Here is a 124,261-nt window from a genome sequence, read left to right on the forward strand (position 1 = left end):
CCTGAAGGCCTTTCTAGAATCTCTAGTTTTACAAGGAATACAGATAAAGATTAGCAAAGCAATAAATAAATGTTAACACCGCCACCTGATTTGCTAGATTTACAAATGAGTGCTCAGATTTAAAACTAACTGGCTGAATTATTGCCCGAGGACAAACCGGAATTAATAAAAACAGCCTTGGCAATACTTTAGAGTCTCTGCCTGGGAAGATTAATACCCCATCCCTAACTGACCCATATTAAAAACGCTAGGAAGCACATTCCATCACCCTAATCTCTTTCCTTGTATTCCAGATTGTACACCATTATGCTTCGTTAATGAGGTAAACATATCGACTAAGTTGTTTGAAATTATTTACATTCCAAATTTTATTATCATTTATAAACAGTTGTGTTGCCCATGAAGCACAGGCATTGATCATTAAGGGTTTTTAGGCACTTGTTCTTCTCTGTTTATTCATTGCTTTGTCTAAATTGCACCACTTAACAATGAACTAAAATATGATTAGTCTTCCCTAATCAAGGTTGATTTATTAAACAAAATGGCCTTAATTAGCTTGTCATGCAAACTTCAAAACAAAGAAAAGAAAAAAGAACATTGCACATCTAACTTCCAAGCTTGCAGGTATGACATTTGAGATGAGTTACAGTTGAGTTAAATTATCTTTGTGCATCCAATTCACCATTTTGCAGAGACTATTAAGCAGGCAACAAATTCCATTCTCCACCAGCTTAAAAGAGGCCCATTTTCACAACAGTAAATTTCCTGTTACTTTATCGCAATGTTACACAGAAGATCATTACAGATGCTCAAATGTTAAAGTGTCCCTGCTGTACACCAAACCTCTTCCCTTGTCCTGTTTCCCATGTACAAATGCACACAAACAGAAACAGATTTATTGTGACAAATATGGTCATCAATGGGCACAAATGTGAATCTGTAACTCCACGTTTGCTGATTCACAGGAATGGGAAAGCAAATGTCTACAACAAATTACTTCTCCCCTAGAATTGTGGCTATAATCCACATATAAATGTCTGTTTTTTTCATTTCACGTCATATCACCTATATTCACAAATTCAAAAGAAGCCTACATTAAGGGCAAAGCTCTCTCATTTATGACAACAGACCTGAAACAAGTAAAAACCTACTATGTTTTTACTTCATTTTCCTAGCCAGGTTTGAAGATATTGAAGATATTCATTGCTAAGTGCACACAACAGAGCACAAAGCTTTATTAAAAGAGCTTCCACAATGGGCAAATTCATTTCTGTTGTTATCATACAGAAGAGTCTGTGTGCATACAGTTATGTCCATATGGCTTTCTGATCAGAGAACTTCTGAGGAATGCAAAGAAGTTGGGTGCAGGGACAGGAAGTACACCACAATCCAACTTTCCTCTTCTATACATTGAGCTTTCATGCTTTCAAAGGCATGAACAAGACTTTGACTTTTTGGTGAGCCCCAATGCACCATGAGGATGTCCTGGTTTTGGACTTGCACTGAACAATTATTCAGACATTAATTTATCAGATGCAATTTAAAAAAAAGTTAATGAATTCTCATCAATGGGCAGAGCAGAGTGTGAGTGGAATATCAGCTTGCTAAGTGTGTGCATCAACAAAGTTTGTGTCCGGGATTTTGGAATCCATGTTCACTCTTCCACCAGAATCATGGGTTCAGTACAAGTGACAGAGAGTGTGAGGATGGCAGAATACACAAAACCCAGTATTATGCATCCTGATTCTGTAATTATTATTTATTTATTTATTTATTTATTTATTTATTTATTTATTTATACCCCACCCATCTGGCTGGGTTTTCCCAGCCACTCGGGGCAGCTCCCAACCGAATATTAAATACACGATAAAACATCAAACATTAAAAGCTTCCCTAAACAGGCCTGCCTTCAGATGTCTTCTAAAAGTTAGATAGTTGTGAAACCTAAGACGCTGGCAAGTTAGCAATGTCATGTGACTTTAAGTAGTCAAGCTCGTTAAGTTGTTAAGTTGCTCAGTATATAAAGAGTGTTTGTTTTCTCTGCCTGGGGGGCGTGAAGCAAAATGTCTGAAAGCTCCGGAGGTGTTTCTGTTATCTTTCTGCAATAAACCTGTCTTTGGAAAGACAGGCTTCCCTGTGTCGTTATTTCCTTGCTGCTGAGACTCTGAAGCATGTACTGCAACAAGAATCTCTGCACTGGACTTAATCAATGCTCTGCAAAGAGAACTGTTGCTGGTTGCGCAGCGGAAGCGTTTACTGGACCAGTACACAGACTCTCTTAATCTGTTGGGAGGGCGTTGCACAGGGTGGGCGCCACTACCGAGAAGGCCCTCTGCCTACTTCCCTGTTACTTCGCTTCTTGCAGTGAGGGAAAATGATGAGTTTGGAATGGGTGAAATAAATAAAAAATTGTCCAGTAGGGTCTCTAAGGTGCTACTGGACAATTTTTTATTTATTTCAACTGCATCAGACCAACACAGCTACCTACCTGAATTTGGAATGGATGAGTTCACCTTCTGGGCATTCCCCAAGAGTTTTTAAGGTAACAGGCCCATGGGCTGATATTCAGATGCATAGAAATAAGCACATCTCAGTTATTTTGCATTTGAAAACATTATCTATAGCTCTTGAGAGGCGGTGGAAAAGAGCTACCCCCATTTCATGGATGGAGAAATGAAGGCCAAGTTAAATTAAATTCCTCGTATAGTGTTCAACAAGAAGTTGGTATCAAAGAAGCAGTCTTCTTTCTGCACCAGTGCATTGAGTCAGCGACAGAGATGAAATCCAAGGCACTTACCTTTCAAACTTGCATTTTGCTCGTGTTTCTTTCCTCGTCACCGTTTATTGTTTTAAAATGGTAATCCCCTACAAATCACTTGCCATTTGCTATTATGATTACAAGGTCAGGAGAAAAATGCCTACCTGGAAATAGCAAAGCAAGATTTATTGTGCTGACTTGCAATAGCTTGTTCAGCACATAAGTTACAGAATGAACATGAAAAATAAACTAGACACATAATCCACTTTTATGTAAAATAACAGCACTTAGCATTTTGAAATGCAGCTGTGCAAAGTTTATGATGAATATTCAGCACAGGGGAACCAACGCATTTATCTTAGCTTTTCATTGTTAAGTGTTTCCATATGACATTTGGCCATTTATATCATTAATTATATATATTTCTTCTGCAAGAAGGCCTGTTTACGCCTTTCCTTCTCATTCCTAGAAGAAGCCAGTCTTCGATGCTCTCCATTATCTATAGTGTTAAATTCCTGCACAGAAAATGGATCTCATTATGATGAGAAGAAAGCAAGGAAGATTGCAACCCTATCAACTCTATTCCCTAATAGGTTCTCTTGGTCATTACCTTACCTTCAAAGCCATGTAGCGGACTCCTTTGAAAAGCCGGCATTTATCTCTTCAGGTATCTATGGTAACTGCTGCATCTTCTCTATAGTTGAAGAAGGTTCCATGGTTACCACAATTACTACAGAGCAATAGGCTTGCTTAGTAGCACAGGTCTAATTTGATGACGGCATGAAGATAGACATCCTGTTGTCACTCCTAAATAAATGTGGACCCTAACTAGCAGCTTCTGTAACATGTACAAACTGCGACCTGTGCAAACAAGAGGGTTGGGACCAGGAGAAGGTGAAAGTTGAGTATGATCAGGCTTAACCAGAGTTCATTTCCCCAGGTCAGGAAGAGGAAATGGTGGCAGAGGACCCAAACCAATGGATTCAAATTACAGGGACGGAGATTCAGACCCAACACCAGGAACAACTTTCTGGTGGTAAGAGCTGTTTGACAATAGAGCAGACTCCCTTGAGTGGTGATTGACTCTCCTTCCCTAGAGCTTTTGAAACAGAGGTTGGATGGTCATTCTTTGATTCCTATATTGCAGGAGGTTGGACCAGACAACCCTTTGGTCCTTCCAACTCTACAATTCTAGGATTCTAGGATGGCTGGAGCACAGATGACAGCTTTTGATTCAACAATATAAAGCAATTCCAAGTGGGATCTTATGTAAAAGTAAGGGGGCAGAAACCAAGAAAGAATTGGGCCTCCCCCCAAAAAATCTCAGAGCCCATGAGGATTTGTATGAGAATATACTGTATTACAGATTGTCAGTTTGCATTTCTTAGTGCAGAAACTATTGATCTGATGTGTAGAGAGCTTTCCTATTCTAATTCATTCAAGAGGCTTCTGGAAGCTTCTCTGTGTGAAAGAAACAAGCAGAAGGTTCATGATCTTTGGGTTATTCCTTCAGAGAAGCTGAGTACAGCTGGTTTAAGCTGGTTCTCTTATCTCTTTCTCTCAAGGTCATGCTGATTATAAAGGGAAGGCCAGAAGGAGCCTGGGTTTCACTTTCTCTTTCTATTTCTTGTCTTCCTGGTATGGTGTTCTGTATATAGTGTTAAGGTTTTAGAAAACTTATAAGTTATTGTAAGTTTAAGTTAAGTCTGCTGCAACTGGATTTCTTGTGGACAGTGCTAATCCTGAATGTATTGGATTTGTGACCATTATGCTCATTTGCCTTCAGTAGCAGTAAAGCTCTGCTGGATGAAATACAATTGCCTCTGGTCTATTTTTTTGGAATCCTGCAACGTGTTTAAGTTTTTCCACTGCTAACTATATGTTGGAGTCTGCTCTGGATCAACCAGAGTTCATTTCCCCAGGTCAGGAAGAGGAAATGGTGGCAGAGGACCCAAACCAATGGATTCAAATTACAGGGACGGAGATTCAGACCCAACACCAGGAACAACTTTCTGGTGGTAAGAGCTGTTTGACAATAGAGCAGACTCCCTTGAGTGGTGATTGACTCTCCTTCCCTAGAGCTTTTGAAACAGAGGTTGGATGGTCATTCTTTGATTCCTACATTGCAGGAGGTTGGACAGACAACCCTTTGGTCCTTCCAACTCTACAATTCTATGATTTGTGACCATTTGCCTTCAGTAGCAGTAAAGCTCTGCTGGATGAAATACAATTGCCTCTGGTCTACTTTTTTGGAATCCTGCAACGTGTTTAAGTTTTTCCTCTGCTAACTATATGTTGGAGTCTGCTCTGGATCAATATTGAGTAGAATTCCATGACACAGATAGCCTGAACCTAAGCCATATAACCAGCACTTTGAACCGACTCCTTCTGTTTTTGTTTTCATGTATCTTTCTCCTGTTTCTACTGTGTACTGAACATGCATAGGTGTTTTTTTTTGGGGGGGGGTTAGAACCTGCATTTGGGATCCTCTCCCCACCACCACATACATACACCATCCCATTTGTTTGTATAAAATAGGTTATAATTCATCAGTCACAGCGAGGAGTCAAAAGGAGCAGCAGCAGTATTCTAAGATTATAACTGACTGTGGCTTCTGAAATCAGTGAATCCTGAAACAAATGCATTGCTAGATTAAGAAACTGGAGGTCCTACTTTCCACTTGGCTTAAACGCTGCTAGGAATCTTCTTTCTTTTTAGCTAAGCATCTGCTCTATTTTAATTTTGGACTTATTATTATTATTATTATTCAAAAAGATCCATTTTCATTCATCTGCAAAAGCGCCTAAAAAACACATTTTGCTGATGGACTATAATGATTCCTTTGAAGCCACTACGGTCTGCTGAGTAAATATGCATGTTTGGAATGTGCCTAAATCCTTATAAAGTCAATAGACTGCAAATTCCATAAAAAGCTATCAAGCCCTTTCCTGGAATGTTTGGTCTTTATATTTCTGAACTAAGTATTTTTTATATATATAAAAATGTTTTTGTCAATATATAAAAGTAAACAAGTATTTAGAACACTTTTATCTGTTGTTTGTAGTGTAAAAAGAAAATAATCTACACCTGGGATTTTATGCACCTAGGCAAGATGTGCAATAGCTCTGGGCCCTGGCCAGCATTCAAGTGTATTACAATATCAAAATTCTGTGCCAAGTTACTCAGAGCACAATGACACATTATGTGTAGTTATGGGTATTCTTTTTTTAGAATGGGTTTTTTTTCCTTGCAGACAACACAGTCACTAATACTGTAATTGGAAGGGAAAGGGAAGGGAAAGAGGCTTCTTAATCAAACCTGTTGCACCACTGAAAACCCCCCCTCATCCCAGCAGCTTTTTAATACACTGGGGAAGAGATAGATGAACATTTTCAGTGATGTGAAACAACTAAAAGGCCTTGATCGCTATACTGTAGTTGCAACAGGTGCCTGGTATGGAATACTAAAATGGGAGGTGGGGGAGTGGAAGTAGATGTAAGGTGTACTTCCATTGTAAAGTTTCTCTTTAAAAAATGGCTGAGCTCTAGTGCTATTTTGCTAGAAAAAGAGGTGCTGGAACTCAGCATGAATGCCTCCCTTGTTCTCTTATACTGTAATGGCAATGGCACCCACCTGAAAGGTGCTGGAACTGAGGTCCGCCGAGTCACAGCTGGAAAAAAAGCCCTGCTGAACTTTGCCACTTTTGTAACATATGCAAGTGTGCATATTTTGCACAATTTATCCTGCTTCTCCTAATTATGAGTAACTGGGGTAGGACTTAAACAGGGCATTGAAGCTCTTGACCCTGACCACTAGTAAAATCCTTATTCAGCCATAACTTGCCTTAATAATAATAATAGTAATAATAATAATAATTTATTATTTTTACTCCGCCCATCTGGCATTAAAAACTTCCCTAAACAGGGCTGCCTTCAGATGCCTTCTAAAAGTCAGATAGTTGTTTATTTTCTTGACATGTGATGGGAGGACGTTCCACAGGGCGGGCCCCTACCGAGAAGGCCCTCTGCCTGGTTCCTTGTAACCTCACTTCTTGCAGTAAGGGAACTGCCAGAAGACCCTCGGATTCCTTCTGATTCTAGCTAAATGAAACAGCCATGTTGGGTATAAATGTGTGTGATGGAGAGAAGGGGGAATGGGATGGGATCGAGTACCTAGTTGCAGGAGGTGTGGAGCCCAGCCAGGCTCGACCAGAGGTGAAATCAGGCACAAGACATCAGTATTTGGGTTGAAATAGGCCACAACTTCTTATTGATTACAGATGTAAATGGGCTTTGGCAAAGGCATTGGGTATGAATCTGGCATCAGCTGGCCCATCTCCTGAATGATGCAGGAGATGATTCGATTCTTGGTTGAGGGTTGCCCCATAACATAGGTCAAATTGAGGACCCCAATTTGGATGGGTGCTATGGCCCATTGGCTCTCAGATGGAGATTTCAATTTCTGGACCCTGACTAGCAAAGGTCTCATACCCTAAACAGTTATGCTAAGTACTGTTTTTCTACAAAAAGAGGTGCTGAAACTCACCAGGAATGCCTGCCTTGGCAATGGCATCTACCTGAGATGTACCGGAACTGAGTTCCGGTGAGTTCCAGCTGAAATAAAACCATGGGACATTTAAGATTAGGGTATGAGAACTTTTCTATCGATTTGTGGCAGTTGTTGTGCCAATTCTCGTCACTAGTATGGTACTCCGTTTACAGACTAGTTACCTCAGGTAATTGTCAGAAGAGGACTTGCATGAGGTGTGGCTGTGGATGGGTGCATGTGCTCAAATGTCTATTCCAAATGTTTGATTTTTTAATCAAAGTTTAATCGAATATTCCATCAGAGGTTCTCAATACAAAAAAATAGTTATGTGTCTTTAAAAATGTTTACATTTTGCACCCAATGTAAACATTATGAAATCCGTAAAAATCACTTTCTTTACTGACTGCCATTTCAGTGTAGTCTGTGCACCCTATGAGTGATAGTTATTTGTACTGTTGCTTCTGGTAGTTTATTCCCTGTAATACACAGAGCGTACAAAGGAATTCAATCTGAAAGCTTTTAGTTGTCTGACTTCCTTAATTTAAGCTCATGTGCCCTTGTTCTGAGCCTTTCTACTGAGACAAATAGCCTATTGCATTTTCAGAAATTGTATCTTGTATCTCCTTGAGGTATCATTGTGTGTGTATATGTGTATGTCTTAAAGCACACTAACAACAACAACATCCCTCCAAGTCCTTGTTTTAATCTGGTTGCCCTTTTTGTACTGTTCCCACATTTTATTATTTTACAAGGCATTTGTTATATTAAAGTGAAAACCAAATCAGACGTGGTAGTTCAAAACTGACCTCTTAGAAAAAGAGGAAATCACAGGAACATAGAAAACTGCTTTATACTGAAGGCCCATCTGCACTGAACATTTAAAGTAGTATCGTACCATATTAAACTCTCATGGCTTCCCCCAAAGAATCCTGGGAACAGTTGTTTGTTAAGGACGTTCAGAGTTGCTAGGTTTGTTAAGGGTCTCCTGCTGTTCCCATTCCCCAGAGTTCCTTGGTAAGTTGGATTGACTGTTAAACCTCTTTGGGAATTCTTGAGGAAAGTCATGACTATTTGAAAGGGTATTACAGTGGTACCTCTGGATGTGAACAGGAGCCGTTCCAGAGCCCCGTTCGCATCCTGAAGTGAACGCAACCCACGTCTGCACATGCATTGGTCATGATTCGCCACTTCCACGTATGCGCGTGGCATCATTTTGAGCGTCTGTGCATGCGTGAGTGGCGAAACCCGGAAGTAACGCACTCTGTTACTTCTGGGTTGCCGGGAGCGTAACCTGAAAACGCTCAACCTGAAGCACATTTAACCCGAGATATGACTGTATACTCAGGGCTTTTTTTCAACAGGAACACGTCACAGTGACATTCTGGCACCTCTTAGGTGGGCCCTGGAAGTGTGGGGAGAGACCTGATCAGCCTTAGCAAAGCCCTGCTGCACCTCCTGAGGAGACCTTCCCCAGAGCCCAAAGGGGACATCGTCTGTGGGCTCCTGGGAGGGTCTCCTCATGGGCTAGAAGTGCAGAGGGGCTTTGCTAAGGCTCTTCAGCTTCCCAGCTAATAGCTGATGCCTGGGAAAGCAGACCTCCACTGAACAAGAGCAGGTGCTGAAGTCTCCCTGCTCCTCAGCTGAGCAAGCCCCAATGCCACTCTGGCTCATGCGAGTCAGAGGGGTTGGAGGGCTGCATTTAGCTGCTCAGCTGATGTGCAGAAGCCTGCCTGAGCTGAGCAGTCTCAACAGGCCTCTGAGCTGGCAAGGAGACCCCCTCCCCCTGGAGCCCAAAGTGGGTGGGTCTTCAGAGGGAAGTGCATTCTCTGATTATACTGCTTTTAATCAGGTCAGGTCATTGGTCCAGCTAGTCCAGCGGTTCTCAACCTGTGGGTCCCCAGATGTTGTTGGAGTACAACTCCCATCATCCCTGAGCTCTGGCCTTGCTAGCTAGGGGTGATGGCAGTTGTAGTTCAACAGCATCTGGGGACCCACATGTTGAGAAAGGCTGATCTAGTCCAATACTGTTTATACTGACTGACTGTTTCAGGCAGGAATCTTTCTCAGCGCTACCTGAGGACACCAGAGATTAAACCTGGGACCTTTTGCATGGAAAGCAGATGATCCACCACTAAGATACGGCCCTTCCCCCATTCCCTCATGTTGGGTTAGGTGACTCTGTTTACACTTTGCAGAGCTTTGTTTGACCAAGGAATCTGTATTCCTTTTCCTTCAGTTTGCCCTTAACTACCTAACCATTCCTCGCATTCCGTTCCATGAGTGGGATAATCCCTTTATCTGCTTGTGTTCTCCAAGTGTATCTAAACTGAATTGTTGCCCAAGGTTCCCAAAACAGCTTAGCAGTCTTATGGAAGTCCCCACCCCCACCCCATGTCGGAGACAGAGAACTCAATGACGAGTCATTTGCTCCAGGGCAATTCTTAAATACAGTGGTACCTCGGGCTAAGTACTTAATTCGTTCCGGAGGTCTGTTCTTAACCTGAAACTGTTCTTAACCTGAAGCACCACTTTAGGTAATGGGGCCTCCTGCTGCCGCTGTGCATGATTTCTGTTCTCATCCTGAAGCAAAGTTCTTAACCCAAGGTACTATTTCTGGGTTAGCGGAGTCTGTAAGCTGAAGCATATGTAACCTGAAGTGTATGTAACCCAAGGTACCACTGTACTGGATTTGTTTGTTCAGTTGTTCAATTTCTTTCTTTCAATGGGCCCAGTTGTGTTTTTAAGTACAGCACTATCGAAAACATGTCCTATAATACAACTGTGTATGTGCCCAGTCCCTAGAGCCCTAGATGCCCTGGCTCCCACATTTTAAATGAGGGGGCCAGGCACCCACAAAGTGTGACACAGCTGCACATGCATGCCTTAGGGCACACGCTACATAATCATGCCAGAGGGGCGTGATGATGTAGCACACATGTGGTGGGGGTGTGATGGTGTATCAAGCGAGTGCCCCCAGCCTGTGTGCACACATGTGGCCCCGCTCACCCACAGTCGTGCTTCTCAACTACATCAAAATCCTTACACCCACCATCAGAGAGCCTGATTGCTTCTTACTACCAGCTATATCCTGCCTTCAATTCAACACCATTTAAAGGCATTTCCACCCCCTAGTTACAGATATGAGTGATTATTTATTTATTTAAAGCGTTTCTCACTCACTCTTTAAAAGGCTCCCGGAGAGCGCTAAAAAGACCAGCAGGAGAAAGATAATAGCTACCCTCAGGCTTATAATCTAAAATACATGGCATGTGAGGAAAATGGAAGGAGGGGCGGGAAGCAAACTTAGGCACCCGTTCTTGAAGTTACAGTTGTTAAAGCTGGAATGGGATGGAAACCAGCTTTTGCCAGCTTCAGTTGGTATGGCAGCTGCAACTGTTCCTGTTTCAAAGTAGCTTGGTCATGGTGGTCTAGGCCCTGTAACCTCATAACCTCACAGGGATTTCTGCTCTATATGAGACTTCCCTTAAGGCCGGTTTGGAAGATGCAACTGGTGCAGAATGCTGCAAGCCCACCTGTTGAGGGGAACTGGTTATGATCAAGGCATGAGATCACTGCTGAAGAATCACCACATACTTTCAATATAACTAGCGGGCCAAATTTAAGACGTTGGGATTGGCCTACCAGGAAGGGTCTCTATTCTCCATCAAGCCTTATTATATCTGTCAGATGATGGTGTGGTTGCTCGAGAGCAAAGAGGCAAGACTCCGACCCATCTTTTCCAGGCTTTATTCTTAGTGCAAAACATTTACAGTGAAGAGCATCACAAGTTCATGTCTGGCTCAGTCGCTAGCAGAATCTGGGAGTGGTCGGTCCTTGTACCTCCCCCAGCATAACAGTCGCTTGACCCCCAACCTTCACTTCCCCTCCCTGCGCCAAAACCTACTGCGCAGAGTGGGCGCTGGCAAAGGGGTGCTTTCCTCCTCTCCAGCTTGCTCAGGGTCGGTGTTGAGGCTCTCCCTAGCATCCCCTGGTCCCACCACCTCCTCCCCACTGGAGGTGGGGCTTTCCTCCTCGCCAGAGGAGGAACTGCTTCACAAGACTTTCAGAGGTTCCCTATAACACAACTGCCCTTCCACCTCTCGCGTCTGGACTGATGGCAGTTCCCTGACAATATCCATCTAGTGGCCACAAGTAATAATATTTAGGAGCCAAGTGAGGATTCCCAGGTAAGATCCTCCCTCTATTGTGTGGGCAGATAATCCCTCCCCTACCTGGCCTGGTCTCCTTGGCAATGCTTCCCCCAGGTGGGATTGGACAACTGACTGAGGTAGGCGGAGACCTCCAGGTATCCCACCTGAGGGAAGGCAAAGCCAAGCCTATGCTGTTGGAGCCGCTCCAGATCTAGGGGCTGCACGCGTCCATGCAAAGGGTGCCCCCCGTTTTAGGCGGGGAGTGGTCATTAGGATAACACAGTCCCAAATTTACAGAAGCTGTCCCAGTTTCTGATTTGATCCCACTTCTCCTTATTTTTGTTGGAGAAATGTTGGAGGGGATGGATTATGTGACAGACACACACACACACACACACACCCCAGCCAAAGAGATAAGTAACTATATAACCTTTAGAAGACATCTGAAAGCAGCTCTGGATAGGGAAGTTTTTTAATGTTTAATTTTTATTATGTTCTTAGATGTGTTGGAAACCTCCCAGAGTAGCTGGGGCAATCCAGGGCTGACCAGGACATCCCTAGTTTGGTGGTACCTCCAACTGGGCTGACCAGGACATCCCTAGTTTGGTGGTACCTCCAACTGGGCTGACCAGGACATCCCTAGTTTGGTGGTACCTCCAACTTTCTCCAACATATTTCTCCTCAATTATTTTTAGTAGTTCTATTGCTCCCCCTTTCTCTCTCTCTCTCTCTCTCTCTCTCTCACACACACACACACACATCACAACATCACACCTACCTTTGCCTGCCTTTTGTGATTCCCAGGTTTAGTCATTCATTGTACTGCTATGGAATATTCATGAAGATTTTTTTCTGCAGAGGGCAAAGGCTCTTACACAGTTCAGTGTTTATGTTAATCTGTACCTCACCCTATCCTAAAGGTTTGGCACAGGAAATACTCCAGTTAAGAAGACTGATTTTAGAAATATCACAATTAAAATTGCAGGATTGCAATAAACAGACTTCATACACTTCCTTAGTATGGCAAGTGCTTTTAGAATAGCAAGGAATTTTTGTAAATGTGGTGTGAATTCTTCTTCTATTTATCAAAATAAATATGGAATTGAAAGCCATAGTTAAAAATAGCTGTCAGAGTGTTAGCAGATGCTACACTAGCTTCCCTGCAGAGCTCTGGCAATGTATCTCAGTCTTGACCTATAACACCCCTGCTATTCCAGATTTGGACTTCTTCTGTGCAGAGACTGACATCACTTATCTGCTATTGTGGTTTTGTGATGTGGACAGATATTCACTAAGGACTCAAATGGAGGCTAAAAAACTCATTTCCGTTTGCACGTTCAGCCAGGTTGGTGCCCAGAACTTCACTGTTAAAAAGGTTGCTGCATTAACAAGCAGCATCACCTTTTGGCTATAATGAGTTAGGAAATGTGAAAGAACCCTACAGCCTCTATCTACATTCCAGAAATAGCAAGAAATAAATCTACATTAAACATTATTCACAAGAAAAATGTCACTGTTAAAAATAAAGAGTGCTCTGAATAATGAGTGCAAAAGGGGAAAGGAAGGAAGGAACGAAGGAAAAGAGTCCATTCTTAAAAACAAAGGGCAAAATGTCATCTATGAAGTAGATGCATATATTGCATATCTAATTCCTTAAAAGTTTAAAACTAGGGTTGCCATATAAGCAGAATTTCCCAGACATAGCCAACATTCAGCCCTCATAAACAGTGGAGATTGCTGGAATGTCCGGACATATGGCAATCCATGTTGGAAGTGTGTATTTTGGCGAATTTCATGGAAAAATAGCTCAAAAACTGTTGTGGTCTTCTTGTTTTAGATTATGCATGTCTCACTTTGTGTGTTTTTTTACAGATTTTCTGTCACATCAACAGTGAGTACCAGAAAATGAATGAAGGCAGGCTGCACTCCTACATGTACTTATTAAGAAATTACTTTTTGATAAGCAAACTTGCTTAGAATTGGACAGTTAGTCCGATTAGTGACTATGGCTGTAATTCTGTACACAAATACCTTGAATGAACTTAATGGGGCCTGCTTCTGAATAGACAAGGGTTGTAGGGTAGCACTGTTAGAGTTTGCTTACACAATCAGTTAGCCTGGGTTACAATCTTTGGTCTGACTTCAATCTCTGACTTGTTCACAGGTTTGAGGGTGAATCAGAAATTAAATGCCATTAAAATTCATGCTTCCTGGCCACACCTAGAAACCTTGATTTATCTCTTTTTTCCCATTCCCGCTCCCCTAGTGGTATTGCATAAGCTGCCTAGCAGCCATTTTAAAAAATGAAACCTCTGGCAACCGGTCGTTTATAGTCTCTGGTCATGTAGTAACTGTGATCTGTTAACACACTTCCTTCCTCAGTTTCTCAAGACAATGTTTTCACTGGTCACTAATTGTAGTTTTCAAATAATCTTCAAGGGCAACCCCATATAGAGCATTGCAGCATTCCAATCTTTATGTGACCAAAAGCATGAGTGACAAAAAGCATGTGCATCAGCAGGATTCCCCCTACTGGTTGTTAACCCTTCCTGGACTCCCTGCAGATGGGCTGGAGTCAGATATAGTCGGTTAGATCCAGTGCCTAAGCCAATACCGCTCATCATCTGTAACCAATAAAGTTGTGGCCTCTTTTAGCCCATTAACCTTAAATACTTGAGTCATGTGTCTTAATTCAACCAGGGTGGGGGGTGGGACCTTGCCACGCAACTGCATGATGCAAGCAATTGTGTAGCTGGTGCACAAGTCAATGCTAAGCAAAGGATACAACTTCCACTTGGGTGTACAGGAGTAAGTCTGGGTCCAGGAGCGCTATCAAATTGCAGACCTGATCTTTAAAGGGGAGCACAACCCCATCCAGTATAGGCTGTATCTCCAAGCTGAGAGGAGTTCACCCATCACTCAAGAGGACAGCCATATATGCAATGCATTAAAAATACAGCTAGTATATGTTTAAATATATCCAATGGGCTGGCATAGGTTCATTTCTAATCTACACAACTGGATTTTCTGCAACATTTTTTCCTGGGAACGAGTTGTTGCAACTGTTGCCTCAGACATTTTGCTTCAAGTAGAAGATGATTACAAAATGAATCCAATTTGCCACCCTTTTTTAATCTATAGATTGACTTCTCCCCAAGGTACCGAACATTTTTTTAATTTTTGCCCTAAAGTGCTTTCAGTTACATTGGAATTGCTCTTCCCGGCAATTTTATTGCATAGTTCTTCTGCTTTGAGAGTTATAGCGGGTAACATTAATTTCTTTCAGACTTACTTTCCACTCTTTCCATTAACTTGTTTCTTCTTTTCCTTTCATAGCCTTGTCGTTTGCACTTCCTGATGCTAGCAGTCAGGTCGGGTACTCCTAATTTGTTTCCACTAGTTCTTCCACTTATTGTAAATTACATAAAATAATTCCCTTTCTGTATCAGACCAAAAGGCTATCTTGAGCCAGAACTCCGTCTCCAAGAACAGCCAGCAAGAAAACCCACGCCTTGTGAGTGTTGACATCCCTGGTCAAAAACAGCCTGTATAACTGAGCAGAGCAACTGCTCAACAAATCTTCAAGAACATAACATGTTTGGAGATAATAGAAAAATAACAAGACTGCAGAATTGCACTTGTGGCAATACCATCTGCTTGCAACTGCCCTCCTAACCTGACCAGCATAACAAAATTTCCATATGTTCTTTAGAAAACTTATTTATATCCTGCCATACATAAAAATGAGTGTATTTTTTTGGAAATTTCAAGCATCGAAACTAATAATTCAAGGGGCTTTAGAAACCGAGGATCATTTCTTCTTTTTAAAGAAGACCCAACATGGAGCAGGGAGAGAGGGCTGCATTTTTCCTCATACTACTTGAGTCAATGCAGGAACTGAAATTCAAACTTTTCCAAATTTTGTAGATCTCCAGTCAAAAAAATTTATACAACATGTCTATATTAGGTTAAAATGTGCATGAAAACGCATGTATTAGGGCAGTGGCTCAAAAAAAATTTGTTTCTATGGACCATTTGAAAATTGCAGACGGTTTTGGAAGATCGCTTAAAGTTTTTTGCTGCCCGTTGTTGCAAGATGTTGTATGTTTTAAAATTATCTTTTTGCTATGGTTCTTTCACTTCAATTTTTACTTTTACAGTGAAGTTGCAAACTTCAGAAAACAAACATTTACCACTGAAACACCAGTGACTTTTAATTTATAGTGATTACAATGAAAATGACTATTTGGAGTTTACTGCTTTCAGGAGGGGATAGAAAGAGATGTGATAAGTACTTAGAGCTAATGCATCTCTGCATACAGAAGTAGATTTCAGCCTGATTCAGTAGACAAGCAGTTTAATTTGAACTTCAGCGGTGAAGAAACCTATTTCCTCAATTATTGATTTCAGGATAACGTCAATACAGAGAACTTTTTAAAAAATGGCCGTACCTTTGTATTCCTTCCTAAACTAAGTTTAAAACAAAAAAGGAAGTTTCCATAACTGATTAGGAACAGCATTAAATATCAAAGGCTAGTTCCATTGTTTCACCCATTCCAGCCTCCTAAACCAAGGCTGGCATACCTAACTCACAGCAAAGTATCCTAAACAAAAAATACTAGCCATCTTCAGTGAATTTACATTACTACCAAAATCACTGGAGGGCAGAAGGTGGACCATTGCTCAGTTTCCATTGGGCAAACCTGCACTTACTGGTTGCTGGTATTCTTACAAAGAGAATGTTTGACTGGGATAGCTCCAGTATGATTCATCAGGGGCCTTGTAAAGCAGCACAGTTATTAACAGATCCTGGGCTGTATAAATTTAAAGTGCATTTGAAGCACAGCCCCCAAAAAGAATCCTGAAACAATTCTTTACGGAGTTCAAAGAGCCACAATTCAGGATTTTGATAGATGTCTTTGACATCATTAGGGCTGTTTCCAGATGACCTGCTTATTGAGTATTCATCCTGATTTGTTTGATGGGAGGCTAGGCAACGGCTGTGTACACACTATACCTTTAAAGCATATCTGGAGCACAGTTTGCTGGGAATCGGAATTCTGTGAGAGGTGAACTACAGTGCCCAGAATTCTTTGGAGGAAAGGATGTGCTTTGAATGTGCTTTGAAGATATGGTGTGTATGCAGTCAACACTGCATCAAAGCAAGTGTTATCACACACTTTCTAATGCATTTCCTCCTCACTTTCCTTACTGCAAAAAGAACAATCTGGATTTGTTGTGCAAAACTTCCTGATTCACTTTTATTGAAAGACTTGAATTTTATGGTATGTGACTGATTCCTACCCAATAATAGTGACAGTCTCCAAGCATCCCGATCTCTGATCCCTTGAACTGCAGATGGCAGGGACTGAACCTTTGACTTTTTGCACAGCAATCTGAATATTCATCCAGAATGCAACATTGGTATATTGAAGCCATGCTTATAATGTGACAATTTGGCTGTGTGAAGTTCGTGTTTGCTTTCTGGAAGAACCTTATCTCCCATGGAATGCGAAGTCTGGGCACTGAAGCAGTATTGCTACCTCTGCAAAAAATGGCATTTTCTGTTCAAGTGAATGGGACATTTCAGGGGTCTTGATCTGCACATCCAAACTCTGGGGCCAGAAGGGGAAGGAAGGCAGAAATCTTTTTTATGAACCTTTTCACTGGCAATGATGATGCAGGTTGGGTTAGAGACTTAAAACCCATTTAGCTCTTAGAATAACTGCTCTGTTTAACCTTGAAAACTTGCCTGCATTGTTTTCCCCCTGCCTTTGTTTGCTTTCAGGAATTTACCTCCAGTTTAACATTAATCCCTTTATATCTCCTACTTCATCTCTGCAATCTGTAAAGCGGGAGCATCAATTGGCCCGCACACGTTACTCTCTCAAAGCCTCCCATTTACAAACACAGATAAAATATTTGGACTAGAAACAAAGTTGAGTTAAAATTATAATTAGCCCACGAACATTTTATCCATTTAGAAAGCAGCAACAACAACAGAAATCAAACACGTTGCAAGACAACTTGTTGCATATTAAGCAGGTGCTTCACACAGGATGCTCAAAACACTTACGGTTATCAGTTTCACTCGCGTCAAGGTGACAGTTGTTTGCATCAAGCAGTGACATTCATTTCCACTTGAGTTCTTTAGCATGGATTGGAAACATAATGCCATCAATTTCTCTTAAAGAACCATAGGGCGGGGGAGAGAACTACCAGGCAGTATGGAACTGAAGTCTCATCATGACTTATGAGTCATAAAAACAGCAGTTGTGAACATTCTCTAAATATTTGTCACAGGGTAAAACAAGGAGGGCCTGCAACAGGCTTTGGCAGTATGGAGTGCTCCTGTACAGCATTCCAACCAATCATGCCCTTTCCCAGCATACTCCGTTCCAATATGCTTCCCAAACAGTGGCATGGAACCCACTGGTGAGTCTTGTGCCAGTTTCAAGTGTGCCTTGGTACCACAGCCTGCCCACTGCCTCCTCATTACCTGCCTTGTTCCTAAGCCATGCAGTCTTAGGAAGTCTCCTAAGCCTTTTGGGTGGACCAAGGGCAGCACCAGCAACCCCTTGCAAGGGAAGTAAAGTCTTCCTCTTTTGAGGGGAAAGGTCCAGAGGACATGTTGAAGGAAAATAAAAGGTTTTTGTTTTGTTTTTTGTACTTACAACAATAAATTGAAATATAGAACAGAAGGGAATAAGAGAGGAGGATGAAGGAAACTACCTGGAGATGGAGGGCAGGGGGCAGAAAGTACATGCTGAGTGTGAAAGGAGAATGGGAGAAGAAGTTACAGGAGATAGTGAAAATTACTTTGAGAGGCGTTTCCAACAGTGGATTAGAAAGTGATGTCAGTAATTCTTAGACTCTGCCTCCATCTATCTCTGTTTTGTGACTGGTGTGCCTCAGAAATAATTTTCAGACATCTCAAGTGAGCCCTGGCCGTAAAAGTTTGAGAAGTCCTGCTCTAGTCCATTCCCCTCCTCTCCATGTTTTGGGGTCCCCCCCATCATCATCTCTCTCTCTCTTGGTTTGAGGTTCCCACAGAATTGGTCTTTCAGTGAAAGTAGAAGCTAGATTCAGGGAAACATAGCTTTCCTGAACTACAAACTATGGAAACACTGTAGCTTATCATGTTGCTTTCTCATAAAAATGTTCAGAAGGACTGTCTTCGTGAGCTTATAAAACGTTTTATATTGCCACTGAAAATATTAAGCTGCTTTAGTGCCTCTGTGTGGTGTTCTTGTTGTAAACTGTTTAAACTTGGCAATAATACACTGTAGCATTTATTGTTACAGGGGTGGTCTTATAATATGGAAGTTATTTTGCATTAAAAGTACTTGAGTTCCAAAGAATAAACTGAGGCACATTTTTGCCAAGTCTAAAAACGGGGTATAGAGACCCGAATACATGAAAACAAATGCAATGCTTGTATCATCTCCAGGCCATGTACTGTATAAGTTTCCTTAATTTCCTGTTCTTTGAATAGGAATGTTTGCCAAACGTAGAGCAAATTTTACAAGACCAGTGTAACCTCAGTTTCAAAAAAAAAACTTAAGAGGATCTGGGAAATTACAGGCTTCCTAGACTAACCTCTATCCTGGTAAATTTGTACAAGCGTTCTTAAATGCAGAAATATTAACCATATTAAACAATAAGCCTTGCTGAGGGAAAAATCAACATGGCTTTCTGAAATGGTTCACTAGCATTCACATTAACAGTCTCTTGGTAAGCGATAGGTCTCAGAGTATAATATGAAGGAACACAAGGCCATCATCTTGCTGAAGCTAAGCAGGTTTGGGTCTGGTCAGTGCCTAATGGGTAACTGCCTGAGATCCACATTATTTTATTTATTCATTTATTAATTGAATTTATATGCCACCCTATACCGAGAGGTCTCATGTATGCTGCCTTGGGCTCCTTTTGAGGAGAAATACGGGATATTCATGTAAACAAAAAAATAAAATTTTAAAAAGTACTCATGGGAAGCTGAAGATGCTATTACTAAATCTGAATTATTTCCGTCCTGTTGCTGTACATAGAACTGAGATTGTATAAATCTCAGGTTACTGAACTCAGATTAGTGTGTTGCAGCAGCGAAAAGGTGAAAGGAATTGTGATGAAAAGGAACTACAGTGGTACCTCAGGTTAAGTATGTAATTCGTTCCAGAGGTCCGTTCTTAACCTGAAACTGTTCATAACCTGAAGCACCACTTTAGCTAATGGGGCCTCCTGCTGCCGCCACGCCGCCAAAGCACAATTTCTGTTTTCATCCTGAAGCAAAGTTCTTAACCTGAAGCACTATTTCTGGGTTAGCAGAGTCTGTAACCTGAAGCGTATGTAACCTGAAGCGTCTGTAACCCGAGGTACCACTGTAGTTGTAAAAGTGTTACAATTCAGTTATATAAAACCTATTTTGTACCCAGTTTTGAAGTTCTGCCTTCAGTAGTAAACTCCACCTCAGAAAGAATAATGTAGAGCAGGGGTGGGGAACCTCCATCCTTCAGGCCCAGTTAGGCCCAGGAAGGGGCCAGTTTGGCATAGAAAGCCATTATCTCTGCACCACACCAACCTGCCGCACATCTGAGTTCATTGGTCCTTTGCAGTTGGGGCTTGTTGATAATACAAATCAAATAATTCCTATGCTTCTTCCCACAGCCTTGGGAAGGCTTGGAGAGAGTTCTGCTTTGTGAGTAACGTGGCAAGTTACTGTCAAAACTGGTTCCCAGGTTTACCTGAGGGGAGGTTAAAACACACACACACACACACCATTGTAATTTATGAATCCAGTTCTTGTATGGGCCTAGGATTACTATGGGGAGGGATGAAAAGATGTGAAGGAGGGACTCATTGGAGATTAAATAATGAAAACTATTATTTGAGAAAGGTTGGATTCTTCGGCTTCTGTCTCTTTTTTTCCAGCATAAGAACAGGGCTGTTGTATTTAAAGAAGTTGACTCAAGACAAATTAGCCAAATTAGACATTGTGATGATCACTGACATGAAGGGCTTTAAATGATGAGATGAAATTCATGGAGGAAACATCCACTAGTGACTATTAGCTGCGAAAGCTAGAAATGCATCTTCCACATTCAGAGGAAATATACTTCCGATAATTGGATGCTTGGAGACAAACAAGGGATGTCTGTTATTATCTCGCCCTGCTTGTGAGCTTCCCAAGGGCATGTGGATGATGGACACAGAGTGCTAAGTGGACTTCTGCTTTGACCCACCATTCCACTGCTTATGTTCTTATAATGTCTCGCCTAAAATGCAATGCAGTTTAAAGACTATGATAGAATTTCACAATTATATAGCATTTTGACTGCTCAAAGTGCTTGGCATTCTTGATTTTGCTCGCCTTTATTAAAGTCCAACAGAATCTTTAACAAGCTTATATCCGCTGAGTGAGGATAGCTATTAAATTCTGCTTTGCACTTCAGTGCTAAAATGATCTTGAGGTTTCACAGTCATGGTGCCAGCTGTATGGCACATTGCTGTGCATTGCTGGTGTAACCTCTGTGCTGTTGGGGTACTGCCAGCTCAGTGGGCATGGCTTAGGAGCATCCTACCCACACTGGTGGGCAGTCACAGTTACCAGGGATGCTTGTTGGGGCTACAGTGGATGTCATTATATTATTTATTCTTTCCTCTTGTATTGCTGTGCTCTCCATACTGCTGCTGGGAAGGCACATGATTGCAACTCCATTATGAGTACAGTCATACCTTGGGTTTCAGCCGCTTCAGGTTGTGTTTTTTCAGGTTACGGACCACCAAAACCCGGAAGTACCAGAACGGGTTACTTCCAGGTTTCGGTGGTCACACATGCGCAGAAGCGCTAAATAGCGCTTTGCGCATGCACCGAAGTGCTAAATCGCGCTTTGCGCATGCACAGAAGCACTGAATTGCAACCCGTGCGTGCGCAGAGGCGCCGCTGTGGGTTGCGAACATGCATCCCGCATAGATCACGTTCACAACCCGAGCGTCCACTGTAATGCCAGAGTAGCAGGAAAGACCAGCCTGTGTGTTCACCCTCAAGAAAACACACACAAAAAACACAATCAAATATCTTAAGCAAAAGAGAAAAATGGAATTGCAACAGCTTTCTGCAACTGGACCCCTGAAATATTGCCATTTTTCCCCTTTACTAATTTACTTTCTCTGCACAAAAGGACAACTGACACATGGAAAGAGCAAATCTCACACTGAGAAAGATACAAAGAACCCTGGAGAGGCAGGGAGAGACATCCAGTTTGTTAAGAGTAAGAACACAGGACAGCACCACTAGTTAAAATGGCTGAGATGTGAGTGGGAAAATGTGGGTATTGTGCCTAATGAATAGGAGATGCACTGGTGGCCCTGGAAGATATTTCTTCACAGTACAAGTGCTGCATAAGAAGAGGAGCAGCTGCAGTGCACATTTCCTCATGGATTCCTGGGTTCATGCAGGATGAATTATCCTCTCTCTAGAAGGACTAATCTACCATTGTCATGTGCCAGCAAGTTCATTCTTTGATTTTGCCAATAGCATACTGAAGGTGATGTGTTTGCAGAGTAAGAAAGAAAAGGCTTTATTCACACTGTACAAAAAAAAAAAATGTGTCTAGCACTGACATCCCCTATTAAAACCTCTGTAAATGTATGTGCCGGAAAATTGTATGGAAACAAAAAATAGGCGGGTGGACTTTGGCAAAGGAAAACGGACCCAAATCTTGTGATAATTCAGAATGCCGAGAAACCGAGACAATGGATTATTTAGAGCAGGGATAGGCAATGTGATGCTCTCCAGATGTTCTGAACTACATCTCTCATCATCCTTTCCTGGCCACGCTGCCTGGTTTATAAGGTTCTGCATCTGGAGCGTACCACATTGCCTCTCATGATTTAGACTAACTAATGTTTAGTCTTTGAACCACATTGAATTATTCTAGCAGGATGTTCAGGAGGAGGGCAAGCAGAGAGGGGAAAAGATACATAGTATCTAGTCATGAAATTCAAACGAAGATGTGCATATCTTTATTCGTCACTCTATCCTGGAGGGTCTCTGTACCAGTTGTGGGGAACACACAGGTAGTAGTGAGTACTGTTGGACTCAGGTCATGTCTCCAAAATTTTCCTAAGCATTTGTTTGGCCAATGTAAGAGCAGGATGACAGACTAAGTGGCTCTTTGGCCTGGTCCAGCAGACCACTTCTAAAGAAGAGCCAGTGGATCAGGCCAAAGTCTCATCTAGTCCAGCATCCTGTGGGAAGCCTGCAACATGAGCGCAACAGCACTCTGCCCAGCCACAGTCCGAACAACTGGCATCCAGAGGTATAATACCTCTGAAAGTTGAAGTTGAACACAGCCAACATGGGTAGAATTATCTGTGGCATCATTGCAGTGCACTTGTAGGCATCCATTTGCTAAGCAGGAACAGCAACATAGCCAACATGGCTAATAGCTGTTGATAGCCTTGTACTCCATGAAACTTGCCTGATCCTCTTTTGAACCTATCCTAGTTGGTGACCATCACTGCTTCCTATGGGAGTTATATAGTTTAACTATGCACTGCATGAAGAAGTACTTTATTTTGTATTGTATTAGGTTGTGAATAGTTGAAGTGGCTGTGGGACTAGATGGTGAAGGTGCCATTATCGTGTGGATTGGTTGCGTGAATATGTGTTTCTCTGTTGGTTGGGAGTTTGTGTCATGGTGCCTGGAACTTAATTTTACAGATACAGTTATAATGGATATGGGTGGTGTATATTGATGGATGCATTTGGATTGTTCACTATTATAAAATGCTTTGAGATCTGAGCGCAGCAAGCTGTCTATAAATGGACCAAATAAATAATTGCATGCTTTGATTGCATGCTGCGACATCAGCAGATGCTATTTTCCCATGTATCTCCTTTATGAACACTCTTTTTTACAACACCATGTATCATTTATACACTCCTGGAAACTTTAGATAGGTGCAGGTTTTAAATTCTTATGAAGAGCCTCCAAATGATGTTTCAGAATCTCAGAGCCAACTGTTTTAACTAAATGCACAGATTGGAAAGCAATGGATGGCGGTAATTGGGAAAGCAATTGATCTTCCAGGATGTATAGCAAGCACTATATTTCCAGTTCCATCTAAGACATTATTTGTCTTTGGGGGCAAAAAACCCCCCTGCTTTTAAATCTCAGGTTGCTAGTACAGCTAGAAACTCAGATGAAAAATTAGCTAACAAATAGTTCCCAAGACACATTTGTTCAAAACCTGCTTCATCTTCAATGGACACCCAAGGAGAAACTAGTTAAAGGCTTGACAGATTCAGCGCATGGCAAGCATGTTTTGCTGGTAATACTTTAAGTTGGTATGAAGAAAATGTATCATGGACTCAGAGATGAGAGCATTTTTTAGAACTGGTCCTGGTTCTAAGCTGGAAAAGAGACAGTAATGGAGAATCAGAGTGCTTAGTAAACAATGACCCTTTCAGAAGACAAATCTTCTTAAGAGACAATTGCTTTTATGGATTCTGCTATATTTTAAAGAGAAGCTCACCAAAAAATAGTTGTTTTCTTTTGCTGTATTACTGATCACCCAAGCACACAGCAGGAGATCATGGTGAAGGAAGGCAGAATTAGGCCAACACAATTTATGAGTCACCGAGCTGAGAACATAAGCCATCTGTACAGCCTACAGAGGTTTTTTTGGGGAGGTTGGTACACACAGACAGGTGGAAAGAAACAGGAGACACCATTCATGGAAGGTGGACTGCATTCAGCCTGGTGAGTCACAAAATGCACTAGATATGTCCTCTTCAAAAGATAAAGTATTTCAAAATGACATCAGTGAAACATTTACGAAAGACAATAAAGCTGGCCTGAAATATTTGGGCCAGCTTTTTCATCACATTTGGGAGTGAGGGGGCAAAAACCCTCCCCACAGATTGGGGGAGGGAATTGGGGATGAGTATCAAGAACAAAGACTTGAGTGTGGGATGCTTAAAATCCTACATATTGGCCTGGGCTATTTCCCCCCTCATCCTTTATAACGTTACTAACAAAACAAAGAATTATCTTGTTACATTCTCACCGCTTCCCTCACCAGTGAGAAATCTCAGGGGCAGTTCTTACCTGTGTTAGGTTCCACTGGAGACTCAAAATGATTATTTAGGTCTATTTATAACTATACAAGTTGAGCAGAGGTACAGACAAAGATAGGGATGCAGGTGGCACTGTGGGTTAAACCGCAAAGCCTAAGACTTGCTGATCAGAAGGTCGGCAGTTCGAATCCCCGTGACGGGGTGAGCTCCCGTTGCTCAGTCCCTGCTCCTGCCAACCTAGCAGTTCGAAAGCACATCAAAGTTCAAGTAGATAAATAGGTACCACTCCGCCGGGAAGGTAAACGGTGTTTCCGTGTGCTGCTCTGGTTCGCCAGAAGCGGCTTAGTCATGCTGGCCACATGACCCAGAAGCTGTAGGCTGGCTCCCTCAGCCAATAAAGCGAGATGAGCACCACAACCCCAGAGTCGGCCACAACTGGACCTAATGGTCAGGGGTCCCTTTACCTTTACCTTTACCTTTACAGACAAAGATGGCATAATGTTCCTACAAGCAGCAGTACTCTAGGTAGACACCACAGCACATCCAAGACACTTTTCAGCAGCAACTCTCCCTGCCTTCCCCATCTCTCCATTTGTCTCAAAACCAGGTCTCTATCTCCCTCTTTCTTAATCCAAGACTTTCCTTTGGACCCTTGTACACACAGAGAGAAACCTATATCACATCATTTCCATCTGGAAGAAGTAAGGGCAGGACTTCTCCTTTTTTCAGTCAGAACTTGCCAGAACTCAGTTCTAGCAGCTCTCAAGCGGACACCATTGCCATTCTAAGAGAACAAGCAGAGCATTCGTGGTGAATTCTGGCACTTCTTTTTCTAAAATCATAGAACTTAGTAAGGTTAGATCTCAAATGCTGCTAGCCCCATTCAGCAAGCGCAACAAACATCGCAGTTACATGTTGGCTTTTCAAGCAACCCTCTTAATGAAAGGAAGGCATGGCCAAAGCTGACAGACATGATGTGTATTCCTAACATTGCATTTATGCACCTCCTAGACTCTTTCGGGCATCTGATCAAAGCATTCATTCTACAAAAATAAGAGTGATGGACTAACTAGATTTGTGGCTTGATCCAGCAGGTCTCTTCTTACATTCTTGTGAAACACATGTTGTTATTCCCCCATGGCTCTAGCCAGGTGCTGGCTAAAGTTCACAAGGTGTACAGCGAATTGACTCTGTTACCATATTAATTCTTACTGCAGCGTTCATTTAGCTCATTTGCAGTTTAGAGAGGGGAAACATCAAATTATTTTGGCAATATTAGCTGATGGAGCAAAATCGACTGAAGGTCAAAGCATATCCACACACTTCTCCTCATTAATCATGATGTAGTTTCCACTGTTTTCCTCCATATGCAAAGGAAACTCACATTCCAAGAAATAAATCTCAGTTTTCACTTACACCATACTTGCCTTCTACAAAACCAAAATGGAAGGCAGTGTTTTGAGATATTGGCATCTGTTCAGGGATAGGGGGCTGGTTCTGGTTCCCTCTGTATTTTGCAGCAAACCTATCTATGCCAAGCCTCTCAGACTCATGCAAGGATCAGAAAATAGAGCTGTGGAATAAGTTGCATAACCCATTCAGTGGCCTTGTAATGCTACCTGAGATATTGTTTGGGAGGTGGATTGGCTGTCTCCAGAGGTACATGGAGGCAGACATATTTTTCAGCATACAATTATTCAGGAGGGGGCTGAACAACAACAGCAGAAAACCAGTAGTGCAATGGACCACTGTGTCTGGCTGTTAACCAGAAGGTTGGTGGTTTGAGCCCACCCAGGGACAGCTGTGGGCAGGATCCCTGAATTGCAGGGGTTTGGACTAGATGACCCTTGGGGTCCCAGCCAGCTCTACAATTCTATGATGCTATGAAACCTTTCTGCAAGAAGAAAACTGACAAAACAGGGCTTAACTAGGGAAGAAAACTGACAAAACAGGGCTTAACTACATTTGTAGTTTTTTTAAAAACATTTTAAATGTGTTATAACACTTTGACACAAGATGGCGATGTAGAATTCAATCCTTTGGCAACATGATTTCTCATTATGAGATTTACAACACATTTCCTCGGAATGTTTTTCTTTATGCGTCTAGATCCAGCCTATATCTTTCCTCCCTGCTATGTTCCTTGTACTTCTTTATTTATTTTTAAAGGGAGATTTGGGGAGGGGGGGTTACATTAAAAATGGCATTCCTTGCACCTAGAGATTCTAACAGCTCAAGTTTCTAGCATTGTGCTGTTTGTGTGCACCATGCCTTATATGCGCAAATAGCTGTTATGCAGCATTTATTTTATTTTACAAAAAATATATATATACTGCTTGGTTATAATGAAACCTCAACGCAGTTTACAAAAGAAATAAAGCAATAAAAGTATCAAGATAGAGTTCTTACAAATGCTTAGCATGGCACCTGTAACTGTACCAGTTCTGCAGATCGAAGTGGTCAGCTAGGGATATATGGGCTGGATCTACACTGATTGCAAAAACGCTTAAAAAAAAACGTAATAATACCTGTCAATGCAATTTACCATTGACAATGGATCACTGCTCTACAGCGCCCTCTGGTGTCACATTTTCACAACGCATTTTAACGTCATAACAACCCAGTGTAGATTTGCCTGTGGAGTAAGGCAATCTCGCAAGTAAATTGGTTCCAAGCTGTTACTGGCTTAAGTGCTAATAGCAACTTGTCCTCTGTTCAGAAACCAATACAGGTTTCTGAGCAGATGTGTTATATGCTGACAGGGTCTCAATCCTGTCAGCAACCGCGCTGCAGCATTCCACACTAACTGTAGCTTACACTCCAAGCAAGCATCTCCTTCGACTAACAGCACTCCTAATAATGTTTTGCATGTCTCTAGCATACGACAACCAAGATCTTAAATAGTTTAAAAGTAATTAGCTAATTAATCCCAACAACATCCCTAAGCAACTGGCGAGGGATTTTTGGAGACTGACTCTCCCACCAGTGGAAGGCTCAGCTTCTCTAAGGGGCCTCCTGAGCAGCTGCTTAACAACACTCTGCAGAACAATACAGCACTGAAGGTCCAATCCTGCGCGGGAGAAAGAACCTTAACTCATCAAGTTTTTCAGCCTCGCTAAAAGTGCTAGGTTGAATGCACTTTAAAAATAAATTAATGGACTCAGGAGAAATTTGTTCTGCGCAGGAGAGAAGGCAGACATTGGAAAGCAGAAAACAAAAATAGTTCAAAGTTTTGTTGAGATTTTATATGACAAATCTGGGGTGGAGGGAACCCAGTGAAGTTGGTAATACACTCAAGTTCTTTTGCTTTACAATATAATGTTTTTGCATTAATCCATTAAGGCCAGAGTACACATTACTATTAGATGTGATCCCAGTTGAGCTCAGTGATACATAATTCCAAGTAAACAGTCATATGACCAGGCTGCCTGACTTCAATCCCAGACCCTCCAAGTGTCCCTATTTTCCAGGGACACTCCTGGATTTAAAGAAGCCATCCTGGCTTCTGATTTGATCCTGGAATGTCCTGCTTTTCCTTAGGAGAAATGTTGAAGGGTATGCAGTTATGCGACCCCTGAGCCAAGGAGATAAGTAACTATACAACCTTTAGAAGACGTCTGAAGGGAAGTTCTTTTAATGTTTAATGATTAATTATGTTTTTATATATGTTGAAAGCCACCAAGAGTGGCTGGGGCAACCCTGTCAGATGGGGTGGGGGGTATAAATATCATCATCATCATCATTGAATAGGACATCCCTGTTTTCATCAGAGAAATGTTGGACGGTATGTAATATTATGCATGTTTAATTGGGAGAAAGTGCCATTAAACTCATTGCAAACATTTTGGAGTGTTTGTGTGTGTGTGTGTGTGTGTGTGTGTGGAGAGAAAGAGAGAGAGAGAGAGAGAGAGAGAGAGAGAGAGAGAGAGAGAGAGAATATGTGATAATAGCAAATGACCTATACCAGTGTTTCTCAAGCATCAGGCACAGACCCACCTGGGCCACTTTCAGCTGGGGCTCAGTGCTTCAGTCTTCACAGACACCTCTCTTGCTAACCAATGCCAGAACCAGCGATTCCTTGCATGTTGAGTAAAGATGCCCAAGAGACAGAGAGGTTTTGGGTGCAGAGAGAGAGAGAAGGTCTCCTTCATCTATGGGCAGGAATGGAGATCATTTTTAAAATTCATTTATGGGCAGCTGCATACAGTCTGTTGGCTACATACCAGACGTGAGCAGGGTCAGAGCAAAAGCGGGCACAGCAATGAATACCCATTAAAGAAGTTTAAAACAACTATTTAAGACATTCAAAAAAAAATTAAACTCAACAATAAACTAAAAACCAGAGTAAGACACTTGCCAACTTTCTTCCTTTTTTGGATCTCTCATTGCACCACAAAATGTTCTCCCCTTCTCCTCCAACCACCCCTAAACTGGCTCTAGATTTTCCCCCACGCACTGCAGATTTGGGGGCATACAGGATATGTGGGGGAAAGTCCAGTTGAGCTAGTGCTGATCATGATGGTAAATCAAACATTTAGTTTAATACTGCCCATAATTTCACACTTCTCCAAATGTTGTGATGCAGTTCTCAGCTCCAAAATATATTAAAACAGGAGAAACCTTTTGCAGAAAAACAAATATTATAAATACAATAAGGTGGTGAAATGCAGGGCAGGAGAGTTGTTAGGATTATGTTTAATTGTCTTATTATATTTTGTTATATATCTACAAAAGCCAATGACATTTTTTAAAGTCTCAAAATGATCTAAATTAATTTAAAGATGTTTAAAGATATGTACTTTCAAATAAAAAAATGATTTAAAAATCAATTTTTAAATGTAATATAAATTTAAGAGTGAAGTATCATGGGGATGTTTATTTAAATCAAAGAAATGTGGCAAAGCACACCAAACACAGGATGAAGCTGTCTGCCCCTCCCATCCCTACCTGCTAGGCCTCTGAAACATCGAGATGACCCAAGTATAAAGCATAGCAAAACTTATTAACCTCCCTCTCAAAGTCACTTGAAAATTAAATGTAAAATGAATGACACACATCCATTTTAATACTGTACCGTTGTGGGAGGAGAAGGTTGAGGTATCCTCCCAGTTATTCTCCGAACTGCATCTGAATATTGAAAGGGCCCTACCGTATTTGGGTGATCTAAAATTCTAAGTAATGCACTTCCTCTCTGTTTATTTCACAGCATGCACGAAGAGGCTGAACCGAATAGAGTTCCACTTGCTATTATAAATAAAACATTTCCTAAAGTGTAAATGTTTGACTTTGCAACCAACATAATGTCCTTTTAAGATGGTTGCGTATGTAAATACAGTAGGTTTTTAAAAAAAAGAATTCTAAAAGCAATGCTTTCATTAATAATTCAGATGGAGAAGCCCACCTTACTGCTTATGTTTGATGTCTCTACATGTCTCTTTTCCCCTTTAAAATGAAAAGGTTCCACCAAGGAAACCTGCATCTTTGTCACATCTCCCATTTAAGATAAGGCATTGGATGTGATTCCCGGAGTGACTGCTCATTTCAGAGCTTGGGTGTTGAGTGATTCACCTGCTTGGCATTCTGTGTGACTGCATAACCCCATCCTTCCTCTCTCTCGCCTTCTGGGCCAAATGAATATGGCAGTTGTGTAATTGGTATAAATAAGCGTGGGGCTTCAGTCTAGATCAGGACAATGGCAGACCCTCCAAGTGTCCCTATTTTCCAAGGACAGTCCTGGATTTACAGAAGCCATCCCAGTTTCTGATTTGATCCTGGAACATCCCGCTTTTCCTTAGGATGTCCCTATTTTCATCGGGGAAATGTTGGAGGGTATGGAATTATTTGACCCCCAAGTCAAGGAGATAAGTTAACTATACAACCTTTAGAAAACATTTGAAGGCAGCTCGCTATATGGAAGTTTTCAATGTTTAATATTTTATTATGTTTTTATATGTGTTGGAAGCCACTTAGAGTGGCTGAGGCAACCCAGTCAGATAGGTGGGGTATGTTGTTGCTTTTGTTGTTGTTGAATAGGATGCCCTTATTTTCATTGGAGAAATGTTGGAGGGTATGCAAGGAGAATGGGGCTTAAGCACTTTATCAGCTAGCCAAGATGGCTATGGTCTTCCTCCACAATCGGAGGCAGCAATGCTTCTGAATAGGTAAAGGTAAAAAGGTTAAGGACCCCTGGGTTGGTAATTCCAGTCAAAGGTGACTATGGGGTTGCAGCACTCATCTCGCTTTCAGGCCAAGGGAGCCGGCGTTTGTCCACAGACAGCTTTCCAGGTCATGTGGCCAGCATGACCAAACCGCTTCTGGTGCAACAGAACACCGTGACGGAAACCAGAGTGCACGGAAACGCCATTTACCTTCCTGCCGCAGTGGTACCTATTTATCTACTTGCACTGGCATGCTTTCGAACTGCTAGGTTGGCAGGAGCTGGGGCTGAGCAACGGGAGCTCACCCCGTTTCAAGGATTCAAACCTCCGACCTTCTGATCGGCAAGCCCAAGAGGCTCAGTGGTTTAGACCACAGAGCCACCCACATCCTGAATACCAGTTGCTGGAAACTATAGGAGGGGAAAGTGTTTTTTTGCTTGGGTCCTGTTTGTGGGTTTCTCATAGTCATCTGGGTGGCAACTGTGAGGACAGCATGCTGGACTTGATGGGCCATTGGCCTGATGCAGCAGGCAGTTCCTATGTGCTTATGCTGTAACCTCAATCCCAGTTGAGTCCTCTGTGCCTGCTATCTGTAGCGAAAGGAGGGCTTCCACTGGGGCAAGCGAACATTCTTCCAGTAGTGCTCACGCTCATGATGATTTGAATTGCCTTTCACATTAGCCTCAATCACACACTAAAAACAACTAAAAATATGTTTAAAGCCCATACAAGCAACAACCAAAGATAGGTTTTAAAAACCATGCTACTAAACATGCTAGGCAGAGACCTAAAAATAATATCTTTCATCCTCATCCCGCTGGGAAAGCTTGTCAAAACAAAAATGTCTTCAATTGTTTCCAGAAAGTACAAATAGAGAGTAGAGTGCCTTTCATATCACAATAGGGATGCTATTCCACAGAACAGAGGCAGCTGCACTAAAAGCCATTCTCTGAGTTGCTATGGAGTGGTTGGCATCTGTCTGCCTCGAGAGACAATGGAGTATGCCTCTGGGGGTGAAGTCAAACCACTGCGTTGGCAGCCCCAAAGTCACCTTCCCTGAGTGCAACCCTGGGCAGTGTGTATGGCGGTCCTGGGCTGCCCAGATGACAAGACACACACACCTCCTTGGCCTCGCTGATGTAGTCCAAAGGAAAGCAGAGAAATACGTTTGGCACCAGGAGTTGCTGCAAGGAGGGGTACAATTTGGCACCCAACTGTCTTAGGGACTCCAGATTTGTGTCGGGTTTACTCCTTCGCCTTTTCTTCTCCCAAATATATCTGGCAAGGCAGCAGAGATTTAGGATCAAAGTTTTCCTTCTACCTTCCAGGTTGATGAGCCCCATCTGCCCCTCAGTTTAGGATAAGAGGCCAACTTCTTCTTTCCAGCGTCAGTTCCACTTTGGTTCCCTGTTGCTCCCCGGCTTCAATCTGCTTTCAGTGCATGAACACTCAGCTGTCTTCAGGTGTGAATATTCTCTTACTTGACTTCAGCATCTGGCCCCAATAACCAAACTCACTCTGACAGGTGAAGGAGAGAGACCAATTGCGAAAAACGCACACGATTCACTGCAACGAAGCCATTAATAAAAGGGTGCAGGGAAGGGCCGTTCTGAGCATTTCTTTTTATTTCCCCCCTAAATTGCTCTGTCTAAACACCTGCACTCCATTTGGAGTTATTTGGTGTGATCAAAAATCCTTCAGCAGATATCATGACTCTAAAATAAAATATGTAAAGGAAGCTGAGGGGGGCAGCCTGCTATCCTTTAAATACCTTATCCCTTTCCTCACCTCCCCACATTTGCAAAGAGAAAGAAAGAAATGCTATCGCAGCGGAGAGGAATTTCCTTCATTCCTCAGTCATTTTTTGTTTAATGTTGAAAGTACACATGCCGCTTTGATCATCCTACACTGCCTTTCCCTCTTTATTCCTTTCCCCCCACAAAGTTCTTGCTTTGTACTTTTGATAAAACGATAGATATTACTCACTGCTTTTTAATGAAACCATTTTTTAAAACTGTAGGGTGAACCCCTGGCACATGTTCAAGCTATTTCATACAGCCTGGAACTAATAGAAATGAATGAATTATTAGAGAACATCTGTGTAAATTATTCAGGATCAATCAAACCTGAATAGTTAGGGTTATGCCTTGCATACCGGCAGGGAATGGGGGAGAGAAGCCCCTCTTTACATCCTTAAGCTTCAGTGAAAGGCCTTTGCATAGCATGGATTTGTGTTAGTTCCTGCCATTTCAAAACGTTTTCCGGGTAGCTTTGCAAATTGTGAGAAAATGTTTCCTCCTTAGATCTTAGGATCTGGAAACCTTCTACAATTCTCATCAGCCATGACCTTGCTAGATGGTGCTGATGGAAGCTGAAGTTCAACACCATCTGAAGGACCATTGGCTGACAAGAAAGTACTCAGAAAATGGGTCAGCTTTGTTTGTGAAAACATTTGAAAGTGGTACCTGCAAAAAAAAAATCTGTTGCAGCATGGAGCACTTCTGCTCAGAATTCTCACTCCATTTCATTACCACCAAGATAATCAAGGGTCTAGAAACCAAGCCTTATGAGGAAAGGTTGAAGGAACCTCTATTTTTTAAATGATGGCAATGGATCCATGCTGCTAGATTTGCAGTTGTTGTTTTCCTATGAATACAGCAGTCTTGACTCGGTATTAGGGACGTGGGTGGTGCTGTGGTATAAACCACTGAGCCTCTTAGGCTTGCCAATCAGAAGGTCAGCGGTTCGAATCCCTGCGACAGGGTAGTTCCTGTTGCTCTGTCCCAGCTCCTGCCAACCTAGCAGTTTGAAAGCACGTCAAAGTACAAGTAGATAAAAAGGTACCACTCTGGTAGGAAGGTAAACGGCATTTTCGTGCGTTGCTCTGGTTCGCCAGAAGCAGCTTAGTCATGCTGGTCACATGACCCGAAGCTGTCTGCAGACAAACGTCGGCTCCCTCAGCCAGTAAAGAAAGATGAGCGCCGCAACCCCAGAGTCGTCTGCGACTGGACTTAACGGTCGGGGTCCCTTTACCTTTACCTTTAAGTGAAATAGAGTTGTTCCCCTCTCCTCTCCTAGGCTCCATTCCCTTTAAAACTTCTCAGGAATGGTGGCATGAATTGGTGCTTGACTCCACATTGAGGTGGACTGATTTGTACACAGGAGACCATGGGAAAATTTAATCATTCTGGAAGTTGCAAGTCATTAGATCTTTGTTTCTTTTTAGACCAAACATGAATTGGTCAAGATTACTTTTTTCCTTCTGCCTGGAGGACAAGAAGAAAAGCCAGTTACTTTCCTCCTGCCCTAGAAGGCTTAAGCTAGAGGAAGCCCTGTCCCTAAGTCTCTATGAACTCCAGCAACTTCCATTCTGGTTTACCTCAGTGGTTGCTGCCTGCTCCCATCTCATCTCCAAACATTAAAAGGAAATAAAGAAGCTGCTGTAGGAAATGGTGGACATGACTCAGCGGGCTTGCATAATCTCTCCCAAAATTAATTTCAGAAGCTGTTCAAAGGAAGAAAATACACCATCTTTTGGGCCCTCCGGTGATCTGCAACAATAACCTGATCGTTAATGAGGGATGCTGCAAAACCAACATGATCAAACACACCTTGATGTATCATGACATTTAGGATCCGATTTTTTCAAAGGATTAGCAAGAATAATTTGTGTTTGTGAGTGCACGTTCTTCACATTTAAATGTATTTGTGTCATTCTGAATCATTAAAGTTTGGAGGCAGGTAACTGGAGATTAGGTTTCTGTTGTGTTTAATGAAATGCAGAAAGATAAGTGTCACATAGCATTAGTCATACAGCAGTAGTTTGCTTGGGTGAAGGGAGCTCTGTGAACCTAACCAGTTCCAGTAACTGTGGCACACATCCCCCTTCCATTCTTCATTGTTTTTTCCTGACATTGAGACTTCAAAGAGGAAGGTAATTAGGTGAAGGTCCTGTTATTGCCACATCCTTGTTAGTCCAACTATAGTCTACAGTTACTTCCTTCTAGAAGGCATCTGAGCATACTCTAGATCAGGCATAGGCAAACTCAGCCCTCCAGAGGTTTTGAGACTACAACTCCCATGATCCCTTGCTAACAGAACCAGTGGTCAGGGATGATGGGAATTGTAGTCCCAAAACATCTGAAGGGCCAAGTTTGCCTATGCCTGCTCTAGATGACGTAGCCAAGACACTGTCTTTAAGACATCCTTAAAGGATGATCTAAGCTAAACTTTGGCCTTCTAGATGTTGTTAGATTCCACCTCCCATCAGTCCCAGCCATATCTGGAAGGCTACAGGTTCTCTATTCCTGATCTGAGCACTGTTGCATTATTATTATTATTATTATCATCATCATCATCATCATCATCATCATCATCATTATCATGCCATCCTTTATCAAAAGATCCCAGTGTAAAGGTAAAGGGACCCCTGACCACTAGGTCCAGTTGCGGACGACTCTGGGGTTGCGGCACTCATCTCACTTTATTTATTTTTTTTTTTTAGGTGGATTTTTTTTTTTAATGATTTTTATTAATTTCCAATTTTTTATCACAAACAAGAAAACAACATAAAAACAAACAAACAACAAACTCATATTTTCTTAACCTTATTTTCATAACCCTCTTTTCCCGGACTTCCCCATACCTTTCCCTTTTTGCATCCTTAGTTTAATACCATTATTCAGCAACCTATCTTACCCAATTAAATATAAATTTGTCCTCTTTCTCTATTCCACCCTAAATTTTTAAACCCAATTATCGCTGCAATTCTACGTCTTCTTTTCCCTCAGCATTTTAACACTCCTCAGTTTTATAATAATTCTTAAGATACATCTTAAATTTCTTCCAATCTTCTTCCACAGTCTCTTTCTCTTGGTCGCGGATTCTGCCGGTCATTTCTGCCAGTCCCATAAAGTCAATCACTTTCGCCTGCCATTCCTCCAGCGTGGGTAGCTCTTGTGTCTTCCAATACTTTGCTAGAAGAATCCTTGCTGCCGTAGTAGCGTACAAAAAGAAATTCTTATCCTTCTTCGGCACCAACTGGCCGACCATACCCAAGAGAAATGCCTCTGGTTTCTTGTTAAAGGTGCACTTAAGCACTTTCTTAATTTCATTATAAATCATTTCCCAGAAGGCCTTAATCTTTGGGCAGGTCCACCAAAGGTGGAAAAAGGTACCCTCAGTCTCTTTACATTTCCAGCATTTGTTATTGGGCAAATGGTAAATCTTCGCAAGCTTGACTGGGGTCATGTACCACCTATAAATCATTTTCATAATGTTTTCTCGTAAGGCATTACATGCCGTAAATTTAATACCTGTGGTCCATAACTGCTCCCAGTCAGCAAACATAATGTCATGACCTATGTCCTGTGCCCATTTAACCATAGCAGACTTCACTGTCTCATCTATTGTATTCCACTTCAACAGCAAGTTGTACATTCTTGATAAATTCTTAGTATTGGGTTCTAACAATTCTGTTTCCAATTTCGATTTCTCCACCTGGAAACCAATTTTCCTGTCTTGTTTGAAAGCCTCCATTATTTGAAAATAATGGAGCCAATCTCGTACCTTGGACTTTATTTTCTCATAACTTTGTAATTTAAATTCGCCACCTTCTTGTTCTAAAATCTCAGAGTATTTCGGCCAATTGGTTGTCATATTAAGTTTCTTTACTTCCTTAGCCTCCATAGGTGAAAGCCACCTGGGGGTTCTGTTTTCCAGTAAATCTTTATACCGTATCCATACATTATATAGTGCTTTCCTGACAATATGATTTTTGAAACCCTTATACACTTTAACCTTGTCATACCAGATATATGCATGCCAACCAAAATTATTGTCAAATCCTTCCAAATCTAGAATGTCTGCATTTTCAAGAAGTAGCCAATCTTTTAACCAGCAGAAAGCTGCCGATTCATAGTAAAGTCTTAAGTCCGGCAGGGCAAACCCCCCTCTTTCTTTAGAGTCGGTAAGTATCTTAAACTTAATTCTGGGCTTTTTGCCCTGCCAGACAAATTTAGATATGTCTTTCTGCCACTTCTTGAAACAGTCCAGTTTATCAACAATTTGTAATGTCTGAAACAAAAATAACATTCTAGGCAATACATTCGTTTTGATCACAGCAATTCGACCTAACAAGGAAAGCTTCAGGTTTGACCATATTTCTAAATCTTGCGGCACTCATCTCACTTTATTGGCCAAGGGAGCCGGCATACAGCTTCCAGGTCATGTGGCCAGCATGACTAAGCCGCTTCTGGCGAGCCAGAGCAGCGCACGGAAACACCGTTTACCTTCCCACCAGAGCCGTACCTATTTATCTACTTGCACTTTGATGTGCTTTCAAACTGCTAGGTGGGCAGGAGCAGGGACCAAACAACAGGAGCTCACCCCGTCACAGGGATTTGAACCGCTGACCTTCCGATCAGCAAGCCCTAGACTCAGTGGTTTAGACCACAGTGCCACCCCCATTAAAACACATTGCAGAACATCAGTAATAAAATATAATAAAAAGCATACTGACAGACAAATAATAAAATAGTTAATAAGAGTCCTCTCCTCACACACTTTCACAGCCCATAGATTATTTAAAAGCCATAGGCCTGAGTAAAGAGGGATAATTTTTGCCTGGTGTAGAAAGATATATAATGATGGTGCCAGGTGAGCCTCTCAGGGAAGAGCATTCCGCAGTCAGGGAGCCAGCACAGAAAAGGCCTGTTCTCTTGTTGCCACCCTCTAAATCTCTCTGGGACTAGGGACAGTTGGCATGCTCAGAGTATGAGTTGGTATGTATAGGGAGAGGTGATCCTTAACGTATTGAGGATAATGATGATAATGCACAGAAGCGGATTCTATGGATGGAGGAATCCACTGTCCATTATCAGCCTTCTTCAACTTGGAGCCCTTCCACATGTGTTAGGCTGCATCCCCCATCGGCCCCAGGCAGCACAGTTCTAGTCTAAAGTATTTGGAAATCACTATGTTGGGTGCCATTTATGATTGAAGAGTGCCATTTATGATTGCTTCACCACACTGAACCTTGGGGAGACTGGATTTCAGATATTGCCTAGTGAGTCCTCCTTGTCAGGAACAAGGTTACAAGCAGGGTCCCACTGCACTCAAATGAATAAAAGGAGAAGCACAATGGTTGCTACTCGTTTACAATGCATTACACAGTGGCAATGCTGTGGCAGCATTGATACAAATTAACTCTATTCTCCTCCTGCATCTTTTATGACGGTCCAAATCTTTTACATCTCCATTGCGTCCAGAATTCACCCTTAAACTACAAGTGATATTCCACTCCTCCTCACAATTTTAACTGTTTTCAGTGGTTAAAAAATTTAAGTTATAATTTTTCCCCATTCTTTATTAAAATCTTCCTGATTTCTGATTCTTCCAGTCATTGTAGCCATTTCAACATAGTCCACCAACTTCATCTGCCATTCTTCTCTGGAAGGAACTTTATCTTCTTTCCACCTCTGAGCCAATAACATCTGTGCAGCCGTGGTTGCATACGTAAAGAGTCTTTTCGGTTGCCTTGGGATTTCAGCATCTTGCTGAACTACAGTTCCAATTATCCCTGACTACGGCCCATGCTGGCTGATGGGAGTTGGAGTCCAACCACAAGAAGAAGAAGAAGAGTTTGATATCCGATTTATCACTACCCTAAGGAGTCTCAAAGCGGCTAACATTCTCCTTTCCCTTCCTCCCCCACAACAAACACTCTGTGAGGTGAGTGAGGCTGAGAGACTTCAGAGAAGTGTGACTGGCCCAAGGTCACCCAGCAGCTGCATGTGGAGGAGCGGGGAAGCGAACCCGGTTCACCAGATTACAAGTCCACTGCTCTTAACCACTACACCACACTGGCTCTCAAAAAGGAACAAAGACCATTCTATGGTCTCTGGACTAGTTGCCTAATAGTCAAGCTACCTTGACTAATTCCATTGCAACAGGGATGGGGAACCTGTGGCTTTCCAAGATGTGGTTGGCCTACAATTCTGACCATCTCTTACCATTGACAGTGCTGGCTTGGGTTGATGGGACATGAAGTCAAATAATGCCTACAGGGATTCCCCACCCCTGCATGACAAAGTTCTTAATCCAAGTGGTTTGTGGCCTACTGAGTTATCTGAAAGCACATCTTTTTTGAAGAATATATGCCATGTATGGTTCGTGGTTACTGAAACACACATCTAGTTCTGAAGAAAAGTGCCTATCCATCAAGATCCATCAAGATCTCCAAGCTGAATGTGTTTGGGGTTATTCCCACAGGTGATTTTCAGAAATCCTCTTTTGTGCCTTGTGTGGGAATCAGCTTTCCAAATACTGGGTAGCTTACGGTTCTAGTAATGGAAGATCATTTGTTTTGCCTCACAGCATAAACAACTGCAGGGACCACATTGCAAAAACAAACATATCCAAAACGTATATTGAATTTTTCATTGACTCTGTAGCACAGAAACTAATGCAATTTAAAGCTGCAAGAATGGGTATGTTAGTAAATGAAAATGAAAATTTAGGAACTGTTGGCAGTGTGGGGAGAAATCTAACCTTAAAATTTACCTTTAGTGTACTCATTTATAGAATCAGGAAGAAAACTAAAGAAATGTTCTGCAAGCCTATGTCCTTCCCTGGAAATGTCTGACATTCTGAACTTCCTCAGACAAGCATCTTCCAGCTCTTTATACAATAATTTAAGCAAGGGAGTAGTTATATATTTCCAATACCTAGGTAATGTGCACCCTCTAGCGGCATACTGGTGTATCGATAGCAGTTTAATTCCACTGGAGTGATTCTAGCTGAACAGTAATATTAAGATTGTACTACCGATATTTCACGCCAGGAGCTTAGTGAAGTTTTAACTAAAGACAATGATGTACAACAGGTGAACCGATTAATAATGGGAATACATTAACAGAAGAACTGGCTGGCTATGAAAGCGCTGACATACAAGCAGCCTGAATACTGCCACAACCAGTGACGTAGCGTGGGTTGTCAGCACCCGGGGCAAGGCAAGTAATTTGCACCCCCTAACCCATGGATTTGCGCCCCCTAACCCTAACCCCCAGATGTTGCGCCTGGTGCGGCCGGCCCCCCCCCTGCACCCCCCACGCTACGCCACTGGCCACAACAAAGTTCCATTGAGGTTCATGGGGCTGTGGGCCCATCTGCACTGCACATTTAAAGCAGTATCATACCACTTTAAACAGTCCTGGCTTTCCCCAAAGAACCCTGGAACCTGTGAAGGGTGCTGAGGGTTGCTAGGAGACCTCTATTCCCCTTACAGAGCTAGAGCTTCCCTGGGAAGAGGGATTGACTGTTAAAGCACTCTGTGCAGAGAATAAGGGTCTCCTAACAGCTCCCAGCACCTTTAACAAGCTACAGTTCCCAGGACTGGGAGGAGGGAGCCACACTTGCTTAAAGTGGTATGATACAGCTTTGGATGTATAGCAAAGATGAGACTTGAGGGCAGTGATGGGCCTTATGGTCTCACATTTCAGCAGTGCCCTGTGCAAATTTTGCAGCACCACCACCATTGTACATCATAATTGCAGCACTCCCAGCACAACCCAGTGCAACCAAACCAGTTGCACTCCCCTAAATCTGTAGAGGGTTAGTGCTCCTGCTCAGCTTGGTCCTGACATCAGCTTCAGTCCAAGCTAAGCATCCATCACTACATGCAGGCCTTAGGAAGGCAGAAAGCAGTTCCACCAAGTATCTATTTTCCAGGGACAGTCCTGGATTTACAGAAGCCATCCCAGTTTTTTATTTGATCCCAGAATGTCTTGCTTTTCCTTAGGACATTCCTATTTTCATCAGAGAAATTCTGAAAGGTATGGTAGGATGTCCCTATTTTCATCGGAGAAATATACAGTTATCTGACTGCCGAGCCATGTGAAGGCAGTCCTGTATATAGGGAAGTTTTGTAATGTTTAATGTTTTGTTATGTTTTTATATACAGTGGTACCTCGATTTTTGGGGATCTTGGAAACTGAATGTTTCGGTTTTCGGACACCGAAAACCCGAAAGTAAATTCTTCCATTTTCAAATGTGCCTCGGAAGTCAAATGGCTTCCACTGAGTTGTCCCCCCCCCCAATTTTCTCCATTGAAATTGCAGACTGCCCTTTGCACCTCGGTTTCCAAATGTTTTGGAAGTTGAACAGTCTTCCAGAATGGATTACATTCGAAAACTGAGGTACCACTGTATGTTGGAAGCCACCCAGAGGGACTGGGGCAACCCAGTCAGATGGGCAGAATATAAATAGTAAAATTACTGTTATGGAATAGGACGTCCCTATTCTCATCAGAGAAATGTTGGAGGGTATGAGAAAGGGCTGGGTGGGAGTACTCTAGAGCTTCTACTTGTGCCACACCAACTAAAAGATGATGTATAGGACTGGATTGTCTGTTGGTTTTCATTTGAAAGTATAGTGCTGCTTTTTTTTTAATAATAAGAAGGGCAGGTATGCTGCAACACACCCTAAAAGGTTTTTATTTGAATTGGTATCTTACGGTTTGCTTCTATAGCAAAGCAGCGAAGAGCATATTAATGCAGCAAAAGACACAATAAAAGCACAGCCCATCAATCATTAAAACAATACAAGGCAGCAGTGTCACGAAATAGCTGACAATGGCCTACCTACACTGTGAACCAGCCAATTCGTGATGGCAATGAAGTAGGCAAGGCTGCCTCACTCAGCTCTATGCTGTACCTCTGTGGTCTGAGGCAGGAATGCCTCTGAATACCAGTTGCTGGAAACCACAGTAATAATGATGATAATAATTTATTATTTATACCCCGACCATCTGGCTGGGTTTTCCCAGCCACTCTGAGCAGCTCCCAACAGAATATCAATAATGATGATGATGATGATGATGATCATGCAATAAAACATCAAACATTAAAAACTTCCCTAAACAGGGCTGCCTTCAGGTGTATTCTAAAAAAAGTCAGATATATGTTTATTTCCTTGATATGTGATGGGAGGGTGTTCTACAGGGAGGGTGCCACTACCGAGAAGGCCCTCTACCTGGTTCCCTGTAGCTTCACTTCTCTCAGTGAGGGAACTGCCAGAAGGCCCTCAGCGCTGGACCTCAGTGTCCAGGCTGAATGGTGGGGGTGGAGACACTCCTTCAGGTATACTGGGCCGAGGCTGTTTAGGGCTTTCAAGGTCAGCACCAACACAGGAGAGGAAAGTGCACTTGAGGGTTTCCCGCAGGAAACTGGGTGGCCACTGTGAGAAGAGGGTGCTGGAATAGATGAACCTTTGGCCTGAACCAGCAAGCTCTATTTATGTTCTTAACCCAGTCACCAGCTTTCTCTGCAACCTTCAGCCCTCAACCTTCAACCTGTAGTCGCTATTCCCCTGTAGTGTGCAATCACATCCTTCAGCGCGACCCTTCTCACCTTTGTAATGTGCACAAAGCAAAGAGTTGGTCTAATCAGGGCCAGCCCTAACATTGGGCAAAGTGAATCAGCTGCCTCGGGTGGCACACACTGGGAGGGCAGGAAGCGATGGACAGAGAGCAGCAACAAGATATTGGAGGAGAGAGCTGTGTGTGTTATGCAGCCTTCCCTTGCCTCAGAAGCAATGGAAGTCATTGTCCCATCACCAGTGTTGAAGAAAGATTGAATTGCCAGTCTGGTCAGCTTTTGAACATGGAATGCGAAGGGGTGCTTTCTTGTTCTTTGCTTCAATTTGCAAAATGTCTTGGGCTGGCCCTGGGCATGAGCTTAAGAAGAAGCAATTTGTGCCACTTGGTTTTGTTGTTGTTTTTCTGCTCAAGGAGGCAGAAGAGGAAATGGAGGGAAATAAATATATCAGAAGCAACACATCAGGTAAAACAAAACAAAAAATAACCTTGTTCCAAAGCAGCCTACATTATTCACATCTGATAAGTGGATGTTTAGGGTTTATGCCTCTTGCAATTGCAGCCTGAAATGAAAAGGCAGCGATGTTTCACTTGAATCCAAAATTATGAATAGAAAGAAAGAAAATGGACCTTCTTCAAAGAACAGCTGCACTACCTGGGATTCCCATTGGCTGCTCCACAATTTAATATTTGGCAACTGAAACCTCTTATTTATTACAATCACTGCTTGGGGTTTTAATTTTCAAAAACTCCAACAAATGTCAGTGGTAATCAGTGCTCCTTTGTAGCAGACAACTATGTAATCTTGCCAGGATCTGGCTAGAGCATAAAAAAAAGAAAAGCGTCCCAGCCACATAAAAAGTTGTATTGATAGAAACAATACTAAGTAATGGGTAAATTTCAAAGGATGACGCTGGGCTTGTTTTATATTTGTTTTTGGGGACAGATTCTTTTTTTGTAATGGAGATACTTTGCTTCACTGTGTTCTAAGCTACAGGTTTCTTCTCTGCAGCTCACCTACAAAACATTGAATGTATTTCAAAAAAAAAAAAAAATCAGATTTTTTTCAAGCTTGGCCTATGGTGATCTAGGTTTTAAATTAGAGCACAACCCACTTCAGATCAATATCATGAATTGATTTGTACACATTTCAAGCAGGACTGCTTCCTTTAGACTTTGAGTGCTCAATGCACACTGCAGTTAAAGCATCTTTTATGTGTAATTAAATCTATACTGAAATGTTGAAATGGACTTTTAAAAGCTGAAAATGTAAGTTAAAGCAAAATTATATGCAATGATCAGAGACTTCTTGACATAACTATTGCCATTTTATAATGCTGAAACACCATTTTGGGAGTCTGCCTTCCTTTTTCTTTGCTTCCTAGACAGCAAAAAAAAAAGGAACTTCCCCTTCCCATAGATTGTCCACTGTCCCCTAAATGGCTAAATTCCTCTGTGAGGCTCTAGGGAAATTTCCAGATTTCTGGATAGTCTGGGGAGAGAGAGAGAGAGAGAGAGGAAAATTATATATTCTCCAGGTCCAAGAGTATTTACAAACTGTGAACCTGTGTCCAAAAAGGTAAACAATAGAAGTCTGTACTGTATATATAATCATATACGCCAATAAAAGCCTACTGAGATTGCAGAAATTCAAGAGATGGTAGTTCTACTTTGGGAGAAAGATTCCAGCTAAGATTGTCCAAAACATGTATTCTTTTCTATATTTCAACTTGACCAGTTCTTGAGACTACTACTATATGTAGTGTCTAGTTAGCAAATTCAGAAGCTGCAGCTTATTTTGAAACGTCCAGTTCAAGAATTGACACAATTGCCTATCAGGCAATTTTTATACATGAATCCAATAGCACCTTCAAGCTTTGTTAGCAGTGCCACCTGCTGTTGATAGGAAAGTTGTCTGGAGCGAAGTAGTTGTCAGCGAACTAGCTGTAAGGAACGGAGTCATCAGCAACAGCAACATTGATTTTATAAGTCATTTTCAACGCAAGCAATTGTTGCACATTCCCTCGGCAGCTGCTAATGCGAGTGTCTCTGCCTTGTGTTATTTTCACAGGTGATTAAACAGAACAATCATGGTAGCAGTGATGATTTGTAATTTGGATGCATTTAGAAAACACTAAGATTTATAAACTGTAAAGGAAAACCAGTAATCTGAGGTTTACCAAGACCTACACCTGTGCCTCGCCTTCACAAATCTTATTATTTATTTCATTTATAAATGGCTTCCCAGGAGATACTCCTGAAGCAATTTATAAATTCATAGAAAAAGAAAAAAATGTTTATGCACATTAAAAACAGTTTAAACAATTGATATACAAAAGCATTTAAACAACAACAACAATTACAGCACATATTAAAATCTATTCAAATCCAATACAGATCCAAACTGGGATTAAAATATCCATTCAGAAGGGTTGTTGAAAAAAGAGTATCTTTTGCAGGTGTCAGAAAGACAATAGAGAAGGAGACTGTCTGATTTATTATGGGAAGTTCCAGAGGGTGGGTACTGCAACACAAAAGCCCAATTCCGACATTATGCAGACATTATGCCTCCTGATAGGATGGTATCTTTTGCCCTCTCTTGCAGAACACCGTGATTAGTTGGGAAGATTAGTCTTGAGATAATCTTTCAAGTATCTTTCTTGGTCCCAGACTATACAGTGGTACTTTGGTTCTCAAACTTAATCCATTCCAGAAGTCCGTTCTAAAACCAAAGCGTTCCAAAACCAAGGTGTGCTTTCCCATAGAAAGTAATGCAAAATGGATTAATCCGTTCCAGACTTTTAAAAACAAACGCTAAAACAGCAATTTAACATGAATTTTACTATCTAACGAGACCATTGATCCATAAAATGAAAGCAATAAACAATGTATTGCAGTCACACAATTAATCAATCAGTAGCTGAACTGGGTTCCACACAGTCACAAAAACAAAACAAAAGAGCCACAAAAACAAAAATGCAAAATAAATAGCACAAACAGACAGACCTCACCTTAACACCAAAACGGAAGTGTGGCACTCAAAACGGAAGTGTGGCGCTCAAATCGGAAGAGTAACACTCAAAACAGAGCACTTTTGGCTTCCGAACAAAGTTCACAAACCGGAACACTTACTTCCGGGTTTGCAGTGTTTGGGTTCCAAGTTGATTGAGTACCAAAGCTTTTGAGAACCAAGGTACCACTGTATAGGGTTTTGTACAGTCGGTAGAGCATGGGACCTTTAATCTCTGGATTTTGTTTTGGTTTTCTTCTGATCAAACCATTACAATATAATACAGTGGTACCTCGGGTTACATACGCTTCAGGTTACAGACTCCGCTAACCCAGAAATAGTACCAGTGGTACCTTGGGTTAAGAACTTAATTCGTTCTGGAGGTCTGTTCTTAACCTGAAACTGTTCTTAATTTGAGGTACCACTTTAGCTAATGGGGCCTTCTGCTGTCGTCGCGCCGGCCGGAGCATGATTTCTATTCTCATCCTGAAGCAAAGTTCTTAACCCGAGGTACTATTTCTGGGTTAGCAGAGTCTGTAACCTGAAGCGTCTGTAACCTGAGGTACCACTGTATTCAGTAGGGAACCTTTGGTCTGCCAGATGTTGTTGAACTCCAATTCCTATCAAGCCTGGCAGCAAGCATATTCAATGGCCAGGGATGATGGGAGTCGTAGTCCAGCAACATCCGGAGGTCTCCAACACCTGCATTAGGTGCATCATTGCTTTATTTAGCATATTCTATTTCCCACTTTCCATTGTGAGGCTCCATCATGCACTCCCCAAGCTGAATCCAGGCACAGAGCAGACACGGGCAGGCTTAGCTTCAGTAAATTGGCTGTATCGCTTCTCTCCTAGAATAAGGGAATATGCATGATCTGGTACTCTTTTATGTGGCTATAAATCATGAATATGAATGGAAACTTGCTTTTGTTAAACCGAGACCTGGCTTATTAGAACCTCAAGCATATTGTGAAATATCTATTAATTTCCTTATAATAACACTTGAGGATTACTTTGATCTTTGCATTGTAGGTTCAAGCCCCACATTGGGCAAAGGATTTCTGCATTGGACTGAATGACTCTTGTGGTCCCTTCCAACTTGACAATTCTATGATTAAAAGAGCACCTTGAACTCTGCTCAATAGCTAATGGACAGCCAGTGCAATTCTTTCAGCAGTGAAATGACAGTAATATTCCAGCCCAGTGAGCAGTCAAGGTACCATATTAGTTGAGCTGCACTAGCTGTGGCTTTTGAGTCAGCCTCAAGGACAGTTGCATGCAGGCCTCATTGTAGTAATCCAGTCTGGAAGTTACTAGCTTATGGACACAGTGGTCAGCCTATCCTAATCCAAAACCAGCCATAGCTGTCCCACCAACCAAAACTGGTTAAGGGCACGCTTGGTCACCGCAACCACCTCGACATCTAGTAACAGCAATAGATTCAGGAGCACTCCTAGGCTATGAACCTGTTCCTTCAGGGACAGGACAAACCCATCCAAACCAAGCCACTGGCCAGTTATCTGAACTCAGGAACAAATCACCCTCTCTCTTGCCAGCATTCAAAATCAGTTTGGCAAATAAAGTCCAAGGCTGACGACTATTCTAAAACACAATGCAGGAATGAAGACAGATCAATACACATTGCACATACATCTTTACTATTTACAGTGATACCTCTGGTTATGAACTTAATTCGTTCTGGAGGTCCGTTCTTAACCTGAGGTACTATTTTAGGTAATGGGGCCTCCCGCTGCTGCGTAATTTCTGTTCTCATCCTGAGGTAAAGTTCTTAACCCGAGGTACTACTTCCGGGTTAGCAGAGTCTGTAACCTGAAGCGTTTTTAACCCGAAGCGTTTGTAACCTGAGGCATATGTGTGGAGAAATGGCAGACCAGAGCTGCCAGTTTGCAAGGCTGAGGAGGTTGCTTATTAGTCAACCCTGATTTCTCGGTGGTTTTTAATATATTCTCTGAATAACATGGCAATCAGCATTGCATTACTGTCGTAATGATACCTTGGAAGACAGCTGAAACCCTCCCAGAGATGTTAAAGATCAGACACATTAGGGACTGCTGACACGGCACTGTCACTGGAACTTTTCTCAAAAGTAATGAGGGAGGAAGGTACCCTTCAACTAGAATGAAACTTCCTCTCTTTTAAAATGTTATTTCCAATTACTGTTTTCTACTTCTTCCCTTTTAAAATGCTTAACTTGATTTAAGACATTTCATTATTTAATGAAGGAGGAGGAGATGTCCTGGTTTTAAAATATCAGTAAGTTTTGAGGGCAGTGTTGGAGCAGAGCTTTGATGGTAAATTTGTAAAACAATCACTTATCTCAAGAGCACAAAATGTTTGAGCTGTGGCCTTAAATGATTGCAGGGCAAACCAGTTTTAGGATTAGATGGAAGCAGCCATCAGAAAGCTGCTGATTTTCTTAGTTATTAAATTTATTGTTAGGTTTGTATTTTACCAGTTATGTGATATTAGTTTTTGTATCAAACTCAGTTACTTGTAGTCAAAACAAAATAAAAAAATTCCTTCCAGTAGCACCTTAAAGACCAACTAAGTTAGTTCTTGGTATGAGCTTTCGTGTGCATGCACACTTCTTCAGAAAGCTCATACCAAGAACTAACTTAGTTGGTCTTTAAGGTGCTACTGGAAGGAATTTTTTTATTTTGTTTTGACTATGGAAGACCAACACGGCTACCTATCTGTAATCAGTTACTTGTAAGTCATATTGGAGGTTTTTAGGTTCCAAGGCAGTATATATTTAATAAACAAGACAGATGGATGATGATGGATAGATAGATAGATAGATAGATAGATGATAGATAGATAGATAGATAGATAGATGATAGAGCTAGACAGCTTCATTTTATAATTTGAAGAACATGTTTGTTTTTGAGAAAGCCTTTGTTAGAAAGCTTCTAGAAGCTTTTATACATAAATTTACACTGGTGTAAGAGGCCACAGAATACAGCAAAAACCAGCTGTTCTACTGACATAGTAACAGTGTATCATCCTTCTTCACCTCCAGCCTTCCTCCTCCCAATAACCCGTCGGTGCATGAGTTTGATCTGCCCGTCAATTAGTATAGGTGCAATCTACATAAGCTTTGACAATGATGGCAAGTTGATAATGGTGGCAAGATTCCACCTGATTTAAAGATAAGCTGTACTACTATAGTTTATTCAGAATTTGCATACTGGCTGTGAAGAACATTTTTTCCCCACTATTGAAAACAATTTTAACCTGGTGTTTGGAACTTAGGTGGGATGGTGCCTGCTTCGGATGTGCAGTTGTGGTTCGAGGACCCGACCCCCGCGAAGTAAAATGAAGACACAGGGACACGTGATATAAGGTTAATGGGCTAGAAAAGGCCACAACTTTATTGATTACAGCAATGAAAAGGTATTGGCTTAGGCATTGGATCGCGAAACAAGTGGGTTTATTCACCAGGGGTTCATCACCTGTTGATGCTAATCCAACTATAGGCTCACCCCTGATGTCACCGAGGGTCGTGCCATGGCCTCCCGCCAAGCAGGCTTCGGACGGAATACACGACCGCCAGATTCCATTAACGGAATACCCCTAGAAATTGAAGGCATAGGCGATGGCCACACCTAGCACTTCGACACACCACAACACATTATTCCAATGAGGGGGGCGTGAGTGCCAGCCAGGTGAGCTGGAGGCAGGGGGCAACGCCCCCTGCTAGGAGCGGTGCTCGGGCTCCCGTCCACAACCACTCCCCTCTCTTTCAGGGAGGAGAGTCTTTCTAGAACTAGGGGGCTTACTCCCGGGTAGGTGAGTTTAGGATTGCAGGCGGGAGACCTGTCCCAGCAGAACTCAGGAGACCTTGTTACTGGGTTAGGGCGCATGAATTATGCTGTAAAAGTTACTCTGTTAACCTTTAATGCTCTCGAAGCATTTCTAAAGCAGTACATGGTCTATATTTAGATTTTTGTTGTTTGCACAGATTTTTTTCCCCCTGACAGACAACTCGTGTCACCTTTTGCCACCAGCCCCCAATCATAGCTGTCAACTTTTCCCTTTTCTTGCGAGGAATCCTATTCTGAATAAGGGAATTTCCCTTAAAAAAGGAAACCGTTGACAGCTATGCCCCCAATCCGTTTTTAGTTAGACTGCTGCCTCATGCCAGTTTTATGGATGATGATGATGATGATGATGATGATGATGTCACTGAGCTGACAATTTATTCCACCGAGCACACCATTTATTTATTGCAAAGAAACGAGAGCCAACGAGAGCCCACTCTGCTTTTTTAAAAAGACGCACCACCAGAGAACCTGTTTTTATTATTCTCCCCCCCCCAAAAAAAAAAAAAAAATAGTATACAGACACCAGAAAGAATAAACGAAAGCATCCCGTTTTATTTTATTTGGTTTTTTTTAAAAATGCAGATGTTTAAAATATCCTGCACTTATTTGTATGAAATAAAGTATTATTAGAGGGCTACGGAAGGACCCAATTGCGAGGAAACTACAATTCCCAGGATGCCTTGCTGCGTCTTCCGGGAGAGGACGGGGCCTGTCCAGGTGATCCCGGAAGGAGGTGGCCGCGGGCGAGTTACCTAAGCGTTCCTCGGAGGCGAAGAGCCGTAAGGTGGTGTAACGGTCTCTTGCAGGGTCCTTTCTTCAGCGCCCTTCCCCTGGTCTCCACACCTTGCTTCGGAGGCCTCCCATTTTAGCCCCCTGTTTTAAAGGGGTCCACATCTGCCTTCCCTTCGCCTAGACTAGAGCGAGTCTGGCTGGACTCTGCCCCCGAAAGTTTCCTCTTTGGCGAGCAGGAGGGCAGGGGAGAAGGAGGATCCAGACTCTGGTACTATATTATATGGCAACAGGAGGATGCCAGGGGGGGTAGCGAGCAATCTGGGGGTTGCTGTCTAAAAAAAGGGGGTGCGTCTTGTTCGTCAAGAATATAAAAAGGATTGGAAAACGTTTGTAGCACGTTTTTTTTAAAAAAAAAAAAGTATAAACGAGTGAACAGATGAGCAGGACTTGAATAAATTCAGCAGTATAATAAGAAGTCAGAGAAAATTAGTAAGAGTAGAGTAGAACTTGGGAACTTAGAAGAGAGGGGAAGCGAAGTCCTTAGGTTGTCTTTAAGTTGTGTCCTTGTTTGGTTGTGGTTTTGCTTTCATTTTTTGCTTTCCTTTTAATTCGTAGTTCTTCTTCTAGAACTATGTAAAAAAAAATGTAAATAACATGTAAGTAAAGTTACTAAAAATGAGGGGTGCAGGACAGTCTGCAAGTTTCACCTTTGGAATGAGCTCTAGGTTGCACTCGTCACATGATACGAGGCAGCCTTTCTGCCACCTCCCCCTGATTGGTTTTCCTTTTAATTCGTAGTTCTTCTTCTAGAACTATGTAAAAAAAAATGTAAATAACATGTAAATAAAGTTACTAAAAATGAGGGGTGCAGGACAGTCTGCAAGTTTCACCTTTGGAATGAGCTCTAGGTTGCACTCGTCACATGATACGAGGCAGCCTTTCTGCCACCTCCCCCTGATTGGTTTAAGTGACCCAGCACTGGAATTTGGTATTGGAAACCTCTGCAAGAGCGGACTGCGTTTCCAGATACAGTGGTGCCCCGCAAGACGAATGCCTCGCAAGACAAAAAACCCACTAGACGAAAGGGTTTTCCGTTTTTCGAGGCGCTTCGCAAGACGAATTTCTCTATGGGCTTGCTTCGCAAGACGAAAACGTCTTGCGAGTCTTGCGATTTTTTTCGGTCCCCCCCCCTTTTTCTAAGTCGCTAAGCCGCTAATAGCCGCTAAGCTGCTAATAGCGCTAAGCCGCTAAGCCGCTAATAGGGTTGCTTCGCAAGACGAAGAGACTCGCGGAACGGATTCTTTTGTCTTGCGAGGCACCACTGTATATGCGGGGTTGCAGCCTTTAAGCTAGAAGCACATCCACTACAACTGCGGAGTAACTCTTCAAGTTACTATTCAAGCCTTTAGCTCGGTAGAGCATGAGGCTCTTAATCCCAGGGTTGTGAGTTCGAGCCTCACGTTGGGTAAAAAATTCCTGTATTGCAGGGGGTTGGACTAGATGACCTTGGTGGTTCCTTCCAACGCTATGGTTCTATGATTATCTTCAGCTAGCTATCACCTCCCTCTTCTGGTGACTGTGCACATTTGTGAACCGGTTTAATGAAAACAGAAAATGGAAGAGTTCTGTTTTTATATGGATTGTGGCCCTATTAGGTGGCAGAAGTTAAAAACAAAACATGTTGAGTGTGCTAAAGAGAACGTGCTTGCCAAGTGAGCCCTAGAGAAGTCTCTACCGCTGCTGCTGGTGGTATAAGCTGAGGAAAGTTTATGAGTTACAGTTCTGAGTTGTTTTTTCCGCAAACAGCCTGAATGGCTTTCCTGAAAGTCATTTGAGGATGAGAGTTGTCCCAGATACATTTAGCCATTTCCATTATATTGTCCTCAGTATATATTGCAATATAATATTAAACCAGATCAACACACTGTATACCCTGTTCATGTTTTTAAAACTTTGTTCACAGAAAATGCAAGACATTCAAGGGAATCCAAAGCAGCAGTTGATTTCCGAGCTTCACAATTTTGCTGCTGTTGGAGACAAGACCAGGCTTGCAACATTGCTCAGTCATTCTCCCTCACTTATCAATGAAACTGGGAAGAATGGTTGGACAGCCCTGATGTATGCTACTAGAAATGGGCACTTCGAGACCGTGCAGGCTCTTCTGGAAAAGGGGTGAGAAAAACACAGCCAACTAATTTATTCAAATTGTCTAAATATATTTGCTGCCATGTTGCACAACACAGCGGAATGATTATATGGGGATTATATGGGAAAACGGAAATTGCTTATCTTTGTAGTTTTAATCCTGATAGAGCAATACAGACTCCTGAATTTGGGGCTAACATTGGAATATAAAAGTAAATCAAATCAAATCCTCTTATATTTCAAACTCTCTTATTCTGTGAACATCATGTACACAGAGATGCTTCCATTGATCATTTTGAAGCCCGGGGCAGGGGCTGGGGAGGTTAATTGTGCTAGCCACCATTTCTTGAATTGATAAGATTCACGAAGTAATAACTTTCTGCAAGAGAATTGGTGTATTTTGAGAGCAGGGTTTCCCAAACTTTGGTCCAAAGATACCAGTGGTGGGTGCCCTTCATTCAGGGGGCCCAAAACGTATCTAGGAGTGGAAGCAACAGCCGTGAACAGTGGGTGCAGTGCATTAAGTATTCATATTGATTTTTAATTGTATCTTAATGGGTTCTTTTATTTTTTACATCAAATGCTATTATTGTTGTATGTTATGTTGTATCCTATGAAATTCAAATTATAATACATTAAATACAATACAGGCACACACACCCTCCAAACTTATGCACATTCCACTTGTTTGCGACTGCATTTATGTGGGTTGCCGCAAAATAAATGAATCAATTGAGTGGCCCTCCCTCGCTCAGAGCTGCTGCCCAGAAGTGAGCGAGGGAAGGTGCATCGTGCAGTGGTTTTATGGTACCTTATATGTTGTGAAGTTCTATATAAAAACGTTGCTTATATTAAGGTGTGTTAACAATTTTTTCATTTCATTTCATTTTTTTGAAATAAGGTGTGATAAGTCCATGACCAATGCATCCAACCAGACAGCACTGGACATTGCTAAATTTTGGGGCTATAAGAATATAGCTAATTTATTAGCTAATGTGAAGAGTGGACTGGAGTCATTTTTCCTGACCAGTGAAATTGGAGAACGCGAAATCTATTTTTGCAGGACATTGCTTGATAGGAAGAGTGAGAAGAGAACAGATGCTAAATGGTTGAACATAAAACAGAAGCAGCCAACTACTGTATACATCCTTTTTTCAAATTTAAGTCCATTAGTTGCATCAGATGATGAAAAAGATACCTCCAAGTTTCCAAAAGTTAAACTCCATAAGCTTTCTTACAAGGATGTAAAGGAATACCTGGATCAGCCAGAAACCATCACGCTGATTTTTCTTGGAGTAGAACTTCAGGTGAAAGGCAGCTTGCCTCCTACTCTGAAGGGAAAAGAGGCAAGCAACAGTGAAGACGATAGTTTGGTTGCTTGGTTTGCACTCAGTATGGATGCTAATGCTGCTGATAGATTTATACAGAAGCATCAAGAGTGTTGTTTTCTTCATCCACCTATGCCTTCCTTGCTGCAATTGTCTGAAAATGAAGCTGGTAAGATCCCTAAGTGTTTCTCTTTTTAGTCAAAAAAAAAAAATTGTCCAGTAACACCTTAGAGACCAACTGAGTTTGTTCTGGGTATAAGCTTTCGTGTGCATGCACACTTCTTCAGATATTTATTTCGACTGCGTTAGACCAACATGGCTACCTACGCGGCAGTGACTGTGATAACCTTATTCCTAGAACAATATTATGGTTTTCGCTGAAGAATTATGCTCAGTGAAAACCATAATATTGTTCTAGGAATAAGGATATCAGAGTCACTGCTGCGGACACAGCTTGATGCGTCTTGCTTGCCCTTCTTGTCCCCTTTCCTTCCTTGTTCTCTACTGCTGCTCCTCAAGATGCAGCTGTATTTTGTTTCTTGGCTAAAGAAAGTTAGGGCTGGTTTTCCATTGCCCTTGTCTGCTATCTCTCACAGAAGCATTCTGGTTACGTGAACCGCAACCTCATGGGTCTTTAGCTTGGCTGTTTTGAAGATCATGAACATTTCAACGATACGGAAACCATGCTGTGGTTGAGCTTTCAAGGCTGTCATCTCACACCGTACTTTTGATGTAGTAAATCGCCCCCATATGTAAAGACCCAAAGTGGCCAAAAGTTACACAGTATTAGAACGAGAACTTCTGTATCAGCTTTAATAGCATAACATGAAACGGTTCTTCTGTTGATTTTCATGGTGAATTGGAATGCTGATGTTGCAATCTGTGCTGTAGAAAGAACCCTGCATGTTTATTATTTGCACTTTGTGGTCGCTTTTTTAAGGAGTCATCGCCCAGGCTAGATCTGTCCTGGCATGGGATAGCCGGTATCAGTTCTGCCCAACATGCGGCAGCGCAACCAAATTAGAAGATGGAGGCTACAGGAAATCCTGCTTAAAGGAAGACTGTCTCAGCCATCAGGGCATTCACAACACATGCTACCCACGAGTCGGTAAGAGAATTGCAAATACGTTGTTTTCTCCCTAATAGTGGTGCAAGAATTTCAGGGCAGCCCACTGTAGTTCCTTGCAATCTGAACTTATTATCTAGTTGAAACCAACCTAGCAAAACTGTACATGCTGAAAGGGAGAAGGAAGGGACTGTGGCCAGCTAGAATAATCACATTAAAACATTGGTTCCTTGTTTATTTTTTAGTTTATTTTTGTATTAAAAACAGACCGTGCGTGACAGCTAGTATTAATCATCCCTGGAGTAGATCCATTGAAATAAGTGGCCTTAAGCTCATTGATACCAATGCATCTATTCCAAGGATGACTTAGCTGACCATCCTATTCCTGTCAATTTGCACGCAAAACATTTTCTAGTATAGATATTCTTTTTAAAGTTTTGCATGCATAGTCTGATGTTGCTTCCACACTGCTTTATTGCCATCTTTCTTCTTCCCTTTCCTCTCATAGCATGTATTTTCTTTTGTTTTTAATCATTTGTTATTTATTTTGTCCTCACGATCTTGACTGATATTACCAGTTCTGTAATATTCACAGAGACAGTTAGTTGGGTGTGGTATTAAGTGGTTCTTCAGAAGCTTAAACAAAGGGAGCTGTGAACAAGAGGAGACATACAAGACCGCTGAGCCAACAGCTGGTGTTTCTAGTGACATTTCCTTAACAAAACTAGAAGTCAGCAAGATTTGAAACCTTTGCTGGATGCCTTGCAGCATATACATTTTCCACAGGTCATCAGTCTTTGAAATGTATTTACCTAATGGGATTGTCATATCCGTCATTTTGACAGCAAGGAAACGGTATAGGTTGAACAGCCAACAGAAAGGGGAGAATGCAGCAAGAAGGTTGAATATCAAAGTGCAAAAGGATTGGCTTGATATTTAAAAGATGGTGCTCAGTTTGTTTAAAAGCCCACAGATTAAAAGCAGAGTCAGAAAACAGTTATGAACAACAAAGCAACAGATGAAAAACTTGAATGAAACCATCACATGGTGGTCAGGCCAAAGCCCTCTGATTTTCCCCCCAATCAATGATAGTTTGACATCAGAGAAGAGGACAAATGAGAATCATTTTATAACAATTCACACCAAAATATAGGCAAGAGTCACAGGGTCCATTCAGATGCAAAATCAAACTATAGTGTTAGTTTTTGGGAATGAGCAGGCATAAACCTCAGACTCATATCCTCCCTCACACACTCAGAGAAGTATGTTTTGTACAAACTAGCAGTGCAAACTATGGCCATCACCTGAGCCTTAGTAGGGTTGGGGCCATTAGAAAATTGTAAGAACTTTTCAATGTACTTTTGTTGTTACTGTTATCATTTACATTTATACCCCAATTTTCCTCCAAGGAGCTCCAGGTGACGTTCATAGTTCTCCCGACGTCATCCTCACAACAACCCTGTGATGTAGGTTAGATTGAGAGTGAGTGAGTGACCTAAGGTCACCCAGTGAAAACAAACACTGGAGAAGATTATTCTATTCCAGAAAGGGACTCTGGAATAGATAATTGAGAGAAGACAGAAGAGAATCCTGAAGCATAAGAGAGAATACTGTATCCAACAGGACCTGGAAAACTTTCGGTCATGACTCTGCTCTGCAGGAAGCTGAATCTGACTGTACTTTGAATTGTGCACTGCACTTGAAAATGTATTCCACTGGACCATTAATCTGTGACTGAAGCTGAAGGCAAGAATTGTTGCTGATTAGGTCACTGCTTTCTGTCGAGTGTGCAACTAGGTCATTTACTCCAGTATTTATACCAAACGCATACTGCAGCTCAGGGTAATTTATCTCCCGAGGTCACTTTTTGTCTAGGCAGGTATATTCCCGCAAGACATTTGTGTTACAAAAAACAGGTGGATAAGTATTTTTAAGGAAACTGCATTAAGATTACTGTCTAGGGGCCTTGGAGAGAATTGGATTTCAGGCTTTTAAAGGAGACAATAATGCTGAGTGAGAATGTGCACACTTATGTTCTTTCTTGCTGTCTTTTGAAACAGTTTAAATTTGAATACATTTCTCTCACTTGAATTCTAGATCCCGTAGTGATAATGCAAGTTATTCATCCAGATGGTAACCACTGCCTTTTGGGAAGAAAAAAAAGATTTCCTTCAGGCATGTTTAGTTGCCTTGCTGGATTTATAGAGCCTGGTGAGTTCTCTTTGTATATATTGTTTCTTTCCTTTATTTCCATCCCAGATGTTAAATATAAAACTACTCCTTTGCCCTTTGATTTCTGATTTTGAACTTTGGCCTGCAGCAAACCATATTGCTTTGTATAGACATACCTGGAAATATGTTGGGTTTATTTTAATAATTCACTAATTAGTATACTCTGGGCTGGTTCTGAAGTTGTGTAAGCAGACTGGGGTGATTTTTGTCCCTTTCTCCTGTAGCTTCTGGCATCCCCAAAAAGAAAAAAATAACCAATTTCCCCAGGACTTTGGAACCCCTTCTGTGAAAGACTCCTTCCACAGAGGGGTTGCCATGGAACTAATAATCCATTGTCAGTTTTTTGGGATGTCAATTCCGCTTTCTTGTAACATACATTGTGGTCATTAAGTCTTTTTATGCCTATATTGTCTTACGTACCTTGAAAAGTGAAGGCCACATGACATCCCAGATGTGCTCCAGGATTGCAGCGAAATAGTTGTAAGGATATAACTGCACATGACTCTAAAGGCATGGTAAAAAGGTAAAGGACCCCTGGACAGTGCAGTGCTCATTTTGCTTCAGGCCGAGGGAGCCAGTGTTTGTCCACAGACAGCTTTCCCGGTCATGTGGCCAGCAGGACTAAACCACTTCTGGTGCAGCAGAACACAATGACGGAAACCAAAGCACACAGAAACACTGTTTACCTTCCTGCCGCAGCAGTACTTATTTATCTACTTGCACTGGCATCCTTTCGAACTGCTAGGTTGGCAGGAGCTGGGACAGAGCAACGGGAGCTCACCCCATCACGGGGATTTGGACCACCAACCTTCTGATTGGCAAGCCCAAGAGGCTCAGAGGTTTAGACCACAGCGCCACCCGCATTCCCAATAAAGTCATGATGTCAGGGTGGCTATTATAGATGCATTTTTATTGGAAATATTGCCTGCCTTTTATTTGTGATACTTCTGATTTGTGTTCTGATCTGTGCAGAAAGTTTCAGATCTTTTGAGATGCTATAAAGCACAGGATGTGATTCTAGCTTGGAGCTTTGTCAGTTAACTGTTCTTTCCCTTCTTTGATTAGGTGAGACAATTGAAAATGCTGTTCGAAGAGAAGTAGAGGAGGAAAGTGGAGTTAAAGTGGGCCATGTTCAGTATGTCTCTTGTCAACCATGGCCAATGCCTTCGTCCCTAATGATTGGCTGCATAGCGGCGGCAGTGTCTACAGAAATTAAAGTTGACAACATTGAAATAGAAGATGCCCGCTGGTTCAGTAGAGAAGAGGTAAAGTTCAATTTAATTTCCTTTCTTATTGATTGCCCTCTGACTGTATTGGTTAGAGCATGCAGTATGGATATGCTTTTTTTCCCCAGGCAGACAAAAGAGTCCTCGTACTCCTTATTGTACAGTGATTAAGTTGAAATTGAAAATTATTTGTTGCTAAAAGAATTGATATAGACAGTTGTTCTTGTATTGAGCCCATAGATCTTTCCAGTAAGTCGCATAGACAAATTTCATAAAAAAGCTCTAAAAGTCCTGTAGACATAGCAATCATCCGGATTTGGCTTTACCTTTTGTGCCATCCTGCTACTAATAGAGATGAAAATAGAAGAGGTGATCCTCTTTTTATAATAATAGCTTCCATTTGTATAAAAGTATTCAGACTCTCAACTTTCAGGATAATATACCGCTAAAAAGTTGAATCATAGAGTGACATGGTTCCTATTTCCTCCCTGTCATTGCTTTTTAACATTTGGCTGTTTTCATTTCCAACAATCATAATTTAAGGGGCAGATCAGATAAATGCAATTCAGAGACCACCCAGCTGCCCTTTGCTTATACTCACTGAAAAACAAAGTGTAATCGGCAAACGTGTCGGATTACATACATACACCGAGGCCTAGGATATATTAGTGTCTTTGATATTTTCTAGAAAAGGTCATGGAGCATGTGTGTGGTTTTTCTCCCACAGGTTTAGTCATACATTCAGCAGAGGGAAATAGTAAACGATTAATTGCACAAGGAGGAGTGAGCTCAAATACTTTATGAAACAAATTGGGGCTAGCCCAGTTGCACATCTCTAAAGCAATTGGCTGCTAGCCATAAAATCCTTCATATAGTGGATCATTAACTTCATGAACTACGCAAATTTCTTTGCTGGATTTAACTTGCTCAAATATGATATTTTGTATATTTCAGGTTTTGGGAATTCTGAACAAAAGGAACCAGAGTGCGTTCTTTGTGCCACCACATCAAGCCATTGCACACCAGTTGATAAAGCACTGGATTGGAATGAACGCTAATCTTTAAATCCAGCGAGCTGATTTATCTGTCTTGTATCACTGCTGTAGCTGCTACTGTGTTGGAATTAAACTAGATGTAATTAATCATTCAGCATCACATGTGACCATTTTAGGGATTTTGCAGTACAGTTGTGCATGTGTACTTCTTTGAGTGCAGAGGTCATTGTAAAACGTGTTAGGATTGCAACCTCAATCTTTTAGTCTCCAGAACATATTTGTGCATATGGTTCATTTCTCAAATTGCTCAAGGTCTAACATTGCCTGAAATCGGGGATGAGAGAGGACCTTTTCAAATGTAACTTCCCACCTGAAAGTTGCATTCGCTTCCAACTGGTTACTCTTGATTTTACAGAGTTTACTTACACCTCTCTGATTTTAGCTTTCCCGGGCTGTTGCTTCAGGCTGTGATACACTTACAGCCTAAATCATTCTACCTAAAGGCATTCAGCCGTTTCTCAAAACCAGAGCAGAAGAAAATAAGCTTTCTCTGGGCTGAAAAAACTGATTGCAAAGAGCTAATGCTTTTGTGTACTGGAGCAGGCTCTTGAGCCTAACACGTGGATACCTGTATTTCAGGGACTTTTTTGCTTCACAGACGAGCCATTAGGATAGAGGAAGACTGGGAGGGATATCTACTAGAAGCAGGTATTCTAAGGCCTCTGTATCCCTCAGCCACAGGCTGCTGCAAAAGCCACTTTTAAATAATTGGAGGACAGTGCCTTATGATTTTTCCACATAAATATAAACCTCTTCATTCCTATGATGGACCCCAGTGAAACAGTTATCCTGCTGTACTTCGGTTGCCGGAGCCTCATTTGCACGAATGGTACACCAAATCCAATATGGACAGTAAGTAAGGTTGACATTTGAGTAAGTGAGGCTATACATTGCGCTTCATCACCCCTTGAATACTCTGCTGAAAGCTTTTGCCACACTCAATTTCTTTATTTGTAGTTTGCCACAAAAGTATTTGCTGTTGGTGTTTTATTGTGATACAGTCTTATTAAATATCTTTTGCCTAAGATGTTGCTTAAGTTTGCCCTAACTTTGTTTTTAAAAATAAGAATTAACGCAAGAAGAAGAAAAAAACCTGGCCTTATCTTTCTCTGCCCCCTCAGTCTATTAAAACACGTGAAGGAAAAAAGGTGGGTGCCAATAGGCTGATTAAAGGTAGGCCATTCTTGAAGCTCCATGGAATTAAATATACTAATCAGATTCTGAGCTTATGGGACAAAAATAGCAATGGAAAGAAGTAGACCAGGCCAATGACACTTAACAAGACTGTCTCGTCTCTTCGCTTTGTTTGGATGCCAATTTTTGTTTTAACCTCCTTGAAAAACTAGGAAGACTTTATATAGAATTTGCTCAGGTAAGTTGCTTTTCTTGTTCTTGCTACACCACTGACAATAAACTATATGCTTTTTCTCCCTCACCAGTCAGGTGGCTAGACGAATTCACTTGTGCTGTTACTACTGACCCAAGTTTTACAGTAAAAAAAAGGGATAAGTAAAAGGAGAAGAGAAGAGATGGGGAACGGGGGTTGAATAATAAACCCCAATAAGTTTCCTAGTAGATCCACATAGTGACCTTAATGCAACAACTGAATCATAACTTGGTGGTAGAGTATTTGCTTTGCATCTCTGCTGCCTGCTTTAGCAAATGGGAATCATATCTAAGGAAAATATTTAGCTCCTAGTCTCTGTAAGTATTTCTCTTTGTATATCACTAGCCAAATGTCAGCCAGATCTGATGCGACAATATAACTGTTAATTCACCATGTTTGCTCCTATGAAATGCAAACATTGTCTAATTTTCCACGATGAGAAAATCAACTCCTCTTAGCCATGAAGAAAATTGCTTTTGAACAAATAACTTGCAATTCTAACGTAGCACACGTACATAGATGTAAGTCCAATTGAATTCAGTCCAATTTATTTCTGGGTAGAACTGCATAGGATTGTGCTGTTAATCAACTTCAGAGTAAAATTAGTTCTAGGTTTTTAAGTGTGTTTAAAAAAAAATATTTTTTTATTCAGCAAGTTCAAGCATAACCCAGTTTCTTTGTAGCAAATCTTATTAAATGCAGTGCTGTTTACTTCTGTGAATAAGTGTACTTGGGATCCTTGCCTACTTCATCAAGTGTGTAATTTGACTATATCAGAATATACTTTTAAGTAAATCCTCTGAACATCTTGCTAGTCTTATCAAAAGGTACGCCATACTTTTTAAGATGATTTGCTGTAGTGGGATCCCAAATTCACTTCAAATTTTGCTTTGGGTGATATCTGGTAATTTAGGAATATGCAACTCCACCTCTGGGGAAAAAAAATAGTTATCTGTATATTTGCTTTCAATTGTTTTCTGCTGCCTTTAAGGGCAACTCATAATTCTAAGATTTACACACACACATACATACACATTCTATACCACAGTGTGAAGTGGGAAATTTTCCAGTGCTTTATTTTTCCACATAAAAATTTCCATTTCATAAGTTTTTAATGAATCTATAGGTATCAATTGCAAGTCCAATATTAGTCACTCTTAGCAGTTTAAAAGTTTCTAGCTTTCTATACTAAATACAGGTAAAATAAAAATGCTAAATTGGAGCACTCTTCAGCACATCAGAAAAAGCTTGGATACAAATTAAACTGCATTGGAAAATTTTGCAATTCAAAATTCTCCAGAAAACACACACATCACATGGCTCTGCACCTCTAATATGAATGAAAAAGTAATACATCATGGTACGTATCTCCTACACTGGTCTCTACAGCCACAGCGCTGTAATTCTACAACAGTTTTGATTTATCCCTGAAGACGCACTGTTCCATTGTCTCCTGAGACAGACAGATGCCAGGAACCTAGAGAGCAAAATTATGATTTTGTCTAAAATTAAAGATTCTTCATACTGTTTTCAGGGAATAAATAAAAACTGAAGAGAATATCAATAATGATAATTATTTTCAACTCCAAATTAGAGTACTAGTTTTGATGTCTTCTCAGGCTATTTGGTAAGTTTTCAATTAATAACTAAATACAACCAACACACCTGGGCTGGATTGATGGTCAATGCAAAGCTGGTAAGAAAGTTCTGGCTAAGATAATTGGGGATTCTCATAGGAATCCATCGGAGGAATCCGTGGTTTGAATCTGTGTTTAAATTTAATCTCAATGATGAGTTCCGAGTCAATCGAGACGTGAAGTAGAAGTTTCTTGATTGGAACTTCTGGGGTCTGGGTTCTTCCATGGCTGCATTTTATTTAAAATAAAAATTTAAAAATCTAGATTGGAAATTTCTCCATGGAAAATCATATTCCACCAACGTCGTTGTTTACCCTTGTTGGGGGAAGAGTACACAGAACCAAGTTCAAATAATTTTTCTCGGATCCAGATTTTCATTTTGCTGATAAAAATAATTATCACTGGACAAATTGTAAAGCTAGACGAATGAAACTTTGAGACATTCACAACACTTTGTTATTATTCATTCCTCCAAAGGGGCATGAATAATAACAGAGATTTTCAAGAAGCAATACAAGCAAACAAGAAGGAAGTTCTCTGCCTGTGGTGCAAGCTTTGGTCTGCTGCCTAGTATTGGTTCATGTATTGTGGAGGAAACTGCAAAATGCAGAGTCTGAAAGAGATGAATAAACCAGTGGAAAGGAAGAGCTGTTAAAAAGTGGAAGGTGTAAAATACCAGAGTGGTAAAACTAGATCAATTTGAAGGGATATATGCGTTGTGCATTCTATGATGCTATGGCCATACTTGGGGTTTTTTAGTGAAAGAAAAATGCTTTATTGCACAGAGTCAGAGTTAGAAGGGACCACAAGTACAATCTAGTCCAACCCCCTGCAACGCAGGAATTTTTTGTGTAAGGTGGGTCTCAAACCTGTGACCCTAAGATTAAAAGTCTCGTGCTGTACCAACTGAGCTGTCTAACAAACTGCAGATTTTGATACCATGGCTGAGATACTATGAATGTTTTATGACTATAAAAGTCATATTTTGGAAATGTGCTGTTTTAACCAAACTTTTCATCGCAGGAGAAAAGTAATGACATTATTTTATAAATAATTTTATAAAATTCCACTCCATTTTTTTTATTATTATTATTTTTTGTCATTTTGGCCCTCTTCTTGATTTTGTTCATAGTCCCTGACAGCTTCTGTTTGTCTTCTCTTTCCTGCCAATACTCCTCATTATAAAGTCATTTCTCTCCTTGTTTTTCAGAAATAAGCAGTTTAGAAGCTAGCAGCTTATAAATAAAATAAGGTTTCATGCTAGGGCAGGTATTGCACATAATGATAGGTGCCATAAGAAAAAATGTGAATGATTTGGTGGGCAAATATTAGTAACTTCTTTGTTACTTAACTGTTCATTCTGGATCCAGCCAGAATGCTGCTACTTGTTTGGGAATAACCTTGTGACATGAACACTATTTCCATATGGCATGAGTCTAATCTTGTAAATGGCTGAGCAGCACTGCCATCTTTGAGACGAGGAAAGTAGGGTGTTAGGTACTTTCTAAGTTTAGGAGCTTGATAAGCACTTGATCTTGCAATCCTCATTCATTCATGTAATCCTTATGGAAGTCAATGGGGCCATTCATATGTCTGAGGATTGTTGGATCAGTGTCATTCCCAATTGACTCAACGTACCTTGAAGAGAAACCTGCAGTGTGGCAGGTGGCGGGGAAGGAAAACAACTGAAGACATCCGGTGCAGTTCTTTAGAAGGCTGTGTAAGATGACTGCACACACGTGTGTCGGGATTGGGTGCATTGTCTGCTGGCAGCAATGCCACTGTGAGACTATTCACCAGTATTTTAGTAAGAATGTTCCTATCATACCATTGCATGCAGCTTCTTGCAAGCTCACACAGCCAATTGCCAGGCTTTTATGGTTAACACTCTTTCAACTCAAGAAATCTTGATTTTAAAAACTCAAGGCATTCCATCTGATTTCACTAAACTAATGGCAGATTGGAAGAACACAAACTGCTTCTTAAAGCAATAAACCCAGATGCCAACTTTGCTGCCACATACACCCGGACAACAACATTACTGGCCCCAACAACATCAAACATACCATCTAAGGAATATTTAATTGCCCTTCAGCTCTCTATATTGGACAAACAGGCCAAACCCTATGCCAAAGGATAAATGGACATAAATCTGACATCAGGAATCACAAGACAGAGAAACCAGTAGGAGAACACTTCAATATAGTGTTCCAGGACATTCTATACAAGATCTCAAAGTAGTTGTAATATTACAGAAGAATTTCAGAAATAGACTGGAAAGAGAAGTTGCTGAATTACAACTTATTACTAAACTTAAAACCATGGAGAGACCTGGTCTGAATAGAGACATTGGATTCTTATCTCTTTATACATGATAAAGCTATTTTTGGCCATCTCATCCCTTGCTTTTTCCTGTAAGACCAATTGCAGTTGTTAACAGTCGTCAACTGGTTTACCACACCTATCAGCCAATCACCCATTCCCACCACCCTTCTGAGTAATATCCCTCCCCACCTTCTCACTATATATAAGGGTCTGGTGACTTCTGTTTTAGTGTATCTGAAGAAGTGTGCACGCACATGAAAGCTCATACCAGTAACTAACTTAAAGGTAAAAAGGTAAAGGTACCCCTGCCCGTACGGGCGAGTCTTGACAGACTCTGGGGTTGTGCGCCCATCTCACTTAAGAGGCCAGGGGCCAGCGCTGTCCGGAGACACTTCCGGGTCACGTGGCCAGCGTGACATCGCTGCTCTGGCCAGAGCCAGAGCCGCACACGGAAACGCCGTTTACCTTCCCGCTGGTAAGCGGTCCCTATTTATCTACTTGCACCCGGAGGTGCTTTCGAACTGCTAGGTTGGCAGGCGCTGGGACCGAGCAGCGGGAGCGCACCCCGCCGCAGGGATTCGAACCGCCGACCTTACGATCGGCAAGCCCTAGGCGCTGAGGCTTTAACCCACAGCGCCACCTGCACCCTGTTAGTTAAGTTAGTAACTAACTTAGTTGGTCTCTAAGGTGCTACTGGAAGGAATTTTTTTATTTTGTTTTGACTACGGCAGACCAACACGGCTACCTACCTGTATCTGCTTCTTAAAGGATCATCTGTTTTATGCAGGGGCAAGAAGAAGGGCGTCTGAAGTTTGGGCTTCTCTGTGAGGTCTGTAAGAAGCCAGGCTAAATTATATTTTAGGAGAGCTGGATGCAGATGGTCTATGGACATTGATCTTCACATGGCCTTGCAGAGTGTGGTAAAGGAACATTAATAAATTCCAACAGAATCTACCGCGATTACAGCCAACACATCTGTAAGATGTAATAAGCTTTCTGGAATGATTTCTTCCTCCTCCAGCTATATCTTTATATAGTGTACTGATCGTCTCCTTGCTGCAGAAGAGGGAAGCAGAAGAAACCCATGAAACAAATAAATAGAAATATGTTCATGCACCTCATATGTTTTCTTATCATTTGGCTTCATTGTATGACCCTGCATTCTGGTCTTATGAGAGAGATGTTTCCCTACGTACATGAACATTCCCTTTAATGTGAACTGAAAGTGCCAAGGAGATGTCGCAAAATTCACTTTGTTCCGGGTATGCTTAACCTTTTGGGTAGCATCCAGACATTCAAACCAAGATCGTTCGGACCTAGAAAAATTCATAGATAAATATCATCCACCTGGTTTTGATTAAGTCCATTTCTGCCTCTATCAGATTTTGTTTAGCCAACCTTTTCGGGGGATATTGTGCAGCCCATAAAAAAGTTATTCCCTAAGTGGAGATGTTAGAGACAGTCTTTAAGGGGGAAATTGCTTAAAGTATTAGTGTGACTCTTCGATCCATAAGAATGATGAATCACACTGTTACTTGTGCAGAGCTTTGAAAGCGCCCATTTTAAGCTGATCCTTTTAAGATGGCTGTACTTTCAAAAAGGTATATATTGCTATATTCTACTATTAAGAATTAAGGGTGGAGGGAAAACTCACGCAGTCTATCTTTTCATCATCTGACAGTTAAAGTGTTCCATTTTTTAAAAATAGAGATTTTTCTAAGTACCATGTCAACACAAGTGACAGAGCTAAAAACTTCCTATCAACACCCTTCAAAAAAACGGATATCTTGAGTTCTGTAGCAGCTTTTTATATTTATAATCTGACATTATAAAATATTTTACTCTTGCAGTACTGTCAATTAATGCCTTGGACTTTAAAATTGCACTGCCACTGAATGAAACTCATCATCATTTCATGCAGTGCCCACAGTGGCACCTGGCAAGCTCCTAAGCTCTGTATGATTTTAATCAGTAATTAAAGCACTATATTCAGCAATTTGCCAAACAGAGAGGTTAAACAGGGAGAGCCCTGCTAGAATTACCCGTGGGATTAGAAGGGATGTTTTTTGTTTGTAGATGTCAGGGGCTCAGGAGCAGAGGCACAGGGGAGAGAGGAAATGGAGAGCGAAGGGGAAGAATCTGAGGGCAGCGTAGGGGAGTATGAAAGTGGCCCGAGAGATTCCATGAGCTTCTCCAGCGAATCAGAAGATTCCCAGAGGGGGGCGCCGACGGCCAGGGCAAGGGGGGTCCCAGGGGGGACACACCAGAAGCAAGGGGCCAGCGGGGACTCCCAAAGCAGCAGCGAGAGATCAGGACCAGCTCCTCCACCAGAGCGTAGTGGGGGGGGGGAGAGTCCCAGGTATCAGGACCAGCTTCTCCTCCAGCAGGGAGAGAAGATGAATCAGGGCTGGCCACGCCTCCATCGCAGAGTGAGGAAACGGAGGGGAAGTCAGGTCCAGCTAGCCTCTCCGAAGGGGGAAGCAGTGACAGGAGCAGTGTAACGGTCAGGAGAAAGGTTGTCGGCTGGGCGCGCGCGCCAAGTTCAAATGTACAGGCGCATGGCACAGCAGGTAACCCGGATTGGGAACCAGGTCCTAAAGCCCGCCGGAGGGAGGGGGAAGACTCAGGGGACTCAGCGTCAGAAGAGTCTAGAAAGGGCAAGACCCCAGCGGACAGGCGGACCCAGAGGAGGAAAGAGCAAAGGAAGAGGTGGAGCAAGGCTAGAGTCTTAAACTGGTGTCTGGGGGGTGGAGATTCAGACGGAGCTTCAGCGGTCTAGACTCCAAGACGTAGAGCTGCGCGCCGCGGCTTTGAAATCGAAACTGATCTTCAATAAAGACTTTTGTATATAACAAGAACTGGCGTTGGTCCTTTGTGAGCTGGGACCTCGGGCAGCTCTGACAGTAGAGAATAACACTTCTTAAATTAGCCAGTAGATGCCTGTTCATGATTGCTACTGTCTTTTTTTAAAATAAAAAGTGTCAAACATAATATTCAGGGACTACAGTTTCTCCCCCACCTAAAGTGATTGACAAGGCAGTGGTCAAGTGTTGGGTGCTCCAGCTCAACCAAGCACCCCATTGTGGGAAAATCCAGTGAAGTCGTGTTATTTAATTCATTTATTCTATCCCACTTTTCCTCCTAACAAGCTCAAGGCAACATATGTTCTCACCCCCAATTTTATCCTCATGACAATAGCTCAGTTGGTTAAAGCGTGGTGCTGATAATGTCAAGGTTGCAAATTCAATCCCTGTATGGAACTGCTGTATATCCCTGCATTACAGGAGGTCAGATAAGATGATCCTCAGGGTCTCTTCCAACTCCACAATTCTATGATTCTATGACAACCTATGAGGTAGGTTAGGCTGTGACTGGTCCAAGGACATCCAGTGTGCTTCATGGCTGAGAGGGGATTCAGGAACATCGGAAGCTACCTTATAGAGGGCCAGACCATTGGTCTATCTAGCAAAGCAGTGTTGAACTTCTGGAATGTGGAATAATGGAACAAATCTACTATTTCAACCTACTGGTTCAATCTGGAGCCAGACTAAATTAGTTGAGCAGAATTCATGGCTAACTGGTCCCATTGGTTTCAGGTGGAACCAAGTATGACTTAGTTTGGATTCAACCTGGTTTGTCAAGATATACAGTATCTATCTGATCAGGGGGATGTAAATAACTTGCTGGCCATTCCTAATACTTCCTGAGCCTTCAAATAGTGCTTTGGAAAAACTGAATCAGAACAACATAACATTCAAAAACATGAAATTTTGCCAGTGAATAGAGCATTGCCCCTCAATCTGGCCTCAGCAAGCCCCACCTGCCTGCCTTGTTGCCTGCAACCAGTCCGAGGGGGTAGCATTGGCTGGTAGCTCATTGACTTAGATGTCTTTGTACAACTCAGTAGAGACAAGGATGGGGACAAAACTAGAATTAAGAGCAGCTGGATAGCTCAGTCGGTAGAGTGTAATACTCTTAATCTCAGGGTTGTGGGTTCATGCCCCACCTTGGCCAAAAGATCCCTGCATTGCAGGGGTTGGACTAGATGACTCTTGTGGTCTCTTCCAACTCTACAATTCTATGTTTCTAAGTAGCTCTGCCTATCATTGGTTCTGGCTCCACCCGCTGTTGGTCTCCCTTTTATCCACTTCACCAGTTCCAATGAGAACCAGCCAGTTACAGTGGTACCTCGGTCTACAAATAGCCCTGTTAATGAACACTTCGGACAACGAACTCCGCAAAACCAGAAGTAGGTGTTCCAGTTAGTGAACTTTGCCCCAGAAGACGAACGGAAGACAAACACCAGTGGTGGGAGGCCTCATTAGGGAAAGTGTGAACCTCGGTTTAAGAACGCTTTGTTTTAAGAACGGACCTCCGGAAAGGATTAAGTTTGTAACCCAAGGTACCACTGTACTGCATTTTGCCAATATTGCAAGGGCATTGGTGCTGTATCAGATGATAGGTAAAGCCATTCAACATACTGTCAGCTTGGGCTTCTTGTCTAGTTCTGAACTTATCTGTGGATATTGACCTGGAAAAGGAGACAAATTAAAGAGGAGTGCAAACCTGAAAATGAATACTTTCTAATGATTATCTCCCTATCCCATTGCAGAGCAGAAGAGCACTGAGAACATTCAGGCCTCCAACATGAGCAGGAAAAGGAGGAGAAGCTACAAGAGCAGGAAAAGCTCAGATACCAGGGAAAGTAAGTTTGCAACAATGGTTTACCTGATAATAGGGACTAGGTTGGTGATCCTTGAAAACTCCTTCCCTTGCAAGCACCAGTTGCCAAAAATGTGGCCTGTGCTGAATGGGATGGGATGCATCCCAAACATAAATAATGGAAATCAATATGGTGCAGCGTCATAAAGCTATTTTCTGCTGGAATTACTGATGTGTTCCACATGCTAATATTTATTCCTGAAAAAAATATAAATGGGAGCAGTAGCTTTATGAGATGAGGTTTCAGCCCTGTGGGATTACAGTTTGTTTCAGGATATGCACTTTAACTCTTTCACTTTATGCTTAATAGGTGAAATGCAGACTCTGCTCAGTTCAGTGTCCAAATTCTCAGTGAGTTCAGTCACCACTGAATATTTCGTGTCCTCAGATACACCACTGTGCAGTTTCTATGCTATATACTTGCTCTTGATTGTTTACATGGAGAGCTTGTAGGATTTATGTAAGCACACACAAGTTTTTAATGCTTGATGTTTAGTTATGTTTTTATATTATATTGGAAGCCACCCAGAGTGGCTGGGACAACCCAAGCAGATAGGTGGGCTGATGATGATGATGGTGGTGGTGGTGGTGGTGGTGATGGTGATGATGATATTTATCACCCCTTGTGATGAACCACATGGCCTAAATGGAGGGCAAGATGGCAGTCAATAATTCTATGCAAACCAGGCTCTCTCGCAACTAGGACACCAAAAGAGAGTTTTTCATGCCCTTTGCAGTGGAGCTAGGTCAATTACACTGATTGTTCGGCTTCCTGCCAAAAGGAAAGGCAACCACCAATTGAAGGGACCTGAGAGAGAAGTCATCAGGCTTTCCAGCTGACTTGTATTGGTAGATCTATAATAATTAATTTATTCTGGATGTGGAATATTATGACTGAGCGTAGTAATGACAACTTAGTTGCTATTGATGAATTCATACAGGCAGGGTGTAGGGGCCAAGGGAAACGCAGCTGCTGCCAAGTATGACAAATGATGGCTTCTTGTGAACTGTGGGAGCAGCTGAGCATAATAAGTATGTACCATATAAGTGGGGTGTACTGTTGAGCGGCGGCGGGGAGGGGGGAGAGACGCGAAGAAATCAACTGTTTGGCATATTGCAAGTCAGCAATTATGAATGCATGCACCGCTTCCAAAAATAACCTTTCGTAAGATTAGTAGAGTTTGTGGAAGCTCGCAATAACGATGGAGACAGGCGATGTTTTCGAGACAATCAAAAGTGGTTTGAGAGAGTCGTTATCTCCCAAGATGTGCCCAACACATTGATGATGATGGACCCTCTAGCATCCCAGGTCGAATCAGAGCTTGCAAACTGTTTGAAACAACACAAAAACCTACAAACCAGCTTTACCACCAAATGTAATCCGCATATACAGTGGTCACGCTCACATGTAACAAGCTCCCAAGGAGCAGATTACAGCTGGTTTGCTCCAAACCTGAACCTTTTAGCTCAACATGGCAAATAAGCCAAGGTTTGGTTTCGTGTGCCGTCTGAATTTTGGCTTGTGGTTAAAGCACTCTCCTCCGCAAGGACTGAGGAAGCGCAAAGCAGGTGTAAACTCCTCTCCAAGAGCCAGCACATTTGTGTGGTCCTGGTAAACCAAAGTTTGGCTTTCCACGTTGTACAAATCAGGTGACTATGAGCAATGTATCCTCATTCCAACTGTGGCTCCATCTGCACTATACATTTAAACCACTACCATACCACTTTAAACCACCATGTCTTTCCCCAAAGAATCCTGAGAACTGCTGTTGGCTAAGGCTGCTGAGAGTTGTTAAGAGAACCCTAGTCTCCTCCCAGAGCTACTGCGAAGAGGATTGACTGTTACACCAGTCTTGGAACTGTAGCTGTGTGAGAGGAATAGGGATCTCCTAACAACTCTCAGAAACCATAACAAACTACAGCTCCCAGGATTCTTTGGGGGGCTGTTTAAAGTGATACGATACTGGTTTAGATGTGTAGTGCAGATGATTCCAACTCTCAAAAAAACAACAACAACCACCACCACCCAACCCAGCCTAGATTTCCAGGTGTTCTTTAAAAATAGTAATGTTCTTCTTCCTTTTCTTTTCACTCTTCAGACGAACATATGCCAGTCATCTGCAGATGCCAGCAAAACACTGAAGGTGTTGAAGGCAGAGGAAATAAGCACCCAGTAGAAGCTAATAATCATGGAGCTGAGGACATAGGACAGTCAGACAAAAATAGAAGCAATCATTCTTGCACACTAGAAAATGGGAGAAAGAACAATGAGGGTGCTCTTGAAAACAGAGAAGAAGAAAACATATCTGACAGTGCGAAAGAAGGAAAACAAGAAAAAGATTGTCCTTTGCTGGCTTTTTCTACTCAGCAAGATGAAGTCTTAGCAGTGATAAGTGTTGATGAATCAGAAACCTCAACAGGAAACATGACACTGGAATGCAACTCCGACAGTGTGCGTTCTCCTCAGTCGGAGAATGTATTTATTGCAGAAGTGAAATGTGGTTCCTTTAATATGAAAGTGGAAGTGAAGAAAGATTCACTTCCTGGAGCAGACTCCACATCTGGAAAATGGAAATGTCCTAAGAATAGGTGTTATCATAAAGGCCACTGTTGTAAGCAGCACAAGGAGCGAAGACCACCCAGCAATCTTTCTGGAAAATATGAAACACCATCTAAATGCAAGATCCAAATGGCCAGTAACCCAAATCCATCCATGTCAATTAGCATTGTAGGGAAGGAAATCAAGGTGCAATATATCAATAGGAAGCAGAAACTAAGGGTTAGTATCGAGCCTGGTGTTGAAGCAAGGAAATGTGGCCCGGCTAGGAGCTCAAAATATGGAAACATGTCCAGTGATACAGATTATTCTACCACCGAGGAATCTTATTCAGATTTTGAGTCAGATTTTAGCTTTCAGGAGAAGGAGGAATCATTCACAAGTTACATGGGTCCAGAGTGGTATGCCCCGATACCTCCACCAGCTGAGTTTGCTGACTCTGAGGAAATCTGCTTAGATAGTGCCACTGAAGTTGTATCCTTAAGTCCAGCAGGTGACATGAACATGTCAGATACTTTCTCAGCTGCCTTAAATTATGGAGAAGGAAGTGATCTCTGTCAAGAGAAAGGTGACAGAAGGAAGGAGTGTGCCAATGGAAAAGATTTCTATAAAGAAATTGTTTTTACAGAATTTAGCTATACTGGAGAATCTCCTCTAGAAGACTGCAGTTCCAGAGAAATATATCCTGGAAAGAAACCTAATGATGAGATGGGTGATGCTCACCAAGTAAGGAACAGCAGTCTAATAGACACAAGGAATATTATGCGTGTTTCACACATGGAATCAAAAAACACAAGAAGCAATTCTTTCCCAGCCACCCCTGTTGATATATTGTCATCATTTCACCCTAGAAGAGACTCTGGTTTCTATTCAATGCCATCTTTATCCTTAAAAGTGCTACCCAAGCCAAGCAAAGCATTGAACCCTTACAGCAAGAATGCCCATACGCCTACCAGCTGTACAGAACTTTCCTCAAGTTTTGCATCATTGTTTGGTAATTTCAGAGATCTTAAATGCTGCTATTCCTTCACCTCGTATGACCATGAAATGACTGTGTACCATGCTGAGCTGGAAGAAAACCTAGGCAATGCTTTTTTCATGGATCACTCTTTAGAATATATAGAGGACTGTAGAGAAATGGATTGGGTGGCTGGAGAGGATTTTCATTCCATTCCCAATTCCAATGAAGAACATAAGGAAGAATGTGGACCCACTGAGCTTCTGAGAACACTAGATGTATCTGAGGAATACACTGAACTCGCAAATGGTGGAAATGATTGTGAGGTTCTAAGCAGAGATCACTACAAAGTCCAAGCATACATAGAATTACAGAATGAAGAATTATTAAATCAAGTTTCCTTGCATTCTGGAAACCAGTCTAGTGACTATAAAGATGACAATAACATTGCTGCTACAGAAAGCATCCAAGGCCAATTCTCTGCAGAACAGCCCAATGGAAGTCATCAGCTGAGTATTGCAGAGTCCGATATAACAAAGAAACGGAGAAGATCAGTGATGACTGTAATAACTGGAGAATTAGAAAGAAGACTTATCATTCAAGGTGACAGAAAGTCTGTGGCAGAATCTTTTGACTTGGCAATAAAAAAGGAGCCCTTATTGCCCTGCAGCATAAGGGAAGCATTTATGTCACCTCTGTTGGATGCTGAGGAACCCGATTTTGATAATGAATCCCAGAGTTTTGCAGAAGTTGAGGAGATGCCTGAAGACATGCATGAAGATTGCCAAGATGCTTCTGCCCAGGCTGATGCTGTATCTTGCTCTTTAGAAGATGAGCAGGTTTTGGCTGATACTGAAGCACCCGAGATGCTTTCCAGCAAACAAGATATATGTTCGTCTGATCTTTCTGGAAAACATTTAGCAACAGATCAAGTGCAGGAGTTACTCAAACCTAGTTGTGAAAAACCAGAGGTACAAAGTGAAATAAAGACGGATTTGGGCCAGAGCCCAGACACTTTGCCCCCAAACAACCAGAAAGGTAAGTACTTCCAGATTCCTTGGAAACAATACTTTGTTCTTACTTTATGCATCAAGGCAAAGGATTGCAATGAAATGTCCTTCTGAGAAGTAGTCAGCTTTGTTAATCATAAAGGGACCCCCTTCTTAACTCCAATGGAGGAGCAGTCTAGACACAAATTGCAAGTTTTACTCCTGCTTGAAGGACACATATTTTTGCTGCCTCATCTTACTGTTTGTGCAGATACCTTCCTTGACCCAGTGCCTTCTGAAAGTAGGCCTCAGTTGTTCTAAGTAGAATTAATACTAGTATGCTTTAAACTCAAAATGTCACATATTAGTAAAGTGGAGCTGGACTTGGGAATGCTGGTAAGGTTGGTAAAATGCTAACATGATCCTTCAGTAAGGTATTTCTTTCTCTAATCCAGTTATTTTCAAATTGTGTCCAATGGTGTTCCTAAGTTAGCAAGCCAATAATGTCAGGCAACTTACTTAAAATAGAGTTGCCTATCTTTCCTTAAAACATGGAACTTCATGGGGTCACTGGCTGAGTCTAGGCCTAGACAGCATCTGTAGAAAATGAGAGTGCACCTGAAAGACTTCCCAGAATTCACTGCAACATACAGCTGAAGCCATTTGATGTTACACCAAGCAATTGTTATCCAACACTTTCCACTGCATTCCCCCATCATTGACCATGAAAAGTTAGGTTTTTGTTTTTAAATGGGTTTGTTGCGCAAAAACATAAAATCTATTTGGATTGTGTATTGGCCAGTGTGCCATTGAATCCTCCCTGCAAAAATAGCAACAGTCTGGAAGGCCCCTGGCACTTATTCCAAACACTGCAATTTCTTCAAGGCCAGTTCAGACAAACAAGTAGCTCTCTCTTCAGATGGCCTTAAATCCATGCGCCATAGCAGGCCAAATAGTTATTTATATGTGGTGCAAGGCAGCTTACTATCCTCCAGATGTGTGTCAAGCTTATTTTGAAACTTGAAAGATGGCAAGGTAAAAAAAAAAGGGGGGGGAGAATAGTTTCATAACCTATGTCAAATTTTAGATTTTTCATCATTCTTTATACTTGGTTGTTCCCCTTATCGTGCTGTGATTCCTGATGCATATATCATTGCTGCCTTAATTTATAAGAACATTTTAAGGCATAAATAAAGAAGAAGAAGCAATAATCTAAAGGGCACATGACTGGCTTTATAAACCCTGCTCCTGGACAGGATGCTGCAAAGGCAGCTTAATAGAGATGGATATAAACAAAGAGGCAACCAAATATTCCCTGTGAGGAGGAAAGGAAGTTTTTAGTTTCTGGAAAGTGTATACCGGGAAGAACACTGTATCTCAAAGCTCCACTCCCATCCCTGTTAAAAAAGCAGCAAAGTGAATAATTTCTAAATTATTAAAGGGCAGCTTGGTTTTCCTCTCCTCGCCGCAAACTGCTGTCACTTTAATATTTCTTTTTCTTGTGCTTTAAAACCTGCATAGTTTATTTTCTGTGTATTACTAGTTCAATTGGTTAGAGAATGGTGCTGATAATTCCAAGGTTGCAGGTTCGATCTCCATATTCCTGCATTGCAGGGGGCTGGACTGGATGATCCTCAGGGTTCCTTCCAAGACAATTCTATGATTCTATGTGTTTTGAACTAGTACTCCCACCAGTGTGCTGTCTGGAACAGATGGACGTTGTAACACAAACATCCCACCAGGCTGGGAAAGGCTGGGTTTAAACCAATGTTATGAAAACAAGTTCCCTGCAATATGATTACACCTCCCGGTGGACACTGCAGCAAATTGGTGGCACTGTGGTCTAAATAGGAACCGCTCCGGCGGGGAGGTAAACGGTGTTTCCATGTGCTGCTCTGGTTCGCCAGAAGCGGCTTAGTCATGCTGGCCACATGACCTGGAAGCTGTACGCCGGCTCCCTCGGCCAATAAAGCGAGATGAGCACTGCAACACCAGAGTTGGCCACAACTGGACCTAATGGTCAGGGGTCCCTTTACCTTTACTTTCACAGTATCCAGAAGTATTCAGAACAGGGGTCAGCAACTGTTTTCAGCTGTGGGCCAGTCCACCGTCCCTCAGACCATGTGGTGGGCTGGACTATATTTTGAAAAAAATAATGAACGAATTCCTATGCCCCACAAATAACCCAGAGATGCACTTTAAATAAAAACACACATTCTACTCATGTAAAAACGTCAGGCAGACCCCACAAAAACCCAGAGATGGATTTTAAATAAAAGGACACATTCTACTCATGTAAAAACATGATGATTCCTGGACTGTCCACGGGTCAGATTTAGAAGGCGATTGGGCTGCATTTGGCCCTCCTGGCCTTAGTTTGCCTACCCATGATTCAGAAGAACCTCCAACGCAGTACATGGGAGGAGGGGAGGGGAAATAGTTCGGTCAGACAAGGTGGAATGCGTTCGCAGGTGAAACAATTGGAAGAGTGTGGCACTGAAGTCCATCCACAGTGTTGAGTAGATTAATTGGTAAAATTTCTCAGTTCAAAACCTTCAAGAGATTCCAATTGATTTCAGGGAAGATTATTTTAAAAACTGAATTTTCAAAATACAAACACTTGTAAAAGATCAGCAGATAAAAATCCCCATGCCTACTGTGGCACATGCATTCAATCCTAATGAAGTGTATTTAAAAAAATACAGGATCTCAAAGCAGCTGTCTTATTACAAAAGAATTTCAGAAATAGACTTGAAAGAGAAGTTGCTGAATTGCAACTTATTACTAAACTGAAAACTATGGAGAGACCTGGTCTGAATAGAGATACAGTGGTACCTCCGGTTGTGGACGGGATCCATTCCAGAGCTCTGGCCGGATCCCGAGGTTTTCGCAGCTGGAGGTGCCTATTCTGTGCATGCGTGTGACGCAGTAGAGCGCTTCTGTGCATGTGCATGCGGCAAAACCCAGAAAAATACTTCCAGGTTTGCTGCGTGCATATCCCAAAGGATTCGTAACCAGAGATGCTCATAAGCAGAGGTACCACTGTATTGGATTCTTGTCTGATTACATATGCTAAAGCTATTTTTGGTCATCTGCATACTATCCCTTGCTTTTTCATGTAGGAATAATTGCAGTCGTTAACAGTCGTCAACAGGTTTACCATACCCATTGAGTCAATCACCCATCTCCTACTACCCTTCTGAGAAAAACCCTACCCCACACTCCCACTATATATAAGGGTCTGGTGGCTTCTGTTTCAGTGTATCTGAAGAAGTGTGCATGCACATGGAAGGTTATACCCAGAACAAACTTAGCTGGTCTCTAAGGTGCTACTGGACAGTTTTTTAATTTATTTTTAAAAAGTTATTTTCTCTAATGTGCAAATTTAACACTATATTTAACCAATTAATCACAACTAAAACACATATATTTATCAACTAAGATTTCTTTCATTGGGTGATAGCCTTAGAAATAGTTACTAGCCTTTGATTATTTAGGCTGCAATCCTATATACACAAATAACTTATCTGGGAGTAAGCAGAACTGAACTCAGTGGGGATTTCTTCTGATATATGGTTAGGACTGCACTGTTTGTGCCTGTAAAATATGTAAGCATGTAAGTGGGCCACCTGAATACATATTGCCCAGTCTATATTCAAATATAATTGTAAAATTTTGCATTCAACTAAGTTTTACACAGGGTAGAACCATTAAAATTAATAAACATAAGTTAGCAGTGTCCATTATTTTTAATGGGTGTATTCTGAATAGGACTAGCATTGGATACAACCCTTTATTTTGATTTGCTTAGAGCAGGCTTCCTCAACCTCCAGATGTTTTGAGACTAAAATTCGCACCATCCCTGACCACTGGTCCTGCTAGCTAGGGATCATGGGAGTTGTAGGCCAAAAACATCTGGAGGGGCGAGGTTGAGGAAGCCTGGCTTAGAGTACTGAAACTGTACATTGATTTAATATTGTTCATGCCTGTTCTGGTGGGAGCCTCACTCCAGTAAACAAGTGTTTTTGCAGGCATCCGTGCTTTGGACTAAAGTCGAAAGTTATAAAAGCAAATGGCTTTGCAACAGAGTTTTATGTTGGGCTCATAGCTGTCAACTTTTCCCTTTTCTTGTGAGGAATCCTATTCAGAATAAGGGAATTTCCCTTTTAAAAAAAGGGAAAAGTTGACAGCTATGGTTGGGATCCAGAGTGCAAATGGAGATCCTGATCTCTTTAAAGAAAGTGGGAAGACTTTATGTTTGCAAAACCCATGTAAAGTAGCCATTGCTTCTTCCTTCTCAAGAAACAATGGGCGCTTCTATAAACAAAGCTTTACCCCAAATGTTCAAGACAGGTTTTTCTCCTCTTTGGTTTCATTGAGTGATTCCCCCCCTTTTTTTTTAAGGATCTGCTAATACCACCTCTAGCTTCCTCCTTTGAAATAATGCTCGGTATCTCTTTTTTTGTTGCGGGGGTGGGTTGCAATGACAGAGGTAAAAGGTAAAGGGTAAAGGGACCCCTGACCGTTAGGCCCAGTCGCGAACAACTCTGGCGTTGCGGCGCTCATCTCACTTTACTGGCCAAGGGAGCTGACGTACAGCTTCTGGGTCATGTGGCCAGCATGACTAAGCCGCTTCTGGTGAACCAGAACAGCGCACGGAAATGCCGTTTACCTTCCCGCTGGAGCGGTACCTATTTATCTACTTGCACTTTGATGTGCTTTTGAACTGCTAGGTTGGCAGGAGCAGGGACTGAGCAACGGGAGCTCACCCCGTCACGGGGATTCGAACTGCCGACCTTCTGATCGTCAAGTCCTAGACTCTGTGGTTTAACCCACAGCGCCACCCGCATCCCTTCTGTGAAAGTATACAGAAGTAAATCTCTCATTTCAACATAATTTACTTGCAAATAAATAAAAGTAGGCTTGCAGTTTTATCCTGACGTAGAAAAGGGAGCATGGCTTGTAACATGTATTTAATAGTAAATACACTTTGCTTTTTTTCCCCTCCTGAAAATTGTGCAATTATGTAGCTGCTGCGTTGGAAGACACGGGCAAAATACTGTCTGATGAGCAAGCATCAAATGACGCCAGCAGTTCCCATGAAGAAGCAGTAGATCGTTGGGCCAGACGAAGGAAACAATTCCAAAACAGCAAGAGATGTGGTTCGGCTGGTGGGAGTTCCATAATCAGCAGTATCACAGAAGGATCAAGTGAGTGTTCCACATTTATTGCATTGGTCAGGAAAAGACATTTATACAGAGAGCTATGAATAAATTCTTCCAGTTTGAAGGGAGGAGCGCTCGTTGCATGGCATGGCATTTTCTTGTTCTAAACAGCTTAGATGGGATGGGAAACCATGGTTTGAACAAAACACGGTAGGGGAACCATAGCCACATGTGCAGAAGAGATGAAAGGAACAAATGGGCATGACATGTGTTCTAAGCTTTATAAACCATGGTTAAATACACAGAGAGAACATCTGGGCCCTGTTCTCTTTTAGCATGCCTCTCCACCTATTTATCTATAGATATGGGGGTCAGTCCTGCCAACCTAGCAGTTCGAAAGCACACAGTGCAAGTAGATAAATAGGTACCGCTCCGGCGGGAAGGTAAACGGCATTTCCGTGTGCTGCTCTGGTTCGCCAGAAGCAGCTTAGTCATGCTGGCCACATGACCCGGAAGCTGTACGCCGGCTCCCTCAGCCAATAAAGTGAGATGAGCGCCACAACCCCAGAGTCGGCCACAACTGGACCTAATGGTCAGGGGCCCCTTTACCTTTACCTATGGGGGTCAGAGTCTCGGTTTGTGTGTGTGTAGTTAGGTTTATCTATTTATCTGTGTTTATTTATCTGCGTTTTATTTATCTATTTATCTGCGTTTACCTTTACTCCAAAGAGCTCAAAATGACTTACCTAGCTCCCTGTCATTTTCCCATATTTTATCCTCCAAGAGGATACATTACACTGAGAGACAGCGACTGTCCCAAGGTCATTCAGTGAGCTTCATGACTGATTGGAGATTTGAACCCAGGCCTCCCAGTACAACAGTTTAACTAGCTGTTATACACACTGATCCCTAGCAACTACTGGCTTTCCACAAAGCTAGACAATATTCAGTGTAAGAGTGTGGAAAAAAACCCCTCCAGAATCGTGTCACAGATGCAGAAATAAAATCTCCCCTCTATTCAGATAGGTACAATTCTCAAGGGGTTTTCTCCATGACCTCCACTGATTGAATTAACCTTCATAATCTCTTGGCTAAAAGTTATTCCTCTAGCTCATTATTATTTCTGCTTTCCTTTCACTTGTTTAAAAGTATGCCAAATATACTAGTCTGGAGTCTCAAGAGGATAGCGTTCAAGCCTAATGAATTTGTAGTGCAGGCTGATGGGCTCCCCAAGTGGGAATCATAATGTCTAGGGAACAGCAAACGCTTCGATACACACATGCAGATGTCTTCTTCTGATTGGTCAGTAAAACTATTTGTATTTTATTTGTATCCTTTTCACTGAAAATGGGATGTTTTTGTGCATTTGGAATCCTCCTCCCCCACAAATTGGTGAGGTTTTCCAATTATTTTCAGAATTTGCCAAAGAAGAAGGGGGGGGGGAAGACGGTTAAATAAAAACAAAAATAGCCAAATTCATCAACTGTACCATTGCTCATATTCAACCTATCCCAATATTTACAAATAAAAAATTAATTCACTCTATCTATGCCTTTGCAGAAGATTCCTCTAATGAGTACATCACAAGTACAGAATGTAATTAACTGTCCGCCATGAAACAAGGAAAAAGCAATTGCTTCACCCTGCCAAAAATCACATTTATCTGGCAGTTATTTGATTTAATATTGGTTTCAACCCAACCACTTTCTTTAAACACTCCTCTGGAAGCAGATTGTCAGCAATCCTCCAGCCAAATAGAAGTTGAACCCAGAAGAAGGGGGGCAGGGGGGCTGTGTGGAATATAGTAAGGAACCAGATCAAGTTGTTTCTGTCAAATGGCTGTTCATTGAGCATTCCTCATAGTCACCCAACAACCAATTACTCCTGACATCCTGGGGAATTTTGGCAGAAGTGGCTTGTTCACACGTTACGCTGCACACACGTACGATCTATCTCTACACATCTATAGGTATTTGTGTGAAAGAGTATACACTTGATAGCTCAATTTTTACGCACACAGACCATGCATTAATTGAACACTACATGTGAATAACTGTACAAGGGTACAGCTCGGACTTGTGTAGACAGATTGCACACTTGCTGAATGCAATGTGTGAACACTCCTGTTGACACAGCTCAAGAAATTGTGGTAAGAGTTTGTGTATGTGTGGTTTAAAGTGTTAATCCGTGTCAGGTTTGCAAAAGCCTTCATATATCTCCCAAAGCTGTTCTGGAGCACAGCTGAAATCTACATCTTTGGTGCACATGATGCACAATCTATTGGAACGTATCCCCTGGCCATCCCCACTAAAAAAAATGGCCAGGAGCTGTGCAAGAGCATAGCAATTGCCTTTCCTCATAGCAGCAGTGCCTATCCTTTTTGTAATACAAGTCCTATCAATTGGTTCAATGGAGTGTATCTATACAAGACTCTGGACCAGGCTACCCTCTCTAGATGTTTTGGACTACAACTTCCATCAACCTGACTACTGGCCATACTGGCTGGGGCTGATGGGAGTTGTAGTCCAAAACATCTGGAGGTCTCCAGACTGAGGGAAGCTGCTCTAGTTTTATGCTGGGCTTTCCTTCTACTTGTCTGAACTAAGGACCAGGCAGCAGTACCGTAACTGAGTTAGGCAGGAGTGCCACTTTTACTGTCTGCCAAAGGCAGTCCTGTGGGCCCACTTGCATCACATGTGCCAAGGCTGACTAACTACTTTCCACATGGTTGACTCACTTGAACTCATCTGGAACTATCGCTCTGTAGGCTCTTCATAGAGTTGCCCCAGTACCCTTCTTGGGATACATCAAGGTCTAAACAAGGTAGCCTGTTTAAGAAGGAGGAAAGAGTTTGATGGGTTGGCCTTGTAGCTGCGTACAAACACAGACACTTTCTGCTGCATTTTGTTATAAAGGATAACGTTTTCCCATGAGACTCTGAGAATAGCGTCCTATCTATTGAATTGAACTGAATCTCTCCAACTGAACAAGCTACTGAGGTCCAGCGCCAGAGGCCTTCTGGCAGTTCCCTCACTGCGAGAAGCCAAGTTACAGGGAACCAGGCAGAGGGCCTTCTTGGTAGTGGCACCCACCCTGTGGAACGCCCTCCCATGAGATGTCAAAGAGAACAACAACTACCAGACTTTTAGAAGACATCTGAAGGCAGCCCTGTTTAGGGAATCTTTTGATATTTGATGCATTACTGTATTTTAATATTTTGTTGGAAGCCTCCCAGATGGGTGGGGTATAAATAATGTTGTTGTTTAGTCATTTAGTCGTGTCCGACTCTTCGTGACCCCATCAGGATGTATTTAGAGTAGACCCACTGAAATCAATCAATATACTCTGAGTTTGAGGTAGTTGGATTTCATTCAGTGAAATGATGTTGGGTCCATAAATACAGACAGAAGGAGGTTTGGCACAACTTTAATCTGCATGATGACTCAGTACTTCATACTGTAGGTCATAAGCCGCATTATGCTCCAAACAGACCCATCTGAGTCTAAATCATGTCCATGTTTTATCATTTTGTAAGATAGGTTTAGTTGGTATCATGTATAATGGAGTGACTTTAAATTCTAAGGTTACTGTACAGTGTGGATTGAAAAGCACTCAGTAGCAGATGCCACGAACAAGCACTGGGCTTGTCACACTGCATGATTCTTTGAATCATGTATTTAGAAAATCAAACACTGCCCTGTACCTAGAAATGTGACATGCCTAATGACTTGCTACTTGGAAGTGCTACATCATGAATGTTGTGATGCCTTATGTAACACCATGTTGATGAGCGCTGTCTGAGTGACTGAATTAACTGTGAATCACTCATCCATATGATCAAATCTGCTCCTGGGAAACTCCCTCTCCGTCTTTACACAGTGCAACCCTAAACAATAATCACTAAGCTTTAAAGCCTGTGGATTTTGACAAAGATAGTAGATTTGTGGCACATGGACCTTCAGTGGTCAAAACAAGAACACAAAGGTAAGTTCATGTGGGCTTTTGTGTGGAAGTCTATATTTGTGATTTTCTGTTCCCTGATCAAAGTACGCTAAGGTTATGTTACCTGTCAGGAGGGAGCTAATGGGAAGAAAAACCTGGCATGTAAAAACTGAGCCACAGAGAAATGTTTGCTTTCTGTAACTCTGCTTCTGTAATACCGAGCTGAATAAGGGAGGTCCTCAGACCTTGTCGAAATGTGTTGGTCAATGATAAAGATAGTCCTGTGTTCAGAAGTGGAAGAAGAGAATATTTTTAAGATGCTTTTGTGACACACACACAAAAAGAGGCACTTTGGGTTCTAAACTTAGCAGGCTAAAATGGAAGGTGGCTAGATGTGAAAGGAATAAAGTTTGAGATTCTGATAGATTGATTTTTACCTGAACTGAAGAGTCAAGATTAACACGAATGCTCAAACCTCTCCAGCGTTGCTTGAGTGATATTACTTATTATAGATTCACTTTTTCCTTCCCACACACACCCGCTGCTTGCCAGTTTCTATTCTTGACATTAACGAGCATCTCTGAATACTGGCTCATAATACTGAATCTCCAGAAGCTTCATCTGTTTTCCTAAGCAAGAAGAATGCATCAGAGTGCTTGTTTGAGGAGGTCAGACAACTTGAACTGGGGAGCGGGGCATTAAATCAATGGAGCTTCAGTGGGATGGGGGAAAGTCTGTCTTTGAGCCACTTTTCTGATTTTATGCAGACATAGAAATTAGTGTGTCCTAGATTCCTAGGGTAACAAAAAGGGAAAATAGATTGTGTGACACCAAATACTTCCCCCCTCCCCACATTTTCTAGCTTGAATGTAAAAACTAAATTGGCTAGATGTGCAACTTGTGACCTCCCAAGTTGAAGGCATCATATCAGCTATGCATGGCAGCCCACCAAGGTTTGATGGTCCTCCTTGTTTAGCTGTAAAAACAGGAGCAGTACAGTTTTGGGGCACATGTCTGGCAATGTGTGTCTGGAATTAGTGGGGGGTGGTCCCAAGTTGCATAGGCTCGCATCAGAATGAAAGTGTCTCTCTCCTGCTTTCTGTTCCTGGTTAGTAGTATTAAATGGTTCACCACCATCAGGCACCCACACAACCCTGTGGAGCCCACTACCAAGGCCTGGATCCTGCAGGCTCTTTGTTGCTATTGCTGCCTGTTCATCTTTCCTCTCTGAGCCATGAAAGCACCATGGATATGATGCAGCAGCTACCAATTGCCTTGCACTCCCATTCTGGGCAGTCGTGTAGGCTTGGGCCCAGAGAGAGGCAGGGCAAACAAATGGGAGCATTGAGGACAGTAGCCAAGGAGTAGACACTCATGGGAAAAGGGGGTGAAGAAGCCATCTTGCCCAAGGACTGCCCTCAAACCTGGAACAGCCACTACATCTCCATACATGTACACACAGAAAAGAAGTGTTTTCAGTGTCCTGAGCATAAATGCCACCAGCGCTGGACTTGACTCAGGAAACTTTGGTCCAAATATTTGCTCAGCCATTGACTTAGTAACTGAATGGCACTGGGCAAGTACCGTATTTTTCGCTGTATAAGACGCACCAGACCACAAGACGCACCTAGTTTTTGGAGGAGGAAAGCAAGAAAAAAAATATTCTGAATCTCAGAAGCCAGAACAACAAGAGGGATCACTGCGCAGTGAAAGCAGCAATACCTCTTGCTGTTCTGGCTTCTGGCATAGCTGCGCAGCCTGCATTTGCTCCATAAGACGCACACACATTTCCCCTTACTTTTTAGGAGGGAAAAAGTGAGTCTTATACAGCAAAAAATACGGTAGTTTATCTTGCATCATTTGTACATGGTGGGAATGTGACTCATGCATGCACTTTACACCCTCTGGACTTGTGAATATGCACTACCTCCAAACCATTTGTGTGTGTGTGTGTTGAAAATCAGATTATTTTACCACCCATAAGTGTAATCTATTACAATGACCGCGAAGCCTGACCTTTTCTAACTTTATATATTTGGAAACCAAATCTAGAAAGCTTGAAACAGTTAACAGCCTCCTTGGATCAAACCTTTAAAAATGTAACACTTAAGTTCACCACTTTTATTCCATTTCTATTGTGCCCTTCTTCCAGGGAGCTCCAAGACTATTCTCTCCTCTCCCCTCCTATTTTATAAGGCAGTTTCAACAAATAGTGTTTAGGATCACCCAGTGAGTTTCATGGTCCTCTACAGACCATTTACATGTGGGCCCATTGAAATGTGCCTCACTCAGGCCAGATCATTCCCCCTGGCAAGATGAAACGCTTCCACTGATGGAACAACTGCCATAGCACTACACTGAATTCCTCCCTATATCTTTGCCGTAAAAGAATAATAATAAAAAAGATTCTGGGATAGGGAAACAAATCCATTCTCTTATTGTCACTTTCCAGTAAACTCGGAGGATGGCCGTTCAGTGGATCTAGGTCTGCGTGGTGAAAGTGAAGAGAGAGGTTTCTACACTGAGATCTTCCACTCAATGTCTTGGGTGTTCAGAGGGGATGATGCCAGTCCAGATAACAGCCCCAGGTGTCTTAGCAAAAGGCCCAGACCTGTAGCAGGTAACACCTATGGTTTTATTTGTATGTGCCTGGTTCCGTTCCTCAGATATACGAATGTACATTGTGTATACCTTTTCTTTTTTCCAAATTACCAGTTTAAACAGAGAGTCTCACCTGTAGCCAGTTCTCTTTGCAATTCAAAATAACAAAAAAGCATCTGCCTCTGAGGGAGGGGGATTTTTCCAGCTATATTAGAAATACACGACGTCAGGTGTTTTATTTCTCTCTCTTTTTTGTCTTGTTTTAGTTCGTGAACGAACTGTAAGAATTGCTAAAGGAACGGGCGATTACCCCTGGGGATTCCGGATCCAATTCTCGAAGCCCATCCTTGTAACTGAAGTGGACACCAGTAAGTGATACCCACAAAGCTCATTTTCCTTATGAGCAGATCCTAAGTGACTTGCATGGCAGACTGCTAAAAAAATAGCTCAGAGCACCACTGAATTTATGATGACAAAGAGCCTCGGGGCAAACCGCTAGCTGGCAGCTCAACAAGTCTCCTGTGTTCTTTTTATTATTGTTGCTCTGAAGTTGATTTTCTTTGCAATATAGATAGCGACATAAAAGTATCATTCTGCATTATACCCGTACTTAATTTTATAGTCCTCCTGCAAATGGATTAGGGGTTGCTTTTGCAAATGATGTTGGCTGTTATACTGAAAATGATAAGAGGAGGAACAGATGCCCATTTATGTGCCATTTACTTATTGATAAATGATCTTCCCTGACTGACTTTTCATTTAATGAAACTAAAAGGGTCAGGCATAGCCTGGGGCAGTTTCCCCTCCCAACCATATATCTCTGCTAAGGAGAGGTGATGATCATGACAAAAAAGGTCAGTGATCCATATAAAGCAAGAAACTATTTGGCAGTTTAAAAAATCATACAGGCTTTTTCTTCTCTTTCTGAATTTTTAACAAGATCAGCTCCCTACATCTGACTTGCTCCTGTAATAGCTAAATAGGATTCCTATATAGGCAGTGCTTTTTTTCTGGGAGGACACAGGGGTACACATACCCCTAAACATTTTGTGAATCTAAGTTTGGCCTCATTGAGGGGCAGTATTTCAATATGAGTAGGAAAAAGAGAGAACCCCTAAACATTTTTTTAGAGGAAAAAAAGCGCACTGCCTATAAGAATTATTTAGGATTATAAGCATGAGCCTACTACTTCACAGATATGATCCTCTCCTTTCCCTCATGCGACTGACTTTGCCATTTCATGCGAGCCTAGTGTACTATGGTTTGTCTGTACCATAGTTTTGCTCACCGGTGAAATCTGCAAGCCGCTGTTTGCAATCCTAGCATACAGAGAAACTATGGTTTGAAGAAACCGTCACTTACCAGATTCAGATGAGGTGGGAATTTGGTTTGCTACTAGATCAGGAATGGAAGTTTTCAGTTGCCACCCCCACCTGAGGGAAGAAGCTAGTGTTTGAGGAGCATGCTTTAGCAGTACATCTGAATGCTGTTATAATTTTGAGGGACTGTGCAGCCAGGATGGAGAGGTTACTGTGTTAGGGCCAACCCCTGATTACATAGAAGCCAACTCCAGTCTTCAGCTCCCCCAGTAAAATATTTGAGGTGCCTGCCCCTCCCCCAGTTTATGGGCATTGCCATTCAAATGGTGTGCACGCACTGCATCATGTGATTGATTATGTAGGGCAGGCCTTACCTGGGCTCCCCCAATATTTTATTCAAGTTGGCGCCCCTGCCTGATTATGACATTTATCATAATTTTCCTGCTATACTGGGACCAGACTTCTATTTCTTCCTTAAGCCAAATGAATGCTTTCTGAAACATTATGTTTGGGTCTTGGGAATGTCAGTGACTGAGGTGGATTTTCAGAAGCCATACACAATTCAAGAGTAGAACACAGAGAAGCCTAAAGTATGGTAGTTACCATGAAAACTGTTTTGGCCATTTGCTTTCATTTCCAAATGGCAAGAGCCAATAATTCTGGAACAAATTCTTACAAAATGGCTTCTTCTGTTCAAAATGAAGCAAATAGAGATCACAAAAAATTGCATCTGAAGTCCTTAAATTGTTGAGCATACTGGAATAGCTTCAGAAATCCCATATCACCTCTCTAGAGTTATCAGTCTGTTGAAAAGCATAATGGTCATAATGTATAATTTATCATTTTGCTTTTTTATGGGAAGAGCAGAAATTCACAGTGGTCTTGTATCTCTCATTCCCTGTTATCCTTCTGAGTTCCTTCCCCATTGCTCTAAGACAGGACTCTGGGGTTCATGTTGTAAGACACACTTATTAAATCACAAGGTGCTAATAATGTTAAAATTTTACTTAAGTTAATCAAAGAGGACATTTATGTGTTTTTTTCTGGGGGGTGGGGGTGGGAAACATGCTTACCTGGTACATTATGACAGTTTAATTATATACTGAAAACGGAAGGTAAAATGATGGTTCTGGTACACATCCTCGTAGGATTCAAATGCACCTACGTTGAACATATTTTCTGCTTATGTAAGTTCTTGTCTATTCCTAGCCTGACTTTATATAAGTCTATAAAAGTAGTCCATGCAGTTTTCAGCTGCCGAACAATAACCCAAAGGAGGATACCTTAGCACTTTCGGATCAGGTGTGCTTTTCTATCCTGCCAGCAATTGTTTTTCCTTCTAAGTGAAGTTATGGCTTCCGTCCTTCTTTGCAATAATGAGGAAGGCACGGCTGAAGAGCAAGAAAAATTCAGGCCTTTGACGCAGACTCTGCTCTGCTCTGTTTTGATCTTAAAATGCCTTTCCTTTGAATGGAACAGAGGGTGGGTGGGAATTCTTGCCTGTACTTCTGGTCTCTATACCAACACTGGATCTATTTCGGTTTGTGACATAGTATGATCTCTTTGTTTTCACTTTTAAGGGAGGAATTCAGCATAGTGCTATGGCAATCAGTCCAATATTTTCAGTTTGTCAGGTGGAACAACACTCTCCCCCCATGTTGGGGGAGGCTGTGGCCCCGCGCATGTTTTTTGAGGAGGCATGACCAGGCACCCCTACAACAGGCTCTGCCATCAGAGCCTGGCTTGCGCCTGGCTGTGGCAACTGCGGAGGGAGGCGATGGAGCATGAGAAAGCTGCAGCTTCCTTGTCCCTGGCCGCAGTTACGCCCCCAGGTGCATCCTGGGTATTCTTTGCAAGGGGAGCCACCACAGACTCCCTCCATGCCCTGTGCATCGATAACCGTGCCTACGATAACCAAGAATAACTTGAGCATATTCCAGATCTCCTCAACATTGTGCCTTCCTGATGTTTTGGACTACAACTTCTATCAGCCCCAGCCAGCATGTGAAAGCTAAACTTTTCTATGTTTGTCAACTTGCTCCCCACACAAAAAATGGCTGGAAGGAAAACTGATCCCCTGACCCCTTTGTGTTGTATTTATTTATGAGTGAAAGGTGAACTCCTCTTGGCATATTATAAAAATGTCCCGAATAAGGGCCCTTTCCCCCTTCTGTTGCAGACAGCTCAGCAGAAGAAGCAGGCCTCCAGATTGGAGATATTGTGATGGCTGTCAATGGAACGGACGTTAGCAGCATGCCACACTCAGAGGCTGCAAGTTTGGCAAGAAAAGGTAATGATACCAATGAAGTTAACTGCTTTGTGAGTCGAGGACCCGTCACCCGCTTAGGGATAAATAAGACACAAGGACACATGTATTTTAGGTTAATGAGCTAAATAAGGCCACAACTTTATTGGTTACAGCATGTGAGTGGTATTAGCTTAGGCATTGGATCAATAGATCTATACTTGACTCCACCCCGCTCGGCGGGAAGTCATTTTGAGAGTTAACAACCAGTGGGAGGAGCTTGTTGATGCAAATACAACTGGAAGCTTCCCCTGACGTCACCGGGGGTCGTGCCATGACCCTAGCCACCAGCAGGGCATCGGACAGGATCCACAACCACCTGATCCCTTTAACGGAATACCCAAAAGGTGAGGGGTAGGTGATGGCCACAACCTGCCCTCCAACACACCACACTTATTCCAATGCCTAACCGCCAATACCCGAAAAGTTGTGATGATTTGCTACGAGGTAGGCGAAAAACCAAGAGGCTGTAGCCAATTAGCCAAATGGATAAAAATTCCTACCAGGCTCTTTGTGCAACCAAGGCAACCAACCAAGGTCCATAACAACGTCAAAGCGTAGATATGACCTAAAGGAAGGGTGGGCGGGTGAGCCGTCAAATTCCGGGAGCAAAGTGAGGTCGCAGCACTGCCACAGCGCTTAAGTGCGGCTAGACCCCACCCCCAAGCCAGGCCGATTGGCTGGCTGCAAGGGGCGCGGGGCGCGGCGCGGGGCGCGGCAGCCAGGAAGCGGATGCAGGGGGCCGAAATGCCCCCCTGCTGATGCAGGAACCGGCTCCTGCTCACAACCCCTCCCCTCGGGTAGCAGGAGAGGTCTTGCTGGGGTTTTTTTGCTCAGGTTTTTTGAACCAAGATTTGTCAGTTTTTACAAAGCAAAAACCATAAACTTAGATAGTGAAAATAAATAGGAGGCAGCCACTCTTTTTTTGCTACAGTGCCCTGTTAATGACACAATATCATAATGTGGCAACATTTCCAGGGGAGAAAGAGTGCGTGGCGGCAACATTATTGGGCATTCTGTCGCTCAACTATAGCTTCATTTCAAAAGTTAAAAAGGAAATAAAATAGATACCAGCCCTTGGGCAACATTTTTAAAAATAGATTGTACATAATGTAGCAATCCCGCCCCCAACACTTGAATCTCAAAGAATTTTTGTGTTCTCCTATGAATGTCCAAGGATCTATACAGACACACTTGCTCCTGCTCAAAAATATGTTGCAAGTATGGACAGGGGAGAAATTAAATTCAGTTTGCATTTTAAAAAAAAACCTTCCAAAATCACACTTTCCAAAACAATACATGAACCAAAACATAGCCATCTCTTGAAATCCACACTCCTCGAAATTTTGCAGCACAGTTTTCCAGCCAAGGAATGTGTTCAAACAGGCATATATTACTAAGGCACAGGGGTTCGTGAAAACAGTGAAAATAACTTATGCATTGGAATAGGGGAAATTGTTTTGCAGAAATGCATATATTAGGCAAAATCACATACAAACATGTGCATATTAGGAGAAATTCGCACTAAAATGCTGATAAATTTTCATGAGGCCTAAAAAAAGAAAACCAAAAACTGATGTGGAAATGGGGAGAGAACTGAAGACTGGAAAAATGAGAAGCACAAAATTGACAGGTCTGCCTGTCACTAGTTGAAGGTGTATGGGAGCATTTTGTGCAACTATTAATCAATTCCTTGGTTCTGAAACTATTCAGTCCTTGCCTTGCCCAATTTTGTCTAGTCACATTTGACTATATAGACTAAAAAAAAACCACTTTCTAGGAGCCTAACATCCTTCTGTTCACCAAACTCACTACCAAAGAGCCAGCACTCTTCAGGAGCTACAATTAGACTTTTATCTCCATGAGCTGGAGAGTGACAGGGTTGGTGATGAAGGCAGAGCTTGACGTTTTTATTCCTACTCACATGTAGTAGGCTTTACACAAGTTCAGAAGGCCTGAAAAGGGCTATTGTGTTATCCAAGATGAAAATGTTTCTGTTGAGAAAATAACTGCTCTGAAAGAAACACACGTGAAGGAGCTTTGGTCAGGCTGTTGTCCTAACTGCAGGTGCAAAATAAACTCTGGCCTAGGGATTATTTTCCTTCATGAGCTCTTGCAATAATTGCAAGGGGAAAAGCAGGAGCAAATTAAAGAGAGGCCAGAGAAAACAGATTGACATTTCTGATGTAAGTGTGCTTGAAAGTGCCACAGATTCAATTTAAAAAAAGAGAAAAAAATCTTTCAAGAGAGAGCCTACCTATGAATTTTATCACTCAGCTGCATTGGAAAAGCTGACTTTGACAGTAAGGGCAAGTTACTTTGGACATGCGGAGACTGATGGAGCAATAAGGTGACAGGGATCCGAGAGGAAAGCCTTGGTTGGATAAAAGACCCTCATTTTCTCTTTGTGCCAGCTACTAATATTGTTATCTGCTCATAGTATCACTTAAGTCTAGGCCAAAATGTCAGGTGGAAAGAGCACATTTAGCAATATTGCTTTTGGGTCCCGTGCCTCAAAGACAGATGGGTCCTGACAGTGGCCTTCAAGACATCAATCAACTATTTATGTCTGGTGTTTCTTCAGGAGGAAAATTCATAGCTGGCTCAATGAACACGTTAGACCTGTCTGTGTATAAGAGAACCAACATCCAGGTGGAAACAAAATGCCACTTAAATTAATTTTGAATTATTTCCTTGGGATATATTAAAATCAAACCGTACCCTTTAGTGCATGTCACTTACTTCCACCATATACTGAATTCCACCATGCTATGAATTTGACAGAGATCAATAAAGGTTTAATAATGAAAAATGATTTCACAAGTGACTGACAAATTTACCTTGACACACATACCAAATTCTTTAATTATAGGAGTGCAATGCACACACTTGCATTGAAGAGAATGGCAGTCACTTACCACATCAATCTCTATTTACTAAGGAGTGTTTTTTAAAAAAATATTATCAGTCAGGATGCCCCCTCGCATCAACCAGGCCTTAGGCTGATTAACATCCAAACACCCTTGTGAAAACAGGGGGTTATTGGTTAGTTTTCATTTTATTATGTATTTTGTGTTCTCGATTTGTATTTTGTATTGGATGAAGGGCGGTATACAAATTTAGTAAGTAATAATAATATAGAAGAGTTTTTCCCACCTCCCTGCTTCATAGACTTGGTTTTAATTTACCTTGTAATAGACCACAATATAATCAAATATTTCAGGTCCAGATATCTTGACATTGTTGGTTGGCTCTGATATCAGTCGTTGTCCCAACACCCCTCGCCCAACATGTCGAGGATATCTGCACAAACGAACCCAGTCAGGAATCCTGAAGGGCTGGAGGAAGAGATGGTTTGTGCTAAAGCATGATGGCTGCCTCTACTATTACAAACACAAAAAGGTAAGGCATGAGTATAATTATTTTGTTTGTCCATTGAGGGAGCACACTGGTAGTGGGTGTATCCAAATTAAGTACAGTTGTACCTTGAAAGTCAAACGGAATCCATTCGGAAAGTCCATTCGGCTTCCGAAAAGTTTGGAAACCAAGGCACAGCTTCCTATTGGTTTCCAATTGTGCAGGCATGCTGGAAACAATAGCGGAAGTCGCGCCAGATATTTGGCTTCCAAAAAACCCGGAACACTCACTTCTGGTTTTCAATTGTTCAGAAGCCAGAATGTTTGACTCCCAAGGCGTTCTGGAGCCGAGGTACGACTGTAGTGGGCAGGCCATACCCATAGCTGTCAACCTTCCCCTTTCTTTGCGGGAAATTCCCTTATTTCGGCGTCGTTTCCTGCTGCTTCCCGCTGCTATCCCGGATTTTTAGATATCCCGTAGACTCTGCCTGGGACAGGTGAGGCTGCTGATCCCTTATTTTCAAATCTGAAAGTTGACAGCTATGGCCATACCCTACTCTGTTTTTGAGAGTGCTCTCTTTCTCTCTCTTACACACACACACACACACACACACACACACACACACCATGCATTGGACTTCTGGGAGAGTGTAATGTTAGTCTACGTTTTTGGTTTGTTCCAGTTCACCAGACTCTGGAGCAATCTAGTCCAGGCCATACACAAACCTCTGGAGACTGGCTGCCGAGGCAGCTGGCGATATTTTGTCATACCTAATGCATGTTTTGATCACCATCCTTTGTGCAAAAAGTACATCTGGAACAAATTGCCCTTGTCAGAGGTTGGAACAGATCAGTTACAGAGGGCTTCCCCCTCCTTGCATCCATCCCTCTGTCTTCTCCCTGCCCACCCCCTTTTTCCTCTCCTCCCTGCCTTCTCTCCCTCTGAGCTCCCACCCCACACATGAAATAGGCCAAGGACCATTTGAAGAAACCTTGAGGATAGCAGGTTCCCTACCCCTGATTAAAAGGCTCTAATCTCAGAGGGTCAAAATGAATCCTATCTTCAAATGGACATCAGATGAAAATGGAAGGGAATCATCCAAGTCTGAGGCCTGTTCCTCTTCCCTCTTGCAATCTGAGGAATAAATTTAGAATACACCCTTATTTTATTTTTAATCTACTGGGTGATTGTATAATTAGTGATTGCTTTCCAAACTTGATTTAATTAATCTTGGCTTAAAGCAACTTACGTTTTGAAGACTGTCGCTAGGAGACACATCTTATTACATAACTTCCCCACTAAAATAAGCAGTAACTGTACAGGTAATGTAGCATAGACATTTACATTCAGTTGTTTTCTGTTTATTTTCTTTATTCATATAAATAATAAACTCAACAATGTTAGAAATTAGTTCACATTTCGTGCTGAGAACCCATCTTGTACTGAGTCCCTCAAAGAGCCAGTGTTAATTTCAAACCATATCCAGCAGGTGGAGAACTTTGATCAGAGATCTTTTTGAAAGTACTGGGAAAAGTCAATGTGTGGGTCCTCAAATGAGATTTTATCAGACCTGAGCGCATTTTAGCTCCCTAAACCATCTACTATCATGAAATAAAGGGTCTGTGTAATTGGAAAGAGCTGAAGTGCAGTGGTAGAACATCTGCTTTGTCAATGGTCCAGCATCTTCAGGTTGAGCTGGAAAAGATTCTTGCCTGAAACCTTGGACAGCCATTTGCAGATGGACCAGTACTTTCACTCAGTATATGGCAGCTTCCTATGTTCCTAATTGAAGCTGGATTCTTAAGATAGACCCAAAATATGACCTCTTCTGTGTGTGAATGGGTGTGCATATATGTTTGACAACGTGATTCCCCCCCCCTCTTTTTGCATACAACGCTAAGCTGTTAACAGGGCGGTTGTGTGTCACTTAATCTAAATAGTATGTTAAATGTTAGGGGCTAACTTCTTCACTTAGTCTAGAAAAGTGGACTTCCAACAGGTGGGTCATGACCCACTTCTGGAATACCACCTGAGGTGGGTCACAATAACAGCCAGGAGTGTCAGCTTGGCCCCACGACTGTGGGCACCCAGGGCTATGGGTGCTATGCAGCCTGCATGGCCCTGGCACCAAAAGTTGTGGGTGGCCAGCCCCTTCATGGGGAATTTTGTGGGCGCTTGGGGCCCCAGGGAGTTGGCAGCTGTGATAACAGCAGTAAAGGTAAAGGTAAAGGTACCCCTGCCCGTACGGGCCAGTCTTGACAGACTCTGGGGTTGTGCGCCCATCTCACTTAAGAGGCCAGGGGCCAGCGCTGTCCGGAGACACTTCCGGGTCACGTGGCCAGCGTGACATCGCTGCTCTGGCAAGCCAGAGCCGCACACGGAAACGCCGTTTACCTTCCCGCTGGTAAGCGGTCCCTATTTATCTACTTGCACCCGGAGGTGCTTTCGAACTGCTAGGTTGGCAGGCGCTGGGACCGAGCAGCGGGAGCGCACCCCGCCGCAGGGATTCGAACCGCCGACCTTTCGATCGGCAAGTCCTAGGCGCTGAGGCTTTAACCCACAGCGCCACCTGCGTCCCTGATAACAGCAGTACCACCAGGCAAATATATGGCAAAAAGTTAATAAAAAGGTTGAGAACCCACCATATGGGAAACCTCTGCAGAGGACTGCAGTGCCTGGAGACAGGCAGTCAGGTTGTGACAGCAGTGACCAGAGGAGGAATGACCGCTGGGAGGCTTGCAGAGAGAAGAAATGCCATGGGGCATCCAGACACCTTCATCTGCCCCACCTTCAATGTCTTTCCCATATCAGTCTCTACAGCCACAGCAGGCACTGTAACTCTCCAATAGTTTTACTTCACACACATACACCCCCAAGGTACACACTTCCAATGTCTCCCGAGACAGACAGATGCCAACACAACACACAGGTCCTGAGTTTGACAAGGTTGAAGTCAACCCCTCCAAAGAGTGTGAGATATGATCCATCACCTACAAAACATCTACTTTATATATGTGGTAGTGCTTAAGGAAACTTGGCAGTTTATCATAGTCTCCCAATATGTACAAATGAGGAACTGTGATGAATGGCTTCCAAACAAATTAAGATTTGGAACAAAACTTTACTCTGCTAAAACACTCCATTCCATTCCCACTCCTAACATGCTTTTTTATATCCCCATCAGTCATTCAGCACTTTATGAGTCATCATCAATAGTCCTCATTGGTCAGTTTAGGGAGTCTATCCTCTTAAGTCCCCCTTCCCCAATATTTAATTTTACTGTTTACAATTGGATTCAAATGAGTTATTGAATATTTATTTATTTGATATAAGTTGTTTATTTTAAAGTTATTGTGACTTTTTATATTGGATCAGATTGTTACTATTAACATTTGATGTTTTATTCTTATTTTATGTGTGTTGGAAGCCGCCCAGAGTGGATGGGGCAACCCAGCCAGATGGGCACGGTATAAATAAAAAAATATTATTATTATTATTATTATTATTATTATTATTATTATTATTACTTTTCTACAAACCAACCCTACTGATACCTTCCCTCTTGTGTGAGGTGTGATATTTTGGCTACATAAGCAATGACACTCATGTCTCAACACTGGAAACAAAGGGGATTATAAGGCCTTTTTATCATTAAAATGCTCAACACTGACCAATTTTTTGCTTATAGAGAGATTTGTTTGCATTTGCAAGTGCTTATTTAAGATCTACATATGTGTTTTGACTTTTTTTTTTTTAATGAAAGAGGCTTAGCCTCAGGACCTATACCTCCTGCTTCCTCTGCCTGTCTATTGCAGAGACAGGAAGTGAAAGGAGCCACAGCTCCCTAGAGAAGCATTGTTTACCACCAAGGAGAGGATTGGGACAAGTCCCAACATCCTCAGTGGGAAAAATGATGCTATCAGCATCTATTTCTGCTGGGGAGAAGGCCATTCCAGTATCTTCATTTCCAACCAGGGATGCTGGGACTCTGAGGCTCTTTTTTGTTGGTTAAGGTTGGTGTGCAAGGAAGTTGGAGCATCTGCTATCAACTTCAGTACCAACAGCTCCCCACTTCTCTTTGCGGGCACTTGGAAGGAGAGGCATCAGCAGGAGTTCACATTTGCAAGGTGACCCGAGTTTTGCTCACCTTGCAAATGCAAGCAGTTGTTCAAACAGGGGTGCTCCCATTTGCAAATCCCCTCCCTTTAAACAAAAACAAAACTCGTCACCTTTCTGGGCTATTCTGATTCCGATGTCACACAATATGAGAAAGGAGCAGCAGATGGAAGTCATTTTTAATTTCTTGTTTTATAAGTTTTACAATCGTTCACATCATTGGGAGCACAAATGTTGTTAGTTATAAGAATTGTGTTGTTTCATATATTGCTATTGTCTGTTTGTCAATTTATAGTTTGTTTATTTGATTGTATGTTGGTTGGTTAGGGACGCAGGTGGCGCTGTGGGTTAAAGCCTCAGCGCCTAGGGCTTGCCGATCGAAAGGTCGGCGGTTCGAATCCCTGCAGCGGGGTGCGCTCCCGCTGCTCGGTCCCAGCGCCTGCTAACCTAGCAGTTCGAAAGCACCTCCGGGTGCAAGTAGATAAATAGGGACCGCTTACCAGCGGGAAGGTAAACGGCGTTTCCGTGTGCGGCTCTGGCTCTGGCCAGAGCAGCGATGTCACGCTGGCCACGTGACCCGGAAGTGTCTCCGGACAGCGCTGGCCCCTGGCCTCTTAAGTGAGATGGGCGCACAACCCCAGAGTCTGTCAAGGCTGGCCCGTACGGGCAGGGGTACCTTTACCTTTACCTTTATGTTGGTTGGTTGGTTGGTTGATTGGTTGGTTTGCTTTCCTGGCATGAATGTATCTGTTTTAAAAACAATAAAGATATACAGTGGTATCTCGGGTTAAGTACTTAATTCGTTCCGGAGGTCCGTACTTAACCTGAAACTGTTCTTAACCTGAAGCACCACTTTAGCTAATGGGACCTCCTGCTGCTGCCACACCGCCGGAGCACCATTTCTGTTCTCATCCTGAAGCAAAGTTCTTAACCTGAAGCACTATTTCTGGGTTAGCAGAGTCTGTAACCTGAAGCGTATGTAACCTGAAGTCTATGTAACCCGAGGTACCACTGTATTTAAAAGAGAGAGAGAAAGGAGCAGCAGCAAATAGTCGTGTTGCTCAAAACTGTATAAGATTTCTCGGCGGCTTACCGGCAGACATTTCCTCCCAAAGGTAGATACATAAAACTCTATTTAAGAACCACACTCTGCATTACAGTAGGTGCACAAGCTCAGTGCCTTCAGGAGGCCCCAAGGCAAAGAGCTTGTGCAACTGCGTAGCAAAGGACAGCAAGAAAGACAGAGAAAGACGTGTACTTCCTCACCACAGCAGCGGGTCACTCAGACAATCTAGGTCAACAGAACCTAGTCTTATAAACTATTAATAGATGGTTTAGCCTGATTATCACCAGAGGGCGTTGGTTATCTGAAGATGTGTATTGCCTGGGCTATCTTATTATCTCAGTCTATTCTTTTCTAAGCCAGGTAAACCTAATCCCGCAAGTGTGGGTTGTGCGTACACAAGCAAGCTTCCCTTCTGTACATACACGTACGCCACTTGCCAGATTGACTTCCACATGTCCACCTGGCTATTACATACATGGCTCCCCTGGCCAGATGGCAGGGGAATTGTTTTATTTTGGGGATCTTGCATTCCACACCAAGTAGATGTTGCCAGCCTTGGGAGAAGAAAAGGAATCAAGGCTTGGAGAGGAATTGGACCCATCCCCTAAACTAATAATTGGTTGTGTAAGAGCTGAGAGCTTCCTAAGGAGCAGTTGTAAAGGAGTTGGCCAGTTTGGGCAACTAGCCATCCATAGGCTTTTTAAGCCAATGATGGGGAACCTGTGGCCTTCCAAATATCATTGGACTCCAGCTCTGAGACCCTCCAATTGCAAGGGATGATGGGAGTTGGAGATCAACAACATATGGTGGGCCAAAGGTTCCACATCTCTCTACTTTAAGCATTATCGCATGGCCTGTTTTGGCCCAGGGGGACAATATAGGGTTGGAGACAATTCAGATAGATAAGCATCAGTACGTCATCTAAACTGACACCCTGTAAGTCAGATTGAATATGAACAATTTTGCTTTTGCAACATAGATGCCAAACTCATCATAACAAGTACAAGACCACTCTATCTCTGCATGGAGCCAGCACAGATTCACTTTCTGGAACAGCTTTGCAAGTAATGGCAGCTGAGAGATACAATATATTCACTGTGATAATTGTCATAGCATTAGCCATAGTCCTTCTAAAACACTGTGTCACAATTGACCAGCTTCAGAAAGCATTCAGCACAACCTGTACTCTGAGCAATCTCTCTTGCCTGGAAGCCGCCAGCCCTTTTCAGACATAATGCTAAACCATAGTTTATGCTTAGTTGTGAGAAAATACAACCGTGAGCCTTTCCTTATATTATTGCCTTCCTCCTCCCCTTCTTCTGTCCTTCATATGCTTAGAAGGAGGGCAGGAGCAGGACAATGCTCTCCCTCCTGTGCTCTCCATCAGTTGGTATTCAGACGAATACTGATACTGAAGGTAATAAATAGCCATCGTGACTATATGTCCTTACAGAAGCATTGAATCAAAGATCTGTACAGTTGGAAGGGATCATGAAGTCTCATCTAGTCCAACCCCCTGCAATGCAGATATCATTTGCCCAGTGTGGGAATCAAACCCATGACCCTGAAATTGGTCTCCTGCTCTACCAACTGAGCTAAAGTTGGACTATAATAAATAATTTGGGATATTAATTTTCCCATACAGATTTCACCTGTTGTTGCCTCCACCCCCCTATGATTGAACCAAATAACAGTTGCAAGGTGAAAAGAGAGGGAGAAAAATATATTTAAAATTATCTTAATTTCCAACATTGCATCAAGAGCCCAGTTTATATAAAATACGTTTTCAGCTCCCTGGGTCTGGGCCTTTCACATTGTCTCACTCCCTGATGGAACATCCAAGCCCGTCTTCTTTCAAGCCCACGTATTCACTGCTAAGTCTAAGTGGTTTATATAAAAGGCTTAACTATAAATAGATTTAGGTCTGAGCTATTCCTCCTAGAGGTACAATGTGCATTTGCTCTCCATTCTAACAGAGAGCTTTATCCTCCACAGGCAGAAAGTCATCCCATTCTTTATAACCAGCCTGCAATCTGATTCCATTTGCAGAGCCTCTGTGAGGCCCATTGTGAGTGGATTGGTTTGCTAATTAAACACTATGGTTCTATCTAGGCTCTAATTCCACAAAAGCTTATGTCACAATAAATCTGTTGGTCTTTTAAGGTGCCGTGACACTCCCTTAGGCATGCTTTGTGTTTCCTCTTATTAGTCACTGATTAATTTTCTTTGCAGATGGAAAGAGCAATCTACAGGTTGCATGCTAGGGAGTTGCAGGACCCTAGATTGGAGTTCCACTCCTGTTTCCAGCTCAAAGTGGACTACCCAGGCTAGGCCCCTGTGGGCTGGAAGCTCACTACATTGTGAGCCACTGTACTGAGGAAATGGTTTGGGTACCACAAAGGAGTGGGGAGGGTAATGGTAAAGGTAAAGGACCCCTGGACGGTTAAGTCCAGTCAAAGGCTGGGTGCAGCGCTCAACTCGCTTTCAGGCCAAGGGAGCCAACGTATGTCCACAGACAGCTTTCCAGGTCCTGTGGCCAGCAGGACTAAACCACTTTTGGTGCAACGGAACACTGTGGCAGAAGCCAGAGCGCACGGAAATACCATTTACCTTCCCGCCACAGTGGCACCTATTTATCTACTTGCACTAGTGTGCTTTCGAACTGCTGGGTTGGCAGGAGCTGGGACAGAGCAACGGGAGCTCACCCCATCACAGGGATTCAAACCACTGACCTTCTGATCGGCAAGCCCAAGAGGCTCAGTGGTTTGGACCACAGCGCCACGCATGTCCCATGTGGGGAGTGTTGAAGCAATGTGACTCACACCCTCCTGAGACACACCCCTCACCAACCCTGCCTTGCACCCTGCTTGAGTTTCTTTGCCCTGAACTCTAATAATGGCTCTGGATGGAGGATAGAAGGAGAAGTGTGGCTGTGGACACAGGTGAATTTTGTCTCTGGACATGCCCACCATTGACATTTAGCCCCCTGGGATGCTATCCAGAAGGGAATGTGACTCTCAGGCTGAAAAAAAGTTCCCCCATCCCTCATCTATAACAGAGGCACCGCCTTGGGCCGAAGATTATGGGGGGCTCAGTGGCCCAGTGTGCACGTGGTGGTGAAAGGAGGTACATCATTGGTAGGAGGCCTTGCCCAGTGCCGTGTAACTTCAATGTCCATGGCTCCTCTTCTCTCACACTCAGGAGGAGCCTGCCTTTGATGCTTCGCTATGCTCAGTTTGGCTAAGGAATTTTGAAGGGGACTGGTAACACCTCCGCCCCCTAGAGTTGGCACACCTGATCTATAGAAAGCTGTTTGGAGTGGTCATTGGGAGATTCACAGCATGGTGTCACCAGTGGGCTGATGATACCTAGCTCGGGTTCTCTGTTACAGCTGAATTGGGTATGGTGGGGCAAGTCCTAAGCTGGTGCCTAAACAGGGTGGTGAGCTAGATGACGGCCAATAAGCCCAATCTTTAGATGGAAGCTCTGTGAGTGAGTGATTCCTGGGTGTACATGCCTCTTCTGGACTGGGTTGCAATCTCTCTGAAGGAATAGATGCACAGTCTAGGGCAGCTCCTTGGTCCATCTTTGTCCGTGGTGACCTCAGTGGCTAAGAGTCCCATAGCACTGGCTGCTATGCCATTATAGCTTCAGGGAATCATTCATTGGTAACCTTGGGATTGGACTATTGTAACATGGCACCCTACAACTCCCATCATTCCTGACCATGCTGTCTGGGGCTGATGGGAGCTAGAGTCCCCATCAATGGTCCAAACAGTATTAGTGATTCTGCATACAACATGGGGCAGTGGATCTTATTTGAGATTAATTATGCCACACTAAAAGGATCTGACCTTGCTTATGTAGTCTTAGACAAGCAGCAAAATGCTTATGCTTCTCTCTAATGGCTCGTTTGCATTTTTGAATATTTTGCAACTCTTGTGTTGCACAGCTGGACTGGGGGAGGCCTGGAATGGATCTGCATTTCTGCTTTTTCTCTGGCTGGATTCCTCCACCTCTGCCATCACCACCACCATAATATATGCAGAGTTTACAACAGATGGTGGATGAGAGCAGACAATATAATGTTGTAATGACTCAGATATGAGAAATCATCATGTCTCAAGTAAAGTAGACCTTGTGCTCTTTTTGAGAGAGAGAGAGCACAGTCCTCTATTTGGTGGGCTGTCCTGTCCAATATTAGGAATCATCAAAGGGGAGCTTGTACAGCAGACTAACAGAGTCTGTGACTGCATAGCACCTGGTCATAGTCTTTGCTGCCATGCTGCGATATAGATTTAATTACAGTTATTATTTCTACATTTATATCTATAGATATAAATTAGCATGTGCTTCTTTTCTGCAGATCGGTACCATCTTTTATTGTGTATTTGTGGTGCATTTCCTTATTTTTTGCAATACAAGCTCTTCGCTGAAATTTAGGGAGGGACTGCTTTGACAAAATTTGTTTGCTCTTACGATCAACAATCTGGTGTGAAAAGTAGATTGTGCCGAGACTGTTCCTGTTTCAGATGGTAAGATTGTCAGTGATGCTTCACAACAGAAGTAAGAAAAAAAGAGTGTAGTAAGAAAATAGTCCAGTAAATGCAGGGTTGAAACTGAATCTAAGAGGTCTGGGGTATAAGTTGGACGGCCTTATTGCGTAGGTTTGGCGAGCTATTTCCTTTCATCAGCCTGTTCTACTGGCTTGGTTCAGGTATAGCACAAAGCCATGGTTGTTTGAACCTAAGACTGCCCACAAACTGTGATTGACAAATATTGATTTAGAATTGCAATTGGAACCTGGTTTGAAAAACCACCATTTTACAAGCTGATCTGCACACCACTCTTTGATGTTGTGCCTGAATTCAAGCACCATTGACCAACCACAGTTAAAGTCATTACTGCGCCACAAGAGGCTGCTGTGCCGGGGAGATGGAAGTGAACTTATGAAGCTGAGCCTTGAGCAAATGAGAAACAAAAGCTGACAAGTACGGTAGCTTAAGACTGCTGTTTGCCTACTGTGGACATGGAAGCAAAAACCATGGAGTAGGTTCTTTAGTATGCTTAGCGCAAACCATGCGTTCCGTTTTGCATGACATCTGAACTCATCCACAGCCTCTTTAGGGAGTGATCTAAACTGGTGTTGGCAGTCAGCACAAAGGTTAGGGCACACAGCATTCCCATTGGGAAATTCTGGGAGTGAGGTTGCATCAGGAAACAAAATGCTTAGTTCATCAAGGGAGGAGCTTAATAGATCACACTTGCAAAGGAAAGTATGACCTATTTTTCACAGCAATTGCTATGTAAGTATATTAGGCATGTAGTGATCACATGCTCTGAGAAGAGTCCTCTCAGAGTTAAAAGCAGAAGAGCACAAAGGTAGTCTTTCCTTTTGCTGCAGGGTTTCACTTTTTCAGGAAATACTGAAGTTGGTCAAAATGAAAACCACAGCCGCTGGAAATTAAAGTAGGCTGTACAATAGGAAGTGTTGGAGGGTCAGTTCACTGCAAGCAAAGGGCTGGCCCAAGACATTTTGCTGCCTGAGGCAAAGGACCAGATGGTGCAGTCCATGTACGGAAGCCAACTGGACTGGAGGGTGAATCGTACATCGACAGGACAGTGTCCTTCGCCACACTTGAGGGCAGTAAGCTAGCTTGGGAGAAGCCCTGTCCTCCAACACTTTGTCGCCACTGCCCCTCTTCCCCTACTATCTGCTACCTGAGGCAACTACCTCACTGTGCCTAATGATAGGGCCATCTCTGTGAAAGCCCAAAATGATTCCCCTAAAAAAAACAAAAAAACTAAGTCTAGCATCATAGGAAAAGAACAGGACTAGAATGTAATCCTCTTGTAAAACATATCCAAAGCATGCAAGTATTTTCTCTTCTTTTTCTCACATTTGGGGGAGGTTAATGCATATGTTTCCTTCTAAGTAGAGCAAAAGGGATTGGGACAGCTGCAGTGAATCCCCTTGACTTTAAAGAGAAGGCATGATTATCCTCAGGGTCCCTCCTAACTCTACAATTCTATGATTCTATGGAATCAGCTTCTTTTGGGGAAATCCCATAGTACCTAGCTTTACTATGCAATCTTTGCATTTTAGATGAGAAGCAATTTGGGGAATTAAAGGGGATGTTTAGCAAAAACACCACCACCATGTCTCTTAAGCCCCCCGCGGCTTTTCTCAAAATCTTTTTTTCTTTTCTTCTTGTCTTCATTTCAGGATGAAGGAAAGTGCAGACCATTAGAAGTCACAAAGTTAGAAGGTGCTGAAATTGGTGTGGACAGTACCCTGGGCAAACCCTTTGTATTTAAGTGCATTCCTCAGACTGGAAACAGGATTTTTTACTTCTGTGCCACATCAAACCAAGAGATGAAGAGGTACACAATCCACTCACTACATTCCTTTCTATGTTTTCTTTCTTCCTAGTTCTGCAAAATGGATTTGCTTATTAAGGTCAATTGCATAAGCAGCAGGCAGTCTCTTACTGCAGGAGAGAAAACACTGAGATTTAATTAGGGTTACCACATATACAATTCTTCCCTCCCCCATCAGCATTCTGTTAGTAACTTGCATAATATATTATTTTATTTTGCATTCCTCTGGTTTTTTTTGTTGTTGTTCTTTAGCATAATCATTTAAGAAAAGCAGTCCTGGATGGACCAAACCAAAGGCCTCTCTGATACAACATTTTCCATTTATTTATTGCATTTAAGACGAATGCCTCACAAGACGGAAAACCCGCTAGACGAAAGGGTTTTCCGTTTTGGAGGTGCTTCGCAAAACGAATTTCCTATGGGCTTGCTTCGCAAGACGAAAATGTCTTGCGAGTTCCTGCGGGTTTTTTTTCCTCCCCCCCCCTTTTTCTAAGCCGCTAAGCCGCTTATCCGCTTATCCGCTAAACCGCTAAGCCGCTAAAAGCAGCTAAAAGCCGCTAAGCCGCTAATAGCGCTAATCCGCTAAGCCGTCAATGGGCTTGCTTCGCAAGACGAAAAAACCGCTAGACGAAGAGAATCGCGGAACGGATTCTTTTCGTCTTGCGAGGCACCACTGTATATCCATCTTTCCTCCATGGGGCTTGAGCTGATGTACAGTTCATCCTCACAACAATTCTCTGAGACAGAGGTTAGACTGCAAGTGAGCGACTGGCCCAAGGTCACCCAGCGGCCTTCATGGCCAAGTGAAGATTAGAACCCTGGTCTCCCAGGTCCTACTCCAACACTCTAACCACTTCACCACAGTGGCTCCCTGCTTGTTTCCAACCAGCTTCCTGTGGGAAATCCGCAAGCAGGGTATGAGGTCAACAGCCTTCACTCACTGTGATTTCTCCAGCAACTGTATTCAACCTGCTTTCAAGATTTCCATTTGCGCATTCTCTGCATATTCTATACATACACAATTCCTTCTCCTACTAGGAGACACCAATACTGTTTTGCCTATAGGTGGCTATGTGCATATTTGTCCTCCGATAGCAGAAGAAAAGAAGTATGGCAATGGTGGAGATGAAGAACATTTGCAAAATGTTTCTTCATACCAGTATGAGAAATGCTGTGAGGATGTTAGCACCTGTTTTTGTGAGGTACAGACTCCTGCCTGTGTTTGAAATTGGCCCTGCCAATTATTTCATCATACAGGCCTGTGTAAGTGAGTAGCTATCTACCATTTTCCTTAAAGGGCCACAAGGCCCCCATGCAGGATGTTGCACCATTCCTGTCAAGCAAACCTATTCTCATCTATGGTTTTTTTTTTCCTCCGTAGGTGGCTGGAGGCCATGGAGAAAGCTGTGCATCCCGTTCATCAGGTAATCCTTGCCAGAGCCTTTGTTTCTGTTTGTGCATCTCCATTTCTAATTTACAGAGGGTGACCTTAATTTGTGCATAGGCTCACCAAAGTCTACAAGAGAGTACTTGACAAGGGATTAAGTCACCCTTCTGGTCTCTCACATATGCCAATCCTAGGGCACATGCTGAGTGAGTACTTTATCTTCATGGCCCTCAGCTCTTGGCAGTCATTCATGGGGCAGGCGGAACCAACTTCAAGTGTTCTGCATGCTATTTGCAAACCAACAGGTGAGCTGCTGTGTGAAGCTGCCCTGCACTCTGGGATCTCTCCGTATTTGTTCTTTGTTAGCCATAGCAACAGCTTTGCTAAGCCATTCTTGAAAACAGAAACATTAACTCTGGTGGGGTATCCAGATTTGCAACTCCAAGCAACCCTTAACAAAGGCCCAGAATTCCTCAATAGAAAGAATATGCTTAAGAAGGTCTAAATCAGGGACAAGGAACCTCCAGCCCTCCAGATGCAATCCTCATCACCCCTAACCATGATGGTTCAACATCATCTGAAGGGCTACCCTGGTCTAAATGCTGCCAAAAATACTATATATACAAGAATATTAAAGCAGTCAGAACTATGCAGGATGTAAAAATAAGTCAAACATTGCTAAGACCAGGGGTGAAAGGTTTCTTCGGATAATGTGGTTTTAGACCATTTCAGCCTTTTAGCAATTTTCTACTGCTCGGGAAACCCATTATTTTTATAGATTACTACTTCACTGCTACGCTCTGGTTAAGACATCATTTTGTTTTCTTTTTCATTTCCTTTCACATGAACAGATGCAAATACAATCACATAACAGGTCTCATTAGTAATTTTTGCTTACAGTTTATGGTTTCTCCCTTTAAAAAAAATGTAACGGAATAAGCGAATGGTAAATTACAATCCTCTTTAGCCTGACAAGCCACCCAGAGGGTTGCTGTTGTTTTTTAGGCAAAATAACAAGAACTCCCTTTTGCAATGGACAGTGGTTCTCTTTATTGCAAACTCAATGGCGCCACACACTGAAGCATTGGTGCTATGTCATCCTAATGAGACTGAGAGTAAAGCATCTATTCCGCATATGTGCTGAGCATCCTTTCAGTCCTCTCTTTGCACTTTGCCACTGTACATCCCAGAAGGTTCACCGGCAAGGGATGGCAGGGCATGCACTTAACAGTATTTCCTGAAGTTAGCTCATCTCCTCCTCTGCAGGCTCATCAAGGCTCCAGAGGAAATAATGCAAGTTAAAGGGAAATAGATCATCAACATTGTATGGCTTCTCTCCAAGGTCTTCAAATGAGCAAAGACATAGGCTGCTTACCAATTTTGCTGATAAACAAGCACATTTGCTTTAGACCACCGAGGCTCAACTCTTGAGCTTCCATCTGATGTGAAAATGAGGAGAAATGACCTGGTTTGCAGCTTGATCCTTTTCACATAGCCACGCGTTTGTTTGTACATGCGACCGTGGCAACCTGATTTAATTCTCAAGAGTTTTGTTATTGTTTTCAGGCCTGTTCTGCATAACTAGGCATGGATATATGCACACCTTCCACTCTAGGTAGCAGCAGGGGAATTTTGAAAGATGTCAGGAGATAAACAATCACAATAGATCAAGCAATGGCCTTCATTCAAGCTGTTCTCTAAGTTGTACAACCTTCCAATTTCATATAAATGTCAGTAGGAGCCGTTGTTCAGTATCCTCTGCTGTGTGAGCAGACTTCCACTCATGCAAAGCACTTTAGTAGTACTCCTCCTCCACCTCCTTTTCCTTGCAAACTCAGCCCTCTGGTGCAGATTTTAGGTGTGAAGCAGACGAAAGAAGGAAGAAGTGCAAGCAGAAGGTCATTCTGCTGGTTGATGGGCACCAGTTGGATTGTCCTCTGTTTTTCTAAGAATCTTTAGAATTGTTTGTTTGCACACTCTGCTTCAGACAATGTTTAAGCAACTAGTGAGCTATTTGATTTATTATCTGGACTGAGTAGTTTTTATTAGCCTCGGGAACAAGTACCTCTAGCAAAGCCGTTTTCTGAGTAGCCCCATCACAGACAAGAACCACAGCTTAATGTAATGCTGCTCAACCCTTACTAGAGATGTTTGCAGTTATATGCTGAGTTGTGTCATGGCAAGGCATTCTGATAAGACTTCATTAGGGACAGCTCAAGAGTTTTGTGGAAACTTCAAGACTAAAAAAAACTCATTAAAGGCTAAGCTTCCACAGACTAGGGCAGGGGTGGGGTCTATGTGGCCTTCCAGTTGTGGCAGGGCTACAGCTGCCATCTTTTCTGACCATTAGACATGTTGGCTGGGGCTCATGGGAGCTGGAGTCCCACAATATCTGGACTGCTTGCAGGCTCCCCATCTCTGAATTGGAGTCTGTTCCATCAGATGCAGCATATGCAATATGTGATCATGTATTTGTTTGTGCCACAAGATACTTAATATATTTTGCTACAGCCAACTAACATGACCATTCCATCTAGAAGCTAACTTCAAAGCAAGCTTCAAGCTTTGCAAATGCTAACATCTGAAAACGGCGTCTAATGTTAGATTCCAACTGCATGCCTTTCAGGCCCATATATTAAGATGAATGTCAGATGAATGTCAGTGTAATTAAAGAATGGGTTCATTTCACTGCTTCAAGCATGCATTCTTTATTCTCATCCCCACCAGATGTATTTGGCCAGATACATTGCTTAGCAAATCGTCATTTGACATATCACATGCTACATTTGAAGGCATGAGACTTGAGAAATGTGCTGATTAACGTGATATCCAAAATCACCGTGAAGCTAATAACCAAAATGAGAAATGAGCATTAAAATGGGCACAGTATGGATTTATAGAATGCTGACAGCAGGAAATCAGAATTTAACAGGCCAGAGTATGCGCCTTATGGATTGTTGACAGATCTGCCCGTTTCACAATACAGTGGTACCTCAAGTTAAGAACTTAATTCGTTCTGGAGGTCCGTTCTTAACCTGAAACTGTTCTTAAACTGATGTACCACTTTAGCTAATGGGGCCTCCCGCTGCTGCCGCAAGATTTCTGTTCTCATCCTGAAGCAAAGTTCTTAACCCGAGGTACTATTTCTGGGTTAGCGGAGTCTGTAACCTGAAGCGTCTGTAACCTGAGGTACCACTGTATAGACTGGACAAATTATAAAATGACATCTTAACTTTCTAAATTCTTGCGGCTTTAAATATGCTTGGACATGTTTGTGTGCATTGAGCTCATTTAGCAACAATAAAAGTGGTCTCTTTACTAACTCCAATGTGCAGAACCACGTCTGGGTAGATGTCACCATGCACAACACAAGCCTTCCACCACTTGCCATCAAAAACCCGGAGTGCCTGGGACTTCTTCACCAATTGGACAAGAACAAGGACATGTGGGTTCAACACTACTGCATTCTGAAAGATGGCTGCTTGTATTTTTATGCCAGCATACGCTCTACACATGCCCTTGGTAGGTGGTCACCTTTCCTCCTCCTTTTTTGAAACCAAGTAGGTTTTCCTCCTATACATAATACAAAAATGCCAATAATGCAAAACAGGAAGCTTTAGTGTGGTGTAACCGTTAGAGGGTTGGACTATGATCTGGGAGACTAGGGTTCAAATCTCCACTCAGCCATGAAGCCGATGGGGTGACCTATGCTTTGCTAGGTCTACTTTCAGTATTCCTTCATTACATTGTTAGAGCTTTGGCCTGCCATTCCAGGGGTTCTGATTCTTACAGTGACTTTTCAAGATACAGCCACTTTATTTCGTTGTGACACTGTGCATTCTCTGCAACACAGAAATATTTGATAAAATGTCAATAAACAGCTGACGAGCAGAGCTAGAGTTCTTGGGAGTCGGTCAAGGAGGTGTAGTACACCTGATGTTATCTGGAGAGCCTTGCTCAGGAAAAGCACCTGATCTGTTAGGTCGCAGGAACCTGTGACCCATTTAGCCTCATACTGGCAGTGATTTCCTCTGGGTCTCAAAAGAGACGACTTTCCCAGCCCTGATTCCTGGGTTTCTTCTTCTTTTTGCTGGAGACTCTGGGGCCATCTGTGTGTATAGTGTGTCCTCTACCTTTTGCCTATTGTCCCTCTTTCTTTTTCTAGGTGGGATTTACCTGCAGGGATACACTGTGAGTGAACAGGCCCTTGGTTCCAGGAGGTCCGTGATTGAAGTGAAGCCACCTTCGGAGGAGTTTAAAACCTTCTACTTATGTGCAGAAAGCGTGACCGAAAACAAACGGTAGATGATGTGCTCCTCTTTCCTCTGAAATTCTTTCTCTAGCCCATTTCTCCCTGCCTTTTCACCTCCTTTCCGTAGTTGTAATGAGTGAAGTAGAGAGTTTTGAGGCTTCTGAGTAATTGTCTGGGTGGTTGACTACCTTTAAGTAGAACTGAAGTTTTCTATGAACAATTATGGTTCAAATAGGGACATTATTACTGTGTTTCTTTTAAAGATGCATTGAAGTAGAGGTTCAGTGGGAAAGCTTGGTGGGAAGGAAACTCAAACACCTCTGGAATAAGAAAAAATGAAAATAAGTACAACTGCCACATTAAGGACATATTTATTGTGGCATTTATAAAATGTGCACACAGAGGGGGGAAATGTAAACAGTGGAATTGAAAAGGCTATGAAATGCATTGTGTTATCTCTGTACAAAGCTCAAATATATACAAGATATAAACAGAACAACAGTAACGGAATTTAATGGCATGTTTCTACCTTTGCTATGTTAATTTATCACCTCTAGTAGAAGAGAAACTTGAGTCCTAAACCAATACAGTCAAATCTGCTGATAAATTCTAATTCCACCATTTCACAAGAGAGTCTTCCTTTAAAGCTCTCTTTGTGTGTTGGAGAATGGTGACTTTAAGGCCACATAAGAGAGTAGAAGGAAATGAGTTGTGCCTTCTTAAAATCTTAAAATCCTAATGAGACATCCATAGATAGTCAAAGATATCCATACATGACAATTTCATCACAGTAACTGAGGAAACAGCGTCACTGTGGAAGTGATCTATGCTAAGGGGAATGGTCCTTCAAACTTTTGATACATCACATATAGGGAAGTAAGAATGTATCATTTTCCATTCCCTCCTGTATTCATCACATACAGCATGGTTTCTATTCTACTGGAGTCAGTGGCAGAGCTTCATGCTTCGGCATGGGGGGGTGGGGTGGAGAGCAGGTGGGGGCGGGGCTGGCGCACCACCCACAGGGGCATGGCGCCCAGCGTGGGTGGAGGGCAGCCACGATGGCACCCCACCGGGATCGCGCTGCCAGGGGCGGTGCACTCCTCTTCCTCTGCCAGTGACTAGAGTTTGTCTTCCACCAGAAATGTTTTCGATGAAATAAAGAGGGGAATAATGTAATGAGAATATAATTTATATGGCAAAATTATGCAACTTACGTAATTTACACAGTTAATTACGTAAAGTGCATTGTCATTATGTTTTCCTCAGAATTTCCCACATCCTTAATCACAGAAAGAACAGGACTTATCCTGTCTTGACTTAAGCCACATTTTGTATATTAATTTCCAGGACTTGGTACAATGCAGACAATCCAGTTATCTATCACATGTCAAAATATTCAAACCACAATCTCAGTCAGTTAGTTATCCATTTTATTCTGAATCCCACAATGCTTTCCATGCCTGGCTTAAAACTAGATCAAAGAATAAGGATTTGTAGGAAGCAATATAGGAGTCCCCCCAAAAAAACAACAACAACAATCCATAACTGTTGTGTTGAAAACTAGAGCTACCGTCCGTTCCTCCTAAATAATTCTTTTTACAAAAACTTTGCCATGCTTCCAGTCCCTGCTACTTTTGGCAGCGCACTTGCTGTGATATGATTGTTCATCTGCCATATTGATGCAAGCTCAAGCAGTCTTTAGCTTGCAGTTATCCAAACACCATTCATTTAGTGACCAGCTCTGCCTATTCCTTTCTTCCAGATGGATCACGGCACTGAAAGCCTCAGTCAGTAAGTGGTTGCCATTAAACCAGGCCATTCAAGACTTCATGAACCGACCGTTGGAGGAGACCAAGATGTGAAGGGGAATCTAATACAGTCTTCTGTGCTGGGCTTCAGAACAAGTGTGTACCTGCTACCAGCAAATGATAATTTAGTAACATTTGATCATCACATCTCTCATAACTTACAAGCTGCACAATTTTGTAAGCAATTAGTAAATAAACAAAAAGCCCTTCGTGTGGATATTTCCCCGTTTGTTTTGTGTCTTTTTTTTTTTACTGTACCTACTACGCAGGAGGAGCTACAATTAGACTCATGCAATGTGTTGTTATGATCTTATTTTCAGTGTGGAAAACATCATTCTCTAAGGGTTGGGGGGGTTGCATGTTTGCTCTTGGGAGTTGTTATCCTGTGCTTTTACACACATTAAACTCAAATATCCCTGAATAATATTTTTCCTATTTTCCTCTGGAGTTTCAAGCACATTTGCAAGCTAATACTAATGGACAACTGCAGTTATAAATAGCAGCATATAATTTGATGTGCAGACATTTCAGTTGACTTAATTATAGGTATCTATTGTCACTATAACACATTGATGATGTTTTTCACAGCAGTGAATTGGTATTTTTCTCCCCAGATGTCCCTCTATGTTCTTGCCAAAATCATAAAAGCATTACCAATGTTATTTTTTTATGGATTTTTATGGATTTTGGGGGCGGGGTTGTTGTTTTTTAAAAAAAGCCATTTTGTTTGTTTAAATCAAACTTATTCCTTTGGAAAGAATCATGATGTATGTATGTATGGTGTTATTAATCATGAGTGTAATCATACAATGGTTTATCTTTATTGAAACTAGGCTATAAGGTTGCAGTCCTACAATCACATGGAAATATGCCCCATTGACATCTATAGAAGTGACTTTTAAGTAGACACATGCAGGACTGACCTGGAAATCTACAGTAAATAAGATTGAAGGCATAATGTTTATCAAACCAGACCAGAAATTTATGCTTGTGGTTTATCATGAAGCCCCTTTCCTGCCCCAGATAGGAGAAAATGTGCATCTCCATTCTGCAGAAAGCAAACCACAGAAGGTCTTTTCACAATGGCCTGCGTGACTACAGGTTCATTACTGAACAACAGACAAATGTCAGAGTTTTGAGGCTGACTGCCTATCAATTGGCTAAAGGACACCAAATTTTATTTCTTCCGCTCCGTGTTTCAAAAAGTTTTGTTTACCAGAATGTGGCCATTTTGGTGTCCTCCTCCCAAAAATTTTATTTCATCAACTGATTTTGCACAGCTTCAAAGGACAGTAGTGGCGAGTTAAGCTTTCTCTTGAATCCTAAGCAACAAGCATTGCCAGATTCTTAGATGAAAATCCAGTTGCCTTGTAACCAGACTTCAATGGCATACCCACATATATGCCCATCTGCTGTGCTGGCATCGTGCCCCACTAGCAAGATAGAGTGCTAATTTTAAATGAAGGGGGGATTATAGGTTTTTATAAAGAGGGGAGTGGGGGGGAATTATATTTCATATACACCAAAGGATGGTGATATTAAATTGTGGGCATTGCATAAAAGAGACTGTACAATATTCATGGACACTTCAGGAATTAAATATTATATTTCCCTGATTACAGTGCTGTCAGGTGTAGCTTGTTAAATGATGGCACAGACATTATTTGCTAGCGGTTGCTTCCTGTAAGTTTTTCCTGCTAATTGAATAAGTTTCACTCTGTTGCATCAGCTGAGCAAACCTACAGCAAACTGCTTTGCTGATTTTACTATAGCTTTTGGGGGGCAGGGGGCGTATTTTACTAGTACTGAGCAGCCATTGTACAAAACATATTAAATTTCAAAATTTCCAGCTTTCATGCTTTAAAAATGATTCCACTAAGGACAGAGGGATCACTGCATTTTGAAGATTTCTTAATGGTGTCAGGCGGCAAACCTGTACAATCTTACCTAAGAGTAAGGGGGGGTGTGTGTGTGTAATTTAACTAAACCGACATTCCATTGAACTCACTGGGAATTACGTCTGAGTAAACATAGAGGATCCTTAATGCCACATTGACACTAGCGTTTGTGTACACAATCTGTATAGGTTAAGAATGGTAAATGGGTGCAAACACACAAATCCATTCATTATGTGACTGACTGAACCACAGTAGAATATGCTAAGCAAATGTATGATAGCCAATAAGGAAAGCATGAATCTGTTCATTTCCGTTTCTCATTTTCCCCATCAGTTCCACAGCAATCTGCATTTTAAAAAAATCCTCATGGAAATCCTCCAACATTTTAGTGTAACTTTCTCCTAAGAGGCGCATTTTTGTATGCACATTTTACAATTTTGTATGTAGTTTTTACAATTTTCTATACTTTAATGCATTTTGGGTAAGTTGTTTTTCATGAGCGTATGCATTTTTATGCATGCTTCCCCCTAATACATGCATTCTGAACACTGTGATTGGAGACCTGCTTTGCAAAATCTGGAGAAATGCGGAATTTGAAGGATCATTGTGTTGTAGCTCACCTTTTGGCTAGAGAAGTGTGAAGTAGGTCATTTCCCATTAAAATGGAAAGGAAATTGAATTTCTGCCCCATCCATATAGCCAGTTAAGATCTACCTACTTAGTTGTGAGACAGCATGTGATCATCTTTCCAGTTTTTCACAACACATAATTCCAGATTCAAAGCAAATCATATCCTTCTCTCACCTTCTACATGGGATTGACTGTAGCTTTTTTTTAAAAAAAAAAAAAGGAAAGAAAGAAAAGTGAAAGAGGAGAGACACTAGTTTGGAGGTCAACATTCCTTTATTAGGAAATGCTCTGCACTGTTGCCAGTAAATTTGCTGCAGCAGGAGGAGATAATTTAAACTGAACCATTTGTCATCTGCTACTAAGATATGACAGAAACATGTCCCAAGGTCTGTGACGTCAGGTCAGAGATCACAAACAACACACATATGATTTCATTGTTTAATGTTCCTGGGATTAAACTTTGCGTTTATTTATTTTGTAGGTGAAATGCATTTTCCATGTGGTAAATGTGAAGAAATGTTTGAATTATGTGTCATTTTCTCTGGATGGGAAACATGTCATTCTTAATTGTTACCAAAGCCTAGAATATTTATTTTGAGTAACTTCAGGTAGCAAACAGTCTGGCTGCGTTCAAGAATGGACTTGCTAACTGGGATTTTCATTGTTTCTAATGGTATATTAATTATTGTCTTAGGCCTTGATCCAAGTGTGACTATTCACAAAAGGCACTGAAAACAACTATGGCAGTACAGATGAAAACAACACAGAACAACCTAAACAAGATGGATGCAAAGGTGCACCGCTCTTTGCCCTGAGCTAAGATGAATGTGGCCAATTGGCATGGACTTTTGGCTCAGCTGATCCACTTACCCCTGGCACCCTGTATACATCCTTAAAAGTACAGATTTAGTTAGAAACAGAGGAAGCTGACTTAGACTTAAGTAAGCCATTGGCCCCCTCAATCTCATCATGCTCTACACAGGCCACTGATAGCTCTCTCCAAGCTATCAGACAAGAGTTTCCTTCAGCCCTACCTAGAGTTGGAACCTGGGAGCTTTTGTATGTAGAATTATTATTATTATTATTATTATTATTATTATTATTATTAAAATTTGTATTCTGCCCTCCGTCCGCAGATCTCAGGGCTGTTCACAACATAAAACTACAATATAAAAACCACTAAATACTTAGTGAAAATAATAACAGCAACAAACCAATAACCCCCTGCTCGCACAACACATTTAGAAGGGCATTGGATGTCAATCAGGCCAAGCCCTGGTTGAAGAGCAACATTTTTGTCAGGCTCCTAAAGGTGTATAATGAAGGTGGCAGCCGAACATCCCTGGGGACTGTATTCTACAAATGGGGAGCCACTGCAGAAAAGGCCCATTCTTGTGCTGCCACCCTCCAGACTTCACATGGAGGAGGCACATGAAGAAGGGCCTTAGACGATGATCTCAGGGTCCAAGTAGGTTCATATGGAGAGAGGCAGTCCTTGAGGTATTGCAGTCTTGAGCCATAGGTCAAAACCAACACTTTGAATAGGGCCCAGAAACTAAATGGCAGCCAGTGCAGTCGGGCCAGATTGGTGTAATATGCTCAAACCATCTTGCCCCAGTGAGCAACCTGGCTGCCAAATTCTGCACCAGCTAAAGTTTCCATACTGTCTTCAGAGGCAGTCCTACATATAATGCATTGCGGTAATCTAACCTAGATGATACCAGTGCATAGACAACAGAGGTTAGGCTATCCCTGTCCAGATAAGGGTGCAGCTGGGCCACCAGCTGAAGCTGATGGAAGACACTCTGTGCCACCGAGGCCACCTAAACCTCAAGCGACAGCAAAGGATTCAGGAGCAGCCTCATGTACCTGCTCCTTCAGAGGTAATGTAACCCCATCAAGAGTAAGCAAGCTGCCATCCATCCGGTCTAGGAAACCATCCACAAACAGTGCCTCAGTCTTAAAAAAAAAAGTTGCTCTACCGCTAAGCTATGACACTTCTGTACAACCATGACCAGCAAAGTTGTGCATCAAGGATGCAGTAAGGCTCCAATGCCACGGAGAGAGACAAGTTGTCTTCACGCATCAGTGCTGGAACCTTTGAGCTGCTCCTTTGGCACAGCAGCTTACAGGGTCAAAATTCCAAGTAGCTTCAACCCTAAGGCAAGCATAGCTAACAGAATTACGCAATTAATGTGCATACAGTCTCTAGAACAGGCATAGGCAAACTCGGCCCTCCAGATGTTTTTGGCCTACAACTCCCATGATCCCTAGCTAACAAAACAAGTGGTCAGGGATGATGGGAATTGTAGTCCCAAAACATCTGGAGGGCCAAGTTTGCCTGTGCCTGTTCTAGAATGATTGGTCTGCCCTTTCTATCTTTAATGTGTACTTTTTTCAGGTTTTTCCTGTGCCTAGTGGTACTTTGCTTCTTCATGTCTTTGAGGTTAGGCATTCTTTTCTCTGGACGTCTCATCCCAGAAACATTCTTGTAGGGGACAGGTTTCTTTTTCCAGGCCTCTGTATTGGTTATTGAGTATGCATGCACACTAAATACAAATATTTACCAACAGCATTTGAAGGTTGCGTCTAACAGAAAATTTTCAGCACAGGTTAATTTCCTCTCATTTGATTCCATTGCTTAGAATGCTAGCCTGATGTTTTTGCAAAAGCAACGGACCAGAAATGGGCTCAGCTCAGAAACATTTCAAGAGAGCGATGGGGGGGGGGGCAAACTCTGTCTCCCGAGCCTTTTGCTGCTTTCTCCTGATTGCGCTATGGGTCAAAGAACAAAGGCTCGGGAGCAATAGCTAAACAATTCACAGTGTACAGCTGTTTGCCCTTGACATCTTTTCAATAGTGCACCAATGAGAAAAGAGTGCTCTCTTTCACTAGAAGGGCTACAAAGAAAATCTGGAATGCTGACGTTGTCTGGATTTGTTTGGTCCATGAATAGACAGGAGCTGAATTCAGATGAGCTCCTGTGGTGTCAAAGCAGACATGTGCTGATTTGTGCTGCTGTCGTGACATCGCAGATCAGGCTGTAGGTTGCTATCTTCTGGCTCACCTTCACATTTCAAAGTATTTCAAAGAGGAATGAGGTACAATGCAGTTGTACTTAAATGCATAATTAACCTGCCAATATCTCTTACTCAATTTTACACCTAAAACCACCCATAAGCGCTCTCGCTCTCGCTCGCTCTCTCTCTCTCTCTCTCTCTCTCTCTCTGTGTGTGTGTGTGTGTAAAAGAGAGAGAGAGAGAGAGAGAGAGAGAGAGAGAGAGAGAGAGAGAGAGATATTATAATACACAGTACACAGTAGATGGTAACTATAGCATTTTAAATGTAGCAACTGCTTTATTATTAGAATATTGGACCTGAATGGGTCTAGTAGTTTGAAAGGCAATGGACCTCACTCTTTTTCAGCACCAAAATACAGTATAATGGAAATTATGCCACAATAGTTGTGCAACAGAGTCCAGTGATTCTAAGATAGCCTTATTTCACAAGGCAGCCACTATATCTCTTTGCTTCTTTACAATGTGCTAAATGCTGTACGAAATGTTATTTGTTTATTTTGCTTAAGAGCCACTTCACCTGAAACATCCCAAAGTGATCTAACAAAAAAATAATAATTAACAGAAACATATATAGAAACAATTTCAGGTCCAATATGGATGCAGTTGTTAAAAAGCAAACTGGTCCCTGGTGAAAGAACACACAGTCTAAAGCAACATTTCAAAGAGCGAACGAGAAAGGAGATGCAGCTATAATGCAGCTCTTGGTGTGTGACCATAATAAGCAATAAATTTCAATATTGTGGTTATCTTTACTTTGCATAGAAAGAACAATGGTTAAAGCTACATTCCTTTACTTGCCTGTTGTCCTTTGGGGGCAGAGCTTTGTTAGGGAGGGAGAAGCCAAGCAGAGATGTGTGGAGAGGAAGGGAAGAACTCAGAGCTGAGGTTGACAGTGAAGAAGGGTTGCCATATTTCAAAAAGTGAAAATCTGGACACAAAAGGCATTTTTGGCAAAGTTGTTGAGCATTTGGGGTGGGGCAAACCTGTTGAGCTGTTTTTAGTTTTGTCCAACATTGTGGAGCTTCTTTTGCAAAATCTCAACAAAAGTATGTTTTTGAGCTATTTTAAAGCACATTCACCAAAATCTAGACTTCCGAAATGCATACGGATTTTCCTGGACGTCGAAGGGATTTTTGCCCAGACGTATGGCAACCCCACAGTGAAGAGACCCACGATTCGTAGCATTGGCCAATATACATGAATCCAGTAGGGTCTGGTCAGAATTTAATTTCTAATATTGGACAAAGTTGATCCTGCTTTCAGCACAACTACCAGGGCTGCCGACTCCCGGCCTGCTTCCACAAGCTGCTTAAGTACTGCAGCACCTACTGGTAGGTTATCCTATTGCTGCACAATGTACAGCTTCAGCTCTTTTCCTGCCAGATTTCTAATTGCCTTTGCCTGCCAAATTAAAGAGGCAGTTCGATGGCATCAGGAAGCTCTTACTCATTTAGGTATTAATAGAACAAAACGTCATTAAAAAAACCAACACAGAGAAGAGATGTAAAAGGTCTCTCTGCAGGGAATCATAAGGAAAACATTGTGAAGAGTGATCATGATACACAGTCAACAAAACACTGTGGTAAAAGGGGCTGTTGGGACCATAACAACCACCTTCATCTTTCCATGGGCTTTCTGTGTAGTATCTTGACAACTGGATGGACCCAGAGGTGGGTCTACTCTAATTGTGTGTCCAATTGTGAAGAGGAAGCTGCTCAGTGATGGGGGTCAACCATATTAAAAAAGACAAAGGACAATATTATTGGGATGAAATAGGTCGCAACTTTATTGATTTGTTGTTGTTTGTTGTTGTTGTTTAGTCGTTTAGTCATGTCTGACTCTTCGTGACCCCATGGACCAGAGCACGCCAGGCACTTCTGTCCTCCACTGCCTCCTGCAGTTTGATCAAACTCATGCTGGTAGCTTCGAGAACACCATCCAACCATCTCGTCCTCTGTCATCCCCTTCTCCTTGTGCCCTCCATCTTTCCCAACATCAGGGTCTTTTCCAGGGAGTCTTCTCTTCTCATAAGGTGGCCAAAGTATTGGAGCCTCAGCTTCACGATCTGTCCTTCCAATGAGCACTCAGGGCTAATTTCCTTAAGAATGGAGAGGTTTGATCTTCTTGCAGTCCATGGGACTCTCAAGAGTCTCCTCCAGCACCATAATTCAACTTTATATCAAATATAAAGTACCAAATATCAACTTTATTGATAACACACGTAAACCGGATTAGGAGAAGGCATAGAGTATGTATCCAAGATAAACCAGCCTGCCTGCTGGTTGATAATGAGATGGTTTGACCCTGTTAAGGAGGTTGCGCCTCGACACACATTGAGTGTGCCACTCCCTCTAGGGCCACCTCTTGAAGGGGTGCTGTGGTCCATGTGGGCTCCCAGACAGCAATGTCCCTTCCCAGACCCCTTTAATGGGGTACCCCGATGTTAAAGATCCAGACCCAATGCCTTACCCACCACCCGAGTCAACACTCTTGACACCACACCATCAAACTACTCACATCTGCAACCAATCCCTAAGGCCCCTTGCCACATCCCAGAGCCAGAGTTTGTTCTGTGCTGCTGATAGGTATGTACCGTCTGGTCTAAAGAGGTTGCCATCCGAGAAGATGGTGTTGGGGTGTTGTATCATCCTGCCTCCAAGCTGTGCAACTCAACTCCAGATTTCCCCATTCATCTTCTTCCTTGCCAGTTCAAGGTGTGTGTGCCCTGCCACAGCTGCCACTGCAGGTGCTCAGACAAAATCAAGGACACAGTGGGCTGGGCTGGGTACAATGACCTATGTGTGTAATGTCTTTTTGACAGATGTTACACACTTAAAACATGTCCCCCCCCCCATTATGAGTTCCTGTACAACAGTGGCGTAGCGTGGGTTGTCAGCACCCGGGGCAAGGCAAGTAATTTGCGCCCCCTAACCCGTGGATTTGCACCCCCTAACCCGTGGATTTTAGCACTCGAGTCTCTTCCACTAGATTAGTTAAAGAAACCCTTACCCCCTAAGCACATGTATTGTTTGCAGTGAGAGAGAGTGAGTGAGCCAGGTAGGGGCAGAGAGCTGCGAGTGTGAGCGCACGCCCCCCCAGATGTTGCGCCCGGTGCGGCTGGCCCCCCCCCCTGCACCCCCCACGCTACACCACTGCTATACAATAACTTGATGAAGAGATTCTCTACATAACAGGGACCTGTTTATGCTACTTACAAGAGCATAACTCATCAAATCCCTAGCATGCTTAGATAATGTCTGACAGATTAAATGTTTGTCTCTGTGCTTCTGCTTTGATGTGACCTTGACCTCATGTCAATGCTGCGTAATATGAACACATCAAGATCACAGCCAACCACGCACTGCAGAATGAAAGATTTGCTGAAATCAGCCACTTGTAAAAGACACTGGCAAAGGCATCAGAGAGAGAGAGAGAGAGAGAGAGAGAGAGAGAGAGAGAGAGAGAGAGAGAGAATGTGTTCTCCAGAACAGAAATCTCCCCCGTCATCCACACCATTAAATCATGCCCCTCCCTACACAACCATTTGCTTGTCTTGCCAGCAGTGACTCATTGGAAGTGCTTAGCTGTGAAAGCTCTGAGATCCACAGATTATTTGTTGCATTATATCATTCCCTTGAGGTCCTGCTCTAAAACAAAGGCTCTGTATCAGACAGCATCCACCAAACCACAGTCATAAGACCTAGTAGTGTTGGGAGCACAGCCAAATGAAAGGATTTCTTTAACCGATCTTGATATGATACCATGGTCACAGATATTGTTACATATAATCCTGTCAGGTATGAAAGCAGCATAAATAATGTGCAGTATTGATCTAGCTCTATAATGTCTCTCTTTCTCTCTGTTGCTATTTGGTTTGAATGGTGCTTAACCTGAAGCACTATTTCTGGGTTAGCAGAGTCTGTAACCTGAAGCGTATGTAACCTGAAGCGTATGTAACCTGAGGTACCACTGTATATACCAAGCACCTGTTTAGCATCTAGTGCACCCATGCAATGTGCACCCACATGCATTAGGCATGTGCGAGAGTGGATCACCCTCTGGTACACATTTGGGGACTTCTACTTTTAGCTATGGGTCGCAGTGACGACTCTACCCATGAAAAAGAGGATGCATCCTGGAAAAAGAGAACATGGCTTCTCCTAAAAAAAAAAAACAACACCTGGGAATTCTAGCTTATCCTTCACAGGGGCATCATTCCCAGCAACCTTAAAAACTACACTTCCCAGGATTCTTGGGGGGAAAGAACGTACTGTGAAGGAACAGTGTCTACACAGCCTAAGAATGTCTAAATCAGGGACTGGGTCTCCAGATGTTTGACTACAATGCCCATCAACCCTAACTATGATGGTTCAACATCATCTGGAGGGCCAGCCTGGTCCAAGAATAGTCAAAATGCTACATAAATACAAAAAATATTAAAACTATGCTGCTCCCAGACTTAGTCCCTCTGTGTACAAATATATTTAATAATAATTTTTATTGAATTTTCAATTTTACAAACAAAACAAACATTTTACATACTATTAAATATCCAATGACTTCCCTCCCTCTCCTTCCTTGGTTCATTTTTATCTTCTCTTCCTGCATATTTTTTTTTTTTTGGGGGGGGGGGTTATTTTAAACATTTTTTCCAGCGTATTATATAACATTTCCCAATATTCTTTTACCTTTTTACATGTTCACCACATATGAAAAACTATGTTCCATTTCTTTACATTCCCAACACATATCTGATTCTGATTTATACATCTTAGCTAAATACCATCTATGAATCATTTTCATATAATTCTCTTTCAGTGAATAAAATGCAGTAAATTTCAAATCGTATTTCCAAAGTTTCTCCCAGAGGTTTAAGTCTATATTATGCCCTATATCTATTGCCCAGTGTGTCATTGAAGTTTTAACTAACTCGTATAATTTTATACTAGAATGGGAAACAAAAGACATTTTAGACAAATGTTTATCCTTGCTCTGTAATAATTCTCTTTCAAATTGTGAGCTTTGGTCCCAAACCTTATTTTTTAAATTTAGCTTAAACATCTCATTTAACTGGTGGTATTGTAACCAATCTGTGACTCAACTCCTTAAGTCTTCCATAGGTTTCAATCTGGGTTCCCTCCCTGTAAAATCCAATAGTTCCCATTGTCTATCCATATTAACTATTTTAATTGTAATTGCTTCATTGGGAGATAACCACAGAGGTGTTTTCCTTTCCAACAATTTTTTATACTTCTCCCAGACTCTATACAAATTCCTCCTGATAATGTGGTTCGTAAAACTCTTATAAATTTTACCTTTCCTGTACCAAAGACAAACATGCCAGCCAAATTTTATGTCATGACCCTCCAGATCTAAAATGTCTGCATTTTCCCAATATGATCCATTCTTTTAACCAATACAAGCAAGCTGCTTCATAATACAATTGAAGGTCTGGCAGGGCAAAGCCTCCTCTTTCTTTTAAATCTATCAAAATTTTGTGGTTAATTTCTGGCTCCCCCCCCCCCCCGTCAGATAAATTTGGAGATGACTTTTTTCCATTCTTTGAGGCAACTTAAATTATTTACAATTGGGATTGATTGGAATAAAAACATCTTAGGTAATACATTCATTTTAATGGCTGAAATTATGCCTACCAAAGAAAGCTTCATCCTTCCCCAATCTGTGTCCAAATCTAAACAGAGAAGAATCTTTTCTTGTTTCTCAAACACTCCCTTGAAAGATTAACATTTTTGTTAGTTAGCTGTGTTCCTATGCTGCAGGATTGACAGTCACTTCGGTTCACGTTACTCCATCTAAGGTATCAACATCTATACATGGATAATAGGCAGAAGGCTGTGGAGCTATTGTGAATTCACTACGCAACACATGTGGATGATTGCATGGGTCTTCCTCATGCAATTGCCACTCTATCATGAAGGGTACCTTAGAAGAATAAACAGAAATTAGTCAGAAGAAGTTATCCTTTAGCAACTGCCTGAGGTTTATTTTGTTTTATTTTCGGAAAACTAGTCTTGAGGTGTCTCACATTGGGAAAGGATTATGAGTTTAAACTCCTGCCCTGTGGTAGTATCATCAATCATGGAGAATCTAATAATGTGCTTAGAAACGAGATCTTTGTAGACTGTGTAGAAGTGGTCAACATATTAAATTCTACAGGTTACTATTTCGTTTTTCCCACTGGAGGAAGGGTACAGTATACATAGACGGTTACTGAGATCCTGGACTATTCCAATAGGTAAAACCTTAACTTTCTGCTTCCTCATCTGTAGGGATATCGCCGAGTGGGGAGTGGAGTCCGGAGGGAGCACACTTTCCACCAGCAGGCAGCCACAATCTGCCTGCACGTGTGATCTTGGGGTGCAGGGAAAATCCGCCCCCCCCCCCAGACAAGCCACAGCTGTCTGTACATCGTTCCACCCATGTCTGACCTTTTGCGATCTGAGCAGTTAGTGGTGTCCTGTCTGTGACCTCTTTTTCCTGAGACCTTTTGTCTCCATTTGTCATACACTGTGCAAGGGGAAAATGATGCTGTGGAACAGGTGCCAAAATAGCTTTGTACCACCCCACGATTTCGGGACGGAAGATGTGTAAAGGTCACAGCCCAAAATGTACCTGCCTAGCTTGCATATTTGTCTCAATAAAAGGAGGCTCCACAGGAATGGTGGTAGCTCGCTCGCTCGCTTCAGACCACCTGTGTGCAGCTCACATCATGATCAACACCTGTCTTGGGCCTTCACTTCATCATCATAAATATCAAGCCACTTTGAGGGAACACCACCCAACAGAGTTAGCTGAAGGAGAATCAAGTGAGGATAATTCAGCATACGTTGTCTCCGAATTGCCTGTTCGGCATGTGATGCTTCCAACCTGAAGCACCTAGAAGTCAGCAGAAAGATACCTCTTGATTTCAATGTGCTTTGGACTGAAATGCAATCGCAAAGTATAATCAAGCAGACACAAATTGCATAGTGTCTGTATTAGCCGTGGCACATCATGGCCTTTTCTTAAGCTGCATATGTATAATTTAGCTTGTCTTTGGTACAATTTTCATTTTGGAAGCTTTTGTGCTTACAGAGGCAACGCGTAAGGAAATATGAACCCCAAAATGGGAGAAACTTAACACTATGAGTGATAACCAATATTAGTCATACTCCAAGTAGACACGTTCTTTGATTTCACTGAAACTATTCCTTAGTTGGGGGATGCAGGTGGCGCTGTGGGTTAAACCACAGAGCCTAGGACTTGCCGATCAGAAGGTTGGCAGTTCGAATCCCCATGACAGGGTGAGCTCCCGTTGCTCGGTCCCTGCTCCTGCCAACCTAGCAGTTCGAAAGCACGTCAAAGTGCAAGTAGATATATAGGTACCGCTCCAGCGGGAAGGTAAATGGTGTTTCCATGTGTTGCTCTGGTTTGTCAGAAGCGGCTTAGTCATGCTGGCCACATGACCTGGAAGCTGTACGCCGGCTCCCTCGGCCAATAAAGCGAGATGAGCGCCGCAACCCCAGAGTCGGCCACGACTGGACCTAATGGTCAGGGGCCCCTTAACCTTTACTATTCCTTAGTTGACTATCACCCTGTGTTGTAAGGAAGAAATGTAGCTCAGAGGTGAAGCACTAGCATTGCATGCAAAATGTCCCTTAACATAG

At 42.3% G+C, this 124,261-nt stretch overlaps 2 protein-coding genes across 3 annotated transcripts; both read left to right on the forward strand.

Moving 5' to 3' along the window:
* Positions 1 to 49,628: 49,628 nt before the first annotated feature.
* On the forward strand, positions 49,629 to 59,734 carry NUDT12 (nudix hydrolase 12). 2 transcript variants are annotated; one of them, XM_079996200.1, is made up of 7 exons: positions 49,629 to 49,709; positions 51,621 to 51,829; positions 52,704 to 53,299; positions 54,071 to 54,238; positions 56,294 to 56,407; positions 57,494 to 57,693; positions 58,609 to 59,734. In XM_079996200.1, the coding sequence occupies exons 2-7, from the start codon at positions 51,624 to 51,626 to the stop codon at positions 58,717 to 58,719; spliced, it is 1,395 nt and encodes a 464-aa protein (XP_079852326.1). In that variant the 5' UTR covers positions 49,629 to 49,709; positions 51,621 to 51,623; the 3' UTR covers positions 58,720 to 59,734. The 2 variants fall into 2 exon arrangements, with proteins under 2 accessions (XP_079852326.1, XP_079852325.1); XM_079996199.1 differs by having other exon boundaries at positions 49,648 to 49,925.
* Positions 59,735 to 68,675: 8,941 nt separating this feature from the next.
* Positions 68,676 to 111,205, forward strand: LOC307226583 (uncharacterized protein). The gene is made up of 12 exons (XM_079995313.1): positions 68,676 to 68,763; positions 70,880 to 73,333; positions 78,315 to 78,494; positions 84,844 to 85,011; positions 85,259 to 85,360; positions 88,491 to 88,601; positions 91,840 to 92,018; positions 103,382 to 103,539; positions 104,918 to 104,960; positions 108,259 to 108,445; positions 109,089 to 109,224; positions 110,941 to 111,205. The coding sequence occupies exons 1-12, from the start codon at positions 68,706 to 68,708 to the stop codon at positions 111,038 to 111,040; spliced, it is 3,876 nt and encodes a 1,291-aa protein (XP_079851439.1). The 5' UTR covers positions 68,676 to 68,705; the 3' UTR covers positions 111,041 to 111,205.
* The last annotated feature ends 13,056 nt before the right edge of the window (positions 111,206 to 124,261 follow it).

The sequence above is a fragment of the Podarcis cretensis genome, assembly GCF_951804945.1.
Source record: "Podarcis cretensis genome assembly, chromosome: 11".
Taxonomy (NCBI): Eukaryota; Metazoa; Chordata; class Lepidosauria; order Squamata; family Lacertidae; genus Podarcis; species Podarcis cretensis.

Bases quoted from the DNA above. Each gene is read 5' to 3' on its own strand.
- NUDT12 (XM_079996200.1), top strand. From the start codon at position 51,624: ATGCAAGACATTCAAGGGAATCCAAAGCAGCAGTTGATTTCCGAGCTT. The intron at 51,830-52,703 runs GTGAGAAAAACA...TTTTGAAATAAG, and splicing joins CAGGCTCTTCTGGAAAAGGG to GTGTGATAAGTCCATGACCA. The intron at 57,694-58,608 runs GTAAAGTTCAAT...TGTATATTTCAG, and splicing joins GCTGGTTCAGTAGAGAAGAG to GTTTTGGGAATTCTGAACAA.
- LOC307226583 (XM_079995313.1), top strand. From the start codon at position 68,706: ATGAGCAGGAAAAGGAGGAGAAGCTACAAGAGCAGGAAAAGCTCAGAT. The intron at 78,495-84,843 runs GTGAGTGTTCCA...GTCACTTTCCAG, and splicing joins CAGTATCACAGAAGGATCAA to TAAACTCGGAGGATGGCCGT. The intron at 104,961-108,258 runs GTAATCCTTGCC...TCCAATGTGCAG, and splicing joins CTGTGCATCCCGTTCATCAG to AACCACGTCTGGGTAGATGT.